General features: G+C 42.7%; 1 protein-coding gene and 2 pseudogenes across 1 annotated transcript; all 3 read left to right on the top strand.

Annotated features, from left to right (window-relative positions):
* The first annotated feature begins 19,048 nt into the window (after positions 1-19,048).
* Positions 19,049-59,738, top strand: LOC113889396 (annotated as a pseudogene).
* A 33-nt stretch (positions 59,739-59,771) lies between these two features.
* LOC113889394 lies at positions 59,772-95,523 on the top strand (annotated as a pseudogene).
* A 12,101-nt stretch (positions 95,524-107,624) lies between these two features.
* Positions 107,625-118,374, top strand: LOC113889393 (nuclear RNA export factor 3-like). The gene is made up of 18 exons (XM_027536074.1): positions 107,625-107,628; positions 110,202-110,358; positions 110,579-110,732; positions 111,378-111,461; positions 111,565-111,669; positions 111,782-111,862; positions 112,165-112,284; positions 112,401-112,508; positions 112,655-112,764; positions 113,333-113,369; positions 113,719-113,787; positions 113,870-113,925; positions 114,027-114,134; positions 114,255-114,313; positions 114,420-114,535; positions 114,642-114,684; positions 115,204-115,276; positions 115,818-118,374. The coding sequence occupies exons 1-18, from the start codon at positions 107,625-107,627 to the stop codon at positions 115,981-115,983; spliced, it is 1,650 nt and encodes a 549-aa protein (XP_027391875.1). The 3' UTR covers positions 115,984-118,374.
* Positions 118,375-136,754: the final 18,380 nt, after the last annotated feature.

The following is a 136,754-nucleotide window of genomic DNA, read 5'->3' as shown; positions in this document are numbered from 1 at the left end:
TTTGCAATGACTAATGATTTTTAGCTTCTTTTCATTGTGCTTATTTGGCCACTTTTATATTTTCTTGGAAGAATGTCAATTCAGATCTTTTGCCTGTTTTTATTTGTTATTTACTTAATTTTCCCTTTGTTTATTTTTATCATTTCCTTCTGCAGGAGATCTTCCCATCCATGGATCAAACCCCCATCTCTTGTTTGGTAGGTGGATTCTTTACCACTGAGCCACCTAGGAAGCCCTCCTTTGCCTATTTTTAGGGCTTCCCTGGTGGCACTAGAGGTAAAGAATCTGCATGCCAATGCAGGTGACCTAACAAGGCATGGCAACCCACTCCAGTATTCTTTTTTTTTTTCCTACGGTGAGCATCCATTAGGTGCCATATAGCCCAGGATGCTCCTAGAGCCAGGTGGTTGAGAGAGAAGGCTCCACTCCAGTATTCTTGCCTGTAGAATCCCATGGACAGAGGAGTCTGGTGGGAGTCCAGAGGGTCACAAAAGAGTCAGACATGACTTAAGTGACTTAGCTCGCACACCTATTTTTAAATGGAGTTGTTTCTTGATTATTGAGACCTCAAAGAGGTCTTTATGGGGCTTCCTTGATGGCTCAGTGGTAAAGAATCCACCTGCAATGCAAGAGATACAGGAGACACAGGTTCAATCCTGGGGCCAGGAAGATCCTCTGAAGAAGGAAATGGCAACCCACTCCACTATTCTTGCCTGGGAATTCCCATGTACAGAGGAGCATGGCAGGCTACAGTCCAAAGGGTCGCAAAGAGTCAGATGCAACTGAGCAGCAACGGCTGTTATTTTGTTATCTTCTAGATACAAGTCCTTTATCAGATATATGATTAACAAACATTTTCTTTGATAATGTGGGTTGTATCTTAATTTTCTTGAATGTGTCCTTTGTAGAATCTGCTTTTCCTTCTCCTCCTTCTTATTCATTTTACTCATCTTTGCCATTTCATCTTAGAATATTGAACCTCTTCATATAAGGCATCATTATCCTCTCTGATAGCTTCTCTTGAGTGATGTTCTACTGATCCTGGGACTCATAGAAAATGTGCTCCAGTTTATTTGTGGTAAGGATAGCTTCAGCAGCAGCATTTAGGGATTCTTCCTCAAGAACTTCAGGGGCTTCCCTGGTGGCTCAGTGGTAAAGAATCCACCTGCCAATGCAGGGGACACGGGTTTCATCCCTAGTCCAGGAGGATATCACATGCCACAGGGCAGCTAAGCCCATGCACCACAACTACTGAGCCTGTGCTCTAGAGCCTGGGAGCTGCAACTACTGAGCCATGTGCCACAACTACTGAAGCCTGTGCATCTAGAGTTCATGCTCTGCAACAAGAGAAACCACAGCAATGAGATGCCTGTGTGCTGCAACTAGAGTAGCCCCAGCTCACTGCAACTGGAGAAAAAAAGCCCATGCAGCAACAAAGACCCAGTACAGGCAAAAATAATAAACAAATAAATAAATTTTAAAAAAAGAACTGCAAGAAGACAAAAGCAACTAAAGAAGGAATCATTATTTACCCACTTAACTGGAAAAAAATAAAAAAGCCTAGGAATGCCAAGTGTTGTAAAGAATGTCAAACAATAAACCAGTGTAAATTTTTTCACTAGTTGTAAAGTTTATCATATATATACCATATGATCCATAAATACTCCTTTGTATATACCCAAGAGTAGTAGTGTTTGTCAAAGGAAAAGATGGTATTAATATTTTGTGGAGAGATGATCTTTATTTGTACTGGGTAGTACCAGACATTATAGGATGTTTAACATCTGGCCCTCACCTTCTAAATACCAGTTGTACTCCCCAATCCCTGGGACGATCAACACATCCCAGGTAAGAACCACTACCCAGATCAGATCAGATCAGATCAGATCAGGTGCTCAGTCGTGTCCGACTCTTTGCGACCCCATGAATCGCAGCACGCCAGGCCTCCCTGTCCATCACCAACTCCCAGAGTTCACTCAGACTCACATCCATCGAGTCAGTGATGCCATCCAGCCATCTCATCCTCTGTCGTCCCTTCTCCCTCCTGCCCCCAATCCCTCCCAGCATCAGAGTCTTTTCCAATGAGTCAACTCTTCGCATGAGGTGGCCAAAGTACTGGAGTTTCAGCTTTAGCGTCATTCCTTCCAAAGAAATCCCAGGGCTGATCTCCTTCAGAATGGACTGGTTGGATCTCCTTGCAGTCCAAGGGACTCTCAAGATCTTCTCCAACACCACAGTTCAAAAGCATCAATTCTTCAGCGCATCAGCCTTCTTCACAGTCCAACTCTCACATCCATACATGACCACAGGAAAAACCATAGCCTTGACTAGATGAACCTTTGTTGACAAAGTAATGTCTCTGCTTTTGAATATGCTATCTAGGTTGGTCATAACTTTCCTTCCAAGGAGTAAGCGTCTTTTTAATTTCATGGCTGCAGTCACCATCTGCAGTGATTTTGGAGCCCAGAAAAATAAAGTCTGACACTGTTTCCACTGTTTCCCCATCTATTTCCCATGAAGTGATGGGACATGGATGCCATTATCTTCATTTTCTGAATGTTGAGCTTTAAGCCAACTTTTTCACTCTCCTCTTTCACTTTCATCAAGAGGCTTTTTAGTTCCTCTTCACTTTCTGCCATAAAGGTGGTGTCATCTGCATATCTGAGGTTATTGATATTTCTCCCGGCAATCTTGATTCCAGCTTGTGTTTCTTCCAGTCCAGCATTTCTCATGATGTACTCTGCATATAAGTTAAATAAACAGGGTGACAATATACAGCCTTGACGAACTCCTTTTCCTATTTGGAACCAGTCTGTTGTTCCATGTCCAGTTCTAACTGTTGCTTCCTGACCTGCATACAAATTTCTCAAGAGGCAGATCAGGTGGTATAGCTGCATTAGAAGATGTGAAAAGAATGTTCAGTAGCATTATTAATAATAACTCCTAACTGGAAACAGCCCAAATATTATAATAGAAGAATGATAAATAAGTTGTGGTATAATCACCTAGTGGAATATCCTGATAACCTCATGATACCAGCATACCAGCCCTCATTTGCTTATATCTAGGCTTTTAAATTTAAGAGTAAAATAATCTTACTGTCTTGTTGAGTCGCTCTTTTATTTCCCAGTCTCTAAAAAATACTGGTTTGAAATTAATGACTTAGAAATGAGCCCTGATCTTTGTAAGGACCACATTAAACAAATGTGGTATTACAATGAGATTTTTTTCCCCTTTTAATCACTAGGTTGTTCCCTAACATATATGAAATGTTTAAGACTTAGGCATAATGCTGGCTGATGCAATTTGAGTATGAGATAGCATTCTGAGTTTCGATGCTGCTATTACTTTGAAATTAAAGTATACAGTTGGTTTCTAGCTATATGATTTATAAGGCAGATTACTGTGCCTTAGCAAATCAGCCTTTGAATGTCTGGTCATTTTTAAAAACTTAATTAATTTATTTATTTTTGGCTGTGCTGGGTCTTCGTTGCTGCCCGCGGGCTTTCTCTAGTTGCGGCAAGAGCGGGCTACCCTCTAGTTGCAGTGGGCAGGCTCCTTATTGCAATAGCTTCTCTTGTTGCAGGGCACAGGTTCTAGGGCATGTTGGTTCAGTAGCTGTGATGCATGGGCTTAGTTTCTCTGTGGCATGTGGGATGCTCCAGGATCAGGATCAAACCCATGTCCCCTGTAGTGTTGGCAGGCAGATTCTTAACCTTTAGACCATCAGGGAAGCCCTGTCTAGTTATTTTTAATGTAGTTAAGTTGTTCAAATCCTGGATATCTGGAGGTCTTCAATGTGCTTGGATAGCCTGGACCTTGAATGTTTTGCTAATTTTCATAAAAACAGGACTTGGCTGGCTTCATAAGATAGAAGCCTTAATGGTATTCTCTCTTAAACAGCTTGGATAAAATTCTTATCACTAATCTGTGCTGGTGCTGTTGTAACATCTGGTTACACATGGTTAAGGTCGTGCTATTCCTTTTCTAACTAGACACAGTTTTCCGGAAGCCCCAGTTTCTTTGGTGGCACCCCTCAGTTCAGTCACTCAGTCATGTCCAACTCTTTGTGACCCCATGGACTGCAGCACGCCAGGCTTTCCTGTCATCCCCAGATCCTGGAGTTTGCTCAAACTCATGTCCAGCAAATCGGTGATGCCATCCAGCCATCTCATCCTCTGTCATCCCCTTCTCCTCCTGCCTTCAATCTTTCCCAGCATCAGGGTTTTCTAATAAGTCAGTTCTTTGCATCAAGTGGTACCCTAGGCTGTTGAAATTATTTCATGTACCCTTATCCTTTTCCAAAGTTGCCTATATTCTGGAGAATTATGAGAAATTGCAACTCATCTTTCTCTTTGGTTGGGGATCTTTCACTTTCATCCCTACCACATCTCAGAAGACAAGCATCAGCAAAAATATACATACATATATATAGAGAGAGAATATATAGAGAGAATATATATATATATATATATATATATATATATATATTCTCTATCAATAGTTTGCATAGAATGATGCTAAAGCTGAAACTCCAGTACTTTGGCCACCTCATGCGAAGAGTTGATTCATTGGAAAAGACTCTGATGCTGGGAGGGATTGGGGGCAGGAGGAAAAGGGGACGACAGAGGATGAGATGGCTGGATGGCATCACGGACTCGATGGACATGGGTTTGGGTGAACTCTGGGAGTTGGTGATGGACAGGGAGGCCTGGCATGTTGTGATTCATGGGGTCGCAAAGAGTCGGACACGACTGAGCGACTGAACTGAACTGAACGGATAGTTTGCATCCAGTTTAACTAACTAGAAATTGAAGTGTGTTAGTCGCTCAATCGTGTCTGACTTGTGTCTGACTCTTTGTGATCCCCTGGACTGTAGTCTGCCAGGTTCCTCTGTCCGTGGAATTCTCCAGGCAAGAATATTGGAGTGGGTTGCCATTCCATTCTCCAGGGGATCTTCCTGACCCAGGGATGGAACCTGGGTCTCCTGAATTGCAGGCGGATTCTTTACCACTTGAGCCAAAGCTAGCTTTTAATTTGACTAACACAAATTTAAATTCTCATTCTCCTGCTTACTATTTGTTTATCTTGACCAAGTTACCTAAACTCTCCAAACCTGGTTCCTCTTTTTAAAAATGGAATGGAGGGAATTCCCTGGCAGTCCAGTGGTTAAGACTCCAGGACTTCTACTGCAAAGGGCACAGATTCAATCTCTACTTGGGGAACTAAAGATCCCACGTGCTGCATGGCATGACCGAAAAAAGAAGAAGAAAAAAAAGAGAAATAAATAATCAGGACTTCTCTGGTGTCTCAGTGGTAAAGAATCTGCCTGCCAATGCAGGAGACACAGGTTCAATCCCTGATTCAGGAAGATCCCACATGCTGTGGAGCAACTAAGTCCATGTGCCATAACTACTGAGTCCGTGCTTTAGAACCCATGCTCCATGACAAGAGAAACCACTACAATGAGAAGCCTGTGCACTGCAACTAGAGAGTATTCCTCACTCAGCGCCCCCATGCACCAATGAATGCCCAGCATAGCCAAAAATAAATAAATGAATAAAGAAATATTATAAAAAGAAACAAAAAAAGAAATAAATAATGATAGGAAAAGTATCCTAACTCCTTTAGTAGTCAAGAAAATGCCCATTAACATTACTTATAAAATTGCCCCCACCCAATTTTGAAGCATCATAATTTGTTATTCATTGGCTGTCATTTTGTCTCACCTCCAAGTTGTTGGATATTATTTAGGCCAGAGGAACAGGAGGAAGATGATCATATTATTAATAACTGAACTGCAGGGAAAGTGCCAGTCTCAAGGATACTGAACTTCACTGGAATATGGCCAGACTGCTCATGTATCTTTTATGCATTTTCTCCTCCCATCCTATAAGACTAATCAAAGCTCTCAACAACATGACAAGGCTAGAAGATCTCTCTTCTCTTTTCTGTACTACAGAGAATTATATCTATGTTAATGAAGAAGAAATATTCATGATATATTGAGCTAAATACATACACACACACTGAATATGAGAAAAGTGTGGAATAATACATAGAAGGTTATCTGGAGTTTGCAGGTGAAGAAGGAAAAGGGGTGAAATTATATATATTTTTATAAGATCAACATATTATTTACTTGTTTTCAGTAAACACAGGCTAATTTTATAATTCTGGAAGGAAATTTGATCACAGATTGAAGAAATATACAAATTTGAAAACTTTTAATTTAATATGGATATATAGTTTAAAATATATTTTATTATCATTTATTATTAATATAAGCTTAAAACTTATAATTAACTTATCACCTTAAAGTAAAAATATATTTTTATTTTTGGCTGTGCTGGGTCTTCATTGCTGTGCTTGGGCTTTCTCTCGTTGTGGCAAGCAGGGCCTACTGTCTAGCTGTGGTGTACGGACTCCTCATTGTGGTGGCTTGTCTTGTTGCAGAGCATGGGCTCTAGGGTGCACAGGCTTCAGTAGCTGTGGTGCTTGGGCTCAGTAGTTGTGGCTTGTATGCTCTAGAGTGCAGGCTCAGTAGTTGTGGCTTGTATGCTCTAGAGTGCAGGCTCAGTAGTTGTGGTGCATGGGGTTAGTTGCCCCAAGGCATGTGGAATTTTCCCGGATCAGAGAGCAAACCAGTATCCCCTGCATTGCAAGGCGAATTGCTAACCACTGGATCACCAGGGAAGCCCCAGAAAAATTAATATATTGCATAAACCTGAATATTCAGTGACATGAGCATCAAACATATGTTTAATTTAGAGTCATTTCACAGAAAAATTTCTATTTGTAGTATACATTTCTTCCACCAAAAGGGCCAAACATCATTCCAATAATATGAGTTATGAAGTTTTATTTATTATTGCATATGCTAAGTCGCTTTGATCGTGTCCAACTCTTTGAGACCCCATGGACTTGATCGTGTCCAACTCTTTGAGACCCCATGGACTGTAGCCCACAAGGCTCCTCTCTCCAGGCAAGAATATTGGAGTGGGGTGCCATTTCTTTCTCCATCATTGTATATAGTCTTTGTGAAATGGATGCAATAAACATGATTTTTTCTTTGAAATCACCCGTAGATCATTTGGTATTTCACAGAGGCATTTTGAGGAACACACTTTAGAAACTTGGAATTAGAAGAGTGATTTCCATACTCTTTAAACAATGCACCCTTTCTGGTAAAATATTGATTATAAATATTTATCTATTAATGATAAATTATATGTTTATTTCTCTTCTAAAATTTTATGTATGTTTAAAACCTACACGAAATTCAAAACATTAAAATGATAAAATCAAACAAAATTATGTTTTAAAAATACTTTACATTAATGCCACAAAAATGTACCTTTAAATATTTATCTTCAGGTATAAGTATTTTATTGAGCTCTGTATTGCTAAACATACTTTATTATTTTGAAAACCACGGTCAACATTTTGTGATACAATGATTAAAAGGATTGGTTCTAATTTAAAAGAAATCCTAATTGCTGACAGATAACGGTTGGATAAAATTACTTAGAAGATATGATAATATAGCATTTGCAGAAGCCAGATAAAAGAATGATACAAACAGCTCTTTTGAGAGGCTCTTCAGTGTTATTTGCTTGCTTTTGCTCTGTATTTCCTTTTCAAATTTCTATTTTAGCTTGTAATTTTGGAAAAGCTCCTGATTATAGTAAATGACCATTGTTCTACAAAATTTATGATGTTTCAGCAAAATGAAATAGCCTCTATCACATTAATTTTCTTCTTGTCAATACATTCCAATCATCATAGTCTTTAGTCTGTTGCAGAGGTTGCAATGGTGTCAATAATTTCCCAGTCTGTCAGAAACTGGTAAATGACAGAGAACTGTCATAATCTGTATGTTACAAGTGGTACTGCCATGATGTCAGTGAGATTATCTGCTGCAGATGTTAATGGTCATAATCACAGCTTAGTGGGTCACCATGTCATTGTGCACCCTGCAGCATATAGAATTGATTCAATGCTTCCTGTGTGCCAGGAACTGTGCCAAGCATTGTATAAGCATAATATCATTTAAGATAAACACTTATCCGGTTAGATGTGCTTAGTTGCTCAGTCGTGTCTGACTCTTTGCGACTCCATGGACTGCAGCTCTCCAGGCTCCTCTGTCCATGGGGATTCTCCAGGCAAGAATACTGGAATGGGTTGCCATGCCCTTCTCCAGGGGATCTTCCCAACCCAGGGATCGAACCCAGGTCTTCTGCACTGCAAGCAGATTCTTTACCGACTGAGCCACCAGGGAAGCCCATCCAGTTAGATAGGTATTATTATCTACACGAAGACTCAGAGGTTAAGCCATTTGTCAGGTGGCAAATAGCGAAGCTAGGGCTTGAATTTAAGGTTTGTGATTCCAGATGTGCTCTTTACCTATAAGCTATACTGCTTCTGGTAGTATCTGAAGTATACATTACGAAAGCTCAAAAATGTTTGGTTCTCTTCTATTTTATGCATGTTGTGTGTGTGTGGTGTTAGTCACTTAGTCATGTCTGAATCTTTGTGACCCCATATCCCACCAGGCTCCTCTGTCCACGTAATTGCAAGGATATATTTCCTAGTGTTCTTGTAATTGGTAAGGGCCACCTAATGAGTTCTGGCCAAGGGGCTGTGAACAGAAGTGATATCTTTTGTTTCCAGGTAAAAACACTTAATTGGTAATATGCAACTCTCTTACCACCTTTCTTTTGTGTTCAGATGCTATAGCTTCTCAAATTCAAATAAACCTGATAACTCTGGAGAGTTACCTGAATCCATAGAGTAATTTGTGTGAGTTAAAAGCAAACTTTTGTTCTGTTAAGCTACTGAGATTATAGGACTATTTGTTAACATACGTTTGTATGTGTGTGCATGCTCAGTCACTAAGTCCTATCCAACCCCTTGCAAACCCATGGGCTGTAGCCGGCCAGGCTCCTCTGTCCATGGGACTTTCTAGGCAAGAATACTGGAGTGCATTGCCATTTCTTTCTCCAAGGAATCTTCCCAACCTAGGGATAAAAATTTTGCTTGGCAGGTGAATTCTTTACCACTGAGTCACCTGGGAAACCCTAGCTTACTATAACCTGATTACTTCAGAAAACTGGTACTGGAAGTAGAGTACTGCCACAACAAAACTCTGAAATATGACATTGGCTAAGTGGTTTTGTGGTAGGATTTTTCAATGGCAAAAATGTGGTGAAATTGTAACTTGCAATAGACTCAGCATATATAATTAAGGAATTTGTAACTCCAAGAGATTGGAAAGCAATGCTAGTGGGAAAATATGGGGAAGAATCTAGAAAATAAGATGTTAGTACTCTTTGTCATAGTGATGGCATTGTTCATCAATAGTTGCTGGCTTTGATTGGTGTGATGGTTAATTTTATGCGTCAACTTGATTAGGCTAATAAGAAATGCTCAGATAGCTGATAAAGCTTTATTTCTGGGTGTGTCTGTGAGGGAGTCTCCAGAACAGATTAGCATTTGAATCAGGAGACTGAGTGAAGAAAACTACCATCACCAATGTGGGTAGGCATCTATCAATTTGTTGAAGGCTTGGATAGAACAGACAGACAGAGAAAGGGCAGTTCACTCTCTCTACTTTGACAAAACACTCATTTTTTTCCCCGGTCATTGGATATCAGCACTCCTGATTCTTAAGTTTTGGGATTCAGACCGGGAATTACACCATCAGCCCCTCAATTCTTAGTCCTTCAGACTGAGTTACATCACTGGCTTTCCTGGTCCTCCAGCTTGCAGATAGCAGATGGAGGGACTTCATGGCTTCCATAATAGCATAAGCCTACAAGAAATTTCTCTGTGTGTGTGTGTGTTTCTCTTTCTCTCTGTCACCGTCTATCTATAATATATACATATAATATATATATATATATATATATATATATATGTATATCTTAATGGTTCTGTTTCTCTGAAGAGCTTGAGTAATTCAATTGACAAAAATAGCTCAAGAAAGAATTAGCTGGTTTGCAAGCAGAAGTAAAGGGGAATATTGGGAGACTGGGATTGACATATACACAATACTATATATATATATAGTATTGTGTATATGTATATATAAAATAGATTAATAAGGACCTACTGTATAGCACTGGGAGTGAACTGAAAGTCACTCAGTTGTGTCCGACTCTTTGCGACCCCAAGGACTATACAGGAATTCTCCAGGCCAGAATACTGGAGTGGGTAGCCTATCCCTTCTCCAGTGGATCTTCCCACTGGAGAACCAGGGTCTCCGGCATTGCAGATAGATTTTTTACCAACTGAGCTATCCAGGAAGCACAGGGAGCTATACTCAATACTCTGTAATGATTTCGATTCACTTTGCTATGCACCTGAAACTAACACAATGTTGTAAATCAACTATAAAATGTGAACCTGTTAACCACTCAGTCATGTCCCTGCTCTTCATGACTCCATGGGCTGTAGCCCTTCCAGGCTCCTCTGTCCATGGGATTCTCCAGGTAAGAATACTGGAGTGGGTTGCCATACTATACACCAACAAAAAAATTTTTTTAAGAAATAAAGGGGAATAGTTTATGGTTGGAAAATCCAACTGTATTTCAACCTCAAACTGTAAAAAATAAGATTGAGAGATCTTTGGAAGGACAAATACCCATTGAAATGTTTCAAATTATTAAAATGTATCATGGGAAAATCAGACTAATTTAGTATTAAATAAAATACTCAGGTCAAAGATTACCTTAATGTGGTTTTTCCACAGAAGTCTGACAACCTCAAGTTAATCCACATTAAAGAAATGGGGAGATATGGGAGCAAGAAAGAAAAAACAAAAACAGTCTATGGCAAATCTGAAAACTACATCTGCATGAGAAGTGCAGGTGTGGTTATTGGCACATGTTGCTGACTGAAACCAAGTCTGTTTTTGAAACAATGGAACTGTTAAACCATAAGCCTGTAAAAAAGACTTATACCACTCCTTGGACCACCAGGATGAAAATAATTCTACGTCATCAGGGTCAATTTAGGCCATAAGACTTAAAAACAACTCTTAGGCCACCAAAATTATATAGACAAGAAGCAGGCATACCCCTCAAGGCATACCTCAAGGCATACCCCTCATAGTCCATAATGCTTAGTTCAGATATAATACCTGTACAAACATGCGTAGAGATTCAATTAATTTTATGAAACTAGCATAGCCTTAACACAAATCTTGTAAAGATAATTCAAAATAATAAGCTAATTGTATTGATGGGTAAAAATACATCCATTTCTAATAAATAATAGTAAATATTGTGGATTGATTAGCTCAACCTCCATTCTATCTTCCTAACTGCAGTTAGAGTTCTGATGGTAAATTCATTTCTGCCAATTAGATTGACTTGTTAGATATGTATAATGTGTGTATGAGATGGAAGACATGCTGCTGTTGCTGCTGGCAATGTCATGGATATGAGACTGGTGACTCCATTTAGCAAAGACACCTTTGAGTCCAGGTGTGGCAGACATATTTGATGCCTAACATTGAATAACCTGATTTCTGACTTGTCCTGTCCATGTCAGCCAGCCTCCATCCTTGGCCACCTCAGTGTTTGCACAATGAGCCTACAAGTGGAATAGCCATGATGGTAAGGATGGATGCTATACATGGGCTCAAAAACATGGAGTACCTACCAAAACAAGCTAGCATCTTGGTGGCAAGTTGATTATTTCAGACCTTTCTGCCATGGAGGATAGTGTGAATTGCTCTTAACAGAATCGACACCTTATCCAGATATGAGTTTAGCTTGCTTTCTCTGCTGGCATCATTATGTGAAATTTACAAAATGCCTGATTCAAGGGATCCATTTTATGGTGAAGAAGGTGTGGCAATGGCCACAAGACCACAAGGACCCATTGGTCCTCTAATATACCATAGACCTCAAGATTAACTGGTCCAATAAACTGATTGAATGGCTGGTTCAAGGCACAGCTAAGGCACCAGACAGAGGACAACACCTTGCAATGTTGGGATATTGTCCTTCACAATGAATAATATCTACTTAGATATCAACAAATGATATGTAGCATTGCATTTCTAATATCTAGAATGCATGTCTTGGAACCAACTCAGTGACTCACTTACAAAATTTGTATTTCTTATTTCTACATACACAAATCTGCTTCTCACGGGGAATGCTTCCACCAGGAAACACATTAAGGGTTCTACCTAACCTGAAACTACACCTACCAGTGGTAACTTTAGGCTTCTCATTTTGATAGAGGAGAAAGCAAAGAAAGGAGTTACTATACTAGTGGGCATAACTATCTCTGATTATCATGAGAAGTTAGAGCTTCTGCTTCATAATGGAGGCAGGATAGAATATATTTGTCACTCAGATGATCCACTGGGATCTCTTTTAGTTATTCCATGTCTGATGATAGCAGTGAATGGACAACAATTACAGTAAAAGTGACTCATAATGGCAAGGCAACAAAGGGCTCAAACCCCTTGAAGATAAAATGTTAGGTTGTCCCAAAAGGTAAATGACTTAAACCAGCTCCAATGTTGGTCAAGAGCAAGGGTAATAAAGAATGAATGATAGAAGAGAATATGTTGATCAACTGGTCTTCAATCAAGATTAATCAAAGCAGGGGGGCTTCAGCTTGTTAATTAACTCTCCTAAATTACTTAATTTTAGAGACTATGGCCTGCATCTCCTTAAAAAATTTGATATAGTATACTTAATATAGGGTAATAGTGTATCTGATTAGTACAAAGGGTGAACTGAGGCAGATACACATATGTTGTGCAAAGGGTAAACTGTTGTACATTTGAGTCCTCCCTTTTAAAGAATATGTATTGTATGAAGATTTTTCAAAAAACTAGGAATAAGCTACCATATGACCCAGAAATCCCACTACTGGACATATACCCTGAGAAAACCACAATTCAAAAAGATACCAGTACCTCAGTGTTCATTGCAGCATTATTTACAATAGCCAGGACATAGAAGCAACCTAGATGTCCATCAACAGATGAAGAGATAAAGAAGTTGAGGTACATATATACAATGGAATATTACTCAGCCATGAAAGGAATGAATGTGAGTGAGCTGAACTGAGGTGGATGAAACTAGATCTTGTTATACTTACTTTCTGAAGTAAGTTAGAAAAACAAATATTGTGTATTAATGTATATATTTGGAATCTAGAAAGATGGTGCTGATGAACCTATTTGCAGGGCAGGAATAGAAATGCGGATATAGAGAATGGACTTGTGGACACAGCAGGGGAAGGAGAGAGTAGGACGAACTGAGAGAGTAGCATTGACATATATACACTATAGATAGCTAGTGGGAAGCTGCTATATAATACAGGGAGCCCAGCCTGGTGCCCAGTGCTCTATGATGACCTAGAGGGGTAGGATGGGGAGGTGGGGATGGGAGGGAGGCTCAAGAGGAAGGGGGTATATGTATGTGTGTGCATATATATATATATATGTATGTATGTATATGTGTCTATATATAGTTATGGCTGATTCAGGTTGTTGTATTACAGAAACCAACACAACAATGTAAACCTCCAATTTAAAATTTTTTTAAATTATTTATTTTTTTATTTGTCTGTACCAAGTCTTGGTTGCAGCCCACATGTTCGTTAGTTGTGGCATGTGAGATCTAGGTCCCTGACCAGGGACTGAAACCAGGGCCCTGCATTGGTAGCATGGAGTGTTAGCCACTACAAACAATAAATGCTGGAGAGGGTGTGGAGAAAAGGAAACCCTCTTGCTCTGTTGGTGGGAATGCAAATTGATACATCCATCATGGAAAACAGTGTGGATATTCCTTAAAAACTAGGAATAAAACTACCATTTTGTTGTTTAGCAGCTCGGTCATGTTATTGATATTTCTCCTATCAGTCTTGATGCCAGCTTCTGCTCCATGCAGCCTGGAATTTTGCATGATATACTCTGCATATAAGTTAAATAAGCAGGGTGACAATATGCAGCCTTGACGTACTCCTTTCCCAATCTGGAACCAGTCCATTGTCCCATGTCCGGTTCTGTTGCTTCTTGACCTGCATACAGGTTTCTCAGGAGGCAGGTAAGGTGTTCTGTTATTCCCATCTCTTGAAGAATTTTCCACAGTTTGTTGTGATCCCCACCGTCAAATATTTTGGCATAGTCAATAAAGCAGAAGTAGATTTTTTCTCTATAATTCTCTTGCTTTTTCTATGGTCCAACAGATATTGGTATTTGATCTCTTGTTCCTCTGCCTTTTCTAAATCCAGCTTGTACATCTGAAAGTTCTCAATTCATGTACTGTTGAAGCCGGGCTTGGATAATCTTGAGCATTACTTTGCTAGCATATGAAATGAGTGCAACTGTGCAGTAGTTTGAGCATTCTTTAGCATTGCCCTTCCTTGGGATTGGAATGAAAACTGACCTTTTCCAGTCTTCTGGCCACTGCTGAGTTTTCCAAATTTGCTGGCATATTGAGTTCAACACTTTCACAGCCTCATCTTTTAGGATTTTAAATAGCTTAGCTGGAATTCCATCACCTCCACTAGCTTTGCTTGTAGGGCCCACATTCCAGGATGTCTGTCTCTAGGTGTGTGATCAGACCATCATGGTTATCTGGGTCATTAAGACCTTTTCTGTAGAGTTCTTCTGTGTATTCTTGCACACCTCTTCTTAATATCTTCTGCTTCTGTAGGTCCGTACTGTTTCTGTCCTTTATTGTACCCATCTTTGCATGAAATATTCCCTTGGTATCTCTAATTTTCTTGAAGAGATCTCTAGTCTTTCCCATTCTATTGTTTTCCTCTATTTCTTTGCATTGATCATGTAGGAAAGCTTTCTTATTGCTCCTTGCAGTTTTTTGGAACTGCTTTCAGATGTGTATATCTTTCCTTTTCTCCTTTGCCTTTTGCTTCTTTTCTCAATTATTTGTAAGCCCTCCTCAAACAACCATTTTGCCTTTTTCCATTTCTTTTTCTTGGGGATGGTTTTGATCCCTGCCTCCTGTACAATGTTATGAACCTCCATCTAAAGTTCTTCATGTACTCTATCAGATCTAATCCCTTTAATCAATTTGTCACTTCCACTGTATAATGTTAAGGGACTTGATTTAGGTCATAACTGAATGGCTTACTGGTTTCCCGTACCTTCTTCAATTTAATTCTGAATTTGGCAATAAGGAGTTCATGACCTGAGCCACAGTTAGCTCCTGGTCTTCTTTTTGCTTACTGTATAGAGCTTCTCTGTCTTCAGCTGCAAAGGATATAATCAACCTGATTTCAGTATTGACGATCTGGTGATGTTCACGTGCAGAGTGTCTCTTGTTGTCGGAAGTGGTTGTTTGCTATGACCAGTGTGCTCATTTTTTGTGTGTGTGTGTGAAAGAAAATTCTGGTTCATGAACTAGAGCCCAGGCTTCTCCCTCCTTCCATCTTTAGAAAACCTCTGATTTGAGACTTTCAGATCTATAGTTCTGGCTCTAAGGGAGGAGATGTTTGAGAGTAAAGTGAGCAATGGGGAACTGTGGGGAGCAGCAGATGAAGCTTCCCTTACTCACTCCCCCCTCAACTCACCCTCTGCTGTACAGCCTGGTTCCCAATAGGAGTTGGGGACCCCTGCACTAGGGGATATCTGCCTACATTGACTACATTTTTTTTTTTTTTTTAAGGAGAGACTACTCTGTTTTTTTCTACTGTCATTGCAGTAAGCTACCAAGCTCTGTTTGGTATTTACTTTATATTTTCAAGGTTTTTTGTTGCTGTTGTTTTTTGGTATGATCTCTCTGGAATAGGTTAGAATTAATTCTAGACATTTTATTATGTTCAGAATAGTCAGGTACTTGGCACAAACTTCAGAAAAGCCCCTATATTGCACCAAGTATTTAGTAAAGCTATGCTTCAAGAAGTCATCTTCCAGTCCATGGAGCTCAATTCTGGCCTGTTTCTCCCAGAAGCATCTGAATGACCCTAGACAAGTGTAGCACCTCAGTAAGCCTCAGCAACCTTGGAAAGTTGATGATTTTGGTATCAGACTCCCCTTGTGAGGAATACAGGGAAGAACAGATGCAATGTAGCAAGGACAGCACATTTCCTACTGCTGGCCCTCCCAGTTCTCTGGGTCTGCAAAATGAAGGAACACAGTGTAATGTAGCTGATGCAGCGTCTGGCACAGAGAGCTCTCTGTGTTTGTAGCTACATGTATCAAGATCCCTAAGCCTCCTAATTCTAACTGGCCTCCTCTGCAGGGGTGGTACCCTTGGAAAGAGTTCCCTGGATGTTAGGTTGGTAGCAAACTCAGAGGGCAGTAATTACAGGAAGTTAAGTCTCCTCTGGCCCCCAAGACTCTCCTCCTCTATGACCTTGGGGAAGGGACTTCCTGTTAGGACCCCATCTTGTTTGTGTGGCTGTGACGAAGTGGTCTGGGGCTTGCACTCTCCTACCTCAGCAGCCTTCTTTGATATTCCACAAGCTTCCAGCTCCAGACCCACAGATTCTCTTCCAGGGCAGCCTGTGAGGACGGTGGTGACAGATCTCTGCCTTCAGGCCACCCTATGGGTGAGTGGTCTGCATGAGACCTTCTCTTCAGATCCCCTCAAAGCAGAAAGGGTTCTGGGTTCCCTCCCCCACCCCAAACCACAGGACCTCACAACCACTTGACTGTCCTTGAAAGGGGGGAGAGAGCCCAGACTGACTATTTTCCGGTCTCTTGAGGAGATGGGCCAAGCGGGCTGTGACACACCCATCTCGATTCCATGTGGTAAACCTCCCCTCCGACGAAAATGGCCGTTGCTGACTTGAATTTTTCCCTGGCTAAGGAAAAGGCATGAGTCATGTTATCTTCTCAGGTCTAGGGTTTGGGGAGTGGCGAGGGTCACCTAGGTGGAGGGTAGGATTATATAAACTAATATTCTTTGGATTTATACTAGAGGTGGGGGAGGGGCAGAAAACCCACCATTACTAATGGATATTACATTAACTAGTCAGGGTAAATTGTATTAGTCCGTAGAAGATTGTTGAGGCTTTATTGCCTGGCATGTGAACTATTCTGGAATGTTTGATGAGTAGTCATGTGCATTGTTCTACGTTAATTAAATAAATTTGTTTAAGTTGTATTTTAAAATCCTCTCCCCTCTAGCTGAGATTTTGTCCTCCATTTTATGTGTCACTCAGTGATATGTGTTAAAATTTCCCACTGTGACTGTGGATTTGTCCATTGTTTATTTCTGTCAGTTTTTGCTTTGTATGCTGGCTTTAAGAGGCATACAAATTTAGAATTTGTATTACTATCTTCTTATTGCATTGAACCTGTTATCATAAAGAAATTTCCCTTTAAAGTGTACCTTTTACTGGTATGGTTATTACCAGTTTTCTGAGGTTAATGTGGGAAAGGTGTACATTTTGCCATTTTTTATATTCTAATTTTCCTGATGATTAAATTTTGCATGTGTCTCTTTTCAGGAGTATTTGATGAGAGGTTTCTTGACCAGTCTGATAAAATGTCTGTTTGGAGTATTTAGCCTGAATCTTTTAATATAAATAGATCTAATTTGGTTTATGTATATCATATTACTGTATATTTATTTTTACCTCATATACATTCCTTTCCCTTGCCTTTCCTTTGATATAGTTGATGTTTTATAACTATTAAATCGTTACTTCACATGGCTATCTAGTTAAACTTTCTTTTGCTGTTCTTGTAGTGTTCACTCTTCAGATTACAGTGGACATGTTTGCATTTTCACAGTCTAATGTTAGTTAATTAGTTCTTTAAAACTGCTCAGAGGATTATGGGACATGAGACACTTTGATTCTCTAAACTGTCTCCAAATTTATTGTCACACATTATCGTTGTCTCTATATTTAAATCCCCAGAGGAAATGTCAATTGTGTTCTATAGCCAATACTCATTTAAATTTGCCTATATATTCACAATGCCGTTAGTCTTTCTTTATAGCGTCTATGTGCCTCTGCTGCTACTGCTAAGTCACTTCAGTCGTGTCCGACTCTGTGCGACCCCAGAGACGGCAGCCCACCAGGCTCCCCCGTCCCTGGGATTCTCCAGGCAAGAACACTGGAGTGGGTTGCCATTTCCTTCTCCAATGCATGAAAGTAAAAAGTGAAAGTGAAGTAGCTCAGTCGTATCCGACTCTTAGCGACCCCATGGACTGCAGCCTACCAGGCTCCTCCGTCCATGGGGTTTTCCAGGCAAGAGTACTGGAGTGGGGTGCCACTGCCTTCTCTGCTATGTGCCTCTACTAAGGATGATATTTCTTCTGCCCCAAAGAGTCTATAATATTTTAGATTGAAACATTTAGTCACAAATTTCCAAGTTTTTGCTACATGATGATGAAATGAATGTATATTCTTGTAAGAATGTTTCTCCTCCATTATACTTTTTTCTTACTAATATTCTTATACTGAGTTGATGTCTTGTTACTTTTGGAAACTTCTCAACCCTATTCTCTTCAAATACCTCTTCTCTACTATTCCCTCTCCTCTCTGGGACTCACATTAGCCATGTGTTAGATATACTCTTCGCATCACCTGTAATTCTCCATACTTCTCTTTTGGTATTCTCCATATTATGTCTCTCCAGACTACATTCTGGATCTTTACATCAGACTTATCTTTTATTTCTCTAATTCTTCCTTCAGGGAGATAGGTCACTTTGACCCTGGAACCATCACACCATGGTAGATTTAAGAGTATGTTTTTTGTCCTCCTAGAGCAGAACAGAAAAGTGAGACTTGGGGATGAAAAGCCACTTGTCACAGGCCACCTAGCCTGAACCAAGTACAGCAGGGTCTAACATCACAGACTACACTCTAGATCCAGACCCTTTCCCCAGTGCCTGTTTTCTTCTTAGCTGTGACTGATCCCTATCTCTCATTTCCTGAAAAATGGAGCCACAGTGAGGTCTCTTAGTCTTTACTTTTAGCATTGTGATACATTTCTGTTCAGATTATAAAGTCAATGATATTCCTTCAGTAGCCATGATATTTACTGAGGACTTCTTCTGGTACTGTGACCATCGACCTGTCGTTGATGATTTTAGAGCGCACTGATAAAGTGAACCTTTTACAAAGAAGAGCACAAAGCTGGGGTATTTACCAAAGGCAACACAAATATTGGTCTGAACAGGTCACTTCCCAGCAGCACCATCTGCTTCCCATCAGAAGCACGTGATGCTCATATGGACAACCAAGCAAGACAGTAAGTGACCAGTCAGCATGACTGACATGTACCAACCAAAACCTTGTAGCTAAACATGTCATTCTTCTCTCCAACCTGGCAGAGTGAAAAATGATGGGATGAGGTTAATGTTTGAGCATTCTTCACTGTAGCTCTAATATCATTTGGAAAAATGTAAAGAAGACTTTCCAAGCCTATATGGACCACTTTGTTCTCTCCACTTCCCCACAGTGCTCCATATGCCATTCCACCCCATCATCAGAGAAGTGGTTTTCAGAAACAAGACCAAATGCATATTAACATGGAGACAAAGCAAAAGCCTCCAGAGAGAAGAATGGAGAGAAACAGACAGGATAAGACCTTTGGGAGCTGGTTCAAGATCATAGTGAGTGTCCTGGCTAAATGGACCTAATGTGTAGAAGATGACAGACAGTCATGTTGGACTTATGTAGAGATGCTGGGAACTTTTCTGGGGAAGTGGAGTTCATAATCCATCTTATTACTACGAGGAATCTTCTTAGATCATCTAAGGATGAGTTCAGAGAAGCAACAGAAAGGAAACAGACTGGCTGCAAGGAGGAACATGGGAGAGCTTATCTAAAAGCAAAGGAGGAAAAAATAAAATAAAATAAAAGCAAAGGAGGAAACTACTGCCAGGGAGATGGAGGACTTCACACCAGATTACGTGTTTGGCTCTAGCTGGGTGTAGGAGGAGGTTGAGTCTCTGGGGTCTATGTCAGAGGGGCCGGTGAGGTGTACCTCATGTGGAACTTTATTAAAGGAAGTACCTGTGAAACATACTAACTTGATTTTTTCAGGAAAAGTATTTGAATGAAAAAAAAGGGGGTACCTAGAAAATCCATGTCTGGTGCCAAAGTCAGTGATAACAGATATTGTCCTATTTTCAAAAATGATTTAAAGCCTGATAAAATGTCCTAAAGCAAGACACAATTGTGTCTTACCTTAACCTTGGATTCTATTATATCAATTTTGTTTCCCATTTGTTCTTTGGCTCCTACATTGCCTTTGGTATAAAATATGATGAGAAGTGGCTGCTTAATTGCATTCTGAAGCAATTCAGTGTGCCCTTCATTCTAGTCAAAGTAAGAGAGGGCATGGAGGCGATGAAAGGAAAAGGGGTAGGTGGCAAGCACAGAGAATTCAGTCTGGTCTCATGTTCTGTTTCTCCTGTCACTCTGAGAAAATGCAAGCCCAGTTCTTTGTAGAGAATGTCAACATTGCCTGTGCATTGAAGAATGTCAACAGCAAGATTTTCAGTGAGGATAATGAAAGAGTGTGTGTCAGGGGCTGACTAAGGATAAGAGGGCAGGGGAGGGGCATGGTCTTGCTTGATCCCATGCACAGATTTCCTGGAGCTTACCCAGCCCCTCTTGTGTTCTCTACAGATATCTATCTTTGTTGAACCCTGTGACACACCCCAGTCTGTGCAGAAGGCGCTGAAGTCTGAAAAGGTGGGACAGGTAATGCAGACTTAGCACAAGCTGTGCACTCATACCCAGACAGTCCTCTTCCCCAACCCACCCTCAGACTCAGAGCCACTGAACCCCATCCCTAACTCTGCAGCTTACTATGAACAAACCATAGGATGCCTGCCAGCAAGCTCTTGGTATCCAGAGACTCTGCTTTGGCCCTGGTATGGCTACAGCAGTAATTGTAGGGGAGGTGAGGGTAGAGGGTCTGTCTGGGTAGAGCACTCAGAGATGATATCATGGGGTATCACAGTTGGTGCTGTAAGTACACCAGCGTGGACCCTCTCAGCTTGTCTCCCTCATCCTGGCTTCCTGGAGACTTGATAACCTGTCATATTGGAATGACACAGAACTGTAGAAATGGCATGGCTGCTTCCCTTCACATCCATTCAGCAATCATGCCCAACTTGAGGACCTAGGGCCAGTGTTGGGGCTGATGGTGTGGGTGGTCAGATAGATCGGGTAGAAAAAGCAGATTTGTCTCAGTTATCCCCTTTGGGATCCTCACTCTCTTTTCTCATCATAGCTTTTGTCCTTGGACCTGAGCAACAAGAAGCCCTACCTGGTGCATGGCCTGTCCACCCTATAGAGAATGCTTCCACCAAAAACTTGAACCTCTCCAACACTGAGGCGAGGTGGGGCACCCAGATCCTCCTTTGAAAGAAATGTGGGAAGCCTCATGGGGTGGTGACAGATGAGCGGAAGTGGATTTGTAGGGAAAGGAAGGGTGTGGGTGCAGGGCCATCTGGTCCATGTGGGTATTCCCATAATTCCAGGTGAAGGCTTCAGGGGAGATGGGCAACAGTCAGCAGCTGGAACCAGAAGGGATGTGTGCAGACAGAAATACTGTGTGCACCGCTTTCCGTGATAACCAGTATGAGGTCTTCCTCTGCCTTGTCTCTACACCCCTATGTCTCACCTGTCCCCTCCTCCGTCCACTCCATATTCATCCCCTTCCATCTCCCTCCCTACCTCCTGAGCCCCACCTCAGTCACCTCCCTGCCACAGCATCCTGGGCCTGAGGGCATCCCTGAGGTGTGTCCTGACTTTTTGAAAGAGTGCTGGACCCCCAGTGAGGCAGCAAAGCACCAGGCTCTCTCCCCATATCCTCTTCTCTCCACAGCCTTCCCTGGGTCCTGAAGGAAGGAAGGGAGGGAGGGAGGGAGGGGAAGAAGGCCTGCAGACTGGATTTGAAGTGCTGGCCCTTGTGGAACCAAAGAAGGGAGTCGGAACAGTCTGGCTGGGAGTTACCCATGGAAGGAGATGAAAGAGAGGGTGGTAGGAAGGAATGGAATAAACAGTCTCTCTCTGAGTCAGTCCATGGATTTGTGACATGGGTGAGATGACCTAAGAGCCCTGGAATGGTAGGATACTGGGCTCTGTGGGGGGGCACACAGGGCTGTGATGATGTAAGTGACTTGCTCCAATGAGGAAGGTCATGTCCACAGTTTCACGGACTTTTCTCTTTTGTCTTAATTTTGACAGCACCATCCTGGAATTGTTCCCCAGGTTAAAAAGCTTGGTAAGTGCATTCCTTGATCACAGACTCCTCTAAAGAGCACTGACAGTGCCCATAAACTACTCTGAAATCTATTAGGACCCATTCAAGTTCCATTTTTGAACTTGACCCTTAAATGTCCTGGGGGAGGGGGGCGTACCATTCTCTGTGGGAACCTGAAAAGGCTCTGGATCTTCTTTAGCCATGTGTGCCACAGGCTTCAGGTAAACCATGGAGGTGACTGAAAATGTAGTCCTACCACTGGCATTTCCAGGGACACTTTCTTCCCTGACCTCTGATCCCCAACCCATCCTGGGCCCATCCTTTTCCCTGACCATCCAGCACCACATCCTGGACTGCACTGCTGACTTCCTCTTCCCTCCCCTAGGATGGCCAGGAGACACTCTCAGGTTCTAAATGTGCTGTGGAAGCCCCCAAGTGCTTACCAATGTACAAGGTGAGCACAGAGGATCCAGCAGGGTTCCAGGTGGTACAAGAGGGTGTGTCAGCCCTTGTCCTGAGGACTGTTTTAATTCCAGGGAAGTTTCTCTGGATCTGATCAGGTGAAGAGTCAAATCCTGCAATTCCTGCAGCAGTAAGTACCCCTGGGAATCTGAACAAGGGGAGGGCCAGGACAGGGGAGGCCACCCAAGCTCAGGTCTGCTCATGGGAGTTTTCAAGTCTTCTTTGCGCTTCAGACCACAGAGAGAGACTCGCCTCACTTCTTCCCTCAGCTATTACTTGATCCATGACTATGGAGATCGCCAGGGACTGCTGGGCTTTTATCATGAGGAGGCCTGCTTCTTCCTGACCATTCCATTCCACTCCAAGGACTCAGGCTTGTGAGTATCACAGTGTAGACTCCGCCTCCAGGACATGTGGTTCCCCAGCAGATGCAGGCCAGCTCCTGCTGACACCTATGCTGGCCAGACCACCACCCACTGTTCCTCTGTGTCTCCTAGAAGCAGCATGCGTGCGCACTTCTTGGACAACAGGAATATGAAGATGCTCAAGGACCCCAGTGAGTGTGTGGTGGGAAGAATGGGCCGGAAAGGGTGGTAAGGGGGCCAATCACAGGCTCCATCGTGTGGCTGCCCTGACTTTCCCTTCTTCCCCTCCCCCACAGACCCGTGTGTCCAGATGATGAAACACACAAAACATGACATTGTGCGTGCCCTCTGTGCATTACCCAAAACTCAGCATGACTTCAGCTCCTTTGAGGTGGACACACCTGCTTCTCGCTTGGTGGTGAGGGGCAGAAAGGCGCAGGTGGGAAAGAGGATGAGGGGTGACTGAGTACCTGGTCTCTTCCTTATCAGGAAACGATGTTCTGCTTCTCTGTCAGTGGGGTGTTCAAGGAAGGTGAGTGTGTGTAGCCCGCTCCCCCCAGATGCCACACTGCTCTCTCGCCTGGTCAGGCTCCCTCCCACCAGAACTCTTCCTTCCAGATTCCCTCCCCTGCCCTCCCCTCCCCAGCCCTCAGTCTTCCCACAGACAACCCAGGTCTGAACTGCGTCCATGTCTGCCCTGCCCACCCTGGACACTAGGGACACAGGCTGTGGAGTTTGGTGGCTCCCATACCAGATCCTTACACTGAGAACCTGGGCTACTACTTAACCTCACAGTTTCCTCATAATATCCATCTCTTCAGCACCTGAGAAAAATGCATCCCATGAACTTGTGAAGTGGTTGTCATGGGGACATGTCACTGGGAGCAGACATCTCCTACAGTTGCCCTCCCCATTCCTGACATGCAACTCCCCATGTGAACAGCTATCCCCTCAGCATGAGTGTCAAGTCAGACCCTGACTGGGGAATGACGTGGGAGCCTGTAAACACGTGGGGTTCTTAGGGGGTACTCTTGCTTATTGTTTGTTGTTTGTTGTTGAAGTGGAAGGAATTTCTCAGGGCTGTGTCTGTGCCTTCACCTGGACCTTCACCACTACTCCCACCAACTTTTCCAGGTGAGAGCCATGTTGTGGGTGGGATGGCCCATCCAGTCTGGGCTCAGGGCCCTGGGCATGTGGATGCAGATCTTAGGCTGACTCAGTATTGTGGAAAGCCAGCAGGGAGATCCAAGGACCAGTCTAGCCTAGTGGTTAGGAAGAGCATGGGCTCTGGAATCAGCACATGGGTTCTCTCCTTGACCCAGTGCTCACTCTCTGTGTGACCTTGGTCAAGTCACATGATCTGTCTGTGACTCTGTCTTCTTCTGAAAAAGGGGGATCAGACTGTACACTCCTGTACTGTAATGTACTGAGTTACTGTTCAGGGCAAATGTGAAGTTGTCCCTGGGTTGGGGAACAGACTGTCCATTGAGTGAAGCTGGTAGACAATCTCTCTGAAGGTGAGCTCTGTGCGAGGCGCAGCGGAACCAGTTAAGGAGCCTGGGGACAGACACAGGAGGGTATGGAAGGGATCTAGTTGCTGAGTGTTAGTGTGGAGCAGTCAGGACTGGGGTGCAGGTGGTCCATCCATAAATTGTCCACATGTGCATTTTTCCTCCAGTCTTTGTATAGTGAATGAAGAGCTGTTTGTAAGGGAAGCCAGTCCCAGTGAAGCTCAGCGTCTGCATTCTCCATCCCAGTGCCTACACTGTCGACCACGTTCATGTTCCGCCTCTCCCCTGAGTAGCAGGAAATGGTGTGGGCTTTCTCCTCCCAGTGTGGAATCACCTCCAATAGTCTCAGAAGTGACTGCTGCGTTTGCATGGAGTTGGGAGGGAGCTGGGAGGAGTGGACGAGTAAGTAATGGGAACTTGAATGTAAATTGTTTTCCTTGTTTATTTCAGTTATTTCTACGCTGAACATTTCATTCTTAGTACATAGTAAGCTACTAGTTGTTTTGAGCAGGCTTGTATCACTTTTGTGAGTTTGGTGAATCCTGCGCCTGTCTGTACAGACAGTTGGGTTTTCAGGCACTTTTATCTTGATACACTGGGCCTGAGGTTCATTCCACTCTGTATGTCACAGTAGATGTCCAGTGGGGAGCAGGGAAAATCATTGTTCCACAACATACCACCCAAAGATACCCCTTTAATGTTTTCATCTTCATTATGTCTTCCTTGAAGTTTGCTTATGTAGGTATAGGCATATTTGTGCATATATATATAGAAAATGAGATCTCATCGTGAGAGAGAGAAAAGGAAACCAGAGACAGAAACGAAGAGAAAGAGAGGCATGTGGCTGGATGGGGAAGTGAAGTCCAAGGATTGATTACTTAATCCTCAATGCCTTGAAACTTGAGTAAGATTAAAAGTTAATGTGAAGGAGCCATCCCATCTCATTTTTTACCCTAAAATTTTCCCATGTACTCATTTTCTTTCTTAACCTCTTATTTCTACTGCAGAGTAAAGAGATATTTCAAATGGGATAGTGTAAATTTTAAGCCCAATATATATTGAGTTATTAGTGAATGAAAGAAATACCATTGTATTTCAGTAAAATGGTAGTACTTTTAGTGTTTTGTCCCACATGGAGGCAGCAGATATTGGAAATTCTGGTGTGACATGGCTGGATGTTGCATGATCTGATACCCTCTGCAGTGTTGAATGGGAGACAGGTCCAACATTTTCCTATCAATGTATTAACATAAGGAGCAGTTCAGGAGCAGCAGTTAGGCAACACCACAGCTTACTGCCCTGTTGCCATCTCTCACTGAAATCACCAGGTGAGTCAAAGGCAAGCCTGTCTTCCCAGCATGGGGACTGAATCAGAGTCTGCTCACAGATATGATGTTGGGTGCCTCTTAGGAGCTTCTGAGTCTCCCAAGAGATTAGAGTTCCTTCTCTCTTTAGAACTTTGAACTCCAGCCGTATCAGAGAGGCCTTGCTTCCTTTCTAATGATATCTACTTTCTCATTAGGAGAACCATGAGAAATGACAGCGCCTGCCTTAGCCCCAGGCTTTCTCACTCACTCCTCAGGACAGCTCTGTGTTAGAGATGAGTCCCATTTCACAGATGATAGAGCTGCTCCTCTTATAGCTTCTGTCGCCTGTCCAGATAAGCAGGAACTTTGGGTGAGGTTCTGTCCCTTGCCCTCTCTGGAGGACAATGGAGCAGCCTCCCTTTTAGACTATGGGCTAGAGAAATGGTCACTTTGCTCTCCTGTGATATAACAGGCTCAAGGGGTACTCCCTCAAAAGCCCCTATTGATGAATATAATACTGCACAGACATGTGCACATGCATTCATTACCTAAGAAAAGAATTCATTATGTTCAGTTTCATGAGGAGATGAATTAGAATTAAAATGAATTGCCAGCATATCTACGTGTGTGTGTGTGTGTGTATGTGTGTGTGTGTATCATCGGGCTGTGTGTAGGAAATGTATAATATCATTACTTATAAAAGCACAGTATGTCAGGTAAATATGTGGAGATGACATACCTCTGAGAGAAAGACATTTCCTTCTTTACCTCGGAGTCTCCTTTCCCTAGTGTGCAGGGCAACTTTTGAGGACTGGGGAAAAGAGAGTATCATTTGCATGTGGAAGCCCTTTAAGAATCCAGTCTGGAAGGTTCCACAGGGGCACTTTTTCTGATACCCAGAAGCAAAGAGCTGAGAGATGGCAATGGAAGGGCAGCTATGGTGGCCTTCAGTGGAGAGGAGCTGATCAGGGCAGAGTGCTTCAGCTAGGCACCTCCCTGGTAGCCTCCACGTCACCACTGTCTGCAGCTGAGAACCAGGAACGCTATTGGGTAAGAATCTTCCCTGGGTCGTTAGAGGATGGGCACAGGGCCAAGCACCCAGGGAGAGCCCAATGCTTGTCTGCATCTTTCACCTCCGCAATCTTCACTTCCTATGTACTCCACTCTCAGTTGGGTTCATCCCTAACTTCTTGCTGATTACCACCTCCACCATTCATATTTTGGCTGAGTAGTAAGAAAAATAATAGTACACATAAAACTGAAAAAAAAACCATAAAAATGATAAAAGATACCAAGCACACATATTAGATAAATGACTAACTTATCAAGGTAAATCATTCAGCACATAATGGTTCACAGCATCAAATCCTGGTCTTCTGACTGAAAAGGCTCTGCCCATCACCTCTGTTTCTATAGTGAGTGTACTTATGCGTTAGGACTGAGGCCAACACAGGTAAGGGACTCAGCACAGGTCCTGTGGTCAGCTGATGACTCTGGAACTGGAGATTTGCTTGATGACTTCTGTCTAGCTGACCTGTGCCTATTCTCTGCTCTCCTGTACTAATCCTTCCTTGGGGGTTCAATAAGAAGTTACTTCTGGTCAAACTAGAGTTTGAAAAAAGACACCAGAAAGTGTGAGGAAATAGGAATTGATGAGATGGAACCAACGTTTACTTGATGCTACATTTCCAGATACTTTTTCAAATCTCCTATTTAAGAGGACATAGGCAGAAATGTTCTGAGGTGCTGCTAGTGGTAAAGAACCTGCTTCCCAATGCAGATAGACATAAGAGAGCAGGTTCGATCCCTGGGTCAGGAAGATCCCCTCGAGAAAGAAATGGCAACCCACCCAGTATTCTTGCCTGGAGAATCCCATGGACAAAGGAGCCTGGTGGGCTGCAGTCCATAGCATCGCATAGAGATAGACACAGCTGAAGCGACTTAGCATGCACACACAAGATGCAAGGTGGGCCAGGAGTAATACATCTCAAAGTCCCGTTGTATATGAGCCGTTCTCTGAGGTTTTCTCCTTTTCTTCTAACAAGTCTATAAGTAGGCGCCCGCAGTCCTGTTTTACAGATGGTCAGCCTCAGGCTGACAGAGAATGTAAAATTTCCAGGGTCAGATGCTTACCCTTTGCCCTCTGCACAGGCCAAACCAGCAGCTGCATTTTAGATGATGGATTTCCAGGGCTTAAAGACTGATCGTGGAAAATTCACCTGATGTAGAATCTAGGTTGTGTCATGCTCCCCACTGGACATGAAGATGATAATGGGGACGAAGTCCTACTCCCTGGGCCAGGAGGAATGGGTGTGGGGGCCACAGTGATTACCTGATTCCTGAGGTGCTGAACTGAACCCAGGAGGCAGCACAAGCTGTTACTCTTTGGAAAGAGGACCTGGATTGTAGGACAGTAACATGTTCAACTACTATATGAAACCTGTTTTACATTTTATCTCATTCAGCCCTACTCTTTTCAAGGCCAATATGCACTCACAAACAGTGAGAAAGAGAGTTTTTTGCGTGTGATTTTTTTTTTATTTTTTACTTTACAGAATTGTATTGGTTTTGCCATACATCAACATGCATCTGCCACGGGTATACACGTGCTCCCCATCCTGAACCCCACCTCCCACGTCCCTCCCCATACCATTCCTCTGGGTCATCCCGGTACACCAGCCCCTAGGTTCCTGTATCCTGCATTGAACCTGGACTGGCGATTCGTTTCTTATATGATATTATACATGGTTTAATGCCATTCTCCCAAATCATCCCCCAAATCATCCCCCCCTCTCTCCCACAGAGTCCAAAAGACTAAGCTTATTATACAGAGTGAAGTAAGCCAGAAAGAAAAACACCAATACAGTATACTAACGCATATATATGGAATTTAGAAAGATGGTAACAACAACCCTGTATGCGAGACAGCAAAAGAGACACAGATGTGTGTGAATTTTTTAAATTGAGATACAGCTGATGTAGGGCATTATTTTCAGGTGTACAGTAAAGCAATTTGGATATATATATGTATTTCAGCTTATTATCCATATATTATTATAAATTAATCAGTATAATGTCTGTACCTTACTGTAATTCCTTATTGGTTACCCTTTTTGTGATAAAAGCTTGTATCTGTTAACCCCAAATTCCTGTTAATTAATTTCTGTCCCTCCCCACTCCCTATCCCCTTTGGTAATCATAAGCTCAGTTTGTCTGTCTGTGAGTCTGTTTCTGTATTGAATATAGATTCATTTGTATGATTTTTAAGATTCAACATATAAATGATATCATATCATAGTTACTTTCTCTTTCTGACTGACTTAACTAACTATAATATTCACTAGGTCTGTCTATGTTGCTGCAAATGGTAATATTTCATCCTTTTATGGCTGAGTGATGGTCCACTGTTTGGGTGACTGTGTGTGTGTGTGTGTGTGTATCATATCACATCTTCTTAAGCTAGTCATCTGTTGATGGGTACTTGTGTTGTTTGAGTGTCTTGATTACTGTAAATGGTGCTGCTATGAATGACAGTTTTCTTTTCTTCCGGCTATGTTCCCAGAAGTTGAAATGCTGGATGCTATGGTAGCTATATTTGTAGCTTTCTCAAGTACTTCCATACCAATCTCCATAGTGGCTGCACCAATTTAATTCCCACCCGCAGTGTATCAAGGTCCCTTTTCTCCACACCCTCTCCAGAACTTATTATTTGTAGACTTTCTGATGATAGCCAGTCTGACCCATGTGAGGCATAACCTCATTGTGCTTCTGATTTGCATTTCCCTAATATTTACTTATGTTGAGCCTCTTTTCCAGTTCCTCTTGGAGATCTGCATCTCTTTGGAAAAATATTTAGATCTTCTCCCCATTTTTTCATTTTGTTGTTTACCTTTGGTTATAGAGTTGTGCATTTTGGATATTAAATCCTTGACAGCCACGACATTTCAAATATTTTTCTCTCATCCCATAAGTTGTCATTTCATTTTGCTGATGGCTTCCTTTGCTGTGCAAACCCTTTTAGGTTTACTTAGGTTCCATTTGTTTATCTTTGTTTTAATTTATTTTGCCTTGGGAGACTGATCTAAGAAGATATTGCTATGATTGTTTTGTCAGAGTGTTTGTTGCTTCTGGTCTCAGAATTCTAAGAGTTTATATTTAGGTCTTTAAACCATTTTGAGTTTATTTTGTATATGGTGCGAGGGGGTGTTCTAATTTCACTGATTTACATGTAGCTGTCCAGTTTTCCCAGCACCACTTGTTGGAGAGACTGTCTTTTCTCCATTGTACATTCTTGCCTCCTTTGTTGAAGATTAATTGACCATAGGTGCATGGGTTTGGGCTTGCCGGGTGGCACTAGAGGTGAAGAATCCTCCTGCAATGCAGGAGACGTGGGTTCCATCCCCGGGTCAGGAAGATGCCCTGGCAGAGGGCATGGCAACCCACTCCAGTATTCTTGCCTGGAGAATCCATGGGCAGAGGAGCCTGGTGGGCTACAGTCCATGGGGTTGCAAAGAGTCAGACACGACTGAAGTGACTTCGCACGCAGGCACACACTCGTGGGATTATGTCTGGAATCTCTACTCTGCCATTGATACATATGTCTGCTTTTGTTCCAGTATCAAGTTGCTTTGATGACTGTAGTTTCCTAGTATAGCCTGAAGTCTGGGAGGGTTATGCCTCAAGCTTTGTTCCTTAACTCAGGATTGCTTTGGTAATTCTGGGTCTTTTTGTAGTTCCATATAAATTTTTGAAATATTTGTTCTAGTTCTGTGAAAATGTAATAGGTTTTTTTTGATAAGCATTGCATTAAATATGTTGATATCTTTGGGAGGTGTAGACATGTTTAAGTGTTCTGATCTAAGATCATGGGATATCTTTTGAATTCTTTGAATTTTCTTCCAATTATTTGATCAAGGTTTTAGAGTTTTTATGTCTTGGTTAAGTTTATTCTTAAGTATTTTTGATGGCATTTTAAATGGGATTGTTGTTTTTGTGTGTGTGTGTGTTTTTTTTTTTTTTTTTGCAATCTCTTTCTGATATTTCTTTATTAGTGTGATGGAATGCAATAGATTCCTATAGATTAATCTTCTATTCTGCTACCTTGCTCCGTTCATTTCAGGGAACAGAATGTAAAAGTTAAGTAACATGACCTAGGAAACAGCATTATTAACTACTACTTCAGGATTCATAAACGGGAGTTACAAAAATGATTCAGCATTTCCCATTTTATACTTTAACTGACATTCGACATCCCAGGAAGCATCATTATTCAGTTGTTCTTTTCAAAACAATGTGAAGAACATGCAAAACACTAAAACTCATTACAAAGTATTGGATACCCTCTGCATAACAACATTAAAAGCTGTGTAAACACCTGGAGATATTATATTCACATATAGATTTCTTAAGCTATAGAGTAGGTCAATGATATCAAGAGCACACAAAAACACTTGACTTTTTTTTTTATACCATTCATTTGTGAATGATGCAATTTATTTTTTCAATTTTTTTTAATTTTTTTAATTTTTTTTTAATTTTTTATTCCTTTATTTCTCATGTGTTCCACATCCTGAACCCTCCTCCCTCCTCCCTCCCCATACCAACAAAAACACTTGAAAAGAAAAAAAAACTATGTAAATAAGTAAGAATTAAATCATATTAAGTGAACAGGATTGTCATGATGTACCAAAAATATGATGCTATTTTTTGCAAAGAATATATATCAGCATGGGTGTATGAGTGTGATTAAATATGTTAGTGCATTACATGCAGAGAAAAATCTGGAAAGTAGGCACCAAGAAGTTAAGAGAAACTCATGTCTCTATTTTTTCCATATGTGTTAAACAAAGAGAAGTATTAATTGGTGACTTATCAACATATTAAGAGAAAGTTTTGTAAAACGGGTTTATCAACAGCTGAGTCACAAAAGAATAGTGTAGAAATACATTCATTGACTTAGGTATTAAACAGATCTCTGTAATGATTATTCGGTGAATATGCATTGTCAAAGATAGAGGATGTTTTTATTTTATAACGTTGCCTTTCTAGGGTGTTTTCAATATGTAATTTACTGAATAAAATGTTGAAAATACAAAAAATTGCACGCTGATAAAGATACAACATTCATATATTGATTGTTTCAGAAGGCGTTGAAAACAATGTATTTGACAGTTTTCTATATGTGTGTGTATTTATATGTGCTTTTTGTCTCAAATTGTTTATATCAATTATCCATACACTAATTCGTGCAGCTTTCTACTCAATTCACTAGGAGGCTGGATTTCCAGTCCCGGGCTTGACCATCCCAGCATGGGCATAAACACAGAAGGATTGCTGCCAGTGTGAAGTCTAGAAATCTTGGCCTGTGGAGGGGAATCCGTTCCATTCCACACCAATACCACGGCTCTTTCCGTCCCCCATCCTTTGCCAAACCCCCAGTTCAGACATTCACACCTGCAGTTCTGACTCTGTTCACCAGGTGGCAGCACTGTCAATTGTCTACATATTTTTCTTTCTCTCTCTCAAGGAAGACATTATTTTTTTCAAAGTAAAAAGTTTCCTAAAAGACAGAAGTAGGTACAACGGGCTTTAAGTTTCTTTGAAAATTCAGACGTGTGTAAAAAGACTAACAGGATATGCGTGTAGTTTCTATCCTGCTTCTCACTGAGGTATTATGTATACCGTGTGTGTACTATGTGGAGGGACTGTCGGTCCGATTCCTTATCTGCACCTCAGCCTCTCTGTCTTCATCCGCAGACCTGCATAACGGTAAATGCCAATTGGAAACATGATGGACGTTAGTGGCCATCCCTTGGGGATGGGAATACAACCCTCATCCCTTTGACTTCAGACTTCATTCTAAGCAAGATTAGTCCAAGCTTGACCCTGAGTCCTGGAAACTGTCATGGAAACAAGAAATGATGTAGGTGAGTGGGAGAGCTTGTAACATGGGACAATGTGGCACCTTCTAACTCAAACCTCTGTCCTTTTGCATAGGACTAATACCTACTTATTACCTTTTCTGACTGGGCATTGCTCAGAGAGTCAAGGATGAGGTGGTCAGTGTTGGTTTCAGTTTTGCTTCTTCTCACCAGATCCAGCTGCAGGTTTCCCTTTCTTTTGTTCTGTCAAATGGTACACTTTGGAATTGGTTTGGAATTTATTACCCCTGAGGAGATAAGAGGGTGGTTCTATCCATTTAGTCATCTGAGATGTCCATTTGAGATGACATGGAATTCCTGCTTTATAAAGATGTTCTCTGCCAGTCAGGGGGAGCCTGGCATGTATCCACAAGAGATGGAAAAGAATAGAGACTGAGCTATCAAGACAAACACAGGACAGAAACTCTGGTCTGTTGGGGGCCAGAGTGAGGTACTCCGCCGGTGACAAAGGTCATGAGGAAGGAGGCTCGACATACACAAAGGCGGGATCGAGCCTCAGGAGTCCCCCTGGAACTCCTCGAGCATCTACCCCCATAACCAGAGACTGCCTACTTTACTACTTTGTGCTCACCTACACCTCTGACTTTACGGGGGGCTGTCCCCCACCACCTCTTTTGGAGAAGGAGTTAACTTAGAGCTCCAGTTTATAATAATTCCTGGGCGTGATAAGAGTGTTTTAACCTACAAACTCCTCTGAAGGTTCTCTGGCCTGCCTGACAGGCTTGTCTGGCCACATGTGATCACTCACAGCCTCCCAACCGTGAGAGGCACAAGATGCTTTAAACCTTCTAAAAACAGGTTCCTTAGAAAAGTTAGAAAACTATTAGTATAAGTATAATGGGCTAATTAGAAATTGTGTTGGTGAAGGGTTTTTCATTTGTTGAGCCAATGTTTGTTGCTAAGTCTCCATATCCCCTGCCCTTACACACATTAATGAATATATAGAAGAAATAAGTATTAACCTTTGATATTAATCACGTTAGACCTTAGGCTAAGTAAATTCTTTCCTTAACTAAAACCCACTACACCCTCACCCTGTAGGAATGTAACTTTATTTGGGTGGCGTCTGTTTTGAGAATAATCAGCCCTGGAGAAATAAGTGTCCAGATTGACTGACCGCTGTCACAAGGAGAGGGTCATAAATTGTCCGCAGGCCCCCCTGGCCAGAAGATGATGTAACACCCCTAAGACCTCTGTATACATTTGTATGAAGCACCTGACTTTGATAAAAGTCAGGACTGCTGACCCCGCGTGACTTTTGCATAACATCTCAGTGTATAAAAGTAGACCATGGAAAATAAAGAATTGGGATCAGTTTCTCGAAATACTGGTCTCCCCATGTCGCTCTCTCTCTCACTCTGGTTGAGTCTCCATCTGGAGCGCGGAACCCACCATGCTTACTAATTATGCCTGGGCTTCTAAGATCCGACCGGGGAGGCCTCAGTGTCTCCTCTCCTTCGGGAGAACGGAAGGATGCCTGCGGCCTACGTAAGTGGTGCAAACTTCTTGTCTTGAGGTTTTATTGGTCTCCCGCGTAAACCAAGCTACTCAGCCTCTTTTCTCCACTGAATTTTCCTACTGAGCTATCCTCATCCTATTACTCTTTATATCTTTGATAAAATATTTAAATAAATAGGTCGCCGACGCCGTCCCCCCTTCGAATACCCTGGATCAGCCGGGGCAGGACCCCGGCACTGGTCCAAATGCCCAATTCTATTGACTCAAAGAAATGGTTTTCCCAGATTTCTCCCATGATGGTCACTTGTTTTCTGGGTTCCTCTTACACCTGACACTCTCATATGATCCTTTGCTCTCTTTCTCCTGTCCACAAATGTACACCCCCAGTCGTTTCCTCTAGAAGCTAGTAGTTGAGAAAAGTTTTCCAAAGATGACTTCAAATCCAGAAACAGGAAGGGAAAACCATGGTAACACTCGATTCCATTAAAAATTGCATGGCAAAAAATCACATAAGCAAAGTAAAATGAAAAATTACACATTGGGGAAAATATACAACTTATCTAACCAATGAAGTTTATGTCCTTGTACAGAAAGCTTATGAAAATAAAAGGCAAATTAGAACATTCTGAAGGAGATAGTGTACTACATACAAAGAAATATTTCCAGAAAATATGTTCCTTAAACATGTTAAAAACTATTTAACCTAACTCTTGACTAAGAGATGCAAAGAGAAAAAAAAAAAACAACAACAAGATGCCTCTTCTCATCATTTACATAGTCTGTGAAGTAATATGGAGACATATACGTTGCTGGTTGTAATGTGACATGGTACAACTCCTAACCAGGGAATTTGTTATGATTTTATAAAATTACCAGGAGACTTACCATTGGAATCAGCAACCTCTTCTAAGAAATTACCCTAAAGTAACAATGTAAAAAGAAAAAAAGATTTAAGTACAAAATCATTCCTGCCAGAATAATGCATACAGCAGAAGATAAGAAACAAGACATATACAACATATATATTCAACCAGCCCCCTGTTGCGAGGGTCTGGTTGAATAAACTGTGGTCCATCTACATCCAAAAGGACTATGCAGCTATAAAAACCAATAAGAGTAAAAAAACCCAATAAGACTCTCTTTCTCTATTGCTATGGAGTCATTGTTCAGTGATACTAAACAACAGCTGTAGAAAACTGTAGAGCTGCTGCTGTCCCATAGGATAGCCACTAGCCTCAAGTAACTACTTACAGTAAGTTAAATTAAAATTACATGGCATTAAGAATCAATCACAGTTGCCACGTTTTAGTAGCTAAATGTTCAATTCCTGAATAAAATGTTAGTTAATGACTGCCGTGTTGAACAGCACAGATACAGAACATTTTCCTCGCTCCACAGAAATTTCTATTGGATAGCACTGGTATAAAGTATGACAACTTTTACATCTGAAAGGAGAAACAAATGTATGTTATCTGTTCTTATATTCTCTAAACTGGGCAGTAAATACAATTGATGATAAAAATGTGTACCTATAAGGGGACAGAAGAGCAACCCAGGATGCATGACAATGATGTAGATTTTCTGACTATGAAATCTAGGTTTATTAGCTCTATTCGCTGAAAGGGGAAAGAAACATTGACCAATCTAGTAGCAATCAGCAACTGTAGTCCCTGCACTGAATTTTCTAAACACATTTCCCACTGAAAGGCACCAGGCTTCCTGGAGAAATGCCTGATTTCTGGTCTAGGTAAGGATTGTACAAGGTGGGTCTGGACTGAACTCTCGTAACAGAAATTATATCAAAAAGAAAAATAACCTGAGGGGCTCCCACTGACCAAAGATAGAACAATTGGACCATCAAAAACATTCATGCTCATAATGGGGACTGCAGCCATGAAATGAAAAGACGCTTGCTCCTTGGAAGAAAAGCTATGACCCACTTAGACAGCATATTAAAAAGCAGAGACATTACTTTGCCAAGAAAGGTCTGTCTAGTCAAAGCTATGGTTTATCCAGTAGTCATGTATGGATGTGAGAGCTGGACTATAAAGAAAGCTGAGTGCTGAAGAACTGATGCTTTTGAACTGTGGTTTGGAGAAGACTCTTGAGAGTCCCTTGGACTGCAAGGAGATCCAACTAGTCCATCCTAAAGGAAATCAGTCCTGAATATTCACTGGAAGGACTGATGCTGAGGCGGAAGCTACAATACTTTTGGCCACCTGATGGGAAGAACCGACTCATTGGAGAATCCCCTGGTGCTGGGAAAGATTAAAGGCGGGAGGAGAACGGGATGACAGAGGATGAGATGGTTGGATGGCATCACCAACGTAATGGACATGAGTTTGAGTAGGCTCCAGGAGTTGGTGATAGACAGGGAAGCCTGGCGTGCTGCAGTCCACGGGGTGGCAAAGAGTCGGACACGACTGAGTGACTGAACTGAACTGACGTAGGGAATCCTCAGGCTCCCAACACGGGAGTCATCTGCTGTTCCCACTCTCAGCTTCCCTCCACAAGCCTGGCCACCTGCAGCCTGTGAGAGGTGGGCCAGGCCCAACTGCAGGGAATGGGTCTTGAAGGGCAGCCTGGGGGGCCTTGCAGAAACTTGGGGTGCAAAGGAAGTTCTGGGGTCTGTCCTTTGCACTCAGACATTGAAGGTCCATTTCAGTGCACCCCTCCCCAATATCTAGAAGCTTAAATGAGGCCAAAGATCGAGGGTGTGAAGGTTTAAAATATCCCAGCTGGCTCCAGATGGGGTGGACCATGAAATTGAAGCCAGCAAGAGGGCCTAGGGGGCTCATTGCCTAGTAGGGGAGCCGTGGGGGTCTTCAAAGCCTTCAGCAGGCCACGATTGGCTGCCCCAGCCCAGGAGGCTTTGCCAAGGAAAGCTGTCACCAGCCCCCCAGTTTGAGCCTCACCTTAACACACCCCAGTAACCCCCTGAACACCCGATGCCACAATTTGTTCACACATCCCCTCGGGCCCCCAGACCACAAGATGACCACATGCTGCATGTGGGTACATTCAGCCCAGCACACTTGCCAGGAGGATCAAGCATGTAGGAGGTGCCCCAAGGAAAGGGGACACCAGGGGTCAAAGATGAGGTATGCCTGCTCACACAGATAGGTAATAGTTGTGGACCCAGGAATCATTTATGACTCTGCCGTATGATCATCCCAATTGAGCAGCCTCAGGGAAATCACATGGCTAAGAGAAGGGAATCTGTCTCTAAACAAATGTTACATTCAACAGTTAGGAAGGGTCTCCACTTCCCAGCATTTTAACTAAGGTCTTGAGTTGACAGTAGTTTCTCAACATGCATCACTCTGTCCTTTCCAAATAAACTCTCTTGAAATGAAGGCAAGCTCGTGGGTTTAACCACCCAGTTAGCAAAGCAGTGAACACCACAGAGACGGGAAAGGTTGAGAGCCTTCATGAACATCCAGAGGGGCAAATGTTCAAAGGGCAGGTTTCAGGGAAAATTTAGTCCCAGGATCATTCAAAGTCCCCATAAACAGTCAACAGAGGTAAATGAAAGCACCTTTGAAGTACCTTCCTTGTTGTTGTTCAGTAATTGCTCATGTCCAGCTCTTTGCAACCCTATGGACTGCAGCACACCAGGCTTCCGGTGCCCTCCGCTATCTCCCGGAGTTTGCTCAAACTCATGTCTACTGAGTCCATGATACTATCCAACCATCTCATCTTCTGCCATCCCCTTCTCCTCCCGCTTCAATCTTTCCCAGCATCAGGGTCTTTTCCATTGAGTTGGCTCTTCACATCAGGTGGCAAAAATACTGGAGCTTCAGCTTCAGAATCAGTCCTTCCAGTGAGTATTCAGGGTTGGTTTCCTTTAGGATTGACTGGCTCCATCTCCTGCTGTCCAAGGGACTCTCGTGAGTCTTCTATAGCACCACAATTCAAAAGCATCAATTCTTGGGCGTTCAGCCTTCTTCGTGGTCCAACTGTCACATCACTGCATGACTACTGGAAAAATCATAGTATTATACGGACCTTTGTCAGCAAACTGATGTCTCTGCTTTTTAAGACGCTGTCTAGGTTTGTCATAGCTTTACTTTCAAGGAGTGAATGTCTTTTAACTTCCTGACTACAGTCACCATCAGCACTAATTTTGGAGCCCAAGACTATAAAATCTAACACTGTTTTCATTTTCCCCCATATATTTGCAATAAAGTGATGGGACCAGATGCCATTATCTTCATTTTTTTGAATGTTGAGTTTTAAGCCATTTTTTTCACTCTCCTCTTTCGCCTTCATCAAGAGGCTCTTTAGTTTTTCTTTGCTTTCTGCCATTAGAGTGGTATCATCTGCGTATCTGAGGTTACTGATATTTCTCCCTGCAATCTAATTCCAGTCTGTGATCCATCCAGCCCAGCATTTCACATGATATACTCTGCAGATAAGTTCAATAAACAGGGTGGTAATAGATAGCCTTGACGTACTCCTTTCCCACTTTGGAACCAGTCCTTTGTTCCATGTCTGGTTCTAACTGTTTCTTCTTGACCTGCATACAGGTTTCCCCAGAGGCAAGTAAGGTGCTCTGGTATTCCTGTCTCTTTATGAATTTTCCACAGTTTGTTGTGATCCATACAGTCAAAGGCTTTAGCGTTACCTATGAAGCAGAAGTAGATGCTTTTCTCGAAGTCCCATCTTCTTTCTATGATCCAACAGATGTTGGCAGTTTGATCTCTGGTTCCTTTGGCAATCCAGCTTGTACATCTGGACATTCTTGGTCCTCATACTTTTGAAGCCTAGCTTGAAGGATTTTGAGCATTACCTTGCTGGCATGTGAAATGAGTGCAATTGTGCCGTAGTTTGAATATTCTTTGGCATTGGCTTTCTTTCGGATTGGAATGAAAACTGACCCTTTCCAGTCCTGTGGCCATTGTTGAATTTTCCAAATTTGATGGCATATTGAGGGCAGGACTTTAACAGCATCATCGTTTAGGATATGAAACAGCTCAGCTGAAAGTCCATCACCTCCACTTGCTTTGTTTCTAGTAATGCTTCCTAAGGTCCACTTGACTTCACACTTCAAGATGTCTGGCTGTAGGTGAGGGACGACATTATCGCAGTTATCCAGGCATTAAGATCATTTTTGTACAGCAGACACCTTCTTTGGGGAACCTAAAATAATCCCAGGAAAGGAAAATATACACATGCCCAACACTAGTAATACAAAATTGGGTCACCTTCAAAATTGAGGCATCCATAAAGTGACCAAAAGTCTGTGTGTTGGTCTGGATACAGGAAAACACACTCCTTTCAGTCACTGTCTTCTTAGACCAGGTTGTGGCTATCAGATTTTAGCTCTGCAGAAATGCAAAGTGCAAAAAAAAAAAAAATGTAAATGATAGTGAAGGTGAATATTAAATTTGGGGTTATCTTGGGGTTGGATAAGACTCTTGAGAGTCCCTTGGACTGCAAGGAGATCCAACCAGTCCATTGTAAAGATTAGTCCTGGGAGTCCATTGGAGGGACTGATGTCGAAGCTGAAACTCCAATACTTTGGTCACTTGATGTGAAGAGCTGACTCATTTGAAAAGACCCTGATGCTGGGAAAGCTTGAGGGCAGGAGGACAAGGGGACGACAGAGGATGAGATGGTTGGATGGCATCACCGACTCAATGGACATGAGTTTGGGTAGGCTCCAGGAGTTGGTGGTGGACAGGGAGGCCTGCCGTGCTGTGGTTCACAGGGTCACAAAGAGTCGAACACGACTGAGCAGCTGAACTGAACTGAACTGAACTGTCACGGCAGTGCTGTGTTGTGATACACCTCACTGAGCTGATGAAAGGACTTGAGACAACAAAGGAGGAGAAAAGCCTGAGTGATGTCAGCGACAATGCAGAGATGGAACAAACCAGAGAGCTAGCAGGTGGACAGAATGTTCTAGCTAGGAATGTGACTCCAGGAGGCAGGTAGGACCTCACTGGCAGATGGAGTCCCTGGGGTCTGGGGACAGAGAGAAATTAAAGAGGGTGTATATTTTCCAGATGGCATGGGGCATCTCTTACTCATGAATTCTTCCCCTTTAGGTCTGCTTCCTACTTTCAAGGAGGTTCAGGGAACTGAGTATCAGCACAGTTTCCCTACTCTCAGTGGACCTGGTCCCTCTCTGCTCCGTGGACCAGTGACAGACATGTGGGGCACTTTACTCCTTACCATCGTTGTGCCTTTTCAGTGTATGAAGGGGCTGTGTAGTGTCCATGGAAGCAAATACGGTCCTTCCCCAATCAGTCCTACACCCAGATAGCCTCAGTGCCCAGGAGTGTCCCATCAGTTACCTCTCAGCCTTATGTGCTCACCTGGGAGCCCCCACTCTTCACTCCAGGCAGAGTGGACTCCCCATCTCTTCCCTTCCATCCACCCCTCCTTCAGTCTTGCCCACTGTTCCAGGCCTAGTTCCTCTTTCAGGAATCTCTGATGGCTCCAGTGAACATCAAGATTGTTCAGGATTGTTGTCTATTCAGGATCTTTTGTTCCCTACCGATTTTAGAATTATTGGATTTGGTTCTATGAAATATGTCATTGTCATTTTGATAGAGGTTGATTTGAATCTGTAGATTGCTTTGGTATTATGGTCATTTTAGCAACATTAAGATTTTCAATCCGTAAGATGCACTATCTTTCCATTTATTTGTGCCTCTTTCATTTTCTTTCACCAGTGTCTTACTGTTTGCACTATAGAGGTGTTTCACCTCATTTGTTAAATCTGTTTCTAGGTATTTTATTCTTTTTTATGCAATTGTAATGATATTGAGCACCTTTTCATATACATGTTGACCATTTATATATAATCTTTGGGAAAATATCTCTCTAGGTCATTTGCCAAATTTTACTCAGACTTTTGTAGTTGTGTGATTTCCTTACATATTTTGAAAATTAATTGCATGTTATATACACAGTTTACAAAGATTCTCTCCAATTCCACAGGTTACCTGTTTATTTTGTTGACTGTTTCTTTTGTTGTGCAAGATGTTTTGTTTTGTGGTCCCACTTGTTGGTTTTTGCTTTTGTTACTTGTGCATTTGTAATATATTGAAAAATCACTGCCACGACCAATGCCAAGGAGCTTTTTCTTCTATTCATAAAACCTGGGAGTTTTATGGTTTCAGGAAATAGCAAGAGAACTAGAAATAGAAAAGGGACCTGAATACCTGAATGCATTTTTGCAATCTCATGATAAAACTTTAACCCCGAGGAGCTGTTTCTTATGGGAGTGAAGAAAGTGGTTTCTTGAAAGGAATCTACCCTTGGTGGAGATGCTGTGAAGATTTTTGAAATGACAATGAAGGATTTAGAATATTCCATGATTTAGAATATTAGATAAAACAGTGGCAGGTTTTGAGAGGATAGACTCCAGTTTTGAAAGAAATTCTTCAGTGGGTAAAAAGCTAACAAACAACACTGCATGCTAATTGTTTCTGAAAAAGAAGAGTCAATTGATACAGCAAACATTAGTGTTGTTTCATTTAAAGAAGTTACCATGGCCACCCCAACCTTCAACAGCCACCACCCTAATCAGTCAGCAGCCATCAAAACACATGCCTGACCCTCCACCAGCCAAACGATTATGGCTCTCTAAACTTTCAGATATTTGTTAGCAAGTTTCAGCAATCAAGTGTTTTTAATTAAGATATGCACTTAGTTTTTTAGACAACGCTATTGTACACTTAATAGCCTACAGTACAGTATAGACATAATTTTTATAAGACATGGAGAACCAAAAAATTTATGTTATTCACTTTGTTGCCATATGGGCTTTCTTGCAATGGTGTGCAACCAATTCACAATATTTCCAACATATACTTGTATCAATAATTGAGGCAAGGTTGAGTGAATTGGTGGGAAGAATAAAGTTTAGGTTCAGAAGACGTGGGTCCCAGTCTGGAACCAGCCAATGAGTAGGAGCATGCCGTGCGGCAGTGTAGGCCATTAAAGTAGGTCCCGAACCTCAGGTTCCCCATCCAGGGAGTGACCACTCTCTCCTTCATCCAGTCCTTGTCAGGATTTATTGAAACCACAAGACAGTAAAGGTCACCCAGAGCGTTGAGTCTCAGTCAGGTCTGGCTGAGGCTCAGTTTTGTCACCTATAAGGAATGAATCACAATGTGGAGGTTGTAGTTATGTCAAAAGGATTAAATGTTATATGTAGATTAAAGATAAGCCAGTGTCATTTTATGTACATAATTAGTGAGAATATAAAAATGGTGATATCTCATCAGAGGTTAATGGAACATTTTTCTTCCTTCTTTAGTTTTTTTTTTTTTTATTACTTTCAAAGCTCATTTAAATATTTTGAAATATATTTAAGAGTATTCCACAAAACAAATTATTCAAAAATTTTAAGACTTGCAATTCTACCTCAGGAAGATTCATTTGGTTTTTGCCACGCAAAACCAATCCACTAAAACTGACAGACTGTCCATACATTGCTACCATGGGCTCTTTTACAGAAGGAGAAACAATCCCCAGCTGCCACAGGTTCTCAGAAATACAGAGTCTGATTTTTGTCTGAGGAACGATGCTGCAGTTCCTTTGCTGAAGTGTCCCTAGCATCCCCCTTCAAAGTGGAACAGTGAATTTTCGATGACTCTTCAGACAAGATATTTGAAAAGTTCAGCATCTGAAGTCCACTATGTGATGCTACAGCCTCTGAAAACTGGTGCGCTCACATCCTTCGGTCCCCTTTCACATGCAAAGTGTGTCTGGAGATGACAAATGTGGTGGAGTCATTATATGCCTGAAGTGAAGTGAAGTGAAGTCGCTCAGTCGGGTCCGACTCTTTGCGACCCCATGGACTGTAGCCCACCAGGCTCCTTGGTCCGTGGGATTTCCCAGGCATGAATACTGGAGTGTGTTGCCGTTTCCTTCTCCAGGGGATCTTCCCGACCCAGGGATTGAACCCAGGTCTCCCGCTTTGTAGGCAGACGCTTTACCATCTGAGCTACCAGGGAAGCCCCCCATTATATGCCTAGTGGTAATCAAACCAGTAGGGTGTGTCTGGGACTTCTCACATGAAGTGATCTTTAAGCTGAGATCTGAGCTTAAGGAGGCTTTAGCCAGCAAAAGGGGTAAGGGTGGAGACGAGCCAAATATAACAGGAAGGACATACCCTGTAATCTGGTTCATCCCTTTGGAAAATCCAGAGTGGAAATCCCTTACCCATCAGTCTATCACTCAGGGAAAAACTTTGTGAACCTTAACAGGACAGCTATAGGGAGATGTACATGAACCCCTTCTGCCTTCCTTGCTCCCACCTCAGGCATATACTAACCAGTCGTTCTCTAAGAGTCATATTATTACTATGATTTCTATGTGGGAAACCACGGAGGAGAAGAAAATTGTTAGGCAAAGCAATTTGAGCATGAATTTATTTTATATATTCTCCCACTACTCGCAATGCAAAGCAACTTTTAAAACATTTTTCATTCCTTTTCCCAAATAGCACTTCTCACTGGATAAAATTCAAAAACTGGAGATCTGTGCCACCTGGTGAACATATCTGGAATAAAAGCCTTGGAAGGAGGAAAGGAGCAAGATGCCCATCACTAGGAAATATCTAGTAGGATTTTATTGTTAAATGAATCAGTAAGGGTGAGTCAGAGCCCATGTACATTAAATCTACTGGCAAGAACTTTTCTTCAGCCTCTCCCTCCCTGTTGTGACAGGAAACCGATATACATGTGATTAGAAGAGTAGTGAGAAAGCGTAATGTGAAATGTGTAATGTGAAAGTGTAGTGTGAAAATAATTACCGACTCATATATAAACACAGTTAAGCCACATAAATTGTTTTTTGAAATGAAATTCACAACTAGTTCTATACTATAATGTTATAAAAATTTACATTATTTACTTTTCTGACTTCAAATTATTATCTTTCTTTTCAAAACTAATGAAATGCAGGGATGTGTATACAATAGATAAAGTAATTTTTATGTTTTATTAATCTTTTTCCATAACAAGAAATATATTCTTGGTAATTTACTTTGTTCCCCAGATATATTTCTCTGTGTACAATATTAAATAAGTAAATTTATATGAGCATATCTGTTCTTCCAAATTTTGTTCACAGTAAGTATATATACTATGTTCTGTATGTATGTATGTATGTTGATGTATATATGTACGTTTATGTAAATATACATATGTAAGTATATGTACATTCATATATACTTCCGTATATAACTGTTTTTGTATTTGTTTGATCTTTATATGTTTGTGAATCATAGTTCTCATTCAAGTTTTTAAGAGACTTTAAATGACCCTCTTTACTGATCAGATTTATTTATATCATATAGTATAAAACATGTGCTCTAAAATATGTTCCTAATATTTTGCCAATAATTTGATTTATTTTGTATGTGACATTTTTGTTTGCGAGAGACATGGGCTTTTTATAACTTCACTTCAATTGCTCTAATTAATTTTGTAACAGAGTTCTAAGCTTTTCTTGCCTCTCAGATCTAGTTTTGGTTGTCCTGGTGTCAATGCCATGTTGATAGGGTCCTCAAACAACCTTCTCCCCCATGTCTTGGTCTTGAAGATAGGTGAAATCCACTCCCTGGATATAGGGCCCCAGGAATTGAAGTGTCCTGAAGGATTTGTGTGAGGCTCAGGTTGAAGCAGAGGAAATTAGACTCCATGGAGGGAAGGAAATGGTCATTTATGGAGTTATATTAGGCCAGATGCACTTTACATGGTATCTTGTATAAGCAAACACAGATGCAAATATTTTCCCCATTATTAATCAATGTAGATTTTGGGCTAAAGCTCTTTTCCATTTTGTCATGAGGCCCTCAAGTCTTTGGATCTAGAATGCCCAGTGGACTAGTACTCAATGCAACCCTATGCATTACTCACTTTTTCAGTCATGCACGCTAAATTGCTTCAGTTGCATCTGATTCTTTGCAACCCTATGGACTACAGCCTGCCCATCTTCTCTGTCCATGGGATTCTCCATGCAAGAACAGTGGAGTGGGTTGCCATGCCCTCCTCCAAGGGAGCTTTCTGACCCAAGGGTCGAACCCGTGTCTCTTGTGTCTCCTGCATTAACAGGAAGGTTCTTTACCACTTGTGCCATCTGGGAAGCCCTTTATTTTTATATTAAAAAAAAAAAAAAACCACGAAAATTAAAGGAATTTCTTTACTGTCAAAAGAAAAAAAATGTAAAAGATTGAAAAGTTTGGAGACAACATTTCAAACAGTATTACAGCTTTTGTGTTCATGTGCAAGAGCAAACAGGATTTCTGATAATCAATAGAGAAAAGACAAAAAAAAAAACCCACAAATAATTCAATTCATCTAAAAAACAAAATGCTTTTCAGTAAACATCTGGAAATATGCCAAACCATGAACTGAAGAAATGAAATTCTGAAGATGTCATATTAAATTAAAAATTAATTTGCATACATTTGCTTATGTAACTTAAATTTTTATTTTGTTTATTTATTTTTGTGCCTTGTGGCATGTGTGATCTTAGTTCCCCAACCTGGGATCAAGCCAGTGCCCCTGGATTGGGGTGCAAAATCTTAACCACTGGACCATCAGAGAAGTCCCTGTAATGGAAAATTATAAACAATATTATATCTAGAACTACATACCTACACAAATCCTTTAAGATAGGTATATGCATTACCATAAGAGAAACACATCTGGAAAATGTGCACTAATTGTTTTACATTGGATACCTTGGGTACGTGTGGGTCATGATAAGGTGATCGTGTAGATGGAAGGTTGAGAATAATTTTATTTTCCAGATATACATTTTCAATGTTTGAGAATTTCTGATTAGGCTAATTTGTTAAGAGGAATACTTGAAAACAACAACTAATTGACAAAAACGTCCAATATATTTACATGTTATAAAAATGTTCACACGTGGTTGTTTAATAAAAAGTCAACTTTTTCAACTTTTGACTTGACAATGTATCCGTGTATTCGTATGCATTTGTGTCTTACATTTCCCTCACCTCAGATGTTCACACACTCAGGTGTAGATTTTCTTCATCTCTCTCAGGCGTTGTACTTCTTTCAGGGCACAGAGAACTGGAGAGGAAGATATTAAACATTCCAGAAAATTCTAGCTCATGAACTAGAGCCCAGGCTTTTCCTTCCTTTCTTCTTTAGAAACCCTCTGATTTGAGACTTTCATATCTACAGTTCTGGCTCTAACGGAGGCAGTGTTTCAGAGAGTAAAGTGAGCAATGGAGAGCTGTGGGGAGCAGCAGATGAAGCTTCCCTTGCTCACTCCCCCTAGGCTCACCCTCTGCTGTGCAACCCAGATCCCAACAGGAGCTGGGGACCCCTGCACTAGGGGATATCTGCCTACATTGGCTATTTTTTTTTTTTAAAAGAAAGACTAATTTTTTTTTTCTACTGTCATTGCAGTGACCCACCAAGCTCTGTTTGGTATTTCCTTTTTATTTTCAAGGATTTTTGTTGTTTTGGTATGATCTCTTTGGAATGGATTAGAGTTAATTCTAGCCACCTGATTATTTTTAGAATAGTCAGGTGGTGGCTCAGACGGTAAAGTGTCTGCCTGGCAATGCGGGAGACCCGGGTTCGTTTCCTGGGTCGGGAAGATCCCCTGGAGAAGGAAATGGCAAGCCACTCCAGCACTCTTGCCTGGAAAATCCCATGGACGGAGGAGTCGGACACGACTGAGCGACTTCACTTCACTACACTACACTTGCATAAACTTCAGAAAAACCCCTTTATTGCACCAAGTATTTAGTAAAGCTATGCTTCAAGAAGGCATCTTCCAGTACATGGAGCTCAATGCCGGCCTGTTTCTCCCAGTAGCATCTGAATGACCCTGAACAAGTGCAGCACCTCAATAAGCCTCAGCAACCTTGGAAAGTTGATGATTCTGGTATCAATGTCCCCTTGTGAGGAATACATGAAAGAACAGATGTTATGTAGCAAGGACAGTGCGTTTCCTACTGCTGCCCCTCCAGTTCTCTGGGTCTGCAGAATGAAGGAACACAGTGTAATGTAGCTGATGCAGAGTCTGGCACAGAGAGTTCTCTGTGTTTGTAGCTATATGTATCAAGATCCCTAAGCCTCCTGATTCTAGCTGGCCTCCTCTGCAGGAGTGGTACTGTCGGGAAGAGTTCCTTGGATGTTATGCTGGTAGCAAACTCAGAGGGCAGTAATTACAGGAAGTTAAGTTTCCTCTGGCCCCCAAGACTCTCCTCCTCTATGACCTTGGGGAAAGGACTTCCTGTTAGGACGCCATCTTGTTTGTGTGGCTGTGAGGAAGGTGTTTGGGGCTTGCACTCTTCCTACCTCAGCAGTTTTCCTTGATATTCTACAAGCTTCCAGCTCCAGACCCACAGATTCTCTTCCAGGGCAGCCTGTGAGGACAGTGATGGACAGATCTCTGCCTTCAGGCCACCCTATGGGTGAGTGGTCTGCGTGAGACCTTCTCTTCAGAGCCCCCCAAAGCAGGAAGGGTTCTGGGTTCCCTCACCCACCCCAAAGCACAGGACCCCCAACCAGTTGACTGTCCTTCAGGGAAAGCGGGGAGAGAGCCCACACTGACTATTTTCCGGTCTCTTGAGGAGATGGGCCAAGTGGGCTTTGACACACCCATCTCGATTCCACGTGGTTAACCTCCCCTCTGATGAAAATGGCCGTTGGTGACTTGAATTTTTCCCTGGCTAAGGAAAAGGCATGAATCATGTTATCTTCTCAGGTCTAGGGTTTGGAGAGTGGCGAGGGTCACCTAGGTGGAGGGTAGGATTATATAAACTAATATTCTTTGGATTTATACTAGAGGTGGAGGAGGGGCAGAAACCCGACCGTTACTACTGGATATTACATTAACAGTTAGGGTAAATTGTATTAGCCCTTCGAAGCTTCTTGAGGATTTATTGCCGGGCATGTGATATATTCTGGAATGTTTGATGAGTAGTCATGTGCATTGTTCTACGTCAATTAAATAAATGTAAGTCAGATTTTAAAATCCTCTCCCTCTAGCTGAGATTTTTGTCTGTCATTTTATGTGTCACTCAGTGAGATGTGTTAAAATTTCACACTGTGACTGTGGATTTGTCCATTATTTCTGTGAGTTTTTGCTTTGTATGCTGGCTTTAGTTAAGTTGAGTTCAGTTCAGTCGCTCAGTCATGTCCGACTCTTCGCGACCCCATGAATCGCAGCGAGCCAGGCCTCCCTGTCTATCACCAACTCCCGGAGTTCACTCAGACTCACGTCCATCGAGTCAGTGATGCCATCCAGCCATCTCATCCACTGCCGTCCCCTTCTCCTCCTGCCCCCAGTCCTTCTATTTTTATTACTATCTTCTTATTGCTCTGAACCTGTTATCATAAAGGAATTTCCCTTTTAAAGTGTACCTTTTCTTTTACTGATATGGTTATACCAGTTTTCTGAGGTTAATGTAAAAAGGTGTACATTTTGCAATTTTTTTATTTTCTAATTTTCCTGATGATTAAATTTTGCATATGTCTCTTTTCAGGAGTATTTGAGGAAAGGTTTCTTGTCCAGTCTGATACAATCTGTCTTTCTATTTGGAGTATTTCGCCTGAATCTTCTAAAATAAAAATAGATATAATATGATTTATGTATATCATATTATTGTGTATTTATTGTTGCCTCTTCTAAGTTCCTTTTCCTTTCTTTTCCTTTGATATGGTGAATATTTTTTAACTGTCAAATCATTACTTTGCATGGTTATCTAGGTAAACATTCTTTTGCTATTCTTGTAGTGTTCACCCTTCAGATTACAATGTACATTTTTGCCTTTTCACAGTCTAATATTAGTTAATTAGTTCCCTAAAACTGTTCAGTTATGGGGCTTTGAGACACTTTGATTCCATAAACTCCTTCCACATTCATTGTCATGCATTTTCATTCTCTCTATATTTAAATCCCCGAAGGAAATTATTATCATTGTGTTATATAGTCAATACTCATTTAAATTTTCCTCCATATTCACAAATGTCATTCGTCTTTTTTTTCCTGTATCTGTGTGGCTCCACCTAGGGTGATATTTCTTCTGCCCAAAGAAAAGCCTATAATATTTCTTTAGTTTGGATCTTTTTTTTATACATATACAAAATTTTATATATTAGATGTTTCACAACTTTTGCAGTTTTTAAATTTTTTAAATTTAAATTTATTTATTTTAATTGGAGGCTAATTACTTTACAATATTATATTGGTTTTGCTGTACATCAACATGAATCTGCCACAGGTGTACATGTGTTCCCCATCCTGAACCCCCCTCCCACCTCCCTCCCATACCATCCCTCTGGTTCATCCCAGTGCACCAGCCCCAAGCATCCTGTATCCTGTATCAAACCTGGCCTGGTGATTCGTTTCCTATATGGTATTATACATGTTTCAAAGCCATTCTCCCAAATCATCCCACCCTCTTCCTCTCCCACAGAGTGTAAAAAACTGTTCTATACTTCTGTCTCTTTTGTTCTCTCGCATACAGGGTTATCATTACCATCTTTCTAAATTCCATGTATATGAGTTAGTATACTGAATTGGTGTTTTTCTTTCTGGCTTACTTCACTCTGTTTAATAGGCTCCAGTTTCATCCAGCTCATTAGAACCGATTCAAATGTATTCTTTTTAATGGCTAAGTAATACTCCATTGTGTATACGTACCACAGCTTTTTTATCCATTTATCTGCTGATGGACATCTAGGTTGCTTCCATGTCCTGGCTATTATAGATGAACACTGAGGTATATGTGTCTCTTTCAATTCTGGTTTCCTTGGTGTGTATGCCCGGCAGTTGGATTGCTAGGTCATATGGCAGTTCTATTTCCAGTTTTTTAAGGAATCTCCACACTGTTCTCCATAGTGGCTGAACTAGTTTGCATTCCCACCAACAGTGTAAGAGGGTTCCCTTTTCTCCACACCCTCTCCAGCATTTATTGCTTGTAGACTTTTGGATAGCAGCTGTTCTGACTGGCATGAAATGGTACCTCATTGTGGTTCTGATTTGCATTTCTCTGATAACGAGTGATGTTGAGCATCTTTTCATGTGTTTGTTAGCCATCTGTATGTCTTCTTTGGAGAAATGTCTGTTTAGTTCTTTGGCCCATTTTTTGATTGGGTCATTTATTTTTTGGGAATGGAGCTGCAGGAGTTGCTTGTATATTTTTGAGATTAGTTGTTTGTCAGTTGCTTCATTTGCTATTATTTTCTCCCATTCTGAAGGCTGTCTTTTCACCTTGCTTATAGTTTCCTTTGTTGTGCAGAAGCTTTTAATTTTAATTAGGTCCCATTTGTTTATTTTTGCTTTTATTTCCAGTATTCTGGGAGGTGGATCATAGAGGATCCTGCTGTGATTTTTGTCGGAGAGTGTTTTGCCTATGTTCTCTAGGAGTTTTATAGTTTCTGGTCTTACATTTAGATCTTTAATCCATTTTGAGTTTATTTTTGTGTATGGTGTTAGAAAGTGGTGTAGTTTCATTTTTTTACAAGTGGTTGACCAGTTTTCCCAGCACCATTTGTTAAAGAGATTGTCTTTTCTCCATTGTATATTCTTGCCTCCTTTGTCAAAGATAAGGTTTCAGTAGGTGCGTGGATTTACCTCTGGGCTTTCTATTTTGTTCCACTGATCTACATTTCTGTCTTTGTGCCAGTACCATACTGTCTTGATGACTGTGGCTTTGTAGTAGAGCTTGAAGTCAGGCAGGTTGATTCCTCCAGTTCCATCCTTCCTTCTCAAGATTGCTTTGGCTATTCAAGGTTTTTTGTATTTCCATACAAATTGTGAAATTATTTGTTCTAGCTCTGTGAAAAATACCGTTGGTAGCTTGATAGGGATTGCATTGAATCTATAGATTTCTTTGGGTAGCATACTCATTTTCAATATATTGATTCTCCCGATCCATGAACATGGTATATTTATCCATCTATTAGTGTCCTCTTTGATTTCTTTCACCAGTGCTTTATAATTTTCTGTATTTAGGTCTTTAGTTTCTTTAGGTAGATATATTCCTGTATTTTATTCTTTTCATTGCAATGGTGAATGGAATTGTTTCCTTAATTTCTCTATTTTCTCATTATTAGTGTATAGGAATGCAAGGGATTTCTGTGTGTTGATTTTATATCCTGCAACTTTTCTATATTCATTGATTAGCTCTAGTAATTTTCTGGTGGAGTCTTTAGGGTTTTCTATGTAGAGGATCATGTCATCTGCAAACAGTGAGAGTTTTACTTCTTCTTTTCCAATTTGGATTCCTTTTATTTCTTTTTCTGCTCTGATTGCTGTGGCCAAAACTATGTTGAATAGCAGTGGTGAGAGTGGGCACCCTTGTCTTGTTCCTGATTTTAGGGGAAGTGCTTTCAATTTTTCACCATTGAGGATAATGTTTGCTGTGGGTTTGTCATATATAGCTTTTATTATGTTGAGGTATGTTCCTTCTATTGTTGCTTTCTGTAGAGTTTTTATCATAAATGGATGTTGAATTTTGTCAAAGGCTTTCTCTGCATCTATTGAGATAATCATATGGCTTTTATTTTTCAATTTGTTAATGTGGTGTATTACATTGACTGATTTGTGGATATTGAAGAATCCTTGCATCCCTGGGATAAAGCCCACTTGGTCATGATGTATGATCTTTTTAATGTTTTGTTGGATTCTGATTACTAGAATTTTGTTAAGGATTTTTTCATCTATGTTCATCAGTGATATTGGCCTGTAGTTTTCTCTTTTTGTGGCATCTTTGTCAGGTTTTGGTATTAGGGTGATGGTGGCCTCATAGAATGAGTTTGGAAGTTTACCTTCCTCTGCAATTTTCTGGAAAAGTTTGAGTAGGATAGGTGTTAGCTCTTCTCTAAATTTTTGGTGGAATTCAGCTGTGAAACCATCTGGACCTGGGCTTTTGTTTGCTGGAAGATTTCTGATTATAGTTTCAATTTCCTTGCTTGCGATGGGTCTGTTAAGATTTTCTATTTCTTCCTGGTCGAGTTTTGGAAAGTTTTACTTTTCTAAGAATTTGTCCATTTCTTCCAAGTTGTCCATTTTATTGGCATATAATTGCTGATAGTAGTCTCTTATGATCCTTTGTATTTCTGTGTTGTCTGTTGCGATCTCCCCATTTTCATTTCTAATTTTATTGATTTTATTCTGCCTTTGTTTCTTGATGACTCTGGCTAATGGTTTGTCAATTTTATTTATCCTTTCAAAGAACCAACTTTTGGCTTTGTTGATTTTTGCTATGGTCTCTTTTGTTTCCTTTGCATTTATTTCTGCCCTAATTTTTAAGATCTCTTTCCTTCTACTAACCCTGTGGTTCTTCATTTCTCCCTTTTCTAGTTGCCTTAGGGATAGAGTTAGGTTATTTATTTGATTTTTTTCTTGTTTCTTGAGGTATGCCTCAAGGTATGCTATGAACTTTCCCCTTAGCACTGCTTTTACAGGGTCCCACAGGTTTTGGATTGTTGTGTTTTCATTTTCATTCGTTTCTATGCATGTTTTAATTTCTTTTTTGATTTCGTCTGTGATTTGTTGGTTATTCAGCAGCGTGTTGTTCAGCCTCCATACAGTGGAATTTTTAATAGTTTTTGTCCTGTAATTAAGATCTAATCTTACTGCATTGTGGTCAGAAAAGATGCTTGGAGTGATTTCAATGTTTTTGAATTTACCAAGGCTAGATTTATGACCCAGGATGTGATCTATCCTGGAGAAGGTTCCATGTGCACCTGAGAAAAAGGTGAAATTCATTGTTTTGGGATGAAATGTCCTATAGATATCAATTAAGTCTAACTGGTCTATTGTATCATTTAAAGTTTGTGTTTCTTTGTTAATTTTCTGTTTAGTTGATCTATCCATAGGTGTGAGTGGGGTATTAAAGTCTCCCACTATTATTGTGTTATTGTTAATTTCCCCTTTCATACTTGTTAGCATTTGTCTTACATATTGTGGTGCTCCTATATTGGGCGCATATATATAATTGTTATGTCTTCTTCTTGAATTAATCCTTTGATCATTATATAGTGTCCTTCTTTGTCTCTTTTCACAGCCTTTGTTTTAAAGTCTATTTTATCTCATATGAGTATTGCTACTCCTGCTTTCTTTTGATCTCTATTTGCATGGAATATCTTTTTCCAGCCCTTCACTTTCAGTCTGTATGTGTCCCCTGTTTTGAGGTGGGTCTCTTGTAGCCAACATATATAGGGGTCTTGTTTTTGTATCCATTCAGCCAGTCTTTGTCTTTTGGGTGGGGCATTCAACCCATTTACGTTTAAGGTAATTATTGATAAGTATGATCCCGTTGCCATTTACTTTATTGTTTTGGGTTTGAGTTTATACACTCTTTTTTTTTTTTTTTTTGAGTTTATACACTCTTTTTGTGTTTCCTGTCTAGAGAATATCCTTTAGCATATGTTGGAGAGCTGGTTTGGTGGTGCTGAATTCTCTCAGCTTTTGCTTGTCTGTAAACCTTTTGATTTCTCCTTCATATTTGAATGAGATCCTTGCTGGGTACAGTAATCTGGGCTGTAGATTATTTTCTTTCATCACTTTAAGTATATCTTGCCATTCCCTCCTGGCCTGAAGAGTTTCTATTGAAAGATCAGCTGTTATCCTTATGGGAATCCCTTTGTGTGTTATTTGTTGTTTTTCCCTTGTTGCTTTTAATATTTGTTCTTTGTGTTTGATTTTTGTTAATATGAATAATATGTGTCTTGGGGTGTTTCACCTTGGGTTTATCCTGTTTGGGACTCTCTGGGATTCTTGGACTTGGGCGATTATTTCCTTCCCCATTTTAGGGAAGTTTTCAACTATTATCTCCTCAAGTATTTTCTCATGGTCTTTCTTTTTGTCTTCTTTTGGGACTCCTATGATTCGAATGTTGGGGCATTTAACATTGTCCTGGAGGGGTCTGAGATTGTCCTCATTTCTTTTAATTCGTTTTTCTTTTTTCCTCTCTGATTCGTTTATTTCTACCATTCTATCTTCTACTTCACTAATCCTATCTTCTGCTTCCATTATACTATTTGTTGCCTCCATAGTGTTTTTGATCTCATTTATTGCATTATTCATTATATACTGACTTTTTAAATTTCTTCTAGGTCCTTGTTAAACCTTTCTTGCATCTTCTCAATCCTTGTCTCCAGGCTATTTATCTGTGATTCCATTTTAATTTCAAGATTTTGGGTCATTTTCACTATCATTATTTGGAATTCTTTATCAGGTAGATTCCTTATCTCTTCCTCTTTTGTTTGCTTTGGTGGGCATTTATCCTGTTCCTTTACCTGCTGGGTATTCCTCTGTCTCTTCATCTTGTTTATATTGCTGAGTTTGGGGTGGCCTTTCTGTATTCTGGCAGTTTGTGGAGTTCTATTTATTGTGGAATTTCCTCGCTGTGGGTGGGGTTGTACCGGTGGCTTGTCAAGGTTTCCTGGTTAGGGAAGCTTGTGTCGGTGTTCTGGTGGGTGAGGCTGGATTTCGTCTCTCTGGAGTGCAGTCAAGTGTCCAGTAATGAGTTATGAGATGTCAGTGGTTTTGGAGTAACTTTGGGCAGCCTGTATATTGAAGCTCAGGTCTGTGTTCCTGTGTTGCTGGAGAATTTGCATGGTATGTCTTGCTCTGGAACTTGTTGGCCCTTGGGTGGTGCTTGGTTTCAGTGTAGGTATGGAGGCATTTGATGAGCTCCTGTTGATTAATGTTCCCTGGAGTCAGGAGTTCTCTGGTGTTCTCAGCATTTGGAGTTAAGCCTCCTGCTTCTGGTTTTCAGTCTTATTTTTACAGTAGTCTCAAGACTTCTCCATCTATACAGCACTGTTGATAAAACATCTAGGTTAAAGATGAAAAGTTTCTCCACAGTGAGGGAGATTCACAGAGTTACATGGAGAAGAGAAGAGGGAGGAGGGAGTTAGAGGTGACCCGAATGAGATGAGGTGGAATCAAAAGAAGAGAGAGCAAGCTAGCCAGTAATCACTTCCTTATGTGTGCTCCACAGTCTGGACCACTCAGAGATGTTCATGGAGTTATACAGAGAAGAGGAGGGAAGGAGACAGAAGTGGCCAGGAGGATAAAAGGGGGGAATCAAAAGGAGAGAGACAGATCCAGCAAGTAATCAGTTCCCTAAGTGTTCTCCACCGTCTGGAACACACAGAGATTCACAGAGTTGGGTAGAGAAGAGAAGGGGGAGGGAGGAGACAGAGGCGACCTGGTGGAGAAAAAGGAGAGTCCAGAGAGGGAGAGAGCAGTCAAGCCAGTAATCTTGCTCCCAAGTAAAAATGGGTACTGAAGATTGGGTTCTTAAAGGTACAAAATTGATAACAAATACCAAAAATCAAAGATTACAAATCTAGAATAGAGGTTGGATTTTCAAAAATACAATATTAAAGAAAAGAAGAAAAAAAAGTCACAAAAATTATTTTAAAAAATATATATATGAAGTTTGCTTTAAAAAAGTAGGGTCTTTTTGTTTGCAAAGTAGTAGTAGGTTATAAAAATGAAAAGGAGTAATAGAGGACTTAAAAATTAAAAAACATTAAAAAAAAGAATGATCATAAAAATAGTAAAAATATATCTAGGACTTTCTCTGGTGGTGTTGTGGGTATTTTGGGGTCAGTTCATTTCGGCTATTCCCTTGGTCCGGCTTATATTTCTCAAGATCTATAGGCCCCTTCCCATGTAGTCAGTACTAACAACAGGGTTTTAATCTATTGCACCTGTCACTTCCAAGGCAGTTCCCTCTGTTTTAGCTTCTTCTGTTTGCTGGTCTCTTCAGTGTCTGATTTCCACCCTGACACAAAGGGAGCGGTGGTGGACACTTTCTTTTAGGCTCACTTGTTCAGTCGCGCTGTGGGGAGGGAGGGACACTGCAAACAAATAACACTGGCATGTTCTCGTAGTGTCTCAGCCACACTGCACCTGCCCCCTCTCACGGCACATGTGCCCCCTTGCCCACACTGCTCAGGTTCTAGGTTGCTCCGCCAGGAACCATCCAAGGCTGGCCCTGGGCTGCCTGCACCTCCCAGGTCTAAGCTGCTCAGGTTCAGGCACTCGGGTAGTCCTCAGAGGTGCAGACTTGGTTGGGCCTGCGTTTTGTGCCCTTCTCATGTCCGAGGAGCTCATGTGATGAGGTGTTTGGCAAGCGCGATCTCTGCGACTTATCGCCTCCCCCGTCCCTGCCGCTCGGTTTTCTGGGTGTACAACCAGCGCACCTTCTCAGGCAGATATTGACCGTCCAGAACCCCAAGAAGTCTTAGTTAGCAAAGAAGCCTGCTTGTAGTTTGGTAGATAATGTCTCTCTGGGGCTGCGATTGCCCCCTTCTGGCTCTGGCTGCCTGTCACTGGAGGGAGATGGTCTGCAGCAGGCTAGCTCTGTTCAGTCCTTTGTTCTGTGCACGGGCCTGGCGGTGTCTTAGGTTAGGGCTGGCTTTTCGTGTGGTAGCTATCCCACAGTCTGGTTTGCTAGCCCAAGTTAGTTTGCTCAGATTGGCCTCAAGGCATTCAGGCCCCGGTCCTTACTCTAAGCCATGCAGCCCGCGCCTCCCTGCCCATACCCGCTTGCTAGTGGCAGGTGCAGGCGTCTGCGCTGCTTCTCCACTGGGGGAGTTACCGTTGGGCTCATAATCTGTGGATTTTAATTATTTATTTATTTTTCCTCCCTGTTATGTTGCTTTCTGTGCTTCCAAGGCTTGGCACAGACTCGGCAGTGAGAGTGTTTCCTGGTGTTTGGAAACTTCGCTCTTTTAAAGACTGCCTTCCCGGGACAGAGCTCCATCCCTACCTCTTTTGTCTCTTTTTTTGTCTTTTATATTTTTTCCTACCTCCTTTCCAAGACAATGGGCTGCTTTTCTGGGTGCCTGATGTCCTCTGCAGGCATTCAGAAGTTGTTTTGTGGAATTTACTCAGCGTTTAAATGTTCCTTTGATGAATTTGTGGGGGAGAAAGTGGTCTCCCGGTCCTATTCCTCTGCCGTCTTAGGACCGCCCCCCTAGTTTGGATCTTTAGGTCACAAGTTTTCTCAGTTTTTGTTACATGATGATGAAATGCATGTCTTTTCTTTTAAGGACGTTTTTCCTTAAAGCACATTTTTTGTCCTATTAATGTTGGTCTTTTAAAAATAGATTGATTTATTTATTTTTGGCTGTGCTGGGACTTGTTGCTGGGTGAGGGATTTCTCTAGTTGCAATGAGCAGGGACTACTATCTAGTTGCAATGCACAGGATTCTCATTACCATGGCTTCTCTTGTTGCACTCTTGTTGCAGAGCACGGGTTCTAGGGCACATGTGCTTCAGTAGTTTTGGCTCATAGGCTCTAAAACACAGGTTCCGTTTCTGTGGCACAGGGCCTAAGTTGTCCTGAGGCATGTGGAATCTTTGCAGACCAGGGACCCTGGTGTCCCCTGCATTGGCAGGTGGATTCTTAATCACTGAACCACAAAGGAAGTCCTCCTATTAATATTGTTATCCTACGTTGATATCTTGGTACATTTGGAAACTTCTCAGCCAAGTTCTCTTCAAATACCACTTCTCCCCTGTTCACTTTCCTTCTCTATGGGGCTCACATTAACCATGTATTAGGTATACTCATTGTATCACCTTTAATTCTCTTTTTAGGGGGAGGGTATTCTCCATATTATATCTCTCCAGGTTCCATCTTGGATCTTTTCATAAGACTTACCTTTCATTTCTCTAATTCTTCGTTCAGGGAGGCAGATCACCTTTGACCCTTGAACTGTCACATCAGGGTAGATTTCAGGGTAGGGTTTATTGTACTCATAGAGCAGAGCAGAGAAGTGAGACTTGGGGATAAAAAGCCACTTGTCCCAGGTCACCTAACCTGAACCAAGTAGAACACAGTCTAACATCACAGACTACACTCTACATCCAGACCCTTTCCTTGGTGCCTGTTTTCTTGTCTGTGACTGCTCCCTACCTCTCATTTCATGAAAAGTGGAGCCATGGTGAGGTCTCTCAGCCATTTTTTAGCTCTATGATACATGTGTGTTTAGATTTGATGTATGGCAAAACCAATACAATATTGTAAAGTAATTAGTCTCTAATTAAAATAAATAAATTTAAATGATGTTTCTTCATTAGTCATGATATTTACTCAGGACTACTTCTGATACTGGGACCACTGATATGTTGTTGTCAATTTAGAGCACACTGATAAAGTGAACTCTTTACAAAGAAGAGCACGAAGCTCGGGTATTTACCGAAGGCAATACGCCTATTGGTCTGAACCGGTCACTTCCCAGCAGCAGCAAGACAAAGATTCAAAAGAAAGTGATGCTCATATGGACATCCAAGGAAGATAGTAAGTGACCAGTCACCATGGCTGACATGTACCAACCACTGAACAACAAAACCTTGCAGTTAAATATGTCATTCTTCTCTCCAACTTGCCAGAGTAAAAAATGATTGGATCAGGTTGATGTTTGAGCAGTCTTTATTATAACTCTGGTATGATTTGGGAGAATGTAGAGAAGTCTTTCCAAGCCTATATGGACCACTTTTTTCTTTCCACTTCCCCACAGCCCATCCTGGGCCCCCATGCCTTTCCCTGACCATCCACCACCACATCCTGGACTGCACTGCTGACTTCCTCTTCCCACCCCTAGGATGGCCAGGAGACACTCTCAGGTTCTAAATGTGCTGTGGAAGCCCCAAGTGCTTACCAATGTACAAGGTGAGCACAGAGGATCCAGCAGGGTTCCAGGTGGTACAAGAGGGTGTGTCAGCCCTTGTCCTGAGGACTGTTTTAATTCCAGGGAAGTTTCTTTGGATCTGATCAGGTGAACAGTCAAATCCTGCAATTTCTTCAGCAGTAAGTACCCCTGGGAATCTGAACAAGGGGAGGGCTGGGACAGGGGAGGCCACCCAAGCTCAGGATCTGCACATGGGAGTTTTCAAGTCTTCTTTGAGCTTCAGACCACAGAGAGAGACTCGCCTCACTTCTTCCCTCAGCTATTACGTGATCCATGACTATGTAGATCGCCAGGGACTGCTGGGCTTTTATCATGACGGAGGCCTGCTTCTTCCTGACCATTCCATTCCACTCCAAGGACTCAGGCTTGTGAGTATCACAGTGTAGACTCCTCCCCCAGGCCATGTGGTTCCCCAGCAGATGCAAGGCCAGCTCCTGCTGACACCTATGCTGGCCAGACCACCACCCACTGTTCCTCTGTGTCTCCTAGAAGCAGCATGTGTGCGTACTTCTTGGACAACAGGAATATGAAGACACTCAAGGACCCCAGTGAGTGTGTGGTGGGAAGAATGGGCCGGGAAGGGTGGTAAGGGGGCCAGTCATAGGGTCTGTGGCATGGCAGACATGACCTTTGCTTTCTTCCCCTCCCCACAGTCCCGCGTGTCCAGATGATGAAACACACAAAACATGACATTGTGCATGCCCTCTGTGCATTACCCAAAACTCAGCATGACTTCAGCTCCTTTGAGGTGGACATGTGTTTCCACACGGTGAGCACCTGCTCCTCGCTTGGTGGTGAGGGGCAGAAAGGCGCAGGTGGGAAAGAGGATGAGGGGTGACTGAGTACCTGGTCTCTTCCTTATCAGGAAACGATGTTCTGCTTCTCTGTCAGTGGGGTGTTCAAGGAAGGTGAGTGTGTGTAGCCCGCTCCCCCGAGATGCCTGCACTGCTCTCTCACTTGGTCAGGCTCCCTCCCACCAGAACTCTTCCTTCCAGATTCTCTCCCCTGCCCTCCCTCCCAGCCCTCAGTCTTCCCACAGACAACCCAGGTCTGAACTGCGTCCATGTCTGCCCTGCCCACCCTGGGCACTAGGGACACAGGCTGTGGAGTTTGGTGGCTCCCATACCAGATCCTTACACTGAGAACCTGGGCTACTACTTAACCTCACAGTTTCCTCATAATATCCATCTCTTCAGCACCTGAGAAAAATGCATCCCATGAACTTGTGAAGTGGTTGTCATGGGGACATGTCACTGGGAGCAGACATCTCCTACCTTTGCCCTCCCCATTCCTGACATGCAACTCCCCATGTGAACAGATATCCCCTCAGCATGAGTGTCAAGTTAGACCCTGACTGGGGAATGACGTGGGAGCCTGTAAACACGTGAGGTTCTTAGGGGGTACTCTTGCTTATTGTTTGTTGTTTGTTGTTGAAGTGGAAGGAATTTCTCAGGGCTGTGTCTGTGCCTTCACCCGGACCTTCACCACTACTCCCACCAGCTCTTCCAGGTGAGAGCCATGTTGTGGGTGGGATGGCCCATCCAGCCTGGGCTCAGGGCCCTGGGCATGTGGATGCAGATCTTAGGCTGACTCAGTATTGTGGAAAGCCAGCAGGGAGATCCAAGGACCAGTCTAGCCTAGTGGTTAGGAAGAGCATGGGCTCTGGAATCAGCACATGGGTTCTCTCCTTGACCCAGTGCTCACTCTCTGTGTGATCTTGGTCAAGTCTCATCATCTGTCTGTGACTCTGTCATCTGAAAATGGGGATCAGACTGTACACTCCTGTACAGTTACTGTTCAGGGTAAATGTGAAGTTGTCCCTGGGTTGGGGAACAGACCATCCATTGAGTGAAGCTGGTAGACAATCTCTCTGAAGGTGAGCTCTGTGCGAGAGGCAGAGGAACCAGTCAAGGAGCCTGGGGACAGACACAGGAGGTTATGGAAAGGATCTAGGTGCTGAGTGTTAGTGGGAGAAGTCAGGGTTGGGGTGCAGTTGGTCCATTCATAAATTGTCCACACATGCATTTTTCCTCCAGTTTTTGTATAGTGAATGATGAGCTGTTTGTAAGGGAAGCCAGCCCCAGTGAAGCTCAGCGTCTGCATTCTCCATCCTGTGTCAGCCACCTTCATGGTCATCCTCTCCCCCGAGTAGCAGGTAACAGTGCGGGCTTTCTCCATCCTGTTTGGAATCACCTTCAATGGTCTCAGAAGTGAGTGCTGGGTTTGCGTGGACATAGGAGGGAGCTGGGATGAGTGTAGGAGTAATTAATGGGAACTTGAAGGTAAATTGTTTTCCTTGTTTATTTCAGTTACTTTTACCCTGAACATTTCATTTTTACTACATAGGAAGCTACTAGTTGTTTTGAGCAGGCTTGAATCATTTTTAGGAGTTTAAGGAAATTTCTCCCTGTGTTAATGGACAATTGGGTGTTCAGATGTTTTTATCATGATACAATCTGCATGAGGTTCATTTCAGTGTATAATACACAGTATATGTGAAAGAGAAAAATAATTGTTCCACAACATAACACCCTAAGATAACCCTTTTGTTTTTTATCGTCATTGTATCTTCCTGAAAGTTTGCTTATGTACATATATACGTAATTGTACATGTATATATATATATATTTGTATATTTCTCTACAGAAAATGAGATCTCATCATGAAAGAGAGAAAAGGAAACCACAGAAGATACGAAGATAAAGAGAGGCTTCTGGCTGAATCGGGACCTGAAACTTGAGCAAGATTAAAAGTTAATGTGAAGGAGCCATCCCATCTCATTTTTTACCCTTAAATTTGCCCATACACTTATTTTCCTTCATAACCTCTTATTTCTATTGCTGAGTTAAGTTATATCTCAAATGGAATAGTACAAATTGTGAGCCAAATAAATATTGAGTTATTACTGCATGAAAGAATGGAGCGTTGTATTTCAGTAAAATGGTAGTACTTTTTAGTTTTTTGTCCCGCATGGAGGCAGCAGATATTGGAAATTCTGGTGTGACATGGCTGGATGTTGCATGATCTGATACCTCCTGCAGTGTTGAATGGGAGAGAGGTCCACACCGGGAGCCAGCACGGGAGTTCCCACCCATGACAAAGGTCATGCGGAGAGGCCTGATATGCAAAGGCGAGTCAGGACTCGAGGGGCCCCCTGGATCTGCTTGAGCATCTACCCCAAAACCAGAATCTGTCTGTTTTACTATTTTACGACTTTCACCAACTCCTCTGACATTAATGGGGGGCTATCCCCGACCACCTTTCTCTGAAGGAAATCAACTTAAAGCTCCAGTTAATTAGCCTCCTGGGCATAAGAGGAGTGTTTCAATCCAAACCCCTCAGATGGCTCTCTAACTTCCCTGACAGGTTTATCTGGACTCCTATAGCTACGCATATGATTGTTTACAGCCTCCCAACCGCGAGAGGCACGGGAAGCCTAAGATATTCAAATAGTATAGAGCCTCTTGGGGAGTTAGAAATTATTAGAATAGAACTGGTGGAGGATTTCATTGTTGAGCCAATGCTTGCTGCCAAGTTTCCAGATCCCCTGTATTGGGTCCTTGGGAGTATATTAATTAATATAGTTGGTATATAGAAAAAATAAGTAGTGGCCTTGGTGTTAACAACTTTAGACCCTTAAGGTAATACATTCTTTCCTTGTTGTAAGCCCACTGCACCTTTGCCCTATAGGAATGCAACTTTATCTAACACTTTCGGAGGATGGCGCCAAACTTTGAAATAATTACTCTTAGAAAAAATAAATTTTCTGGTTAACTAACCTTTATCAGAACAAAGAGTCATAAAATGTTAATAGGCCTCCTAGCCAGAAGATGATGTAAATCACCTAAAGCATTTGTATACAATACGTTTGCAGGAAAGAAAGCCTGGTCTCGATAAGGATCAAGGACTGCTGACTTTGCATGACTTTACACCTCCTATTAACCTCTATGCACACCTTAAGTTATATAAGCTCCCTTTGAAAATAAAGCTACGGGCCTTGCTCATCAGGCTTGGTCTCCCCGTGTTGTTCTTGCTTCCCTTTCTCTCCTTTTCTTCTCTGTTCTTCCTTCAGCATGACTGAATGGAGCATGGGGGCTCTCTGAGACCACTTACTGCCTGGGCTTCTAAGACCCACTCGAGAAGGTGCTTAAGGTGGGGCACCTTCAGCTATTTGGAAGGGTGCCTGCAGCCTCTGTGGTCAGAGCAAGTTCGGTGTCACGAACTTTATTGGTGTCCCACGTAAACCAGTCAGATCAAGCCTCTGTCTCTCCCCTTTTGCTATTCTTTCGCCAAAGCTGTTCTCCTGAGGATATCCCTGGATCCAACCAGTAGGTCCAGAATTTTCCTATCAGTATATTAATATAAGGAGCAGTCCAGGAGCAGCAGTTAGGCAACACCACAGCTTGCTGCCCTGTTGCCATCTCTCACTGAAACTACCAGGTGAGTTAAAGGCAAGCCTGTCTTCCCAGTGAGGGGACTGGATTAAGGTCTGCTCAGAGGCATGATGTGGGCAGCTCTTAGGAGCTTCTGAGTCTCCCAAGAGACTAGAAGTTATTCTGTCTAGAAGTTTGAACTCCAGCCATATCAGAGAGTCATTTGCATCCTTTCTAATCATATCTACCATATCATTAAGGAGAAGTGTGAGAAATGACTTTACACAGTGCCTGCCTTAGCCCCAGGCTTTCTCATTCACCCCTCAGGACAGCTCTGGGTTAGAGATGAGTTCCATTTCACAGCTATAAGCTCCTCCTCTTATAGCTTTTGTCCCCTGTCCAGATAAGTGGGAACTTGGGGTGAGGTTCTGTCCCTTGCCCTCTCTGGAGGACAAGGGAGCAGCCTCCCTTTTAGACTATGGGCTAGAGAAATGGTCACTTTGCTCTCCTGTGATATAACAGGCTCAAGGGGTACTCCCTCAAAAGCCCCTATTGATGAATATAATACTGCACAGACATGTGCACATGCATTCATTACCTAAGAAAAGAATTTATTATGTTCAGTTTCATGAGGAGATGAATTAGAATTAAAACGAATTGCCAGCATATCTACGTGTGTGTGTGTGTGTATCATCGGGCTGTGTGTAGGAAATGTATAATATCATTACTTATAAAAGCACAATATGTCAGGTAAATATGTGGAGATGACATACCTCTGAGAGAAAGACATTTCCTTCTTTACCTCAGAGTCCCCTTCCCTAGTGTGCAGGACAACTTTTGAGGATTGGGGAAAATGGAGTATCATTTTCATGTGGAAGTGCTTTAAGAATCAAGTCTGGAAGGTTCCACAGGGGGACCTTTTCATATATCCAGAAGCAAAGAGCAGGGAGAAGGCAATGCAAGGGCAGCTATGGTGGCCTTCAGTGGAGCAGGAGCTGAGCAGGGCAGAGTGCTTCAGCTAGGCACCTCCCTGGTAGCCCCCACGTCACCACTGTCTGCAGCTGAGAACCAGGAACGCTATTGGGTAAGAATTTTCCCTGGGTCGTTAGAGGATGGGCATAGGGCCAAGCACCCAGGGAGAGCCTAATGCTTGTCTGCAACCTTCACCTCCGCAATCTTCACTTCCTATGTACTCCACTCTCAGTTGGGTTCATCCCTAACTTCTTGCTGATTACCACCTCCACCATTCATATTTTGGCTGAGTAGTAAGAAAAAGAATAATACACATAAAACTGAAAAAAACCCCACAAAAATGATAAAAGATACCAAGCACACAGATAAATTACTAACTTATCAAGGTAAATCATTCAGCACATAATGGTTCACAGCATCAAATCCTGGTCTTCTGACTGAAAAGGCTCTGCCCATCACCTCTGTTTCTATAGTGAGTGTACTTATGCGTTAGGACTGAGGCCAACACAGGTAAGGGACTCAGCCCAGGTCCTGTGGTCAGCTGATGACTCTGGAACTGGAGATTTGCTCGATGACTTCTGTCTAGCTGACCTGTGCCTATTCTTTGCTCTCCTGTACTAATCCATCCTTGGGGCTTCAATAAGAAGTTACTTCTGGTCAAACAAGAATTTGAAAAAAGACACCAAAACGTGTGAGCAAATAGGAAGTGATGAGATGGAACCAAAGTTTACTTCTTGATTCCTCATTTCCAGATAGTTTTTCAAATTTTCTATTTAATAGCACATAGGAGACAAGCTTCCCAGGTGGCACTAGTGGTATAGAACCCACCTCCCACTGCAGGTAGACATAGGAAACTCGGGTTTGATCCATGGTTGGGGAAAATCCCCTGGAGAAGGAAATGGCAACCCACCCAGTATTCGTGCCTGGAGAATCCCATGGACAAAGGAGCCTGATGGTCTGCCGTCCATGGGGTCACACAGAGTCAGACACAACTGAAGCAACTTAGCATGCATGCACAAGGTGCAGGGTGCTGCTGCTGCTGCTAAGTCGCTTCAGTCGTGTTGGACTCTGTGCAACCCCAGAGACGGCAGCCCACCAGGCTCCCCTGTCCCTGGGATTCTCCAGGCAAGAACACTGGAGTGGGTTGCCATTTCCTTCTCCAATGCATGAAAGTGAAAAGTGAAAGGGAAGTCGCTCAGTCGTGTCTGACTCCTAGCAACCCCATGGACTGCAGCCTACCAGGCTCCTCTGTCCATGGGATTTTCCAGGCAAGAGTACTGGAGTGGGGTGCCATTGCCTTCTCCGGTGCAGGGTAGGCCAGGAGTAATACATCTCAAAGTCCCGTTGTATATGAGCTGTTCTTTGAGGTTTTCTCCTTTTCTTCTAACAAGTCTAGAAGTAGGCAGCCATAGTCCTGTTTTACAGATGGTCAACCTCAGGCTGACAGAGAAGGTAAAATTTCCAGGGTCAGATGTCTTCCCTTTGCCCTCTGCAAAGGCCAACCGGCAGCTCCATTTTACATGATGGATTTCCAGGGCTTAAAGACTGATAGTGGAAAATTCACCTGATGTAAATCTAGGTTGTGTCATGCTCCCCACTGGACATGAAGATGATAATGGGGATGAAGTCCTCCTCCCTGGGCCAGGAGGAATGGGTGTGGGGGCTACAATGAGTACCTGATTCCTGAGGTGCTGAACTGAACCCAGGAGGCAGCACAAGCTGTTACTCTTTGGAAAGAGGACCTGAATTGCTGCACAGGCACAGGAGGGCCTAGAGGAGCTATGCCACGTTGAAGGTCAGGAAGGGCCGCGCTGAGGAGATACCCCTCATCCAAGGTAAGGAGCAATGGTTTCGCTCTGCTGGAGCAGCCGTGAAGAGATACCCCACGCCCAAGGTAAGAGAAACCCAAGAAAGATGGTAGGTGTTGCAAGAGGGCGTCAGAGGGCAAACACACTGAAACCATACTCACAGAAAACTAGTCAATCTAATCACACTAGGACCACAGCCTTGTCTAACTCAATGAAACTATGCCGTGCCCGTGTGGCAACGCAAGATTGTGGGGTCATGGTGGAGAGATCTGACAGAATGTGGTCCACTGGAGAAGGGAATGGCAAACCACTTCAGTGTTCTTGCCTTGAGAACCCCATGAACAGTAATGAAAAGGCAAAATGATAGGATACAGAAAGAGAAACTCCCTAGGTCATTAGGTGCCCAATATGCTACTGCAGATCAGTGGAAAATAACTCCAGAAAGAATGAAGGGATGGAGCCAAAGCAAAAAGAATACCCAGCTGTGGATGTGACTGGTGATAGAAGAAAGGTCCAATGCTGTAAAGAGCAATATGGCATAGGAACTTGGAATGTCAGGTCCACGAATCAAGGCAAATTGGAAGTGGTCAAACAGGAGATGGCAAGTGTGAATGTCGACATTCTAGGAATCAGTGAACTCAAATGGACTGGAATGGGTGAATTTAACTCAGATGACCATTATATCTCCTACTGCAGGCAGGAATCCCTCGGAAGAAATGGAGTAGCCATCATGGTCAACAAAAGAGTTTGAAATGCAGTACTTGGATGCAATCTCAAAAACGACAGAATGATCTCTGTTCATTTCCAAGGCAAACCATTCAATATCACAGTAATCCAAGTCTATGCCCCAACCAGTAACGCTGAAGAAGCTGAAGTTGGACGGTTCTATGAAGACCTACAAGACCTTTTAGAACTAACACCCAAAAAAGATGTCCTTTTCATTATAGGGGACTGGAATGCAAAAGTAGGAAGTCAAGAAACACCTGGAGTAACAGGCAAATTTGGCCTTGGAATACACAATGAAGCAGGGCAAAGACTAATACAGTTTTGCCAAGAAAATACACTGGTCATAACAAACACCCTCTTCCAACAACACAAGAGAAGACTCTACACATGGACATCACCAGATGGTCAACACCAAAATCAGCTTGATTATATTCTTTGCAGCCAAAAATGGAGAAGCTCTATACAGTCAGCAAAAACAAGACCAGGAGCTGACTGTGGCTCAGACCATGAACTCCTTATTGCCAAATTCAGACTTAAATTGAAGAAAGTAGGGAAAACCACTAGACCATTCAGGTATGACCTAAATCAAATCCCTTATGATTATACAGTGGAAGTGAGAAATAGATTTAAGGGCCTAGATCTGATAGGTAGAGTGCCTGATGAACTATGGAATGAGGTTCGTGACATTGTACAGGAGACAGGGATCAAGACCATCCCCATGGAAAAGAAATGCAAAAAAGCAAAATGGCTGTCTGGGGAGGCCTTACAAATAGCTGTGAAAAAGAGAAGCGAAAAGCAAAGGAGAAAAGGAAAGATATAAACATCTGAATGCAGAGTTCCAAAGAATAGCAAGAAGAGATAAGAAAGCCTTCTTCAGCGACCAATGCAAAGAAATAGAGGAAAACAACAGAATGGGAAAGACTAGAGATCTCTTCAAGAAAATCAGAGATACCAAAGGAACATTCCATGCAAAGATGGGCTCGATAAAGGACAGAAATGGTATGGACCTAACAGAAGCAGAAGATATTAAGAAGAGATGGCAAGAATACACAGAACTGTACAAAAAAGAGCTTCACGACCCAGATAATCACGATGGTGTGATCACTGACCTAGAGCCAGACATCCTGGAATGTGAAGTCAAGTGGGCCTTAGAAAGCATCACTACAAACAAAGCTAGTGGAGGTGATAGAATTCCAGTTGAGCTATTCCAAATCCTGAAAGATGATGCTGTGAAAGTGCTGCCCTCCATATGCCAGCAAATTTGGAAAACTCAACAGTGGCCACAGGACTGGAAAAGGTCAGTTTTCATTCCAATCCCAAAGAAACACAGTGCCAAAGAATGCTCAAACTACCACACAGTTGCACTCATCTCACACGCTAGTAGAGTAATGCTCAAAATTCTCCAAGCCAGGCTTCAGCAATATGTGAACCGTGAACTTTCTGATGTTCAAGCTGGTTTTAGAAAAGGCAGAGGAACCAGAGATCAATTTGCCAACATCCACTGGATCATGGAAAAAGCAAGAGAGTTCCATAAAAACATCTATTTCTGCTTTATTGACTATGCCAAAGCCTTTGACTGTGTGGATCACAATAAACTGTGGAAAGTTCTTCAAGAGATGGGAATACCAGACCACCTGATCTGCCTCTTGAGAAATTTGTATGCAGGTCAGGAAGCAACAGTTAGAACTGGACATGGAACAACAGACTGGTTCCAAATAGGAAAAGGAGTTCGTCAAGGCTGTATATCGTCATCCTGTTTATTTAACTTATATGCAGGGTACATCAAGAGAAACGCTGGACTGGAAGAAACACAAGCTGGAATCAAGATTGCCCGGACAAATATCAATAACCTCAGATATGCAGATGACACCACCCTTATGGCAGAAAGTGAAGAGGAACTAAAAAGCCTCTTGATGAAAGTGAAAGAGGAGAGTGAAAAAGTTGGCTTAAAGCTCAACATTCAGAAAACAAAGTCATGGTATCTGGTCCCATCACTTCATGGGAAATAGATGGGGAAACAGTGTCAGACTTTATTTTTCTGGGCTCCCAAATCACTGCAGATGGTGACTGCAGCCATGAAATTAAAAGACGCTTACTGCTTGGAAGGAAAGTTATGACCAACCTAGAGAGCATATTCAGAAGCAGAGACATTACTTTGCCAACAAAGGTTCAGCTAGTCAAGGCTATAGTTTTTCCTGTGGTCATGTATGGATGTGAGAGTTGAACTGTGAAGAAGGCTGAGTGCCGAAGCATTGATGCTTTTGAACTGTGGTGTTGGAGATGACTCTTGAGAGTCCCCTCGACTGCAAGGAGATCCAACCAGTCCATTCTGAAGGAGATCAGCCCTGGGTTTCATTCAAAGGAATGGTGCTAAAGCTGAAACTCCAGTACTTTGGCCAACTCATGTGAAGAGTTGACTCATTGGAAAAGACTCTGATGCTGGGAGGGATTGGGGGCAAGAAGAGAAGGGGACGCCAGAGGATGAGATGGCTGGATGGCATCACTGACTCGATGCATGTGAGTCTGAGTGAACTCCGGGAGTTGGTGATGGATAGGGAGGCCTGGCGTGCTGTGATTCGTGGGGTCGCAAAGAGTCGGACACGACTGACCGACTGAACTGAACTGAACTGAACATGTTCACAGCTACTATATGAAACCTGTTTTACATTTTATCTCATTCAGCCCTAATCTCTTTTCAAGGCCAATATGCACTCACAAACAGTGAGAAAGAGAGTTTTTGTGTGTGAATTTTTAAATTGAGATACAGCTGAGGTAGGGCATTATTTTCAGGTGTACAGTAAAGCAATTTGGATACATATATATATATATATATGTATTTCAGAATATTATCCATATATTATTATAAATTAATCAGTATAATGTCGGTACCTTACTGTAATTCCTTATTGGTTACCCGTTTTGTGATAAGAGTTTGTATCTGTTAATCCCAAATTCCTATTAATTCCTGTCCCTCTCCACTCCCTATCCCCTTTGGTAATCATAAGCTCAGTTTGTCTGTCTGTGAGTCTGTTTCTGTATTGAATATAGATTCATTTGTATGATTTTTAAGATTCAACATATAAATGATATCATATCATAGTTACTTTCTCTTTCTGACTGACTTAACTAACTATAATATTCACTAGGTCTGTCTATGTTGCTGCAAATGGTAATATTTCATCCTTTTATGGCTGAGTGATGGTCCACTGTTTGGGTGACTGTGTGTGTGTGTGTGTGTGTGTATCATATCACATCTTCTTAAGCTAGTCATCTGTTGATGGGTACTTGTGTTGTTTGAGTGTCTTGATTACTGTAAATGGTGCTGCTATGAATGACAGTTTTCTTTCCTTCTGGCTATGTTCCCAGAAGTGGAAATGCTGGATCCTATGGTAGCTATATTTGTAGCTTCCTCAAGTACTTCCATACCAATCTCCATAGTGGCTGCACCAATTTAATTCCCACCCGCAGTGTATCAAGGTCCCTTTTCTCCACACCCTCTCCAGAACTTTTATTTGTAGACTTTCTGATGATAGCCAGTCTGACCCATGTGAGGCATAACCTCATTGTGCTTCTGATTTGCATTTCCCTAATATTTACTTATGTTGAGCCTCTTTTCCAGTTCCTCTTGGAGATCTGCATCTCTTTGGAAAAATATTTAGATCTTCTCCCCATTTTTTCATTTTGTTGTTTACCTTTTGTTTAGAGTTGTGCATTTTGGATATTAAATCCTTGACAGCCACGACATTTCAAATATTTTTCTCTCATCCCATAAGTTGTCATTTCATTTTGCTGATGGCTTCCTTTGCTGTGCAAACCCTTTTAGGTTTAGTTAGGTTCCATTTGTTTATCTTTGTTTTAATTTATTTTGCCTTGGGAGACTGATCTAAGAAGATATTGCTATGATTGTTTTGTCAGAGTGTTTGTTGCTTCTGGTCTCAGAATTCTAAGAGTTTATATTTAGGTCTTTAAACCATTTTGAGTTTATTTTGTATATGGTGCGAGGGGGTGTTCTAATTTCACTGATTTACATGTAGCTGTCCAGTTTTCCCAGCACCACTTGTTGGAGAGACTGTCTTTTCTCCATTGTACATTCTTGCCTCCCTTGTTGAAGATTAATTGACCATAGGTGCATGGGTTTGGGCTTGCCGGGTGGCACTAGAGGTGAAGAATCCTCCTGCAATGCAGGAGACGTGGGTTCCATCCCCGGGTCAGGAAGATGCCCTGGCAGAGGGCATGGCAACCCACTCCAGTATTCTTGCCTGGAGAATCCATGGGCAGAGGAGCCTGGTGGGCTACAGTCCATGGGGTTGCAAAGAGTCAGACACGACTGAAGTGACTTCGCACGCAGGCACACACTCGTGGGATTATGTCTGGACTCTCTACTCTGCCATTGATACATATGTCTGCTTTTGTTCCAGTATCAAGTTGCTTTGATGACTGTAGTTTCCTAGTATAGCCTGAAGTCTGGGAGGGTTATGCCTCAAGCTTTGTTCCTTAACTCAGGATTGCTTTGGTAATTCTGGGTCTTTTTGTAGTTCCATATAAATTTTTGAAATATTTGTTCTAGTTCTGTGAAAATGTAATAGGTTTTTTTGATAAGCATTGCATTAAATATGTTGATATCTTTGGGAGTGTAGACATGTTATAATATTAAGTGTTCTGATCTAAGATCATGGGATATCTTTTGAAATTCTTTGAATTTTCTTCCAATTATTTGATCAAGGTTTTAGAGTTTTTATGTCTTGGTTAAGTTTATTCTTAGGTATTTTTGATGGCATTTTAAATGGGATTGCTGTTTTTTGTGTGTGTGTTTTTTTTTTTTTTTGCAATCTCTTTCTGATATTTCTTTATTAGTGTAATGGAATGCAATAGATTCCTATAGATTAATCTTCTATCCTGCTACCTTGCTCAGTTCATTTCAGGGAACAGAATGTAAAAGTTAAGTAACATGACCTAGGAAACAGCATTATTAACTACTACTTCAGGATTCATAAACGGGAGTTACAAAAATGATTCAGCATTTCCCATTTTATACTTTAACTGACATTCGACATCCCAGGAAGCATCATTATTCAGTTGTTCTTTTCAAAACAATGTGAAGAACATGCAAAACACTAAAACTCATTACAAAGTATTGGATACCCTCTGCATAACAACATTAAAGATGTGTAAACACCTGGAGATATTATATTCACATATAGATTTCTTAAGCTATAGAGTAGGTCAATGATATCAAGAGCACACAAAAACACTTGAAAAGAAAAAAAACTATGTAAATAAGTAAGAATTAAATCATATTAAGTGAACAGGATTGTCATGATGTACCAAAAATATGATGCTATTTTTTGCAAAGAATATATATCAGCATGGGTGTATGAGTGTGATTAAATATGTTAGTGCATTACATGCAGAGAAAAATCTGGAAAGTAGGCACCAAGAAGTTAAGAGAAACTCATGTCTCTATTTTTTCCATATGTGTTAAACAAAGAGAAGTATTAATTGGTGACTTATCAACATATTAAGAGAAAGTTTTGTAAAACGGGTTTATCAACAGCTGAGTCACAAAAGAATGGTGTAGAAATACATTCATTGACTTAGGTATTAAACAGATCTCTGTAATGATTATTCGGTGAATATGCATTGTCAAAGATAGAGGATGTTTTTATTTTATAACGTTGCCTTTCTAGGGTGTTTTCAATATGTAATTTACTGAATAAAATGTTGAAAATACAAAAAATTGCACCCTGATAAAGATACAACATTCATATATTCATTGTTTCAGAAGGCGTTGAAAACAATGTATTTGACAGTTTTCTATATGTGTGTGTATTTATATGTGTTTTTTGTCTCAAATTGTTTATATCAATTATCCATACACTAATTCGTGCAGCTTTCTACTCAATTCACTAGGAGGCTGGATTTCCAGTCCCCAGGCTTGAAGATCCCAGCATGGGCATAAACACAGAAGGATTGCTGCCAGTGTGAAGTCTAGAAATCTTGGCCTGTGGAGGGGAATCCGTTCCACTCCACACCAATACCACGGCTCTTTCCGTCCCCCATCCTTTGCCAAACCCCCAGTTCAGACATTCACACCTGCAGTTCTGACTCTGTTCACCAGGTGGCAGCACTCTCCATTTTCTACATATTTTTCTTTCTCTCCCTCAAGGAAAAGACATTATTTTTTTTTAAAGTAAAAAGTTTCCTAAAAGACAGAAGTAGGTACAACGGGCTTTAAGTTTCTTTGAAAATTCAGACGTGTGTAAAAAGACTAACAGGATATGCGTGTAGTTTCTATCCTGCTTCTCACTGAGGTATTATGTATACCGTGTGTGTACTATGTGGAGGGACTGTCGGTCCAATTCCTTATCTGCATCTCAGCCTCTCTGTCTTCATCCGCAGACCTGCATAACTGGAAATGCCTATAGGAAACATGATGGACGTTAGTGGCCATCCCTTGGGGATGGGGATACAACCCTCATCCCTTTGACTTCAGACCTCATTCTAAGCAACAGTAGTCCAAGCTTGACCCCGAGTCCTGGAAACTGTCATGGAAACAAGAAATGATGTAGGTGAGTGGGAGAGCTTGTAACATGGGACAATGTGGCACCTTCTAACTCAAACCTCTGTCCTTTTGCATAGGACTAATAGGCTATTTATTACCTTTTCTGACTGGGCATTGCTCAGAGAGTCAAGGATGAGGTGGTCAGTGTTGGTTTCAGTTTTGCTTCTTCTCACCAGATCCAGCTGCAGGTTTCCCTTTCTTTTGTTCTGTCAAAATGGTACACTTTGGAATTGGTTTGGAATTTATTACCCCTGAGGAGATAAGAGGGTGGTTCTATCCATTTAGTCATCTGACATGTCCATTTGAGATGCCATGGAATTCCTGCTTTATAAAGATGTTCTCTGCCAGTCAGGGGGAGCCTGGCATGTATCCACAAGAGATGGAAAAGAATAGAGACTGAGCTATCAAGACAAACACAGGACAGAAACTCTGGTCCAAATGCCCAATTCTATTGACTCAAAGAAATGGTTTTCCCAGATTTCTCCCATGATGGTCACTTGTTTTCTGGGTTCCTCTTATACCTGACACTCTAATATGATCCTTTGTTCTCTTTCTCCTGTCCACAAATGTACACCCCCAGTCGTTTCCTCTAGAAGCTAGTAGTTGAGAAAAGTTTTCCAAAGATGACTTCAAATCCAGAAACAGGAAGGGAAAACCATGGTAACACTCGATTCCATTAAAAATTGCATGGCAAAAAATCACATAAGCAAAGTAAAATGAAAAATTACACATTGGGGAAAATATACAACTTATCTAACCAACGAAGTTTATGTCCTTGTACAGAAAGCTTATGAAAATAAAAGGCAAATTAGAACATTCTGAAGGAGATAGTGTACTACATACAAAGAAATATTTCCAGAAAATATGTTCCTTAAACATGTTAAAAACTATTTAACCTAACTCTTGACTAAGAGATGCAAAGAGAAAAAAAAAAAAAAAAAACAAGATGCCTCTTCTCATCATTTACATAGTCTGTGAAGTAATATGGAGACATATACGTTGCTGGTTGTAATGTGACATGGTACAACTCCTAACCAGGGAATTTGTTATGATTTTATAAAATTACCAGGAGACTTACCATTGGAATCAGCAACCTCTTCTAAGAAATTACCCTAAAGTAACAATGTAAAAAGAAAAAAAGATTTAAGTACAAAATCATTCCTGCCAGAATAATGCATACAGCAGAAGATAAGAAACAAGACATATACAACATATATATTCAACCAGCCCCCTGTTGGGGAGGGGCTGGTTGAATAAACTGTGGTCCATCTACATCCAAAAGGACTATGCAGCTATAAAAACCAATAAGAGTAAAAAAAACACCAATAAGACTCTCTTTCTCTATTGCTATGGAGTCATTGCCAGGATACTTTAGTGATACTAAAAAACAGGTGCAGAAAAGTGTGTAGAGCTGCTGCTGTCCCATAGGATAGCCACTAGCCTCAAGTAACTACTTACAGTAAGTTAAATTAAAATTACATGGCATTAAGAATCAATCACAGTTGCCACGTTTTAGTAGCTAAATGTTCAATTCCTGAATAAAATGTTAGTTAATGACTGCCATGTTGAACAGCACAGATACAGAATATTTTCCTAGCTCCACAGAAATTTCTATTGGATAGCACTGGTATAAAGTATGACAACTTTTACATCTGAAAGGAGAAACAAATGTATGTTATCTGTTCTTATATTCTCTAAACTGGGCAGTAAATACAATTGATGATAAAAATGTGTACCTATAAGGGGACAGAAGAGCAACCCAGGATGCATGACAATGATGTAGATTTTCTGACTATGAGATCTAGGTTTATTAGCTCTATTCGCTGAAAGGGGCAAGAAACATTGACCAATCTAGTAGCAATCAGCAACTGTAGTCCCTGCACTGAATTTTCTAAACACATTTCCCACTGAAAGGCACCAGGCTTCCTGGAGAAATGCCTGATTTCTGGTCTAGGTAAGGATTGTACAAGGTGGGTCTGGACTGAACTCTCGTAACAGAAATTATATCAAAAAGAAAAATAACCTGAGGGGCTCCCACTGACCAAAGATAGAACAATTGGACCATCAAAAACATTCATGCTTATAATGGGGACTGCAGCCATGAAATGAAAAGACGCTTGCTCCTTGGAAGAAAAGCTATGACCAACCTAGACAGCATATTAAAAAGCAGAGACATTACTTTGCCAAGAAAGGTCTGTCTAGTCAAAGCTATGGTTTATCCAGTAGTCATGTATGGATGTGAGAGCTGGACTATAAAGAAAGCTGAGTGCTGAAGAACTGATGCTTTTGAACTGTGGTTTGGAGAACACTCTTGAGAGTCCCTTGGACTGCAAGGAGATCCAACTAGTCCATCCTAAAGGAAATCAGTCCTGAATATTCACTGGAAGGACTGATGCTGAGGCGGAAGCTCCAATACTTTTGGCCACCTGATGGGAAGAACCGACTCATTGGAGAATCCCCTGGTGCTGGGAAAGATTGAAGGCGGGAGGAGAAGGGGATGACAGAGGATGAGATGGTTGGATGGCATCACCAACGTAATGGACATGAGTTTGAGTAGGCTCCAGGAGTTGGTGATAGACAGGGAAGCCTGGCGTGCTGCAGTCCACGGGGTGGCAAAGAGTCGGACACGACTGAGTGACTGAACTGAACTGACGTAGGGAATCCTCAGGCTCCCAACACGGGAGTCATCTGCTGTTCCCACTCTCAGCTTCCCTCCACAAGCCTGGCCACCTGCAGCCTGTGAGAGGTGGGCCAGGCCCAACTGCAGGGAATGGGTCTTGAAGGGCAGCCTGGGGGGCCTTGCAGAAACTTGGGGTGCAGAGGAAGTTCTGGGGTCTGTCCTTTGCACTCAGACATTGAAGGTCCATTTCAGTGCACCCCTCCCCAATATCTAGAAGCTTAAATGAGGCCAAAGATCGAGGGTGTGAAGGTTTAAAATATCCCAGCTGGCTCCAGATGGGGTGGACCATGAAATTGAAGCCAGCAAGAGGGCCTAGGGGGCTCATTGCCTAGTAGGGGAGCTGTGGGGGTCTTCAAAGCCTTCAGCAGGCCACGATTGGCTGCCCCAGCCCAGGAGGCTTTGCCAAGGAAAGCTGTCACCAGCCCCCCAGTTTGAGCCTCACCTTAACACACCCCACTAACCCCCTGAACACCCGATGCCACAATTTGTTCACACATCCCCTCGGGCCCCCAGACCACAAGATGACCACATGCTGCATGTGGGTACATTCAGCCCAGCACACTTGCCAGGAGGATCAAGCATGTAGGAGGTGCCCCAAGGAAAGGGGACACCAGGGGTCAAAGATGAGGTATACCTGCTCACACAGATAGGTAATAGTTGTGGACCCAGGAATCATTTATGACTCTGCCGTATGATCATCCCAATTGAGCAGCCTCAGGGAAATCACATGGCTAAGAGAAGGGAATCTGTCTCTAAACAAATGTTACATTCAACAGTTAGGAAGGGTCTCCACTTCCCAGCATTTTAACTAAGGTCTTGAGTTGACAGTAGTTTCTCAACATGCATCACTCTGTCCTTTCCAAATAAACTCTCTTGAAATGAAGGCAAGCTCGTGGGTTTAACCACCCAGTTAGCAAAGCAGTGAACACCACAGAGACAGGAAAGGTTGAGAGCCTTCATGAACATCCAGAGGGGCAAATGTTCAAAGGGCAGGTTTCAGGGAAAATTTAGTCCCAGGATCATTCAAAGTCCCCATAAACAGTCAACAGAGGTAAATGAAAGCACCTTTGAAGTACCTTCCTTGTTGTTGTTCAGTAATTGCTCATGTCCAGCTCTTTGCAACCCTATGGACTGCAGCACACCAGGCTTCCGGTGCCCTCCGCTATCTCCCGGAGTTTGCTCAAACTCATGTCTACTGAGTCCATGATACTATCCAACCATCTCATCTTCTGCCATCCCCTTCTCCTCCCGCTTCAATCTTTCCCAGCATCAGGGTCTTTTCCATTGAGTTGGCTCTTCACATCAGGTGGCAAAAATACTGGAGCTTCAGCTTCAGAATCAGTCCTTCCAGTGAGTATTCAGGGTTGGTTTCCTTTAGGATTGACTGGCTCCATCTCCTGCTGTCCAAGGGACTCTCGTGAGTCTTCTATAGCACCACAATTCAAAAGCATCAATTCTTGGGCGTTCAGCCTTCTTCGTGGTCCAACTGTCACATCACTGCATGACTACTGGAAAAACCATAGTATTATACGGACCTTTGTCGGCAAACTGATGTCTCTGCTTTTTAATACGCTGTCTAGGTTTGTCATAGCTTTACTTTCAAGGAGTGAATGTCTTTTAACTTCCTGACTGCAGTCACCATCAGCACTAATTTTGGAGCCCAAGACTATAAAATCTAACACTGTTTTCATTTTCCCCCATATATTTGCAATAAAGTGATGGGACCAGATGCCATTATCTTCATTTTTTTGAATGTTGAGTTTTAAGCCATTTTTTTCACTCTTCTCTTTCGCCTTCATCAAGAGGCTCTTTAGTTTTTCTTTGATTTCTGCCATTAGAGTGGTATCATCTGCATATCTGAGGTTATTGATATTTCTCCCTGCAATCTAATTCCAGTCTGTGATCCATCCAGCCCAGCATTTCACATGATGTACTCTGCAGATAAGTTCAATAAACAGGGTGATAATAGATAGCCTTGACGTACTCCTTTCCCACTTTGGAACCAGTCCTTTGTTCCATGTCTGGTTCTAACTGTTTCTTCTTGACCTGCATACAGGTTTCCCCAGAGGCAAGTAAGGTGCTCTGGTATTCCTGTCTCTTTATGAATTTTCCACAGTTTGTTGTGATCCATACAGTCAAAGGCTTTAGCGTTACCTATGAAGCAGAAGTAGATGCTTTTCTCGAATTCCCATCTTCTTTCTATGATCCAACAGATGTTGGCAGTTTGATCTCTGGTTCCTTTGCCAATCCAGCTTGTACATCTGGACATTCTTGGTCCTCATACTTTTGAAGCCTAGCTTGAAGGATTTTGAGCATTACCTTGCTGGCATGTGAAATGAGTGCAATTGTGCCGTAGTTTGAATATTCTTTGGCATTGGCTTTCTTTCGGATTGGAATGAAAACTGACCCTTTCCAGTCCTGTGGCCGTTGTTGAATTTTCCAAATTTGATGGCATATTGAGGGCAGGACTTTAACAGCATCATCTTTTAGGATATGAAACAGCTCAGCTGAAAGTCCATCACCTCCACTTGCTTTGTTTCTAGTAATGCTTCCTAAGGTCCACTTGACTTCACATTTCAAGATGTCTGGCTGTAGGTGAGGGACGACATTATCGCAGTTATCCAGTCATTAAGATCGTTTTTGTACAGCAGACACCTTCTTTGGGGCACCTAAAATAATCCCAGGAAAGGAAAATATACACATGCCCAACACTAGTAATACAAAATTGGGTCACCTTCAAAATTGAGGCATCCATAAAGTGACCAAAAGTCTGTGTGTTAGTCTGGATACAGGAAAACACACTCCTTTCAGTCACTGTCTTCTTAGACCAGGTTGTGGCTATCAGATTTTAGCTCTGCAGAAATGCAAAGTGCAAAAAAAAAAAAATGTAAATGATAGTGAAGGTGAATATTAAATTTGGGGTTATCTTGGGGTTGGATAAGACTCTTGAGAGTCCCTTGGACTGCAAGGAGATCCAACCAGTCCATTGTAAAGATTAGTCCTGGGAGTCCATTGGAGGGACTGATGTTGAAGCTGAAACTCCAATACTTTGGTCACTTGATGTGAAGAGCTGACTCATTTGAAAAGACCCTGATGCTGGGAAAGCTTGAGGGCAGGAGGACAAGGGGACGACAGAGGATGAGATGGTTGGATGGCATCACCGACTCAATGGACATGAGTTTGGGTAGGCTCCAGGAGTTGGTGGTGGACAGGGAGGCCTGCCGTGCTGTGGTTCACGGGGTCACAAAGAGTCGAACACGACTGAGCAGCTGAACTGAACTGAACTGAACTGTCACGGCAGTGCTGTGTTGTGATACACCTCACTGAGCTGATGAAAGGACTTGAGACAACAAAGGAGGAGAAAAGCCTGAGTGATGTCAGCGACAATGCAGAGATGGAACAAACCAGAGAGCTAGCAGGTGGACAGAATGTTCTGGCCAGGAATGTGACTCCAGGAGGCAGGTAGGACCTCACTGGCAGATGGAGTCCCTGGGGTCTGGGGACAGAGAGAAATTAAAGAGGGTGTATATTTTCCAGATGGCATGGGGCATCTCTTACTCATGAATTCTTCCCCTTTAGGTCTGCTTCCTACTTTCAAGGAGGTTCAGGGAACTGAGTATCAGCACAGTTTCCCTACTCTCAGTGGACCTGGTCCCTCTCTGCTCCGTGGACCAGTGACAGACATGTGGGGCACTTTACTCCTTACCATCGTTGTGCCTTTTCAGTGTATGAAGGGGCTGTGTAGTGTCCATGGAAGCAAATATGGTCCTTCCCCAATCAGTCCTACACCCAGATAGCCTCAGTGCCCAGGAGTGTCCCATCAGTTACCTCTCAGCCTTATGTGCTCACCTGGGAGCCCCCACTCTTCACTCCAGGCAGAGTGGACTCCCCATCTCTTCCCTTCCATCCACCCCTCCTTTAGTCTTGCCCACTGTCCCAGGCCTGGGTCCTCTTTCAGGAATCTCTGATGGCTCCAGTGAACATCAAGATTGTTCAGGATTGTTGTCTATTCAGGATCTTTTGTTCCCTACCGATTTTAGAATTATTGGATTTGGTTCTATGAAAAATGTCATTGTCATTTTGATAGAGGTTGATTTGAATCTGTAGATTGCTTTGGTGTTATGGTCATTTTAGCAACATTAAGATTTTCAATCCATAAGATGCACTATCTTTCCATTTATTTGTGCCTCTTTCATTTTCTTTCACCAGTGTCTTACTGTTTGCACTATAGAGGTGTTTCACCTCATTTGTTAAATCTGTTTCTAGGTATTTTATTCTTCTTTATGCAATTGTAATGATATTGAGCACCTTTTCATATACATGTTGACCATTTATATATAATCTTTGGGAAAATATCTCTCTAGGTCATTTGCCAAATTTTACTCAGACTTTTCTATATTGAGTTGTGTGATTTCCTTACATATTTTGAAAATTAATTGCATGTTATATACACAGTTTACAAAGATTCTCTCCAATTCCACAGGTTACCTGTTTATTTTGTTGACTGTTTCTTTTGTTGTGCAAGATGTTTTGTTTTGTGGTCCCACTTGTTGGTTTTTGCTTTTGTTACTTGTGCATTTGTAATATATCGAAAAATCACTGCCACGACCAATGCCAAGGAGCTTTTTCTTCTATTCATAAAACCTGGGAGTTTTATGGTTTCAGGAAATAGCAAGAGAACTAGAAATAGAAAAGGGACCTGAATACCTGAATGCATTTTTGCAATCTCATGATAAAACTTTAACCCCGAGGAGCTGTTTCTTATGGGAGTGAAGAAAGTGGTTTCTTGAAAGGAATCTACCCTTGGTGGAGATGCTGTGAAGATTTTTGAAATGACAATGAAGGATTTAGAATATTCCATGATTTAGAATATTAGATAAAACAGTGGCAGGTTTTGAGAGGATAGACTCCAGTTTTGAAAGAAATTCTTCAGTGGGTAAAAGGCTAACAAACAACACTGCATGCTAGTTGTTTCTGAAAAAGAAGAGTCAATTGATACAGCAAACGTTAGTGTTGTTTCATTTAAAGAAGTTACCATGGCCACCCCAACCTTCAACAGCCACCACCCTAATCAGTCAGCAGCCATCAAAACACATGCCTGACCCTCCACCAGCCAAACGATTATGGCTCTCTAAACTTTCAGATATTTGTTAGCAAGTTTCAGCAATCAAGTATTTTTAATTAAGATATGCACTTAGTTTTTTAGACAACGCTATTGTACACTTAATAGCCTACAGTACAGTATAGACATAATTTTTATAAGACATGGAGAACCAAAAAATTTATGTTATTCACTTTGTTGCCATATGGGCTTTCTTGCAATGGTGTGCAACCAATTCACAATATTTCCAGCATATACTTGTATCTATAATTGAGGCAAGGTTGAGTGAATTGGTAGGAAGAATAAAGTTTAGGTTCAGAAGACGTGGGTCCCAGTCTGGAACCAGCCAATGAGTAGGAGCATGCCGTGCAGCAGTGTAGGCCATTAAAGTAGGTCCCGAACCTCAGGTTCCCCATCCAGGGAGTGACCACTCTCTCCTTCATACGGTCCTTGTCAGGATTTATTGAAACCACAAGACAGTAAAGGTCACCCAGAGCGTTGAGTCTCAGTCAGGTCTGGCTGAGGCTCAGTTTTGTCACCTATAAGGAATGAATCACAATGTGGAGTTTGTAGTTATGTCAAAAGGATTAAATGTTATATGTAGATTAAAGATAAGCCAGTGTCATTTTATGTACATAATTAATGAGAATATAAAAATGGTGATATCTCATCAGAGGTTAATGGAACATTTTTCTTCCTTCTTTAGTTTTTTTTTATTACTTTCAAAGCTCATTTAAATATTTTGAAATATATTTAAGAGTATTCCACAAAACAAATTATTCAAAAATTTTAAGACTTGCAATTCTACCTCTGGAAGATTCATTTGGTTTTTGCCACGCAAAACCAATCCACTAAAACTGACAGACTGTCAATACATTGCTACCATGGGCTCTTTTACAGAAGGAGAAACAATCCCCAGCTGCCACAGGTTCTCAGAAATACAGAGTCTGATTTTTGTCTGAGGAACGATGCTGCAGTTCCTTTGCTGAAGTGTCCCCAGCATCCCCCTTCAAAGTGGAACAGTGAATTTTCGGTGACTCTTCAGACAAGATATTTGAAAAGTTCAGCATCTGAAGTCCACTATGTGATGCTACAGCCTCTGAAAACTGGTGCGCTCACAGCCTTCGGTCCCCTTTCACATGCAAAGTGTGTCTGGAGATGACAAATGTGGTGGAGTCATTATATGCCTGAAGTGAAGTGAAGTGAAGTCGCTCAGTCACGTCCGACTCTTTGCGACCCCATGGACTGTAGCCCACCAGGCTCCTTGGTCCGTGGGATTTCCAGGCATGAATACTGGAGTGTGTTGCCGTTTCCTTCTCCAGGGGATCTTCCCGACCCAGGGATTGAACCCAGGTCTCCCGCTTTGTAGGCAGACGCTTTACCATCTGAGCTACCAGGGAAGCCCCCCATTATATGCCTAGTGGTAATCAAACCAGTAGGGTGTGTCTGGGACTTCTCACATGAAGTGATCTTTAAGCTGAGATCTGAGCTTAAGGAGGCTTTAGCCAGCAAAAGGGGTAAGGGTGGAGACGAGCCAAATATAACAGGAAGGACATACCCTGTAATCTGGTTCATCCCTTTGGAAAATCCAGAGTGGAAATCCCTTACCCATCAGTCTATCACTCAGGGAAAAACTTTGTGAACCTTAACAGGACAGCTATAGAGAGATGTACATGAACCCCTTCTGCCTTCCTTGCTCCCACCTCAGGCATATACTAACCAGTCGTTCTCTAAGAGTCATATTATTACTATGATTTCTATGTGGGAAACCACAGAGGAGAAGAAAATTGTTAGGCAAAGCAATCTGAGCATGAATTTATTTTATATATTCTCCCACTACTCGCAATGCAAAGCAACTTTTAAAACATTTTTCATTCCTTTTCCCAAATAGCACTTCTCACTGGATAAAATTCAAAAACTGGAGATCTGTGCCACCTGGTGAACATATCTGGAATAAAAGCCTTGGAAGGAGGAAAGGAGCAAGATGCCCATCACTAGGAAATATCTGGTAGGATTTTATGGTTAAATGAATCAGTAAGGGTGAGTCAGAGCCCATGTACATTAAATCTACTGGCAAGAACTTTTCTTCAGCCTCTCCCTCCCTGTTGTGACAGGAAACTGATATACATGTGATTAAAAGAGTAATGAGAAAGTGTAATGTGAAATGTGTAATGTGAAAGTGTCGTGTGAAAATAATTACCGACTCATATATAAACACAGTTAAGCCACATAAATTGTTTTTTGAAATGAAATTCACAACTAGTTCTATACTATAATGTTATAAAAATTTACATTATTTACTTTTCTGACTTCAAATTATTATCTTTCTTTTCAAAACTAATGAAATGCAGGGATGTGTATACAATAGATAAAGTAATTTTTATGTTTTATTAATCTTTTTCCATAACAAGAAATATATTCTTGGTAATTTACTTTGTTCCCCAGATATATTTCTCTGTGTACAATATTAAATAAGTAAATTTACACGAGCATATCTGTTCTTTCAAATTTTGTTCACAGTAAGTATATATACTATGTTCTGTATGTATGTTGATGTATATATGTACGTTTATGTAAATATACATATGTAAGTATATGTACATTCATATATACTTCCGTATATAACTGTTTTTGTATTTGTTTGATCTTTATATGTTTGTGAATCATAGTTCTCATTCAAGTTTTTAAGAGACTTTAAATGACCCTCTTTACTGATCAGATTTATTTGTATTATATAGTATAAAACATGTGCTCTAAAATATGTTCCTAATATTTTGCCAATAATTTGATTATTTGTATGTGACATTTTTGTTTGGGAGAGACATGGGCTTTTTATCACTTCACTTCAATTGCTCTAATTAATTTTGTAACAGAGTTCCAAGCTTTTCTTGCCTCTCAGATCTAGTTTTGGTTGTCCTGGTGTCAATGCCATGTTGATAGGGTCCTCAAACAACCTTCTCCCCCATGTCTTGGTCTTGAAGATAGGTGAAATCCACTCCCTGGATATAGGGCCCCAGGAATTGAAGTGTCCTGAAGGATTTGTGTGAGGCTCAGGTTGAAGCAGAGGAAATTAGACTCCATGGAGGGAAGGAAATGGTCATTTATGGAGTTATATTAGGCCAGATGCACTTTACATGGTATCTTGTATAAGCAAACACAGATGCAAATATTTTCCCCATTATTAATCAATGTAGATTTTGGGCTAAAGCTCTTTTCCATTTTGTCATGAGGCCCTCAAGTCTTTGGATCTAGAATTCCCAGTGGACTAGTACTCAATGCAACCCTATGCATTACTCACTTTTTCAGTCATGCACGCTAAATTGCTTCAGTTGCATCTGATTCTTTGCAACCCTATGGACTACAGCCTGCCCATCTTCTCTGTCCATGGGATTCTCCATGCAAGAACAGTGGAGTGGGTTGCCATGCCCTCCTCCAAGGGAGCTTCCTGACCCAGGGGTCGAACCCGTGTCTCTTGTGTCTCCTGCATTAACAGGCAGGTTCTTTACCACTTGCGCCATCTGGGAAGCCCTTTATTTTTATATTTAAAAATAACCCACGAAAATTAAAGGAATTTCTTTACTGTCAAAAGAAAAAAATGTAAAAGATTGAAAAGTTTGGAGACAACATTTCAAACAGTATTACAGCTTTTGTGTTCATGTGCAAGAGCAAACAGGATTTCTGATAATCAATAGAGAAAAGACAAAAAAAAAACCCACAAATAATTCATCTAAAAAACAAAATGCTTTTCAGTAAACATCTGGAAATATGCCAAACCATGAACTGAAGAAATGAAAAGCTGAAGATGTCATATTAAATTAAAAATTAATTTGCATACATTTGCATAGGTAACTTAAATTTTTATTTTATTTATTTATTTTTGCACCTTGTGGCATGTGTGATCTTAGTTCCCCAACCTGGGATCAAGCCAGTGCCCCTGGATTGGGAGTGCAAAATCTTAACCACTGGACCATCAGAGAAGTCCCTGTAATGGAAAATTATAAACAATATTATATCTAGAACTACATACCTACCCAAATCCTTTAAGATAGGTATATGCATTACCATAAGAGAAACACATCTGGAAAATGTGCACTAATTGTTTTACATTGGATACCTTGGGTACGTGTGGGTCATGATAAGGTGATCGTGTAGATGGAAGGTTGAGAATAATTTTATTTTCCAGATATACATTTTCAATGTTTGAGAATTTCTGATTAGGCTAATTTGTTAAGAGGAACACTTGAAAACAACAACTAATTGACAAAAAGGTCCAATATATTTACATGTTATAAAAATGTTCACATGTGGTTGTTTAATAAAAAGTCAACTTCTTCAACTTTTGACTTGACAATGTATCCGTGTATTCGTATGCATTTGCGTCTTACATTTCCCTCACCTCAGATGTTCACACACTCAGGTGTAGATTTTCTTCATCTCTCTCAGGCATTGTACTTCTTTCAGGGCACAGAGAACTGGAGAGGAAGATATTAAACATTCCAGAAAATTCTAGCTCATGAACTAGAGCCCAGGCTTTTCCTTCCTTTCTTCTTTAGAAACCCTCTGATTTGAGACTTTCATATCTACAGTTCTGGCTCTAACGGAGGCAGTGTTTCAGAGAGTAAAGTGAGCAATGGAGAGCTGTGGGGAGCAGCAGATGAAGCTTCCCGTGCTCACTCCCCCTAGGCTCACCCTCTGCTGTGCAACCCAGATCCCAACAGGAGCTGGGGACCCCTGCACTAGGGGATATCTGCCTACATTGACTATTTTTTTTTAAAGGAAAGACTAATTTTTTTTTTTCCTACTGTCATTGCAGTGACCCACCAAGCTCTGTTTGGTATTTCCTTTTTATTTTCAAGGTTTTTGTTGTTGTTGTTTTGGTATGATCTCTTTGGAATGGATTAGAGTTAATTCTAGCCACCTGATTATTTTTAGAATAGTCAGGTGGTGGCTCAGACGGTAAAGCGTCTGCCTGGCAATGCGGGAGACCCGGGTTCGTTTCCTGGGTTGGGAAGATCCCCTGGAGAAGGAAATGGCAAGCCACTCCAGCACTCTTGCCTGGAAAATCCCATGGACGGAGGAGTCGGACACGACTGAGCGACTTCACTTCACTACACTTGCATAAACTTCAGAAAAAGCCCTATATTGCACCAAGTATTTAGTAAAGCTATGCTTCAAGAAGGCATCTTCCAGTCCATGGAGCTCAATTCCGGCCTGTTTCTCCCAGTAGCATCTGGATGACCCTAAACAAGTGCAGCACCTCAATAAGCCTCAGCAACCTTGGAAAGTTGATGATTCTGGTATCAACGTCCCCTTGTGAGGAATACATGAAAGAACAGATGTAATGTAGCAAGGACCGCGCGTTTCCTGCTGCTGCCCCTCCAGTTCTCTGGGTCTGCAGAATGAAGGAACACAGTGTAATGTAGCTGATGCAGCGACTGGCACAGAGGGTTCTCTGTATTTGTAGCTACAAGTATCAAGATCCCTGCTGCTGCTGCTGCTGCTGCTAAGTCGCTTCAGACGTGTCCAACTCTGTGTGACCCCAGAGACGGCAGCCCATCAGGCTTCCCCCATCCCTGGGATTCTCCAGGCAAGACACTGGAGTGGGTTGCCATTTCCTTCTCCAATGCAGGAAAGTGAAAAGTGAAAGTGAAGTCGCTCAGTCATGTCCGACTCTTAGCGACCCCATGGACTGCAGCCTACCAGGCTCCTCCGTCCATGGGATTTTCCAGGCAAGAGTACTGGAGTGGGGTGCCATCGCCAAGATGCCCTAAGCCTCCTGATTCTAGCTGGCCTCCTCTGCAGGGTGGTACCGTTGGAAAGAGTTCCTTGGATGTTATGCTGGTAGCAAACTCAGAGGGCAGTAAGTACAGGAAGTTAAGTCTCCTCTGGCCCCCAAGACTCTCCTCCTCTATGACCTTGGGGAAAGGACTTCCTGTTAGGACGCCATCTTGTTTGTGTGGCTGTTAAGACGCCATCTGTTGTGGCTGTGACGAAGGTGTTTGGGGCTTGCACTCTTCTACCTCAGCAGTTTTCCTTGATATTCTACAAGCTTCCAGCTCCAGACCCACAGATTCTCTTCCAGGGCAGCCTGTGAGGACGGTGGTGACAGATCTCTGCCTTCAGGCCACCCTATGGGTGAGTGGTCTGTGTGAGACCTTCTCTTCAGAGCCCCCCAAAGCAGGAAGGGTTCTGGGTTCCCTCCCACACCCCAAAGCACAGGACCCCCAACCAGTTGCCTGTTCTTCAGGGAAAGCGGGGAGAGAGCCCAGACTGACTATTTTCCGGTCTCTTGAGGAGATGGGCCAAGCGAGCTCTGACACACCCATCTCGATTCCATGTGGTAAACCTCCCCTCCGACGAAAATGGCCGTTGCTGACTTGAATTTTTCTCTGGCTAAGGAAAAGGCATGAGTCATGTTATCTTCTCAGGTCTAGGGTTTGGAGAGTGGCGAGGGTCACCTAGGTGGAGGGTAGGATTATATAAACTAATATTCTTTGGATTTATACTAGAGGTGGGGGAGGGGCAGAAACCCGACCGTTACTACTGGATATTACATTAACAGTTAGGGTAAATTGTATTAGCCCTTCGAAGCTTCTTGAGGCTTTATTGCCGGGCACGTGATATATTCTGGAATGTTTGATGAGTAGTCATGTGCATTGTTCTACGTCAATTAAATTAATTTGTTTAAGTCAGATTTTAAAATCCTCTCCCTCTAGCTGAGATTTTGGTCTGTCATTTTATGTGTCACTCAGTGGGATGTGTTAAAATTTCCCACTGTGACTGTGGATTTGTCCATTATTTCTGTGAGTTTTTGCTTTGTATGCTGGCTTTAAGAGGCATACAAATTTAGAATGTATATTACTATCTTCTTATTGCACTGAACCTGTTATCTAAAGGAATTTCCCTTTTAAAGTGTACCTTTTCCTTTACTGATATGGTTATAGCAGTTTTCTGAGGTTAATGTGAAAAGGTGTACATTTTGCAATTTTCTTATTTTCTAATTTTCCTGATGATTAAATTTTGCATATGTCTCTTTTCAGGAGTATTTGAGGAAAGGTTTCTTGTCCAGTCTGATACAATCTTTCTATTTGGAGTATTTCGCCTGAATCTTCTAAAATAAAAATAGATATAATTTGGTTTGTGTATATCATATTATTGTGTATTTATTGTTGCCTCTTCTAAGTTCCTTTTCCTTTCTTTTCCTTTGATATGGTGAATATTTTTTAACTATCAAATCATTACTTTGCATGGTTATCGAGGTAAACATTCTTTTGCTATTCTTGTAGTGTTCACCCTTCAGATTACAATGTACATTTTTGCCTTTTCACAGTCTAATATTAGTTAATTAGTTCCTAAAACTGCTCAGTTATGGGGCTTTGAGACACTTTGATTCCATAAACTCCTTCCACATTTATTGTCACGCATTTTTATACTCTCTATATATAAATCCCCGAAGGAAATTATTATCATTGTGTTATATAGTCAATACTCATTTAAATTTTCCTCCATATTCACAAATGTCATTTGTCTTTCCTGTATCTGTGTGGCTCCACCTAGGGTGATATTTCTTCTGCCCAAAGAAGAGCCTATAATATTTCTTTAGTTTGGATCTTTAGGTCACAAATTTTCTGAGTTTTTGTTAATGATGTTGAAATGCATGTCTTTTCTTTTAAGGATGTTTTTCCTTAAACCATATTTTTTGTCCTATTAATGTTGGTCTTTTAAAAATTGATTTATTTATTTTTGGCTGTGCTGGGACTTGTTGCTGGGTGAGGGATTTCTCTAGTTGCAATGAGCAGGGACTACTATCTAGTTGCAATGCACAGGATTCTCATTACCACGGCTTCTCTTGTTGCACTCTTGTTGCAGAGCACGGGTTCTAGGGCACATGTGCTTCAGTAGTTTTGGCTCATAGGCTCTAAAACACAGGTTCCGTTTCTGTGGCACAGGGCCTAAGTTGTCCTGAGGCATGTGGAATCTTCGCAGACCAGGGACCCTGGTGTCCCCTGCATTGGCAGGTGGATTCTTAATCACTGAACCACAAAGGAAGTCCTCCTATTAATATTGTTATCCTACGTTGATATCTTGGTACATTTGGAAACTTCTCAGCCAAGTTCTCTTCAAACACCACTTCTCCCCTGTTCACTTTCCTTCTCTATGGGGCTCACATTAACCATGTATTAGGTATACTCATTGTATGACCTTTAATTCTCTTTTTTGGGGGAGGGTATTCTCCATATTATATCTCTCCAGGTTCCATCTTGGATCTTTTCATAAGACTTACCTTTCATTTCTCTAATTCTTCCTTCAGGGAGGCAGATCACCTTTGACCCTTGAACTGTCACATCAGGGTAGATTTCAGGGTAGGGTTTATTGTACTCATAGAGCAGAGCAGAGAAGTGAGACTTGGGGATAAAAAGCCACTTGTCCCAGGTCACCTAACCTGAACCAAGTAGAACACAGCCTAACATCACAGACTGCACTCTACATCCAGACCCTTTCCCTGGTTTCTTGTCTGTGACTGCTCTCGACCTCTCATTTCATGTAAAGTGGAGTCATGGTGAGGTCTCTCAGCCATGTTTTAGCTCTATGATGCATGTATGTTTAGATTATAAAGAATGATGTTCCTTCATTAGTCATTTTTACTCAGGACTACTTCTGATACTGGGACCACTGATATGTTGTTGTCAATTTTAGAGCACACTGATAAAGTGAAGTCTTTACAAAGAAGAGCACAAAGCTCGGGTATTTAGCGAAGGCAATACGCCTGTTGGTCTGAACCGGTCACTTCCCAGCAGCAGCAAGACAGAGATTCAAAAGAAAGTGATGCTCATATGGTCATCCAAGGAAGATAGTAAGTGACCAGTCACCATGGTTGACATGTACTAACCACTGAACAACAAAACCTTGCAGTTAAATATGTCATTCTTCTCTCAAACTTGCCAGAGTAAAAAGTGATTGGATCAGGTTGATGTTTGAGCAGTCTTTATTACAACTGTGGTATCATTTGGGAGAATGTAGAGAAGACTTTCCAAGCCTATATGGACCACTTTTTTCTTTCCACTTCCACACAGTGCTCCCTATGCCATTCCATCCCATCACTGGAGAAGCAGTTTTCAGAGAAAAGACCAAATGAATGTTAACATGGAGTTAGACCAAAAGCCTCTGGAGAGAACAATGAAAACAAATAGACAGGATGAGACCTTGGAGAGCTGGTTCAAGATTATTGTGAGTATTCTGGCTAAATGAACCTAATATGTAGAAGATGACAGAGTCGTGTTGGATTTGTGTAGAGGTGCTGGGAACTTTTTGGGGCAGTGGTGTTGGTAATCTGTCTTGATATTACTAGGAGGTATCTTCTTAGATCATCTAAGGGCAGGTGCAGAGAAGCGGTATGAAGGAAACAGACTGACTGCAAGGAAGAGCATGGGAGAGGTTGACTGAAAGCAAAGGAGGAAGCCTACTGCCATTGGGATGGAGCATTTCATACCAGATGACGCAGTTTGGCTTGAGCTGGGTGTGGGAGGAGGTTGAGTCTCTGGGGTCCGTGTCACAGTGACAGAGGTGTACCTCATGTGGATCTCCTGGAACTTTATAAAAGGAAGTACATGTGAAACATATTAAGTCAATTTTTTTTCAGGAAGAGTATCTGAATGCAGAGAAAGTGTATATAGAAAATCCTTGTCTCATACCAAAGTTAGTGATAACAGATATTGTTTTATCTTAAGAAATTATTTAAAACCTGAAAAATGGCCCTAAAGCAAGACACAGTTGGGTCTTACCTTAATCTTGGATTCCATTGTATCCATTCTCTTTCCCATTTGTTCTCTGATTCCTAGATTCCCTTTGATATAAAATATGATGAGAAGTGGCTGATGAATTTGATTCAGAAGAAGTGCAGTGTCCCCTTTACTGCAGTCGAAGTAAGACAGGACATGGAGATGATGCGACAAACTGGGGTAGATTGCGGGCCCAGAGAAATGGCACCGGTCTCATGTTCTGCTTCTCCTGTCATTCTCCCTACAGTTTCACTATGAGAAAATGCAGGCCCAGTTCTTTGTAGAGAATGCAAACGTTGCCTGTGCATTGAAGAATGTCAGCGGCAAGATTTTCAATGAGGATAATGAAAAGGTGTGTGTCAAGGGCTGACTAAGGGCAAGAGGGCAGGAGAGCGGCATGGTCTTGCTTGATCCCATGCACAGATTTCCTGGAGCTTACCCAGCCCTTCTTGTGTTCTCTACAGATATCTATCTTTGTTGAGCCCTGTGATGCACCCGAATCTGTGCAGAAGACACTGACATCTGAAAAGTTGGAGCAGATAAAGGTAATGCAGACTCAACACAAGCTGTGCCCTCATAGCCAGACCCACCTCTTTCCCCCAACTCACCCTCAGACTCAGGCTCGCTGGACCCCATCCCTAACTCTGCAGCTCACCATGAACAAACCATACGATGCCTGCCAGCAAGCTCTTGACATCCAGAGGCTCCGCTTTGGCCCTGGTATGGCTACAGTAGTGACTGCAGGGCAGGTGAGGGTAGAGGGTCTGTCTGAGTAGAGCACTCAGAGATGGTATCATGGGGAGGGCTTGGTGCTGGAGGTGTTCCAGCTGGGACCCTCTCAGCCTGTGTTTCCCTCCTTCTAGTTTCCTGGAGACTTGATAACACGTGGTATTGGAATGACATGGAACCGTAGAAATAGCATGGCTGCTTCCCTGCACGTCTATCCAGGGATCATGCCCATGGTGAGGACCTAGGCCCAATGTTGAGTCCAATGGTGAGGGAGAGGGACATTGCGTAAAAGAGGCAGATGTCTCAGGTATTCTCTTTGGGGTCCTCACTCTCTTTCCTCATAGCTTTCATCTTTGTACTTGAGCAACAAGAAACCCTACTTGGTGCATGGCCTGTCCACCATTATGGAGATTTCTTCCACCATGGAGAACTTGAATCTCTCCAACACTGAGGTGAGGTGGGGCACCCAGATCCTCCTTTGAAAGGAATGTGGGAGGCCTTATGGGTGATGACAGACAAAGGAAAGTGGATTTGTAGGGAAAGGAAGGGTGTGGGTGCAGAGCCATTTGGTCCATGTGGGTGTTCCCTATAATTCTAGGTGAAGATTGCAGGGGAGATGGACACGGGTCATCAGCTGGAACCAGAAGGGATGTGTGCAGACAGAAGTGCTGTGTGCACCACCTTCCGTGATAAGTCAACCAACATGAGGTCTTCCTCTGCCTTGTCTCTACACCCCTATGTCTCTCTCATCTCTCCCCTCCTCCCTCCACTCCCTTTCTGTCTTTATTCCCCTCCCTACCTCCTGAGTCCCACCTCAATCACCTCCCTGCCATAGCACCTGGTCATCCCTGAGGTGTGTCCTGACTTGACAGCATGCTGGACTCCCATGTGAGGTAGCAAAGCCCCGGGCTCCCATCCTCCCATATCTTCTTTTCTCTACAGCCTTCACTGGGCCCTGGAGGAAGGAAGGAAGGGATGGAGGGGAGTAAGGCCTGCAGACTGGATTTGAAGTGCTGGTCCCTGTGGCACTGCAGAAGGGAGTCAGAACAGTCTGGCTGGGAGCTACACAGAGGAAAGGAAATGGAGGAGGAGGTTCAAGGAAGGGGTGGAGGGGACAGTCTCCCTCTTGGTCCATCCATAGAGTGGTGACCAGGGCCCTTGAATGCTAGGATACTGAGGTGTGAGGGTGCTGTGATTACTGTAAGTGACTTGCTCCCATGAGGAGGGTCACGTCCATAGTTTCACTGACATTTTTCTTTTGTCTTGATTTTGGCAGCACTCTCCTGGAGTTGTTCCCCAGGTTACTAAGCTTGGTAAGTGCATTCCTTGATCAGACGCCTCTGACTAGTGCTGACAGTGCCCTGAAACTACTCGGAAACCCGTTAGGACCTGTCCAAGTTCCGTTTTTTAGCCTGGCCCTTAAATGTCCTGTGGGAGGGGGGTGTACCATTCTCTGTGGGCACCTGAAAAGGCTCTGGATCTTCAGCCATGTTCTCCACAGGCTTCGGGGACCCATGGTGATGACAGAACATGTAGTCCTGCCTTCAGCATTTCCAGGGACACTTTCTTCCCTACCCTCAGCCCATCCTGGGCCCATCGTTTTCCCTGACCATCCAGCACCACATCCTGGACTGCACTGCTGACTTCCTCTTCCCTCCCCTAGGATGGCCAGGAGACACTCTCAGGTTCTAAATGTGCTGTGGAAGCCCCCAAGTGCTTACCAATGTACAAGGTGAGCACAGAGGATCCAGCAGGGTTCCAGGTGGTACAAGAGGGTGTGTCAGCCCTTGTCCTGAGGACTGTTTTAATTCCAGGGAAGTTTCTTTGGATCTGATCAGGTGAACAGTCAAATCCTGCAATTCCTGCAGCAGTAAGTACCGCTGGGAATCTGAACCAGGGGAGGGCCGGGACAGGGGAGGCCACCCAAGCTCAGGTCTGAACATGGGAGTTTTCAAGTCTTCTTTGAGCTTCAGACCACAGAGAGAGACTCGCCTCACTTCTTCCCTCAGCTATTACTTGATCCATGACTATGGAGATCGCCAGGGACTGCTGGGCTTTTATCATGAGGAGGCCTGCTTCTTCCTGACCATTCCATTCCACTCCAAGGACTCAGGCTTGTGAGTATCACAGTGTAGACTCCTCCCCCAGGCCATGTGGTTCCCCAGCAGATGCAGGGCAGCTCCTGCTGACACCTATGCTGGCCAGACCACCACCCACTGTTCCTCTGTGTCTCCTAGAAGCAGTATGTGCGCATACTTCTTGGACAACAGGAATATGAAGACACTCAAGGACCCCAGTGAGTGTGTGGTGGGAAGATTGGGCCGGAAAGGGTGGTAAGGGGGCCAGTCATAGGGTCCATGGCATGGCAGACATGACCTTTGCTTTCTTCCCCTCCCCAACAGACCCACGTGTCCAGATGATGAAACACACAAAACATGACATTGTGCGTGCCCTCTGTGCATTACCCAAAACTCAGCATGACTTCAGCTCCTTTGAGGTGGACATGTGTTTCCACACGGTGAGCACCTGCTTCTCGCTTGGTGGTGAGGGGCAGAAAGGCGCAGGTGGGAAAGAGGATGAGGGGTGACTGAGTACCTGGTCTCTTCCTTATCAGGAAACGATGTTCTGCTTCTCTGTCATGGGGTGTTCAAGGAAGGTGAGTGTGTGTAGCCCGCTCCCCCCAGATGCCGCACTGCTCTCTCACTTGGTCAGGCTCCCTCCCACCAGAACTCTTCCTTCCAGATTCCCTCCCCAGCCCTCAGTCTTCCCACAGACAACCCAGGTCTGAACTGCGTCCATGTCTGCCCTGCCCACCCTGGGCACTAGGGACACAGGCTGTGGAGTTTGGTGGCTCCCATACCAGATCCTTACACTGAGAACCTGGGCTACTACTTAACCTCACAGTTTCCTCATAATATCCATCTCTTCAGCACCTGAGAAAAATGCATCCCATGAACTTCTGAAGTGGTTGTCATGGGGACATGTCACTGGGAGCAGACATCTCCTACAGTTGCCCACCCCATTCCTGACATGCAACTCCCCATGTGAACAGCTATCCCTTCAGCATGAGTGTCAAGTCAGACCCTGACTAGGGAATGACGTGGGAGCCTGTAAACACGTGGGGTTCTTAGGGGGTACTCTTGCTTATTGTTTGTTGTTTGTTGTTGAAGTGGAAGGAATTTCTCAGGGCTGTGTCTGTGCCTTCACCCGGACCTTCACCACTACTCCCACCAGCTTTTCCAGGTGAGAGCCATGTTGTGGGTGGGATGGCCCATCCAGCCTGGGCTCAGGGCCCTGGGCATGTGGATGCAGATCTTAGGCTGACTCAGTATTGTGGAAAGCCAGCAGGGAGATCCAAGGACCAGTCTAGCCTAGTGGTTAGGAAGAGCATGGGCTCTGGAATCAGCACATGGGTTCTCTCCTTGACCCAGCGCTCACTCTCTGTGTGATCTTGATCAAGTCTCATCATCTGTCTGTGACTCTGTCTTCTGAAAATGGGGATCAGACTGTACACTCCTGTACAGTTACTGTTCAGGGTAAATGTGAAGTTGTCCCTGGGTTGGGGAACAGACCATCCATTGAGTGAAGCTGGTAGACAATCTCTCTGAAGGTGAGCTCTGTGCGAGAGGCAGAGGAACCAGTCAAGGAGCCTGGGGACAGAACAGGAGGTTATGGAAAGGATCTAGGTGCTGAGTGTTAGTGGGAGAAGTCAGGGTTGGGGTGCAGTTGGTCCATTCATAAATTGTCCACACATGCATTTTTCCTCCAGTTTTTGTATAGTGAATGATGAGCTGTTTGTAAGGGAAGCCAGCCCCAGTGAAGCTCAGCGTCTGCATTCTCCATCCCTGTGTCAGCCACCTTCATGGTCATCCTCTCCCCCGAGTAGCAGGTAACAGTGCGGGCTTTCTCCATCCTGTTTGGAATCACCTTCAATGGTCTCAGAAGTGAGTGCTGGGTTTGCGTGGACATAGGAGGGAGCTGGGATGAGTGTAGGAGTAATTAATGGGAACTTGAAGGTAAATTGTTTTCCTTGTTTATTTCAGTTACTTTTACCCTGAACATTTCATTTTTACTACATAGGAAGCTACTAGTTGTTTTAAGCAGGCTTGAATCATTTTTAGGAGTTTAATGAAATTTCTCCCTGTGTTAATGGACAATTGGGTGTTCAGATGTTTTTATCATGATACAATCTGCATGAGGTTCATTTCAGTGTATAATACACAGTATATGTGAAAGAGAAAAATAATTGTTCCACAACATAACACCTTAAGATAACCCTTTTGTTTTTTATTGTCATTGTATCTTCCTGAAAGTTTGCTTATGTACATATATACGTAATTGTACAAGCATATATATATATATATTTGTATATTTATCTACAGAAAATGAGATCTCATCATGAAAGAGAGAAAAGGAAACCACAGAAGATACGAAGACAAAGAGAGGCTTCTGGCTGAATCGGGACCTGAAACTTGAGCAAGAATAAAAGTTAATGTGAAGGAGCCATCCCATCTCATTTTTTACCCTTAAATTTGCCCATACACTTATTTTCCTTCATAACCTCTTATTTCTATTGCTGAGTTAAGTTATATCTCAAATGGAATAGTACAAATTGTGAGCCAAATAAATATTGAGTTATTACTGCATGAAAGAATGGAGCATTGTATTTCAGTAAAATGGTAGTACTTTTTAGTTTTTTGTCCCGCATGGAGGCAGCAGATATTGGAAATCCTGGTGTGACATGGCTGGATGTTGCATGATCTGATACCTCCTGCAGTGTTGAATGGGAGACAGGTCCACACCGGGAGCCAGCATGGGAGTTCCCACCCATGACAAAGGTCATGCGGAGAGGCCTGATATGCAAAGGCGAGTCAGGACTCGAGGGGCCCCCTGGATCTGCTTGAGCATCTACCCCAAAACCAGAATCTGTCTGTTTTACTATTTTACGACTTTCACCAACTCCTCTGACATTAACGGGGGGCTATCCCCGACCACCTTTCTCTGAAGGAAATCAACTTAAAGCTCCAGTTAATTAGCCTCCTGGGCATAAGAGGAGTGTTTCAATCCAAACCCCTCAGATGGCTCTCTAACTTCCCTGACAGGTTTATCTGGACTCCTATAGCTACGCATATGATTGTTTACAGCCTCCCAACCGCGAGAGGCACGGGAAGCCTAAGATATTCAAATAGTATAGAGCCTCTTGGGGAGTTAGAAATTATTAGAATAGATCTGGTGGAGGATTTCATTGTTGAGCCAATGCTTGCTGCCAAGTTTCCACATCCCCTGTATTGGGTCCTTGGGAGTATATTAATTAATATAGTTGGTATATAGAAAAAATAAGTAGTGGCCTTGGTGTTAACAACTTTAGACCCTTAAGGTAATAAATTCTTTCCTTCTTGTAAGCCCACTGCACCTTTGCCCTATAGGAATGCAACTTTATCTAACACTTTCGGAGGATGGCGCCAAACTTTGAAATAATTACTCTTAGAAAAAATAAATTTTCTGGTTAACTAACCTTTATCAGAACAAAGAGTCATAAAATGTTAATAGGCCTCCTAGCCAGAAGATGATGTAAATCACCTAAAGCATTTGTATACAATACGTTTGCAGGAAAGAAAGTCTGGTCTTGATACGGATCAAGGACTGCTGACTTTGCATGACTTTACACCTCCTATTAACCTCTATGCACACCTTAAGTTATATAAGCTCCCTTTGAAAATAAAGCTACGGGCCTTGCTCATCAGGCTTGGTCTCCCCGTGTTGTTCTTGCTTCCCTTTCTCTCCTTTTCTTCTCTGTTCTTCCTTCAGCATGACTGAATGGAGCGTGGGGGCTCTCTGAGACCACTTACTGCCTGGGCTTCTAAGACCCACTCGAGAAGGTGCTTAAGGTGGGGCACCTTCAGCTATTTGGGAGGGTGCCTGCAGCCTCTGTGGTCAGAGCAAGTTCGGTGTCACGAACTTTATTGGTGTCCCATGTAAACCAGTCAGATCAAGCCTCTGTCTCTCCCCTTTTGCTATTCTTTCGCCAAAGCTGTTCTCCTGAGGATATCCCTGAATCCAACCGGTAGGTCCAGAATTTTCCTATCAGTATATTAATATAAGGAGCAGTCCAGGAGCAGCAGTTAGGCAACACCACAGCTTGCTGCCCTGTTGCCATCTCTCACTGAAATTACCAGGTGAGTTAAAGGCAAGCCTGTCTTCCCAGCGAGGGGACTGGATTAAGGTCTGCTCAGAGGCATGATGTTGGGCAGCTCTTAGGAGCTTCTGAGTCTCCCAAGAGACTAGAAGTTATTCTGTCTAGAAGTTTGAACTCCAGCCATATCAGAGAGTCATTTGCATCCTTTCTAATCATATCTACCATATCATTAAGGAGAAGTGTGAGAAATGACTTTACACAGTGCCTGCCTTAGCCCCAGGCTTTCTCATTCACCCCTCAGGACAGCTCTGTGTTAGAGATGAGTCCCATTTCACAGCTATAAGCTCACCATGAATTCCTTATTGCCAAATTCAGACTTAAATTGAAGAAAGTAGGGAAAACCACTAGACCATTCAGGTATGACCTAAATCAAATCCCTTATGATTATACAGTGGAAGTGAGAAATAGATTTAAGGGCCTAGATCTGATAGATAGAGTGCCTGATGAACTATGGAATGAGGTTCGTGACATTGTACAGGAGACAGGGATCAAGACCATCCCCATGGAAAAGAAATGCAAAAAAGCAAAATGGCTGTCTGGGGAGGCCTTACAAATAGCTGTGAAAAAGAGAAGCGGAAAGCAAAGGAGAAAAAGAAAGATATAAACATCTGAATGCAGAGTTCCAAAGAATAGCAAGAAGAGATAAGAAAGCCTTCTTCAGCGACCAATGCAAAGAAATAGAGGAAAACAACAGAATGGGAAAGACTAGAGATCTCTTCAAGAAAATCAGAGATACCAAAGGAACATTCCATGCAAAGATGGGCTCGATAAAGGACAGAAATGGTATGGACCTAACAGAAGCAGAAAATATTAAGAAGAGATGGCAAGAATACACAGAACTGTACAAAAAAGAGCTTCACGACCCAGATAATCACGATGGTGTGATACTCTGACCTAGAGCCAGACATCCTGGAATGTGAAGTCAAGTGGGCCTTAGAAAGCATCACTATGAACAAAGCTAGTGGAGGTGATAGAATTCCAGTTGAGCTATTCCAAATCCTGAAAGATGATGCTGTGAAAGTGCTGCCCTCCATATGCCAGCAAATTTGGAAAACTCAACAGTGGCCACAGGACTGGAAAAGGTCAGTTTTCATTCCAATCCCAAAGAAACACAGTGCCAAAGAATGTTCAAACTACCACACAATTGCACTCATCTCACACGCTAGTAGAGTAATGCTCAAAATTCTCCAAGCCAGGCTTCAGCAATATGTGAACCGTGAACTTTCTGATGTTCAAGCTGGTTTTAGAAAAGGCAGAGGAACCAGAGATCAATTTGCCAACATCCACTGGATCATGGAAAAAGCAAGAGAGTTCCAGAAAAACATCTATTTCTGCTTTATTGACTATGCCAAAGCCTTTGACTGTGTGGATCACAATAAACTGTGGAAAGTTCTTCAAGAGATGGGAATACCAGACCACCTGATCTGCCTCTTGAGAAATTTGTATGCAGGTCAGGAAGCAACAGTTAGAACTGGACATGGAACAACAGACTGGTTCCAAATAGGAAAAGGAGTTCGTCAAGGCTGTATATCGTCACCCTGTTTATTTAACTTATATGCAGGGTACATCATGAGAAACGCTGGACTGGAAGAAACACAAGCTGGAATCAAGATTGCCGGGACAAATATCAATAACCTCAGATATGCAGATGACACCACCCTTATGGCAGAAAGTGAAGAGGAACTAAAAAGCCTCTTGATGAAAGTGAAAGAGGAGAGTGAAAAAGTTGGCTTAAAGCTCAACATTCAGAAAACAAAGTCATGGTATCTGGTCCCATCACTTCATGGGAAATAGATGGGGAAACAGTGTCAGACTTTATTTTTCTGGGCTCCCAAATCACTGCAGATGGTGACTGCAGCCATGAAATTAAAAGACACTGACTGCTTGGAAGGAAAGTTATGACCAACCTAGAGAGCATATTCAGAAGCAGAGACATTACTTTGCCAACAAAGGTTCAGCTAGTCAAGGCTATGGTTTTTCCTGTGGTCATGTATGGATGTGAGAGTTGAACTGTGAAGAAGGCTGAGTGCCGAAGCATTGATGCTTTTGAACTGCGGTGTTGGAGAAGACTCTTGAGAGTCCCCTCGACTGCAAGGAGATCCAACCAGTCCATTCTGAAGGAGATTAGCCCTGGGATTTCATTCGAAGGAATGGTGCTAAAGCTGAAACTCCAGTACTTTGGCCAACTCATGTGAAGAGTTGACTCATTGGAAAAGACTCTGATGCTGGGAGGGATTGGGGGCAAGAAGAGAAGGGGACGCCAGAGGATGAGATGGCTGGATGGCATCACTGACTCGATCGATTCATGTGAGTCTGAGTGAAATCCGGGAGTTGGTGATGGATAGGGAGGCCTGGCGTGCTGTGATTCGTGGGGTCGCAAAGAGTCGGACACGACTGAGCGACTGAACTGAACTGAACTGAACATGTTCACAGCTACTATATGAAACCTGTTTTACATTTTATCTCATTCAGCCCTAATCTCTTTTCAAGGCCAGTATGCACTCACAAACAGTGAGAAAGAGAGTTTTTGTGTGTGAATTTTTAAATTGAGATACAGCTGATGTAGGGCATTATTTTCAGGTGTAGAGTAAAGCAATTTGGATATATATATATATATACATATATATGTATTTCAGATTATTATCCATATATTATTATAAATTAATCAGCATAATGTCTGTACCTGACTGTAATTCCTTATTGGTTACCCTTTTTGTGATAAGAGTTTGTATCTGTTAACCCCAAATTCCTATTAATTCCTGTCCCTCTCCACTCCCTATCCCCTTTGGTAATCATAAGCTCAGTTTGTCTGTCTGTGAGTCTGTTTCTGTATTGAATATAGATTCATTTGTATGATTTTTAAGATTCAACAAATAAATGATATCATATCATAGTTACTTTCTCTTTCTGACTGACTTAACTAACTATAATATTCACTAGGTCTGTCTATGTTGCTGCAAATGGTAATATTTCATCCTTTTATGGCTGAGTGATGGTCCACTCTTTGTGTGACTGTGTGTGTGTGTGTGTATCATATCACATCTTCTTAAGCTAGTCATCTGTTGATGGGTACTTGTGTTGTTTGAGCGCCTTGATTACTGTAAATGGTGCTGCTATGAATGACAGTTTCTCTCCTTCTGGCTATGTTCCCAGAAGTGGAAATGCTGGATCCTATGGTAGCTATATTTGTAGCTTTCTCAAGTACTTCCATACCAATCTCCATAGTGGCTGCACCAATTTAATTCCCACCCGCAGTGTATCAAGGTCCCTTTTCTCCACACCCTCTCCAGGACTTATTATTTGTAGACTTTCTGATGATAGCCAGTCTGACCCATGTGAGGCATAACCTCATTGTGGTTCTGATTTGCATTTCCCTAATATTTACTTATGTTGAACCTCTTTTCCAGTTCCTCTTGGAGATCTGCATCTCTTTGGAAAAATATTTAGATCTTCTCCCCATTTTTTCATTTTGTTGTTTACCTTTTGTTATAGAGTTGTGCATTTTGGATATTAAATCCTTGACAGCCACGACATTTCAAATATTTTTCTCTCATCCCATTAGTTGTCATTTCATTTTGCTGATGGCTTCCTTTGCTGTGCAAACCCTTTTAAGTTTAGTTAGGTTTCATTTGTTTATCTTTGTTTTAATTTATTTTGCCATGGGAGACTGATCTTAGAAGATATTGCTATGATTGTTTTGTCAGAGTGTTTGTTGCTTCTGTTCTCAGAATTCTAAGAGTTTATATTTAGGTCTTTAAACCATTTTGAGTTTATTTTGTATATGGTGCGAGGGGCTGTTCTAATTTCACTGATTTACATGTAGCTGTCCAGTTTTCCCAGCACCACTTGTTGGAGAGACTGTATTTTCTCCATTGTACATTCTTGCCTCCTTTGTTGAAGATTAATTGACCATAGGTGCATGGGTTTGGGCTTGCCGGGTGGCACTAGAGGTGAAGAATCCTCCTGCAGTGCAGGAGACGTGGGTTCCATCCCCGGGTCAGGAAGATGCCCTGGCAGAGGGCATGGCAACCCACTCCAGTATTCTTGCCTGGAGAATCCATGGGCAGAGGAGCCTGGTGGGCTACAGTCCATGGGGTTGCAAAGAGTCAGACACGACTAAAGTGACTTCGCACGCAGGCACACACTCGTGGGATTATGTCTGGACTCTCTACTCTGCCATTCATACATATGTCTGCTTTTGTTCCAGTATCAAGTTGCTTTGATGACTGTAGTTTCCTAGTATAGCCTGAAGTCTGGGAGGGTTATGCCTCAAGCTTTGTTCCTTAACTCAGGATTGCTTTGGTAATTCTGGGTCTTTTTGTAGTTCCATATAAATTTTTGAAATATTTGTTCTAGTTCTGTGAAAATGTAATAGGTTGTTTTGATAAGGATTGCATTAAATCTGTTGATATCTTTGGGAGGTATAGACATGTTTATAATATTAAGTGATCTGATCTAAGATCATGGGATATCTTTTAAATTCTTTGAATTTTCTTCCAATTATTTTATCAAGGTTTTAGTGTTTTTATGTCTTGGTTAAGTTTATTCTTAGGTATTTTTGATGGCATTTTAAATGAGATTGCTGTTTTGTTTTGTTTGTTTGTTTGTTTTTTTGCAATCTCTTTCTGATATTTCTTTATTAGTGTAATGGAATGCAATAGATTCCTATAGATTAATCTTCTATCCTGCTACCTTGCTCAGTTCATTTCAGGGAACAGAATGTAAAAGTTAAGTAACATGACCTAGGAAACAGCATTAGTAACTACTACTTCAGGATTCATAAACGGGAGTTACAAAAATGATTCAGCATTTCCCATTTTATATTTTAACTGACATTCGACATCCCAGGAAGCATCATTATTCAGTTGTTCTTTACAAAACAATGTGAAGAACATGCAAAACACTAAAACTCATTACAAAGTATTGGATACCCTCGGCATAACAACATTAAAACATGTGTAAACACCTGGAGAAGGCAATGGCACCCCACTCCAGTACTCTTGCCTGGAAAATCCCATGGACAGAGGAGCCTGGTAGGCTGCAGTCCATGGGGTCGCTAAGAGTCGTACACGACTGAGCGACTTCACTTTCACTTTTCACTTTCACGCATTGGAGAAGGAAATGGCAACCCACTCCAGTGTTCTTGCCTGGAGAATCCCGGGGACGGGGGAGCCTGGTGGGCTTCCATCTATGGGGTCGCACAGAGTCGGACACGACTGTAGTGACTTAGCCGCAGCAGCAAACACCTAGGGGATATTCAGTTCAGTTCAATTCAGTCGCTCAGTCGTGTCCGACTCTGCGACCCCGTGAATCACAGCACGCCAGGCCTCCCTGTCCATCACCAACTCCCGGAGTTCACTCAGACTCACATGCATCGATCGAGTCAGTGATGCCATCCAGCCATCTCATCCTCTGGCGTCCCCTTCTCCTCCTGCCCCCAATCCCTCCCAGCATCAGAGTCTTTTCCAATGAGTCAACTCTTCGCATGAGTTGGCCAAAGTACTCGAGTTTCAGCTTTAGCATCATTCCTTCGAATGAAATCCCAGGGCTGATCTCCTTCAGAATGGACTGGTTGGATCTCCTTGCAGTCCAAGGGACTCTCAAGAGTCTTCTCCAACACCACAGTTCAAAAGCATCAATTCTTCAGCACTCAGCTTTCTTGACAGTCCAACTCTCAAATCCATACATGACCACTGGAAAAACCGTAGCCTTTCTAGATGGACCTTTGTTGGCAAAGTAATGTCTCTGCTTTTCAATATGCTATCTAGGTTGGTCATAACTTTTCTTCCAAGGAAGATATATTCACATATAGATTTCTTAAACTATAGAGTAGGTCAATGATATCAAGAGCACAGAAAAACACTTGAAAAGAAAAAAAAACTATGTAAATAAGTAAGAATTAAATCATATTAAGTGAACAGGATTGTCATGATGTACCAGAAATACGCTTTTTTTTTGCAAAGAATATATATCAGCATGGGTGTATGAGTGTGATTAAATATGTTAGTGCATTACATGCAGAGAAAAATCTGAAAAGTAGGCACCCAGAAGTTAAGAGAAACCCATGTCTCTATTTTTTTCGTATGTGTTAAACAAAGAGAAGTATTAATTGGTGACTTAGCATATTAAGAGAAACTTTGTAAAACAGGTTTATCAACAGCTGAGTCACAATAGTGTAGAAATACATTCATTGACTTAGGTATTAAACAGATCTCTGTAATGATTATTTGGTGAATATGCATTGTCAAAGATAGAGGATGTTTTAATTTTATAACGTTACATTTCTAGGGTGTTTTCAATATGTAATTTACTGAATAAAATGTTGAAAATACAAAAAATTGCACCCTGATAAAGATACAACATTCATATATTCATTGTTTCAGAAGGCGTTGAAAACAATGTATTTGACAGTTTTCTATATGTGTGTGTATTTATATGTGTTTTTTGTCTCAAATTGTTTATATCAATTATCCATACACTAATTCGTGCAGCTTTCTACTCAATTCACTAGGAGGCTGGATTTCCAGTCCCCGGGCTTGAAGATCCCAGCATGGGCATAAACACAGAAGGACTGCTGCCAGTGTGAAGTCTAGAAATCTTGGCCTGTGGAGGGGAATCCGTTCAACTCCACACCAATACCACGGCTCTTTTCCATCCCCCATCCTTTGCCAGCCACCAGTTCAGACATTCACACCTGCAGTTCTGACTCTGTTCACCAGGTGGCAGCACTCTCCATTTTCTACATATTTTTCTTTCTCTCCCTCAACGAAAAGACATCATTTTTTCAAAGTAAAAAGTTTCCCAAAAGAGAAAAGTAGGTACAACGGGACCTTAACTTTCTTTGAAAATTCAGACGTGTGTAAAAAGACTAACAGGATATGTGTGTAGTTTCTATCCTGCTTCTCACTGAGGTATTATGTGTACTGTGTGAGTACTATCTACCAGGAACTGTCAGTCCAATTCCTTATCTGCATCTCAGCCTCTCTCTTATCTGCAGACCTGCGTACCTGGAAATGCCCACAGGAAACAAGATGGATGTTAGTGGCCATCCCTGGGGTATGACCTCAGGCTCCATTCTAAGCAAAATGAGTCTGAGCTTGACTTTGACTCCTGGAAACCATCATGGAAATAAGAAATGATGTAGCTGAGTGGAAGAGCTTGTAACACAAGAGACTGTGGCACCTCCTAACTCAAACCCCCATCCTTTGGCATAGGACTAATAAGCTGTCTATTACCTTTCCTGACAGGACATCACTCAGAGAGTCAAGGATGAGATGATCAATGTTGGTTTCAGTTTTGCTTCTTCTCACCAGATCCAGCTGGAGGTATCCCTTTCTCTTAGTCTTTTGTTCTGTCAGAATGATACACTTCGGAATTGGTTTCATATGTCTTCTCTCTAAGAAGATAAGAGGGTGGTTCTATCCATTTAGTCATCTGACAGGTCCATTTGAGACGACACAGAATTCCTGCTTCATGAAGATGTTCTCTGCCAGTCGGGGGGAGCCTGGTATGTATCCATGAGAGATGGCAAAGAGTAGAGACTGAGCTATTAAGACAAACACAGCATGAAGACTCTGGTCCAAATGCCCAACTCTCTTGACTTAGTGAAATGGTTTTCCCAGATTTCTCACACGATGGTCACTTGTTTTCTGGGTTCCTCTTACACCTGACACTCTAATATGATCCCTTTCTCTCTCTCCTGGCTACAAATGTACACCCACAGTAAATTCCTCTATAAGCTAATACTCGGGAAAAGTTTTCCAAAGATGACTTCAAATCCAGAGGCAGTAAGAGAAAACCCTGGTAACACTTGATTCCATTAAAAATTGCATGGTGAAAAATCTCACAAGCAAAGTAAAATGAAAAGTTACACATTGGGGAAAGTATACAACTTATGTAACTAACAAAGTTTATCTACTTGTAGTAGAAAGATTATGAAAAAGAAAAGGCCAATGAGAACATTCTGAAAGAGAAAGCACACTAGATACAAAGAAGTACTTCCCGAAAAAATGTTCCTTCAACATGTTAAAAACTGTTCAACCTAACTCTTAAGAGATGCAAAGAGGAAAAAATCAGGATGCCTCTTCTCATCATTTACATAGTCTGTGAAGAAATAGGGAGACATGTACATTTTTGCTGGTGGTAATGTGACATGGTACAATTCCTAACCAGGGTATTTGTTATGATGTAATGAAATTACCAGAGTACTTACCCTTGGAATCAGCAGTGCCTTTTCTAAGAATCTACCCTAAATTAACAATGCAAAAAGAAAAAAAGACATAATCACAAAGTCATTCCTGCCAGAACAATTCATAAGATTTTAATATAAGAAACAAGATATATACACCAACAGGGGGCTGGTTGAATAAACTGCAGTCCATCTACATCCAAAAGACCTATGCAGCTATAAAAACCAGTAAGACTCTCTTTCTGTATTGCTATGGAGTCATCACCAGGATAAAATGTTCAGTGATATAAAAAAACAGGTGTAAAAAAGTATACAGAGCTGCTGCTGTCCAATAGGGTAGCTACTAGCCTCAAGTAACTACTTACAGTAAATTAAATTAAAATTACAAATCAGTCACAGTTGCCACATTTTAGTAGCTAAATATTCAATTCATGAATAAGCCTCTGTTAGTTAATGGTTGCTGTGTTGAAGAGCAGAATACAGAATGTTCCCAAATCCACAGAAATTTCTATTGGATAGCTCTGAAGTAAAATATAACAATTTTTACATATGAAAGGGGGTGAAAACAAACTTGTGTTATCTTTTCTTATATTTTCTAAACTGTATAGTTATACAAATGATGATAAAAATGTGTACCTATAAGAGGACAGAAGAGCAGCCTAGGATGCATGACAATGATGTAGAGTCTCTAAATATGAGACTTATGTTTACTGGCTCTATTCACTGAAAAGGGAAAGAAACACTGACAAATCCAGTAACAATCAGCAACTGTAGTCTCTGCACTGAATTCTCTAAACACATTTCCCACTGAAAGGAACCAGGCTTACTGGAGAAATGCCTGATTTCTGGTCTAGGTAAGGTCTAGGTAACTCTCATAACAGAAATTATATCAAAAAGAATCATAACTGGAGGGGCTCGCATTGGCCAAAGACAGAACAATTTGAACATCAAAAACATTAATGATTGTAATGCACTGCTGCTGCTGCTGCTAAGTCGCTTCAGTCATGTCCGACTCTGTGCGACCCCAGAGACGGCAGCCCACCAGGCTCCCCCGTCCCTGGGATTCTCCAGGCAAGAACACTGGAGTGGGTTGCCATTTCCTTCTCCAGTGCAGGAAAGTGAAAAGTGAAAGGGAAGTCCCTCAGTCGTGTCCGACTCTTAGCGACCCCATGGACTGCAGCCTACCAGGCTCCTCTCCGTCCATGGGATTTTCCAGGCAAGAGTACTGGAGTGGGGTGCCATCGCCAAGATCCCTAAGCCTCCTGATTCTAGCTGGCCTCCTCTGCAGGGGTGGTACCGTTGGAAAGAGTTCCTTGGATGTTATGCTGGTAGCAAACTCAGAGGGCAGTAAGTACAGGAAGTTAAGTCTCCTCTGGCCCCCAAGACTCTCCTCCTCTATGACCTTGGGGAAAGGACTTCCTGTTAGGACGCCATCTTGTTTGTGTGGCTGTGAGGAAGGTGTTTGGGGCTTGCGCTCTTCCTACCTCAGCAGTTTTCTTGAAGCTTCTACAAGCTTCTATTCTACAAGCTTCCAGCTCCAGACCCACAGATTCTCTTCCAGGGCAGCCTGTGAGGACGGTGGTGACAGATCTCTGCCTTCAGGCCACCCTATGGGTGAGTGGTCTGTGTGAGACCTTCTCTTCAGAGCCCCCCAAAGCAGGAAAGGTTCTGGGTTCCCTTCCACACCCCAAAGCACAGGACCCCCAACCAGTTGCCTGTTCTTCAGGGAAAGCGGGGAGAGAGCCCAGACTGACTATTTTCCAGTCTCTTGAGGAGATGGGCCAAGCGGGCTCTGACACACCCATCTCGATTCCATGTGGTAAACCTCCCCTCCGACGAAAATGGCCATTGCTGACTTGAATTTTTCTCTGGCTAAGGAAAAGGCATGAGTCATGTTATCTTCTCAGGTCTAGGGTTTGGAGTGTGACGAGGGTCACCTAGGTGGAGGGTAGGATTATATAAACTAATATTCTTTGGATTTACACTAGAGGTTGGGGAGGGGCAGAAACCCGAACGTTACTACTGGATATTACGTTAACAATTAGGGTAAATTGTATTAGCCCCTGGAAGCTTCTTGAGGCTTTATTGCCGGGCACGTGATATATTCTGGAATGTTTGATGAGTAGTCATGTGCATTGTTCTACGTCAACTAAATAAATTTGTTTAAGTCAGATTTTAAAATCCTCTCCCTCTAGCTGAGATTTTTGTCTATCATTTTATGTGTCACTCAGTGGGATGTGTTAAAATTTCCCACTGTGACTGTGGATTTGTCCATTATTTCTGTGAGTTTTTGCTTTGTATGCTGGCTTTAAGAGGCATACAAATTTAGAATTTATATTACTATCTGCTTATTGCACTGAACCTGTTATCATAAAGGAATTTCCCTTTTAAAGTGTACCTTTTCTTTTACTGATACGGTTATACCAGTTTTCTGAGGTTAATGTGAAAAGGTGTACATTTTGCAATTTTCTTATTTTCTAATTTTCCTGATGATTAAATTTTGCATATATCTCTTTTCAGGAGTATTTGATGAAAGGTTTCTTGTCCAGTCTGATACAATCTGTCTTTCTATTTGGAGTATTTCGTCTGAATCTTCTAAAATAAAAATAGATATAATTTGGTTTGTGTATATCATATTCTGTATTTATTTTTGCCTTTTCTAAGTTCCTTTTCCTTTCTTTTCCTTTGATATGGTGAATATTTTTTAACTATCACATCATTACTTTGCATGGTTATCTAGGTAAACATTCTTTTGCTATTCTTGTAGTGTTCGCCCTTCAGATTACAATGTACATTTTTGCCTTTTCACAGTCTAATATTAGTTAATTAGTTCCTAAAACTGCTCAGTTATGGGGCTTTGAGACACTTTGATTCCATAAACTCCTTCCACATTTATTGTCATGCATTTTCATTCTCTCTATATATAAATCCCCGAAGGAAATTATTATCATTGTGTTATATAGTCAATACTCATTTAAATTTTCCTCCATGTTCACAAATGTCATTCGTCTTTCTTTCCTGTATCTGTGTGGCTCCACCTAGGGTGATGTTTCTTCTGCCCAAAGAAGAGCCTATATTTCTTTAGTTTGGATCTTTAAGTCACAAATTTTCTGAGTTTCTGTTACATGATGTTGAAATGCATGTCTTTTCTTTTAAGGACGTTTTTCCTTAAAACACATTTTTTGTCCTATTAATGTTGGTCTTTTAAAAATAGATTGCTTTATTTATTTTTGGCTGTGCTGGGACTTGTTGCTGGGTGAGGGATTTCTCTAGTTGCAATGAGCAGGGACTACTATCTAGTTGCAATGCACAGGATTCTCATTACCATGGCTTCTCTTGTTGCACTCTTGTTGCAGAGCACGGGTTCTAGGGCACATGTGCTTCAGTAGTTTTGGCTCATAGGCTCTAAAACACAGGTTCCGTTTCTGTGGCACAGGGCCTAAGTTGTCCTGAGGCATGTGGAATCTTCGCAGACCAGGGACCCTGGTGTCCCCTGCATTGGCAGGTGGATTCTTAATCACTGAACCACAAAGGAAGTCCTCCTATTAATATTGTTATCCTACGTTGATATCTTGGTACATTTGGAAACTTCTCAGCCAAGTTCTCTTCAAACACCACTTCTCCCCTGTTCACTTTCCTTCTCTATGGGGCTCACATTAACCATGTATTAGGTATACTCATTGTATCACCTTTAATTCTCTTTTTTGGGGGAGGGTATTCTCCATATTATATCTCTCCAGGTTCCATCTTGGATCTTTTCATAAGACTTACCTTTCATTTCTCTAATTCTTCCTTCAGGGAGGCAGATCACCTTTGACCCTTGAACTGTCACATCAGGGTAGATTTCAGGGTAGGGTTTATTGTACTCATAGAGCAGAGCAGAGAAGTGAGACTTGGGGATAAAAAGCCACTTGTCCCAGGCCACCTAACCTGAACCAAGTAGAACACAGCCTAACATCACAGACTGCACTCTACATCCAGACCCTTTCCCTGGTTTCTTGTCTGTGACTGCTCCCTACCTCTCATTTCATGAAAAGTGGAGCCATGGTGAGGTCTCTCAGCCATGTTTTAGCTCTATGATGCATGTATGTTTAGATTATAAAGAATGATGCTTCTTCATTAGTCATGATATTTACTCAGGACTACTTCTGATACTGGGACCACTGATATGTTGTTGTCAATTTTAGAGCACACTGATAAAGTGAACTCTTTACAAAGAAGAGCACGAAGCTCGGGTATTACCCAAAGGCAATACGCCTGTTGGTCTGAACCGGTCACTTCCCAGCAGCAGCAAGACAGAGATTCAAAAGAAAGTGATGCTCGTATGGACATCCAAGGAAGATAGTAAGTGACCAGTCACCATGGCTGACATGTACCAACCACTGAACAACAAAACCTTGCAGTTAAATATGTCATTCTTCTCTCCAACTTGCCAGAGTAAAAAATGATTGGATCAGGTTAATGTTTGAGCAGTCTTTATTATAACGTTGGTATCATTTGGGAGAATGTAGAGAAGACTTTCTAAGCCTATATGGACCACTTTTTTCTTTCCACTTCCCCACAGTGCTCCGTATGCCATTCCATCCCATCACTGGAGAAGTAGTTTTCAGAGAATAGACCAAATGCATGTTAACATGGAGACAGAGCAAAAGCCTCCGAAGAGAACAATGAAAACAAATAGACAGGATGAGACCTTGGGGAGCTGGTTCAAGATTATTGTGAGTATCCTGGCTAAATGAACCTAATATGTAGAAGATGACAGAGTCGTGTTGGATCTGTGTAGAGATGCTGGGAACTTTTCTGGGGCAGTGGTGTTGGTAATCTGTCTTGATATTACTAGGAGGTATCTTCTTAGATCATCTAAGGGCAGGTTCAGAGAAGCGGTATGAAGGAAACAGACTGACTGCAAGGAGGAGCATGGGAGAGGTTGACTGAAAGGAAAGGAGAAAGCCTACTGCCATGGGGATGGAGCATTACATACCAGATGACGCAGTTTGGCTTGAGCTGGGTGTGGGAGGAGGTTGAGTCAGACAGTCTCTGACTGTCACTCTGTTTGTCCGTGACAAGAGTGACAGGCCAGGTGTACCTCATGTGGATCTCCTGGAACTTTGTAAAAGGAAGTACATGTGAAACATATTAAGTCAATTTTTTTTTTCAGGAAGAGTATCTGAATGCAAAGAAAGTGTATATAGAAATAGAAAATCCTTGTCTCATACCAAAGTTAGTGATAACAGATATTGTTTTATCTTAAGAAATTATTTAAAACCTGAAAAATGGCCCTAAAGCAAGACACAGTTGGGTCTTACCTTAATCTTGGATTCCATTGTATCCATTCTCTTTCCCATTTGTTCTCTGATTCCTAGATTCCCTTTGGTATAAAATATGATGAGAAGTGGCTGATGAATTTGATTCATAAGAAGTGCAGTGTCCCCTTTACTGCAGTCGAAGTAAGACAGGACATGGAGATGATGCGACAAACTGGGGTAGATTGCGGGCCCAGAGAAATGGCACTGGTCTCATGTTCTGCTTCTCCTGTCACTCTCCCTACAGTTTCACTATGAGAAAATGCAGGCCCAGTTCTTTGTAGAGAATGCCAACGTTGCCTGTGCATTGAAGAATGTCAGCGGCAAGATTTGCAATGAGGATAATGAAAAGGTGTGTGTCAAGGGCTGACTAAGGGCAAGAGGGCAGGAGAGCGGCATGGTCTTGCTTGATCCCATGCACAGATTTCCTGGAGCTTACCCAGCCCTTCTTGTGTTCTCTACAGATATCTATCTTTGTTGAGCCCTGTGATGCACCCGAGTCTGTGCAGAAGACACTGACATCTGAAAAGTTGGAGCAGATAAAGGTAATGCAGACTCAACACAAGCAGTGCCCTCATAGCCAGACCCACCTCTTCCCCCCACTCACCCTCAGACTCAGGCTCGCTGGACCCCATCCCTAACTCTGCAGCTCACCATGAACAAACCATACGATGCCTGCCAGCAAGGTCTTGACATCCAGAGACTCCGCTTTGGCCCTGGTATGGCTACAGTAGTGACTGCAGGGCAGGTGAGGGTAGAGGGTCTGTCTGAGTAGAGCACTCAGAGATGGTATCATGGGGAGGGCTTGGGCTTGGTGCTGGAGGTGTTCCAGCTGGGACCCTCTCAGCCTGTGTTTCCCTCCTTATGGTTTCCTGGAGACCTTATACCGTGTGATATTGGAACGACATGGAACCGTAGAAATAGCACAGCTACCTCCCTGAACATCCATCCAGGGATCAGGCCCATGGTGAGGACCTAGCCCCAATGTTGGGACCAATGGTGAGGGAGGGAGACATTGGGTAGAAGAGGCAGGTATGTCTCAGGTATTCCCTTTGGAGTCCTCACTCTGTTTCCTCATTCTAGCTTTCATCTTTGTACTTGAGCAACAAGAAACCCTACTTGGTGCATGGCCTGTCCACCATTAAGGAGATTGCTTCCACCACGAAGAACTTGAATCTCTCCAACACTGAGGTGAGGTGGGGCACCCAGATCCTCCTTTGAAAGGAATGTGGGAGGCCTTATTGGTGGTGACAGACAAAGGAAAGTGGATTTGTAGGGAAAGGAAGGGTGTGGGTGCAGAGCCATTTGGTCCATGTGGGTGTTCCCTATAATTCTAGGTGAAGATTGCAGGGGAGATGGACAAGGGTCATCAGCTGGAACCAGAAGGGATGTGTGCAGACAGAAGCGCTGTGTGCACCACCTTCCGTGATGAGTCAACCAACATGAGGTCTTCCTCTGCCTTGTCTCTACACCCCTATGTCTCTCTCATCTCTCCCCTCCTCCCTCCACTCCCTTTCTGTCTTTATTCCCCTCCCTACCTCCTGAGTCCCCCCTCAATCACCTCCCTGCCATAGCACCTGGTCATCCCTGAGGTGTGTCCTGACTTGACAGCATGCTGGACTCCCAAGTGAGGTAGCAAAGCCCCGGGCTCCCATTCTCCCATATCTTCTTTTCTCTACAGCCTTCACTGGGCCCTGGAGGAAGGAAGGAAGGGATGGAGGGGAGTAAGGCCTGCAGACTGGATTTGAAGTGCCGGTCCCTGTGGCACTGCAGAAGGGAGTCAGAACAGTCTGGCTGGGAGCTACGCAGAGGAAAGGAAATGGAGGAGGAGGTTCAAGGAAGGGGTGGAGGGGACAGTCTCCCTCTTGGTCCATCCATAGAGTGGTGACCAGGGCCCTTGAATGCTAGGATACTGAGGTGTGAGGGTGCTGTGATTACTGTAAGTGACTTGCTCCCATGAGGAGGGTCGCGTCCATAGTTTCACTGACATTTTTCTTTTGTCTTGATTTTGGCAGCACCCTCCTGGAGTTGTTCCCCAGGTTACTAAGCTTGGTAAGTGCATTCCTTGATCAGACGCCTCTGACTAGCACTGACAGTGCCCACAAACTACTTGGAAACCCGTTAGGACCTGTCCAAGTTCCGTTTTTTAGCCTGGCCCTTAAATGTCCTGTGGGAGGGGGTGTACCATTCTCTGTGGGCACCTGAAAAGGCTCTGGATCTTCAGCCATGTTCTCCACAGGCTTCGGGGACCCATGGTGATGACAGAACATGTAGTCCTGCCTCCGGCATTTCCAGGGACACTTTCTTCCCTACCCCCAGCCCATCCTGGGCCCATCCTTTTCCCTGACTATCCACCACCACATCCTGGACTGCACTGCTGACTTCCTCTTCCCTCCCCTAGGATGGCCAGGAGACACTCTCAGGTTCTAAATGTGCTGTGGAAGCCCCCAAGTGCTTACCAATGTGCAAGGTGAGCACAGAGGATCCAGCAGGGTTCTAGGTGGTACATGAGGAGGTGTCAGCCCTGGTCCTGAGGACTGTTTTGATTCTAGGGAAGCTTCTTTGGATCTGAGGAGTTGAAGAGTCTAATCCTGAAATTCCTGCAGCAGTAAGTACTCCTGAGAATCTGAGCAAGGGGAGGGCTAGGACAGGGGAGGCCACCAAAGCTCCAGACCACACAGATGTACTGTCTTCACTGCTCCCCCTCAGGTATTACTTGATCCATGACTATGGGGACCGCCAGGGACTCCTGGGTGCTTATCATGAGGAGGCCTGCTTCTCCCTGGCCATTCCATTCCAACCCAAGGACCCAGCTCCGTGAGTATCACAGCCTAGACTCTTCCCCCAGGCCATGTGGTTCCCCAGTAGATGCAGGCCAGCTCCTGCTGACACCTATGGTGGCCGGACCACCACCTACTGTTCCTCTCTGTCTCCTAGAAGCAGCACGTGTGCTTACTTCTTGGACAACAGGAATATGAAGATACTCAAGGACCCCAGTGAGTGTGTGGTGGGAAGACTGGGCCAGAAAGGGTGGTAAGGGGGCCAATCATAGGGTCCATGGCATGGCAGACATGACCTTTGCTTTCTTCCCCTCCCCCACAGACCTGCGTGTCCAGATGATGAAACACACAAAACATGACATTGTGCATACCCTCTGTGCGTTGCCCAAAACTCAGCATGACTTCAGCTCCTTCGTGGTGGACATGTGTTTTCAGATGGTGAGCAGGTGCTCCTCCCTTGGTGTTGGGCGGGGGGGCGGGACAGGAAGCACATCGTAGGGAAGATGTTTAGGGGTAGCTGAGTAACTAGGTTGGTCTCTCTCAGGAAATGATGCTCTGCTTCTCTGTCAATGGGGTGTTCAAGGAAGGTATGTGTAGATCCTTCCCCCCATCATGGACCCCCTCCACCAAAACCCTTCCAGTTTCCCTCCAGTCCACTCCTCTCCACTCCCCTTTCCTCTCCTCTGCTCCCCTCCAGCCCTCAAGTCTTCCCACAGTTCAGGTTTGAAGTGCGTCCGTGCCTGCCCTTTCTAGCCTGGGCATTGGTGACATAGGATGTCGAGTTTAGTGGCTCCCATCCCAGATCCTTACATTGAGAACTTGGGCCATTATAGTTTCCTCATTTGCAAAATGGAGTCATAATGTGCACCTCTTGGGCAGGTGTGAAAAATGCATCGCATGAACTTGTGAAGCTTTTGTCATGGAACATGTTATTGGGAGCAGACGGCTCCTACAGTTGCCCTCCCCATTCCCAACACCCTGGCTCCCCAAGGGAACAACTGTCCCCTCAGCCTAACTGTCAAGTCAGACCCTGACTGGGGAATGACATGGGAGCCTGTAAATTATGTGGGGGCTGTAAGGGGTACTCTTACTCTTTGTTGTTGAAGTGGAAGGAACGTCTCCTGGCTGTGTGCGTGCCTTCACCCGGACCTTCATTGCTACCCCTGCCAGCCCTTCCAGGTGAGAGCCGTGTTCTGGGCAGAAATCCCCATCCAGCCTGGGCTCAGGGTCCTGGGTATGTGGATGCAGACCTTAGGTTTACTCAGTATTATGGAAAGTCAGCAGGGAGAGCCAAGGACCAGTCTAGCCTAGTGGTTAGGAAGAGTATGGGCTCTGGAATCGGCATATAGGCTCTTTCCTTGACTCAACACTCACTGTGTGACCTTGGTCAAGTCCTATGATCTGTCTGTGACTCAGTGTCTTCTTCTGAAAATGGGGATCAGACTGTACACTCTTCTACTGGAGTGTACTGGGCTACTGTTCAGGGTAATTGTAAAGTTGTTCCTGGGTTGGGGATCAGCCTATCCACTGAGTGAAGCTGGTAGACAATCTCTCCGAAGGTGGGCTCTATGCAAGGGGCAGAGTAACAGTCAAGGAGCCTGTGGACAGACACAGGAGGGGGATGGAAGGAATCTGGTTGCTGACTGGCAGTGGGAGCAGTCAAGACTGGGGGTGTGGGTGGTTTATCCATCAGTTGTCCAAATATGCATTTTCTCCCCAGTGTTTGTATAGTGAATGACGAGCTGTTTGTGAGCAAAGCCAGTCCCAGTGAGGCTCAGCATCTGCATTCTCCATCCCAGTACCTACACTCACCTCCAGTTCCACGCACACCCTCTCCCAGGAGCAGCAGGAAATGGTGCAGGCTTTATTCATCACGTCTGGGATGAAACTTGAGTAGCCTCAGAAGGAAGTGCTAGGTGTGCATGGGGACAGAAAGGAGCTGGCAGGAGTAGAGGAGCTAATAAGTGGATCTTGCAGATAACTGTTTTTGCTTATTTACTTTACTCATTAATACCCTGCACATGTCATTCTCAATACAAATTAATTTACCTAGTTGTTTTGAATAGGTGTGCATTACTTTTCTGAACTCCATGAACCTTATTCTTTTATTGACAGACATTTAGTTTTCAGGAAATTTACCCATTACACACTGAGCTCACTCTGCTGCCTATGTCACAGTAAACATGGAAGCTGCTTCTGACCCATCGTTTAGGAAATGACACTGTATGGTCAGTGTATCCACTTTGTTCCTAATAGATACTACCTGTTCTTCCTCCATCTCAGGTGCCATTCTGGCAACCACTGAGATTAATACAGGTGCCATTCAGGTTCTCCCTCTTCCCATGGTGAGGTCTGGGAATTCAAGCCAAGAGGCCAGGTGGTCAGCAAATGAGACTCAGGCCTCCTAGTTCTGTTCATTTTCCAACTCTCTCCCTTCATTTCCTCCAAGCCTAGCACAAGATCCTAGAGCAAGCCTTCACACAGACTTGATCTAGGATCCCAAAAACAGTCTTGACAAGAAACCCTTGGGTTTCATCATCTTCATCCTCATCATCTTTGCTGTATCTTACATCCGATCTGAGAATATCCCTGTGACTAAGCCGTAGGTCTGCTTGGAGCTCAGAAGCCAACACTTAACTGACAGTCATCCACCCAAAAGGCTAGTTTTTCTGTGTATTTGTCCCAATCAGGTGATCTTCCTGACCCAGGGATCGAACCAACATCTTTTGTATCTCCTGTACTGGCAGGCATTGTTTACCACTGAGCCATCAGGGAAGCCTTCTAAATGAATTAAAATCTGCTTATCTGGAATATTTTGGGTTGGCCAAAATGCTCTTTTGGGTTTTGCCATAAGATGTTAGGGAAAAGTCCAAACAAACTGTTTGGGCAAGCCAATATTTAAAGCAACTGAATGTGTGAAAATTGAGTTTGGTGCTGGCTGGCTTTTTGGCTAATGGATTCCAGCTTGTTGTGAAGACATAAAGAGAGACCATCTTTGGCCCCGTCATATAACAATGTCTGTGTTGGAAAATAAATTGGTGTGTTTTTTCCAAGTATGAGTGTGTTCATAGGAATATGCTTGTGTCATTAAATAAATGTGCAAGTTCATGCATGTAAGTGAACAGGTGATAACATACAGGGATATTAGCATGCTTGTGTATGTAAGTGAAAATGCAAGCATGCTTATTTGTCTCACTTTTTTTTCTGCCCATGCCATGTGCCTCATGGCACTTAGTTTCTGGACCAGGGATTGAACCCAGGGCCACAGCAGTGAACGTGTAGAGTACTAACTACTGGACTTCCAGGGAATTTCCATATGATATTTTAAAAGCACTTCTGACCCTAAAACAACAAAGGTTTTAACAGTGCAGATCCACATAAATGCAAATTTGTTCAATAGCAAGTACTACACAATATGTATTAGCTGTGAGGTAAAATCCTGGATTCACAGGAACCTGATATTCAAAGAGTAAACCATATATTATATATATTTAAGTGCACATGGAGGGTCCGTACCCCTAACCCCTGCATCACACAAGGGTCAATGACATTAGTATATTTGAGTGAATGAATTTGTGAGAGTGTATATGAGTAAATGCGTGAGCTTCTTTGTGCATGTGAACACATTCCTATTTCTGAGCATGTTAATGTATATGTGAGTATGAACGTAGAATGTAAGCATGACAATGATTGATTTTCCCAGCACATTGATGTGAATGTATTAGTAGTTACTGTGAGCAAATAAGTGTATGACCATGTCTGTGCAAGTGAATGTGACCTTGTACATGTATATAAGCACATGTGAGAGTGACCGTGGTGCCTATTCAAATATGAGTTTACATTTGTAAAGTGAATGGGACTTTTCCTATGGATGAGTGAATTTGTGACCATGGACATGAATGTTACCATATTCGTGTGTATGTGAATGAATATGTGTATGAGCATGTGAAAGCAGAGTATATTTCTGTGAGCTAATGTGCAAGTGTGTGCATGTGAGTGTATTAGAGCATCTGTGTGTGTGTGTGTAAATGTGTGAACTTCATGTTAAGTGTGAGCATATTCATCTGTAAGCATATGAATACAATGTTCTTTGTGAGTATGTTGTACCTGGGGAAATGTATGAATATGTGATCAGGAACATATAGAATGTGTGTGTGTGTGTGTGTGTGAATGTGAGAAGGTTTGAGGGAATGCATGTATAAGCATGCATTTTATTGAGTGAATGTGTTTAGTTCAGTTGTTCAGTTGTGTCCGACTATTTGTGACCCCATGGACTGCAGCACACCAGGCCTCCCGATCCATCACCAACTTCTGGAGTTTACTCAAACTCATGTCCATTGAGTTAGTGATGCCATCCAACCATCTCATCCTCTGCCGTCCCCTTCTCCTCCTGCCTTCAATCTTTTGCAGCATCAGGGTCATTTCAAATGAGTCAGTTCTTGAGCTTGTCAATAGGCATATGGGGTCAGAGGGAGGGAGCATGGACCAAGGTCAAAGTCTGGGGATTGTCAGATGTAGATAATACACATTATCTCTGAGGCACTTCACCAGTATCTTTCACATTCTGATCTGTTTCACACTTGATATCTTAGTTGGGAGAGGATGGGATACATTATCCTTTTTTGTCATGCAGATCTGAGACATATGAGAAAAAGATAGTCCCTGGATTGATTTGACCCTGCTTATGTTGTCAGCCTGCTTATTTAACTTACATGCAAAGTATAAGCCCTCAAGCAGCTGCTGTTCACAACACTCTGGCTTCCAGGTCTCTGGCCCAGTGGGAAGAAGCTGTGCAAGCTTCACCCTGGCACCTCCTCCTCTTCTTCTCACTGCCCCTTCTCAAAGAACATTAAATGTGCTAACTGAACCTGAATGGGACAAAGTTGTTAAGGCGTCTGCTGGTGAACTTGTTGGGGAAGAGGAAGAATGGATTAGTCTTAGACACTACTTCACCTCTGACACAAAGACTCGATTCAGTCTGGTGTGAGCATGCACAGGGAGATCTAGGAGTCCCCAAACTCTGAGGCCGTTGAACCAAATTCCCCAAAGTCCTGCCTGAAGAGAGGGAGAGGTGGGAGGAGAGGTGACTCTCACGGGGTAAGTGCCACTGCCTGGATCGTTCTTGCCACTGATTACCTCACAGACCAGGGGATGGGCTTGGGCTCAACTTGCCTGTGGAGTATGCACTGGTTTGAATGGGTTTCAAGGACTGTTGACATGAAACTACCACTTTTCTTGGCAGCACTTTCTTTCACATTCTCACTGTTCTTTATCCTCATCCCTCATCCTTTCTCCTTACTACTCTACTCATCTGTGTCCAGTTTCAGCTCTCATTCTCCTGCTGCCTCTCACTTTCTTCCATTAAATGCAATTCACAATGTAACCCAGTAATGCTCACTCCTTGAATCCTAGAGCCTCACTCTCTTTCACATTCAAGTTGCGAATATCTTCTCAGGTCCTCTTTTATCCCAGAGTGACACCCCGGCAATTTTAACCTTGCCCTTGCAGTACTTACAGGCCCCTGGCAGATGCTGGCCATCCTCTTCTCCTGCTCTTTGGGGCTGAGCATACTTCCTCTCCAGATGATGCTGCAGTTGTAGGCCAGGCAGAGAACCTACGTCCTAGGATACCTGTACCAGAGTGTTCATGTTTGTTCTCTGCTTTCCCCAAACCTGCCACACACTCCATTCATATGCAACTGTCCCACCTACTGGCCTCCCCAACACACACACACACACACACACACACACACACACACACACAACAACAACAACAACAGCTTGAGACTTAGTGCCTGCTATGCTGTGTTCTGTCTAAACAAAGTCTAAAGGTGTTCTTGCATTTCCTTCTTCATCCAGTTCAGTTCAGTTCAGTTAGTCATGTCCGACTCTTTTTTGACCCCATGGACTGCAGCACGCCAGGCCTCCCTTTCTGTTACCAACTCCCGGAGTTTACTCAGACTCACGTCCATTGAGTCGCTGATGCCATCCAACCATCTCATCCTCTGTTGTCCCCTTTTCCCCTTCTCCTCCTGCCTTCAATCTTTCCCAGCATCAGGGTCTTTTCAAATGAGTCAGTTCTTCACATCAGGTAGCCAAAGTATCGGAGTTTCAGTTCAGCATAAGTCCTTCCAATGAATTTTCAGGACTGATTTCCTTTAGGATTGACTGGTTCGATCTCCTTGCAGTCCAAGGGACTCTCAAGAGTCTTCTCCAACACCACAGTTCAAAAGCATCGATTCTTCTGTGCTCAGCTTTCTTTATAGTCCAACTCTCACATCCATACATGACTACTGGAAAAATCATAGCTTTGACTAGACGGACCTTTGTTGGCAAAGTAATGCCTCTGCTTTTTAATAAGCTGTGTGGGTTTGTCATAGCTTTTCTTCCAAGGAGCAAGCGTCTTTTAATTTCATGGCTGCAGTCACCATTTGCAGTGATTTTGGAGCCCACAAAAATAAAGTCTCTCACTGTTTCCCCATCTATTTGCCATGAAATGATGGGCCAGATGCCATGATCTTAGTTTTCTGAATGTTGAGCTTTAACTTTTTCACTCTCCTCTTTCACTTTCATCAAGAGGCTCTTTAATTCTTCGCTTTCTGCCATAAGGGTGGTGTCATCTGCATATCTGAGGTTATTAATTTTTCTCCCAGCAATCTTGATTCCAGCTTGTGCTTCATCCAGCCCAGTGTTTCTCATGATGTACTCTGCAAATAAGTTAAATAATCAGGGTGACAATATAAGCTGGGTGGCCAAGCCTTCACCCAAGGCTTGGCCAAATCAATCCAGGGACCACCTTTTTCTCATATGCCCCTGATCTGAATGACAAAAAAGGATAATGTATCCTACCCTCTCCCAACTAAGGTATCAGGTGTAAACAGATCAGAATCTGAAAGACACCGGTGAAGTGCCTCAGAGATAATGTGTATTATCTACATCTGACAATCCTCAGGCTTTGACCTAGGTCCATGCTCCCTCCCTCTGACCCTAGATGCCTACTGACATACTATCTTGCTGAAAACAATGGGAAAATGTGCTTACTGTTTTTAAATTGCTGCTGTTAGCCTTTTCTGAAATACAGGAGAACATGAGGTAGCAAGTCATGAAGTAGCAACTCCCATGACATCTAAGACTCCCATGAGGGAGCAAATCTCCTGACACGCACCAGTGCTTGGCCCAACTCACCCAAAAGTTATCAAGCAAGGGGAATTTTCTGTGCTCCAACACCTGAATTCTCCTATACCCAGTCCTCTGGCCCTCAGTCTCCTCCCTAGGGGCCCCACCTAGAAGTACTGTCTTTATAAGGTAAGGTACAGGATCTTGCTCTCTGCCTTCTCCATGTCAGCATCCCAGCCCATAGGTACACACTCACCCTGGAACATGTGCCCCACACCTTATCCCCTCACCTTCTGGAGGGAACAATGGAACAAAAGGAAAGCAATAGTCACCTGATTCACCTCCAAAACTCAGGGCCCATGGCAGTGACCTTGGTTTTCAAGGAAGCTCCCGGGGCAAACATGTTACCCTCACTGGTTTAAACATAGGTGCCAAATCCTCACAGTTGTGTGCTCTTTAGGGTAGAGTCCCTGGAAATTCGGTATTTGCATTCATTAACCTCATAGATTTCATATGTAGTTCAACCTCCTCTGTGTGTGTGTGTGTGTGTGTGTGTGTGTGTGTGTGTATGTATGCTAAGTTGCTTCAGTCCAACTCCATGGACTGTAGACCACCAGGTTGGTCTGTTCATGCAATTCTCCAAGCAAAAATACTGGAGTGGGTTGCCATGCCCTCCTCCAGGGAATCCTCCCAATCCAGGATTGAACTTGCCTCTCTTATATCTCCTGCATTGGCAGGAGGGTTCTTTATCACTAGCACCATCTGGGAATCCTTTGTTCAACCTTCTGCTAAGTCGCTTCAGTCATGTCCGACTCTGTGCGACCCCATAGACGGCAACCTACCAGGCTCCCCCGTCCCTGGGATTCTCCAGGCAAGAACACTGGAGTGGGTTGCCATTTCCTTCTCCAGTGCATGAAAGTGAAAAGTGAAAGTGAAGTCGCTCAGTCGTGTCCAACTCTGAACGGTCCCATGGACTGCAGCCTACCAGGCTCTTCCATCCATTGGATTTTCCAGGCAAGAGTACTGGAGTGGGGTGCCATTGCCTTCTCCGGTTCAACCTTCTATACAACCTCTATTCAATGTACCCTTTTTTTGTCATTGATTTATGGTTCCAGGTGGGCCCTGGGCAAGAGAATACTACTATTCTGTGGAATCAGGGTGCGTTTCCTGTCACATCGAGCTGTGTGGTCCAGGCTACCTGCCCTTTCCAAGGGGAAGGCTCAGAGTGAATACGGAAATAAACTGACTCATTAGCGTCATGGTGGCTTGTGTTTATGTTTCCTCACCATTTCTCATGTCTGATCTAGAAATCTCAATGCTAGGCTAGTTTGGATTTTATTTGACAGCTAATGTGATTACCAGTTCTTGACATAATCAGGCTTGATTTATACAGATCATGCTGACTGCAGTGTGTTGAACAGACTAGAGGGACCAACACTAATAACAGAGAGTAAAGAAGTTGGGATGTTGTTGCAGTAATTCGGGAGGCAGATGTCAAAGGGCTGCCCTGGGAGTGGCTTATGATCAATGCAGAGATGAGTACAGAGGTGGGATGTTTGCTGGAGGTTGAACCAACAGGCAAGCAACTGGGTCTGGGTAGGTGAGGTAGACAAGACAGAGATCATGTGCTCAGTTTTTAACAAACTCAATAGAGTAAGAAGCCAGGGTACAGGAGCCTTCCCTATAGAGCCTGGCTGATGGAGCAGAAAATTTTACCTTGGGCAGCATAGAACCCTTGGCCTGCATACCCATTTCTGTGGGTAGTGCTCCTGCAGTCACACCAGGGTGTGTGCTTCAGGTGTAGCTCCTTCTCAAGGGAGTGTACAGAGAGCAGAAGGCCTCTGGCATGTGAAACCAGAGGAGTGGGAGAAATTCCAGGATCAGAACAAAAAGCCTGGTGGTTAGAAGCCTGGGAGTACCCCACTGCTCATCTCTGCAAGTCAGGAAGTTGGGATCTCAAGAGGAAAAAGTGTGGAGCCTGAGGGAGTACCACTGTACATGGTGGGGCAGGTTTGCTCTGTTTCAGTTCTATTCAAGTTAACACAAAAGTGTCAAGTGTCATGACTTCTGGTGGTCCACTACTGTTGGTGGGAATGCAAACTAGTACAGCCACTATGGAGAACAGTGTGGAGATTCCTTCAAAAACTGGAAATAGAACTGCCTTATGACCCAGCAATCCCACTGCCAGGCATACACACTGAGGAAACCAGAAGGGAAAGAGACACGTGTACCCCAATGTTCATCGCAGCACTGTTTATAATAGCCAGGACATGGAAGCAACCTAGATACCCATCAGCAGATGAATGGATAAGAAAGCTGTGGTACATATACACAATGGAGTATTACTCAGCCATTAAAAAGAATACATTTGAATCAGTTCTAATGAGGTGGATGAAACTGGAACCTATTATACAGAGTGAAGTAAGCCAGAAAGAAAAACACCAATACAGTATACTAACACATATATATGGAATTTAGAAAGATGGTAACAATAATCCTGTGTACGAGACAGCAAAAGAGACACTGATGTATAGATCAGTCTTATGGACTATGTGGGAAAGGGAAAGGGAGAGGGTGGGGAGATTTGGGAGAATGGCATTGAAACATGTATAATATCATGTATGAAACTAGTCGACAGTCCAGGTTCAATGCATGATACTGGATGCTTGGGGCTGGTGCACTGGGACGACCCAGAGGGAGGGTATGGGGAGGGAGGAGGGAGGAGGGTTCAGGATGGGGAGCACAGGTATACCTGTGGCGGATTCATTTTGATGTTTGGCAAAACTAATACAATATTGTAAAGTTTAAAAATAAAATTAATAAAAGAAAAAAAAAAAAGTACGTACTCCCTATATAGGGTGCCTAGGTTTGATCCCTGGTCAGGCACCTAAAATCCAAATCGAGATGATTTAGAATCACAACTAAGAGTTCACATGCCTCAATTAAAGGTCCCACATGCCCCAAATAAAGATCCCACATGCCACAACCAAATATTCCACATGCTGCAACTAAACAACTAAAGACCCGCATGGTATAACTCAAAGATCCCACCTACCACAATGGAAAAACCCCTTGTGCTCTAACTAAAGTTCCTGCATGTGGCAATGAAGATCCCACGTGCCACAACTAAGCCCAACATAGCCAAATAAATTAAACAAATATTTAAATATTAAATATACAAAGATTCATTTAAAAACCTTCACCTGCACATCAAAGGAAACTATTAGCAAGGTGAAAAGACAGCCTTCAGAATGGGAGAAAATAATAGCAAATGAAGCAACCGACAAACAACTAATCTCAAAAATATACAAGCAACTCCTACAGCTCAACTCCAGAAAAATAAACGACCCAATCAAAAAATGGGCCAAAGAACTAAATAGACATTTCTCCAAAGAAGACATACAGATGGCTAACAAACACATGAAAAGATGCTCAACATCACTCATTATCAGAGAAATGCAAATCAAAACCACTATGAGGTACCATTTCACACCAGTCAGAATGGCTGCGATCCAAAAGTCTACAAATAATAAATGCTGGAGAGGGTGTGGAGAAAAGGGAACCCTCTTACACTGTTGGTGGGAATGCAACCTAGTACAGCCACTATGGAGAACAGTGTGGAGATTCCTTAAAAAACTGGAAATAGAACTGCCTTATGATCCAGCAATCCCACTGCTAGGCATACACACTGAGGAAACCAGAAGGGAAAGAGACACGTGTACCCCAATGATCATCGCAGCACTGTTTATAATAGCCAGGACATGGAAGCAACCTAGATGCCCATCAGCAGATGAATGGATAAGAAAGCTGTGGTACATATACACAATGGAGTATTACTCAGCCATTAAAAAGAATACATTTGAATCAGTTCTAATGAGGTGGATGAAACTGGAGCCTATTATACAGAGTGAAGTAAGCCAGAAGGAAAAACATAAATACAGTATACTAATGCATATATATGGAATTTAGAAAGATGGTAACAATAACTCTGTATACGAGACAGCAAAAGAGACACTGATGTATAGATCAGTCTTATGGACTCTGTGGGAGAGGGAGAGGGTGGGAAGATTTGGGAGAATGGCATTGAAACATGTAAAATATCATGTAGGAAACGAGTTGCCAGTCCAGGTTCGATGCACGATGCTGGATGCTTGGGGCTGGTGCACTGGACGGCCCAGAGGGATGGTATGGGGAGGGAGGAGGGAGGAGGGTTCGGGATGGGGAACACATGTATACCTGTGGCGGATTCATTTTGATATTTGGCAAAACTAATACAATTATGTAAAGTTTAAAAATAAAATAAAATTAGAAAAAAAAAAAAACCTTCACCTGGCTACAAATGAACATATCTATGAAACAAAAACAGATTACAGGCACAGACAGCAAACTTCTGGTTACTGAGGCTGGGTTGGGGGGAGGTTGTAGGAGAGGAATGGATTGGGTGTTTGGGACTAGCAGATGCAAACTATTGTACACAGAACGGATAAACAAGGTCTTACTGTATAGCACAGGGAACTATATTCACTAACCTGTGGTAAACCATAATGGAAAAGAAAAGAGAGAATGTCTAAATATGTAAAACTGAGTCACTATGCTGTGCACCTAAAACGAGCGCAACACTCTATCATCTATACTTCAATTAAAAAACCCTCAAGTGTGTAGAAGCATCAGATGTACACGATGTGATGTCAGCACCCTGTCTGAAACCTTCAGAACCATTCTCATATAGTTTTTGCTGAAACAGACAAGTCACTGGTCATCAGTAAGTGTCACGTTATTTCCCAGACGACAAACAACAGAGAAGACCCTGGCTGTCACCTTTCCGAGGCTGTGCCTTCTCCAGCACACATGTAGACACACAGTAGTGAGTGTACACGTTCTTTCCCCTGCTCCCTTCTCTTCCTACAGTGAGTGAGCCAGAAGAACGCGGTGAGGAAGCCTCCTCTTCTTCCCCAGCTTTTATCCAGGCGATGGGGTACAAACACTGGGTCCATGCTATCAAGCAGGATGAAGGGCTGGAGTAGAAGGGGCAGGCATTCTGGCAAGTGGAGAGGAGGGGAGGCAGGCAGCAGGCAGCCCACAGAAAAAAGATTAGTTCAATCCCCTAAAGAGCCCCATCTTGGAGTCAGCGTGGACACAGCTCTCCATTTTGGTGGGGATCCAAACAGGGGCAGCTGATTGCCTTGGAAAAAGCAATCTTCCACATTCAGTGCCCTCCTGAGCTGAGCTAACCAGTCTACATTCGCCAGCACAAAGTCACATTTTCCCACCTAAGCTGGGACTGTCACTACATCAACCTTGATCTGGTATACAACTCTTTTTAGGGCTAGCAAATGGCTTGACACTGAGAGCCATCTGGCCATCGAGCAACAAAATCATTTCAGATTCTGAGGCCTCAAGAGTGTCATCTCAAAGACATTCATTCTGGAAGCAAGCGTTTCTCTTGTTAATCACATGCTTTCAGACTGGAGGTGTCTTGGATGAGGACAGGCAAGTACCCAGTCTGAACCCTGCAGAGAGTTGGCCTTTCCAAAGCTTTCTGACATGCTCACCCAAGATACGTGAGACCTTCAGCAGGGATAATTCCTCCCAAAGGGCATGCGAATGGGAACAGTCCCTGAGCATCACTGTGATCCTATAGTACTTTCAGACGATGGCAAAGCCCTCCAATGTACTTGCGTCTGTTCACACTATATTCTATAAGGTCAATACAAGTAATGAATTAGTGACTTACTAAAACATTGCTCCCAAAGGAAATAAAGGGTTAGGTTCCTGTGAGCCTCCGGTCACAACATTTTCATCAATCAATCAATTTATTAACTTGTTTTATAGCTGTTTCCATCTAAAGATACAATTTAATCAGAAACCCAGAATTTGTAAAACCATTTATATTAACAAAATGATAAAACTTTCTGACAAAAGACTCTAGAATCTGTCCAAGTCTAAATCAATGGACACTTCCATTACTATCTCCAGAGGTTCCTTCATTGTTGAGGAATTAGTACCTCTGTTATGCCCCAGTGGCATCTCTGACCACCCATGACATTTAAAAGTTGCTCACAGGCCACTGAGGCAAGAAACTACCCTTCTTGACCCTGTATTACATATGATTATAGAGTGGCAACTGTCAGCCACATACTGGGCCATCCTCAAAATAGAGGTACTCAGAGACCCTGAGCCAGTGAATCCTATTCTCTCAAAATGGGTATGTTGAAACCCTAACCCCCAATGTGACTATATTTCGAGATACTGCCTTTAAGGTGTAACTAAGATTAAATGAGGTCATAAGTATGCAGCTGTAATCCAACTGGAGGGCATCCTTATAAGAAGAGTAAGAGATTCCACAGAGCTCTCACTCTCTCCCCACACCAAACAAAGTAAATACCATGTGAGGACACAGTAATAAGACAGCTGTCAGTCAAGGAAAAAGGTCTTACCAGAGTATAAATTCTTTTACCAAATTCTAGATTTCCAACTGGATTAAACTGTGGGCCTTTGTAACAACTTAAATTCTTTCCTCCCTCTGTATTCAAATTTTCTGATTTCTTTCTCTTGGATCCTTTTTGCTTCTTTGTCACTGGATATACCTTGTGTGTCTGTAATGGGGGAGGTGTCACCGCTGGAAACCTGGTGGAATACAGAGCAGAGAGCAGGAGGTGAGCAGGCTAACCACGAGGTGGGACGGGGAGCTTGTTCTTCCACAAAGACTCACCTCTCAGGTGAGAACATCTTGGAAAAGGAAGGTGGGAATTGATCAGGGGCACCAAGCCTGAGAGTGGCGAGAAGAGAAGCAGCCCAGCAGCTCGACGCCATGAAGCATGCTGTGAACCAATCCTTTGGCTTCCAAGAGCAATGGGTCTAACGCACATCCGGCTGCCAAATAGGGAGGAGGAAGCCTGGTGCACAACTGGCTACGACCACCGTGATGCCGTAGTGAGGTTCGCAAATCCTGCAGGTGGCAAGATTCATTCAAAAAGATGCCAGATCCTGCTTCCTATCATGGTTTGGGCACTACCCAGCCCTCTGCTCATTCTGGTCCTTGCAGTCGTTGCTGGCTCAGCTTCAGCTTGAGCTCCCTGGAAGCTGGAGAGGGGTCAGGGGGTTGGGGGACCAGGGCATCTCGCCCTGCACCTACCGTCTGTAAGAATGCAAAGCCTGCTTTATGCTTAAAACAGCTTATGCCCAAGAATTTTTTTTGTGTGGTGAAAGGAGTCATTTGACTGCCCAGGTTGAATTATGAAAGATCTGGACACCTTTGAGAGATCAGGAGATAGTTGGCTGGGGGTCACTTCCAGACCCTTGGGCTTCCAGTAAACCAGAGTGTCTCGCCTCTGGAAGGGGTAGAAGGGGGTCAGTCAATGCATTTTATGATAGGGCTCTGGCGCCTCATCAGGACAGAAACTGGGCTCTCAGACTGCCCCCTCCCTTAGCTAAGGGAGGCAAAGGTGAAGTGAGGATTCTTGGCTGCCATCATAGAAGGGGAAAAGAAGGCAAAGGTCAGTGTATCAGATCTTCAGGGCAATTGGCCCCTGGAGATGAGGCCACTCTAAGGCTCCAGCGTTTTGGCCCCAACATGTAGAGAAAAAAGCCTGACATTTTTGTTTTTGTTCTTGTTTAGTCACTAAGTCATGTCAACTGGGTTGGGGAATGTGAGGTAGACAAGACTCAGTTTTTAGCAAACTCAATAGAGTAAGAAGCCAGGGTGTAGTGAATGTGTGCTCAGGAGCCCTCACCACGGAGTGTGCAAGATGGAGCAGAAAAGTCAGTCTTGAGCAGCATAGCGCCCTCTGGCCTGTACACCCATTTCTGTGGATAGTGCTCCTTCAGTCACACCAGGAAGTATACTTCAGGTGTTGGCCCTTCTCAAGGGAGTATAGAAAGAACAGAGGCCTCTGGCCTAGGAGGCCAGAGAAGTATGAGAAATTGCAGGATCAGAGCAAAAAGTCTAGAGTTTGGGAACCTGGGAGTACCCAATTGCAGGTCTCTGCAAGTCAGGAAATTGCAATCTCGGGAGGCAAAATGTAGAGCTTGGGTAATGCCACTGGTAAGTACACATGGTAGGGTGTGTTTGCTGTGTTTCAGCTCTATTAAACTTAATACGAAAGTCTCAACAAAAAAGATCTCATATGCTGCAACTAACATATCCTGCATGCCTCAACTAAAAAGAACTCACATTGACCCCCATGCCACAATTTAAAGATCTCCCATGCCACAATTAAGATCCTACGTACTTCAACAAAGATCTCACATGCCACAACAAAGATCCTGCGTACCATAACTAAAAGATGCCCCATTCCATTATGTAAACAACTGAAGATCCCACAACCGTGAAACAAAGATTCCTCATACTGCAGCAAATACCCGGCATACCACAAATAATGGATCCTGTATGTCAAAACAAAATGATCCTACAAGCTGCAACAATGATCCCACATGCCCCAACTGAAGGATCCTGCATGCTGTGAGTAAACAACTAAGGAACTCACATGCTACAACAAAATATCCCACACACCACTACAAAGATCCCACGTACCACAACTAGAGGATCTTGCATGCTGAAACTAAAGATCATACATACTGCAAAACAGACCACCATGCCACAACTATAGATCCCACATGGTGCATCAAAGATCCCCCGTGCTGCAACTGAAGACCCATATGCTGAACAAAGGTCCTGCATACCACAATTAGATGATCCCTTGTGCTTTAACTAAAGTTCCTGCAAGTGCCAATGAAGATCACACGTGCCACAACTAAGACCAACATAACCAAATATATTAAACAAATATTTAACAATTCAATATAAAAAAAGATTCATTTATAAACCTTCACCTGGCTACAAATGAACATATCTATGAAACAAAAACAGATTACACATCACAGAGAACAGACTTCTTGATACCAAGGTGGAGGTAGGGGGAGGTTATAGGAAAGGAATGGATTGGGATTTGGGGACTAGCAGATGCAAACTATGATACACAGAATGGATAAACAACAAGGTCCTATTGCAGCACAGGGAACTATATTCAATATCGTGTGGTAAACCATAGTGGAAAAGAATATAAAAAGATGTCTAAATATGTATAACCGAGTCAGTATGTTGTATACCTGAAACTAATATAACACTGCTATACTTCAATAAAAAGAAAAACCCTCAAGTGTGTAGAAGCAGCTTACCTCCAACATACGGATTCAGATGGACACAATGTGCTGTCAGCACCCTGTCCGACCAAAACCTTCACAATCATTTTCATTTGCATAGTTGTTGCTGAAACAAAGAAGTCCCTGGTCATCAGTAAATGTCACATTATTTCCCAGAGAACAAACAACAGAGAACACCCCAGCTGTCACCTTTCCAGGGTCATGCCTTCTATGGCACAGATGTTGACGTATCTAGTCATACCTGTACACATTCTTTACCCCATCCCCTTCTATCCCCACGGTGAGCCCGCCAGAAGCATATGGTGAGGAAGCCTCCTCCTCCTCCCCAGCTTTTATCCAAGGACTGGGTCCATGTCAACAGCCAGAATGAGGGGCTGGGCTACAGGGAGCAGGCATTCAGGCAAGTGGAGAATAGAGGAAGCATACAGGGGGCAGTCCACAGAAAAAAAGCATTAAGTCCGTCCCCTAAAGAGCCTGATCTTGGAATCAGCATGGACACAGCTTTCCATGTTGGTGGGGATTCATCCAGGGGCAGCTGATTACCATGGGAAAAGTAATCTTCCACCCTCAGTGTCCTGCTGAGCTGAGGTAACCAGTCTACATTCTCCAGCACAAAGTCACATTATCTGAGCTGGGACTAACATTTTGTTGTAACATCCATATCAACCTTGCTCTTGTATACCTATTTTTAGGGCCAGGAAATGGCTGGACACTGAGAAAGAACTTTCTGGCCCTTACCAGCAAAATCATTTCAGATTCTTAGGCCTCAATGGTGTCTTCTCAAAGACATTCATTCTGGGAGCAAGCAAGCAAGCATTTCTCTTGTTAATCATGTGCTTTGAGACTGGAGATGTCTTCAATGAGTAAACACAAGTACCCAGCCTAAGCCCTGCAGAGAGTTGGCCTTTCCAAAGCTTTCTGACCTGCTCACCCAAGATATCTGACCTTAAGCAGGGATGTTTTTTCCAAAAGGGCAGAGAGACAGGAAGAGTTGCTGAGCAGCACTGTGATCCTATGGTACTTACAAACGATGACCAAGGAATATCAGTCCCTGCAACGTGTTTGTGTCTTTTCACTCTATATTCTATATATTCTTAAAGTCAATACAAGTAATGAATTAGTGACTACTAAAACATTAATCCCAGGGGAAATGATGGGTTAGGTTCCTATGAGCCTCTGGTCACAATATTTTCATCAATCAATCAATACATAAACTTGTTTTCTATTACTGTCTATAAAGTTACAAGTTAATCCAATTAAAAAACCAGAATTTACTATACCGATTTATATTAACAAATCTTACAACAAAAGCCTCTAGAATCTGTCCAGATCTAAATCAATGGACACTTCCATTAGTGTCTCCAGAGATTTCTTCATTGTTGAGGCTCTAGTAATCTCTGTTACGCACCTCCCAGCATCTCTGGACCACCCATGACACCTATAAGTTGCCCATAGGGCACTAGTGCAAAAACTACACTTCTTGGCCCTGTACTACAAATGATTATAGAGTGGCAACCATCGCCCATATATTGGGCCATCCTCAAAATAAAGGTACCCAGAGACCCTGAGCCAGTGAATCCTATTCTTTCAAAATGGGTATGCTGAAACTCTAATCCTCAATGTGACTATATTTCGAGATATGGACTTTAATGGCTAATTAAGATTAAATGACATCATAAGCATGGAGGTGTAATCCAACAGGAGGGTATCCTTATAAGAAGAGGAAGCGATATCACAGAGCTCTTGCTCACTACCAACACTAAAAAAAGAAAAGGCCGTGTGAAGACACAGTAATTGACACCTGTCTGCCAAGGACAAAGATGTTACCTGGGTAGAAATTCTTCTAGCAAATTCTAGATTTCCAACTGGACTAAACTGTGGTCCTTTGTATCAGTTTAAATTCTTTCCTCCTTCTGTATTCAAGTTTTCTAATTTCTTTCTCTCTCATCCTTTTTGCTTGTCACTGGATATACTTTGTGTGTGTGTGATGGAGAAGGGATCCTCTCTACACTACTCATATTTATGCATTTCTTCCTTCAGAGAGCCTCAACTCAGGTTCATTAGGGATAGCGGCCTCCCTTATGACAATGGTTGTGTAACAAGTTTTAAGCACTCTGGCTTAAATTGGGTTTGAATTTATTTCATCACTGTGTCACAAAAGTGCAGTGATCCTTTTCCACTATACCTAGAATGATCAGGACTTTTACTTCAAAAGAGACATAGGTAACAGAGTGGCACAGCAGAAGATTGCTGGGTCCCCAAGCCAGAGAGGGGTCTACTGAAACCATATTCTGGTATGGTGCTGCCACTTAGGTTGCACTGAAATCTTTTTTTTTTTTTTTTTGGTCTTTTCTATCTGTACAAAATCTCTCACAATATTTTAGATGTCAAGCAGTACAAATTTACACCTTTGAATTTTATCTTTATTTAATCACGAATGGTCCAGACCTTCTGGGTGGTTATGGGGAAAGATTCAGAGATCCAGTGACTCCTCTATTGGGTAGCCCAGGAAGGGCGGGCATTACAGGACAATGTAGGACATGTGGGGGTTGCATTCTGGAACAGGATGAATCAGAAGGGTCTGTGGGAAGAGGGTTTTGCAGTATTAAGTGGGTCAGGTAGCCCCTGATTCCTGAGCCAGATGTGACTGGGTTCTCTGAATAATTCTGCTGGCTAACAAGGAAACACTATTCAGGAAGAATATGCAGGAATGCATCTGGTGCATTTAATAAGGAGAGTCTGAAGAGGACACTATCTGGTGGAGCAGAGCAAGGAAAGAAACTTGAGATTAGGCCATTTAAGGTCCTCTCAATTATACCAGATATCAACTCAGCAACTTAGGCCTCACCCCAACACTGGCCACTCCCTGTAACAAGTGCCCATCGGTGTGTGCATAAGTACACACACAGGAAACATTACACAAGACTGAGGATGAGGAGAACTTAGTCCCTGGACGTGGATACATGGACCTGTTGGCAACAGTTCTCCAACCCCTGTGATTTGGTCACTGTTAGCTAACACAGTGATGTAGGCAATGAAACAAGGGGGCTCCAACTCAAGTGCACATCCCCATCCCTACCACCAATTCCTCTAGGACTGGCAACCAGGCAGGGTGCATGGGCAAGGGTTTAAAAGCCCAGGCTGACATCTTCCCCAGCTGTCTCCTTCTAAAAGGTTGTCTACTCACCCACGGCCCCCAAGCCCCTGGCAGCCTGGCAACTCCTGATAGCTTACAGTGAATGATGTCGGATTCGTGATCTCCAAGGAAGAAGATTCAGCTTCGGGACAGGGGACCAGGCTTGATTACTCAAGAGCTTTTGTGTAGCAGAGTTTTATTAAAGTAAGAAAAGGGACAGAGAAAGCTTCTGACAGAGACATCAGAAGAGGGGATGGAGAATACTTCCCTTGCTAGTCTTTAGCAAGGGAATTACATACTTTTTAATAAATTATTATAATAATTCAAAAGAATGTCTCAAGTTTGTGAACATTTTACCAGACCCACTCCCACAATTACATTTTAAGATAACAGGATTAGAACTTAACCACAGAAAGATCCTACCAGACCCACTCCCATTATATATATTTTAAGATATCAGGATTAGTCAGAAGGTGTTCAGGAAGGACAAACTGTCCTCAAGCAGGATACATTATTGTTATATAATCTTTAGTACAGAGTTTAAACTTAGTTGTTGGTTGTGTAATCTCAGTTCTGGGCTTAAAGAAAAAAACTTACAGACTAAGGAATGTAAAGGAAAAAAAGATGTTTGTCCTTTCTTCCTCCTTGAGAATTCCAGACTCCTCTCTCCTTGGGGACCCCTGGACTTCTTATCAATCTGCCTAGGAATCGACTCTCTCACTCCTGCTTACCAATTAAAGAAGTGCAGAGCGAAGTCAGGAACATCAGAGGAGAGGTTAGATGTCAAAGTGGAATTTTCAGGTGGAATTGTGGTCGTCACCCTTCAAGAGCTGGATCCTGGTGAGCCATAGATGCACAGGGACTTGCTTCTCATCCGGACTCCATTGCTCTGAACACTGGAGACTGCTACAGACCTGGCAGAAGACAGAGGAGGGGGTGAGCGGGCTAACCACGAGGTGTGGCGGGAAGCTTGTTTTTCTGCAGATATGATACTAAGCTAAGACCATCTTGGCAAGGGAGGCAGGGAAGGTGAGAATCAATCAGGGTCCCTGAGCCTGGGGGCGGAGAGTAGAGTACTCCACAAAGCATGCTGCGAAGGAATCCCGGGATTCTAAGAGCACTAGGTAGGATGCACTTCCAGCTGCCAGCTAGGAATCAAAAACCCTGTGCACAACTGGCCCCGCCTACCCTGATGGAATCATGAGGTAAGCAAATCCCACAAATGCCAGGAACCAATCAAAAAGATAGGTCCTGCCTATTATGGTTTGGGTACTGCCAAACTCTCTGCTCATTCTGGCCTCTGCCGTCAACCCTGGCTCAGCCCCAGCTCCAGGTCTGTGGCAGCTGGAGAACTGGGAGAGGGGTTGGCAGTGTGGGGCACCTCATCCTGCAACTACCGTCTGTAAAAAATGCAAAATCTACTTTTTCCTTTAAAGAACTTATGCCCCAAAGCTTGCTTTGTGGGTTGAAACAAGCAAATTTACTGCCAAGGTAATTGTGAAAGACCTGGACACCTTTGAGATAAACCAGAGTGCCTCTCCTCTGAAAGTGGTGGAAGAGGGTTAGCCAATGCATTTTATGATAGGGCTCTGGAGCCTCATCAGGATGGAAAACTGGGCTCCCAGACTACCTCCCTCCCTTAGCTAAGGGAGGCAAAGGTAAAGTGAGGGCTCTTGGCTGGCATCATAGAAGGGGAAAAGAAGGCACAGTTCAGTGCATCAGATCTTGAGGGCAATTAGCCCCTGGAGAGCAGCACACTCCTAATGCTCCAGTGTTCTGGCCCCAACACGTAGAGAAAAAAGCCTCACGTTTTCATTGTTGTTCTCCTTTAGTTGCTAAGTTGTGTCACTCTCTTTTGCAACCCCATGGACTGTAGTCTACCCAGCTTCTCTGTCCATGGGATTTCCCAGGCAGACTACTGAAGTGGCTTCTCATTTCCCTCTCTGGCGATCTTTCCAACTCAGTGATCGAACCTGAGTCTCTTGCATCTCCTGCACTAGCAGGCGGATTCTTTACCACTGAACCACCATAGAAGTACTCTAAATGGATTAAAATCTGCTTTTTTGGAATACATTGGACTGGCCAAAAAGTTTGTTCAGATTTTTCTGCAAGATGTTATGGAAAATCCAAACAAATTCTTTGACCCAACCCAATGTTTAAACCAACTGGTATGTAAAAACTGAGTTTGGTGCTCACTGGCTTTTCAGCTAATGGGTTACAGCCTGCTGTAAAGAAGTAAAATGAGGCCATCTTTGGTTCCTTTATATAGCAGTGTCTGTGTGGGAAAATGAATGGGTGAGCCTCTTCAAGTGTAAGTGTGTTAATAGGAATATATCTGTGTGATTAAAGAAATGTTTGTTGCATGCATGAGTGAACAACTAACATATCCATGGATATTACCATGTTTGTGTGTGAGTGTAAAAATTTAAGCCTGTTCACTTGTCTGATATTTGGGGGGGGGTGGGGAGGGGAGGGCATGTTGGGCTTCCCTGGTGGCTTACTGTTAAAGAGTCTGCCTGCAATGCGCAAGACTTGGGTTTGATCCCTGGGTCAGGAAGATCCCCTGGAGAAGGAAATGGCAACCCACTCCAGTACTCCTGCCTGGAAAATCCAGTGGACAGAGGAGCCTGAAGGGCTACAGTTCATGGGGTCGCAAAGAATCAGACTCAACTGAGCGACTTTCACCAGAGAAGGCAATGGCACCCCACTCCAGTACTCTTGCCTGGAGAATCCCAGGGACAGGGGAACCTACTGGGCTGCCATCTATGGGGTTGCACAGAGTCGGACATGACTGAAGCGACTTAGCAGCAGCAGCAGCAGAGCAACTTTCACACATATGTTGTGCAGGTTGCAGGATCTTAGTTCCCCAACCAGGTAAGGAACATGGGGCCACAGCAGTGATACTGCTGAGTACTAACCACTGGACTACCAAAGAATTCCCCTGTATGATATTTTAAAAGTACATCTGACTCTTAAACAATAGGGTTTGAACAGTGCAGGTCCACTTATATGCAGATTTCTTCAATAGCAAATACTACAGTACTACACAATATATGATTAGTTGAATCCATGCATGCAAAACCCTGGATTCACAGAAACATTATATTGTGATGGTAGATTATATGTTAAATATATTCAGATTCACATGGATGGTCAGAACCCCAGAATACTTGAATGAATTTTGTGTGATTGTGAGTGAATGTGAGAGTGTCTTGGTGAGTGTGAGCACATTCCTACTTCTGGG

This window comes from Bos indicus x Bos taurus, unplaced genomic scaffold, assembly GCF_003369695.1.
Source record: "Bos indicus x Bos taurus breed Angus x Brahman F1 hybrid unplaced genomic scaffold, Bos_hybrid_MaternalHap_v2.0 tig00011925_arrow_arrow_obj, whole genome shotgun sequence".
Classification (NCBI taxonomy): domain Eukaryota; kingdom Metazoa; phylum Chordata; class Mammalia; order Artiodactyla; family Bovidae; genus Bos; species Bos indicus x Bos taurus.
The sequence above is the reverse complement of the archived record's forward strand: the minus strand, read 5'-3'. Positions and strand labels throughout refer to the sequence as shown.

What these genes read in the sequence shown, in the direction of transcription:
- LOC113889393 (XM_027536074.1), top strand. An exon ending in TGAATCTCTCCAACACTGAG is followed by an intron (nt 112,509 to 112,654) that starts GTGAGGTGGGGC and finishes CTATAATTCTAG; the next exon opens with GTGAAGATTGCAGGGGAGAT. An exon ending in TGGACATGTGTTTTCAGATG is followed by an intron (nt 114,536 to 114,641) that starts GTGAGCAGGTGC and finishes GGTCTCTCTCAG; the next exon opens with GAAATGATGCTCTGCTTCTC.